Source organism: Prionailurus viverrinus, chromosome A1 (assembly GCF_022837055.1).
Source record: "Prionailurus viverrinus isolate Anna chromosome A1, UM_Priviv_1.0, whole genome shotgun sequence".
Classification (NCBI taxonomy): domain Eukaryota; kingdom Metazoa; phylum Chordata; class Mammalia; order Carnivora; family Felidae; genus Prionailurus; species Prionailurus viverrinus.
Genome location: NC_062561.1, coordinates 194,346,659 through 194,490,837, shown reverse-complemented (window position 1 = coordinate 194,490,837; position 144,179 = coordinate 194,346,659). Strand labels below are relative to the sequence as shown.

At 42.3% G+C, this 144,179-nt stretch overlaps 2 protein-coding genes across 6 annotated transcripts; one reads left to right on the top strand and one right to left on the bottom strand.

Moving 5' to 3' along the window:
* Positions 1-56,585: 56,585 nt before the first annotated feature.
* FAM114A2 (family with sequence similarity 114 member A2) lies at positions 56,586-92,666 on the bottom strand. 2 transcript variants are annotated; one of them, XM_047868871.1, is made up of 14 exons: positions 92,613-92,666; positions 88,182-88,426; positions 87,305-87,404; positions 86,778-86,870; positions 85,438-85,529; positions 84,246-84,380; positions 83,575-83,733; positions 82,838-82,961; positions 77,364-77,443; positions 69,342-69,464; positions 68,706-68,845; positions 66,854-66,926; positions 63,312-63,365; positions 56,586-61,440 (listed from the first exon to the last, which is right to left on the bottom strand). In XM_047868871.1, the coding sequence occupies exons 2-14, from the start codon at positions 88,410-88,412 to the stop codon at positions 61,339-61,341; spliced, it is 1,506 nt and encodes a 501-aa protein (XP_047724827.1). In that variant the 5' UTR covers positions 88,413-88,426; positions 92,613-92,666; the 3' UTR covers positions 56,586-61,338. The 2 variants fall into 2 exon arrangements, with proteins under 2 accessions (XP_047724827.1, XP_047724819.1); XM_047868863.1 differs by lacking the exon at positions 92,613-92,666 and adding an exon at positions 92,103-92,454.
* A 36-nt stretch (positions 92,667-92,702) lies between these two features.
* On the top strand, positions 92,703-112,250 carry MFAP3 (microfibril associated protein 3). Of its 4 annotated transcripts, XM_047872270.1 has the most exons (4): positions 92,709-92,746; positions 101,091-101,180; positions 104,716-105,179; positions 107,926-112,250. In XM_047872270.1, exons 3-4 carry the CDS (start codon positions 104,885-104,887, stop codon positions 108,717-108,719), a joined length of 1,089 nt encoding a protein of 362 aa, XP_047728226.1. In that variant the 5' UTR covers positions 92,709-92,746; positions 101,091-101,180; positions 104,716-104,884; the 3' UTR covers positions 108,720-112,250. The 4 variants fall into 4 exon arrangements, with proteins under 4 accessions (XP_047728232.1, XP_047728226.1, XP_047728241.1 ...); XM_047872276.1 differs by lacking the exon at positions 101,091-101,180 and having other exon boundaries at positions 92,703-92,746; XM_047872285.1 differs by lacking the exons at positions 92,709-92,746; positions 101,091-101,180 and adding an exon at positions 101,226-101,445.
* Positions 112,251-144,179: the final 31,929 nt, after the last annotated feature.

The following is a 144,179-nucleotide window of genomic DNA, read 5'->3' as shown; positions in this document are numbered from 1 at the left end:
ACACCGAAGGAGAACCAGGATGTCTGCTGTGGCTGCACACCTAGTTCAGTGCCCAACATGGAACAGGACCTGGTCAGCAGTGCACAAATGAATCACAAGAACACCCTTTTCACAGAAGAGCACACAGAAACTCAAGGAAGAGACACACCAGCCCAGGTGAAAATCAGGTGGATTAAGAACCAGGTGTTTTTTTTTTTTTTTAACACCTCGTTAATCCAGGATGTCTCCTCCTACAACCCATCGCATCCTCCCAGCACTCCACTGTTCTCTAGCCTGCTGGCTGCAGTTTTACAGAGTCAGAAGTTTGGCCACTCAGCCCCGTCTCCAGTCTTCTCTCTTTCTTCAACCCCAGCTGGAGAGGGGGTAGTATGCCACACAGAAGACACACATAGTACCCTCTGCCAAACATATGCCCAAGGAACACCACACCACAGACTGAAGTGAGAGGGGCTGACAATGGTGACTTCCTCATGCATCCATGCCCTGGGTTTCTTTTGATCCACTCAGATCTAATTTTCTGAATTCTATCAGCATCATGGTCATTATCATCACTGATGTTTTCTGAGTGCTTACTAAGGATCAGACACTGTCCTGAGCCATCTCACTTGCATTACCTCATTTCATTCACCCACAGCCTTATGAGGCTGTTATAATGATAAATAAGGATGAATTATTCTATCTTTGCCAATGAGAGAAGAAAGGCTCAGAGATAGCTACAAGGTCATGTAGCCACCTATTGGCAGAGGCTGGGTATGAATTCAAGTCTCTCTTATACTCCCTCCTCCCACCAAGGTCTGAGCTAATCAATAGGCAATACAACAAACAAACAAAAGACATCAGATTGTCCAGCATAGGCAGCCCTTGACTTCTCACCTGCTTCATTTATTTTCCTTTGTAACAAACTTGCTGTGTGACTTTGGGCAAGTCACTTAGTCTCTCTGGGCTTGGGTCTATATATCTGTAGAAGTGAGAAAATGGACTAGAACTGTCTGGCCTCAAAGTGTTTAAGTGTCCTTCCAGCTCTGACATCATGTTTTCAGATTCCTTCCTTCCTGTTCAAATGCCACCTCTACCTTTTGGGAATGAAGAATGTCTTGTTAAAAGTGAAAAATACCTAGCATTGCCCCTTTGCAGGAATCCTTAAATGAGATTGAAGCATGTTATTGTAGCAAATCACAGAATCCTAGAGAACCAAGAGAACATTCTAGTTACAAATTAATTATAAAAAATCTAATAGCTGTCATTTATGGGAACATTTTGCTGAGTATTCCATATATTGTTCCACAGAGCTTTTGAGCAACACTGTAAGACCTGGGCTTGTATTATTCAAGTGTATAGAAGAAGAAATGGAGGAACAGAGTGGTTAAGTAACCTGCCTGAGGTTACACAGCTGGCAAGTATTGAAATTCAGCTGGGCCTTACTCCAAAGCATCTCTCAGAAATCTCATCCACGTGTCCAACCCAGAGCAGAAATTGTCTCTGAAAATCCCAGTTACCAGGCTCTGCCTGAAGACCTGCAATATAGTGAAAAATTTCTAAAATATTCAGCTGTTTAGAAGTGGAGATCACAGGCAAACAAAACACATAGCCTTGGGTCCCAATTGAAAAGAGAAGAGAGGTATGTGTGCGTCTTTCTGAAGTGGTCCACCAAAACAGAAGGAACTCTACCTTCTTCTTGGTGGTTGTATCTGCTCGTAGCAAAAATGGTGCTTAAAAAAATGAAAAACATTTTTTTTTAATTTTTTTTCCCAACGTTTATTTATTTTTGGGACAGAGAGAGACAGAGCATGAACGGGGGAGGGGCAGAGAGAGAGGGAGACACAGAATCGGAAACAGGCTCCAGGCTCTGAGCCATCAGCCCAGAGCCTGACACGGGGCTCGAACCCACGGACCACGAGATCATGACCTGGCTGAAGTCGGACGCTTAACCGACTGCGCCACCCAGGTGCCCGGAAAAACATTTTTTTTAATGCACCAGTCTCCTGTGCAATGTCGACATCGTTAGTCTACTCGATGATAAGAAAGCAAGCTAGTTGCCAGCAGGACAATAGACCACTGCATTAGACTGTATTCCTTGCCTTTAAGCAGCGACAAGTATGATGGTAATGATTCCTATGGCAACAACCAAGACAGGAGGGCAGTGTATGGAAGAATTTTGCCTCAAAGACCGGGTCTCCCAGTCCTCTCCCAACTTTGAAAACCTGTACATTATTACAAATGCTTCTCTTTTACTTTGCACTGCAAATGCTCTCAGGTTCAGATAGTTCCAATCCCTACCAGAAAGCCTTCCCAGAGTTTTCCAGTGGCCACTGGCTTAGCTCTTCACTGCACTCTGATTCTCTTGTGGTTTGCCCCCAAACAAAGAACGTGTGGTTCTAATTCAAGCTCAACAATGTGACCTTGGGCTAGTCACTTCCCCCTCTAAACCTTCATTCTTCATCTACAACAAAGCGGTTGGATTAAGAATGGCAGATCAGTTTTCTTCCATGAACTTCCTCCATTCATTTGCTAGTGGCTGTGCTAAAAAGGATTATGAAGTCCACTCTGAACTCAGCATCAAAGACTGATTGATTGGTGATGTCTGCCATGGCCATTAGAGGAGTAAGAAGTAATTCCTGTGCTATGCCTGTGGCCATCCACAGACCAGATGATATCTCAAGTTCTGCTCTGACGGTTCATCCTTTTTCTCCTTTTGTCTCTACAACATTAGGAATACATTCAGTCAAACTTTCTCAAATTTTTCCAACAAAGTATTTCATATGGAGACAAATGGAATAAAGATATATAGAAAAGCACAATTAAAAGGTCACTGGTTTTAGATTTACTACATCAGCCCTACAAAACCAGCTGGATTATATTTCCCATCTTTGGTTGCCTTGAGATTACCTGCTCTATTCTTCAATAAACCTCCCTTTATCAAACTCAACTGAGTTGAATGTTGTTGCTTGCAACCAGATTAACTCTGCTTTTTACCAAGAACTTAATAGTTACCACATACTGAGCACTTACAGGTATCAAGCATTGTGCTAAGAGCTAGACTTAATTACATTTAGTCTCCATTACCATCCTAGGAAATAGGTGTTATTACCCCTCTTCCACACATAGTGAAATGGAGATTAACCACAAGGTCTGTTTTCCTAACTGTACATTTTGCTAAACAGCTTCCAAATTATATTCTGGTAATTTTAATCTTTAAGAGAAGAGGAGGTGTCAAGACCAACTGGTACTACAGAACATGCCATGTTTATTCTGCAACCTCACATGCCTCTTGGGCTCAGCACCATATACTCCTAAGGATGCACGTGTGCTATTTGGAAACACAAAATCCAGTAGATCCATCAAAACTTACTCATGAAGGGCTATTTTGACATGTTTTCAGGGAGTATTTTGGGTAGTCTTCTTGCCAACTCCCCCAGGTTGGTGACTGGGGCACCTACTCCATCTCAGTAACCACCCCCTCCCCCTGCTGTGGCAATGTGACTGCACTCACTGCAGGGCAACCTCCTGGCTTGGAGCCCTCTACTCCTGTCTTCTTTCTTGGAAAGCCTTCCATCTTCCAAAAAAGGCAACCAAAAGTATTTCCAATGCTTATTTATTTGGGGACAACTTAGAAGTGGTAAATTTAATTCCTTCTTCCATTTTTTAATCAAGAGTTTGATTGTAAGACACCAAGTTGGCAAGAGCAATAATAATGTGCCCACAAGTAGAGAAATAGTATGCTATTAACAAGTGCCTTCAAATTAATCTGAGGATATTTTGAACATGGAAATGCACCTCTTAACACCCTTATCTTTTTGGACCCATGCACCTGGCTGTGGAAGAGATTTACACTTGCAAATTTTAAGCTCTAACAGAGAAATATTTCTGCTTCGACCAAGCTTCAAGCTGTTCTTTAAAAGAAGAAAAGAAAGAAAAAGAAAAGACTTTGTTGTATTTGGCATTGAGATTTGTTCAGGGCAAAGAGGTGGCATTTGCAGGGATGAAGGAAGAAAGAATATTTAACGAGTACTGTAAAAAAACTAGAAAAGTTTATCATTCGTGGGGCCTCAGAACAGACCCAGTGGGAAGAAAGACTTTTCTATTTCTGCAAATTTAGTTTGTTGTTATTGTTTTGTTTGGTGGGCCGAGTTTGAGGTTTGATCAAAAAAGTTTGCAAGTTTCCTCCAGGTGAGAGGAGAGAAGCATAATAAGAAATACAGGAATAATTACAGCTGCTTACTATGGATGTAGTATATGCTGGGCACTGTGTTAACCTCTCTACTTTGTATTATTTAATTTAGCTTTAATCTCCCCAGCAACCCAGGAGGTAAGTCTTATTATCACCACTGTTTTACAAATGATGAAAATGAGAGGCAGATAGACTCAAAACCTTGCCCAAAGTCACACAGGTACTAAGTGGCAGAGCTGGGGCATTCTGAGCCCAGAGGCAGCCCTACTGGTGGCTTTGTCATGCTACCACTGTGGAAAAGTCCCCAGGCCCCAGAAGCTACAGTCCTGACAAAGGCCACCTTTGCCAGCACTGAAAAGGTGACCCTGGGCTTCAGGGTGAGGCACACCTGTTTTGTAGGAATTCTCTATTCCTCCAAGGACCTCACAGTCTTGGGGACATTTACAGCTCAAAGAGACCTGAAATATAACCAACTCCCCTTCCCCACTCCATTTTACCATGAAGAAACTGAGGTTCAGGAAGTCAAAAAGAACCTGTCCAAGGTAAGAACCAAAAGCAGTGTCTCCAGAATCATCTTTTCCTCACTTCCTTATCTCTGCTGCCTAGTCACATCCTTTACCACCTGGGACTACCTATCACAGCATATCTACATTCAGTGGTACTTCTCTTAAACCCACTCCTTCAATAAAACTCATCCACCAGCATCCTAACCCTACAGGTTTCTGCTAGTTGAACCCTATTATGTTGAGAAACTGAATCTTAGAATTTCAGAGTAAAAAAGTCTCAAACATATAATTTTATCCATTTCCCTCCCAACAACACCCCTCCCCCTGCCATTTTAAAGATGTGAAACAATATTCCAGAGAAAAGAAGGGACTGATAGTGACTAGGAACCTCAAGAGGCATGCAGGATTGGAGTACAGTAATTCTGGACTTCTCTTATATTAATTTTTATACTGAAATAGAGAAATTTAGCCTTACTACTACATAATAATCAGGCCAGCACTGGTCCCCTCCATTTGAGGTGAGGACTCCAATGGGTTCTGAAAGAATGGAGTTACAGAGGTCAGAAGAGTCAAAAGTGGGTCTTCTCTTGTTTGCTTGGGTTTTGAGTATTACAATATACTGAAATTTATAGGCTCCAGGATGTCACTAAAGTTGTTAACTGATAAAAGAAATAAGACTGCTGAATAGTGGAATATTTATACTACTCTGTAATGAGGTAGGACATAATCATGAAAATCATTAGTACCCCACTGAGATTAGTTGATTATTTTACAGGAAAATACTGAACAGTTGTTGAAATTAAAGTTAAGCAAAAAAAAAAAAAAGAAAAAAAAAGAAAAAAGAACAAAATTAAAGTTAAGCTACTCATTTTTTATAAAAAAAAATTAGAATCTTCCAAATTTGGTGTAAAAAGAAAATAACTCTTTCTATGGAGACAGCATTTTGAAAACTGATGTTGGAAATGTTGCCCCATTTAATATTGCCTCAATTGTGTCTTGAATAAAAACTTGGTTTCTTAACCTATTTAAAAGTCCTCCAAATGAATAATTTCAGTGGTTTTAATCCAGGTTTTATTAATTTTTTAAATGTTTGTTTATTTTTGAGAGAGAGAGAGAAAGACAAGAGCATGAGCAGAGGAGAGGCAGAGAGAGAGGGAGACACAGAATCAGAAGCAAGCTCCAGGCTGTGAACTGTCAGCACCAGAGTCCAATGTGGGGCTCAAACTCACAGACCGCGAGATCGTGACCTGAGCCAAAGTCAGACACTTAACCAACTGAGCCACCCAGGTGCCCCTTAACCCACTTTTTAAAAGATAGAAATTTACTAGCTAAATTTCAGTGAAAACCTTTACATGAAGTAGTGGATAGAATGTTAAAATGAACACCATGATTTACAAAGTACGTCCAATTACACCCTTTGGTGGATCAGTATATCTCTGTGCAGTGTATTTTCTATTTTGATAGCGAAAATTGAGTGTCAAAATAAATGTAATTTGGACAATAATTTATAAGTATCAAAATCTTAAATAAAGATTTTGAAAAAAAAAGAATAGTGAAGGGGTGCCTGGGTTGCTCAATCTGTTGAGTGTTAGACTTTTGATTTTGGTTCAGGTCATGATCCCAGGATCATGGGATTGAGCCCTCAGTCAGGCTCTGTGCTGAGTGTGAAGCCTGCTTGGGATTCTCTTTCTCCACCTCTGCCTCTCTTCCCCACTTGCACTCTCTCTGTCTCTAAAATTAAAAAAATAATAAAATAAAATATAGGAAAATCGGAAAAAAAAACATGTTCTCTAAAAAAAATAGCATAATGAAGCATAGTTCAACCACACTGATCTCCCTAAAATATTAATAATATGTAACTATTTTACATGCTTTATTAATATTTAACTGAGAGCAAAAAGATTTTGCTTTTATTTTAAAATGTTTTACTTCCATTCTCATGCTTTAAAGTTTTCTATTTGCTTTAGATTTTATAACATACCAAATATCTAGTACAGTAACAGTTAAGTATAACTTTGGAATAAATGTGCATATATTTGAGGTGTGTACACAACAGTATTTTACAGAGAGGAACTTGTCCAGAAAGTTTGGCAGCTTCTGCTCTAAAGGCTCACAGCTGGGGATGTGGAAACCCAAGGCCCAGAAGAACTCCTGGCCTCTGGTCATCTTTGCCAGAGTCACTGCAGCTCAGCTTAAGATGCCAAGTTCCTGCCATGGCAGCTGGCAGATAAGAATAACTAAGCCATTTGAGTTCCTGCATCCAGAGAAAACCCCAAGGGTCACCCTCCAGCCCTATCTCAAGCCTAACAGGCTACCGGCTCTTAGAAAAGCCTTACAGAGTTTAAAATTTTGTGCCGAGCTGCTACCCAATCACGTTAATCCTCTCCTTGAAAAATCTTCTAAATTTTCCTCCTGCCCAAAGTTTATAGTCCATGGACCTTTACCCATATTCCACTTGTTTTGTGGAATACATCTTATAAGGAGAAATTGATTAAAGACTTTAAGAGTACATCAGCCCATTGGAAGTGTAAAAAGCCATTAAAATAATGAGGTAGACCTATAATTATTGATATGATGAATTATGTCCATGATATATTATGAAGCAAAAAAGCATATGTACAGATTATGTATAAAACACATGTGCAGAATAACTCCCCCCCCCCCAAAAAAATACCTCCCCTAAACACACACACACACACACACACACACACACACACACACACACACTTCTAACTATAGTTATCTCTGAGTGATGGGTTTAGGGATGATTTATTGCTCATCTATATTTATTTCTATTACAAACTTGCATCATTTGTCTAAAAAAAATAAAGAAGTTTTTATTAAGTGAACTGATCAAAATCAATATTGCCACTAAATAGCTCCTAGGAATGGTTTTACTTACTACAATAAGAATGACAACAACTACCCCTTAGCATATGATGGTGGTTTTGCTTAAAAAGTCCTTTTTAGTCCATTATCCCCTCCAGTCTTTACAACATAATGATATTCTGAAAGCAGTATCTGAAATTATCTCTCTCCTACTCAAAACACCTTCTAAGCCTATCTGCTATTACAGGAAAAAACTACAAAATCATTTGTGTAATATTCAGATCTTTTATAATATGGCATTTTCCTACCACTTCATCTTTGTTTCCTTCTGCTTCTCACCACCATGCATATTCCAGCCACCCTCTTTCTGAATTCATCATATACTTTCCAGTCTCTTTTCATGCTTTTCTCTCTAGAACGTCCTTTCTGTATGTTCTGCCTTATAAAATCTTGTCAGTTCTTCAAAACTCAGTGTTTCTCTATAGAGAAATAATTACCCAGGCATTCTATTCTCTCTATCCCATAGCCCTTTCTTTCATCTTTCTTCTATAGTATGCTTTCCTGAGGTGACAGCAAACTCCTCAAGAGCAAGGGTCCTGTTTATTCAATTATGAATTCTTAACAACAAGCACAATACCCGGGACATAGGAGATACTCAACAACTAGTAGCTTCCCTGAAGAAAAGTTACCCTGAATAAAACATAGAGAAGAAAAAGTTAGATTAAAGTAGTATCTCCAAGAGACCTGGCCAGCCTTGATAAGGGAAATCTCATGTGATTCTACAATAAGTGACAAGACAGAACCAAGCAGGAAAAAAAAAAAAAATCTGTCAGCCAATCAGGACACCTAAAGGTCTCAACTTCCCAGAGAGTCTCTGACCTTTAATTACAAGTCAGAAATCAGATCCATTTCAGGGAAGTTTGGGAAGCCAATCCATTTAGTGAGAGCTCTCCATGGTGCTGAAGCTATTAAACTCATCCACCCATTTCCCTTAACTCATTCAATAAGAGATTATCGGTGTCCTTCTGTAAAAGGATTTTTCTAGGCTCTAGACTAGAAGTGCAGTGAATGATCAACAAGATAAATAATATTTATGCATTCTTGGAACTTACATTCAAGTTTTAGACAAAGGCACTAAACACAGAAAGAAAAAAATATTTATATATACACCAAATTCTGATGAAGGTGATACAGAGAATTAGAATAAGGTGACGTGACATATAAAAAGTGGCAACTGTGGATGGCCAAGAAAGCCTCTCTGAGGAAATAGTATTTATGAAGGGATCTGGAGACAAGAATCGGCCAGCCAAAATAAATCTTTCCAGGAAATCACCGTAGAGAAAGAAGAAAAAGCTTGGTATGTTCAAAGAACAGAAATAAAGCTGCAGCATGGTGACTGAGGGAAATAAGACTGAGGAGAATAGAAGAGGCATGATCAACTATCAACAATGGCCAAAGTATGGAAAGAGCCCAAATGTCCATTGATGGATGAATGGATAAAGAAGATGTGACAATGGAGTATCACTCAGCAATCAAAAATAATGAAATCTTGTCATTTGCAACTATGTGGATGCAACTAGAGGGTATTATGCTAAGTGAAATTAGTCACTCAGAGAAAGACAAATATCATATGGCTTCAGTCATAGGAGGAATTTAAGATACAAAACAGATGAACATAAGGGAAGGGAAGCAAAAATTATAGAAAAACAGGGAGGGGTACAAAACATAAGAGACTCTTAAATATGGAGAACAAATAGAGAGTTACAGGAGGGGATGTGGGAAGGGGGATGGGCTAAATGGGTAAGGAGCATTAAGGAATTTACTCCTGAAATCATTGTTGCACTATATGCTAACTAACTTGGATGTAAATTTTAAAAATAAATTTAAAAAAAAGAAGAGGCATGATCAAATATGTATTTTTATGCTAGGATAAGAAATTTCACTTCTTTCCAAATGTGATTAGATAATCTTGCTAATGAAAACTTTCCAGACAGAGCTTACAGATGGATGAGGGGCTTCAATCCTCCTCTGTACTAATCCTGAAACTTAACCTTTGGGACTAGACAATATTACAATTTCTCTAGTTTTGTTTTTGATCCTTAAGATCAGATGATCTGGGGGGCGCCTGGGGGGCGCAGTCGGTTAAGCGTCCGACTTCAGCCAGGTCATGATCTCGCGGTCCGTGGGTTCGAGCCCCGCGTCAGGCTCTGGGCTGATGGCTCAGAGCCTGGAGCCTGCTTCCGATTCTGTGTCTCCCTCTCTCTCTGCCCCTCCCCCGTTCATGCTCTGTCTCTCTCTGTCCCAAAAATAAATAAACGTTCAAAAAAAGAAAATTAAAAAAAAAAAAGATCAGATGATCTGAGTTTAACAATCAAGCCAGAAATAATATAGGTAAGGAGTACACAGAAATGAGAGAGTAGATAGTTTATAAGTCTAGGAAAGACACATAAAACCCAGGGGAGTCCAATAGAAAGTTGATAATCAGACTACTACAATGTAAGCTTAATTAAGGCAGAGACTTCTTCTGTCTTATTTATTACTAGATCTCCAATGCCTTAAGGGTGCCTGACCATATTAGATGCCCAATATATACCTAGTGATTAAACAAGTGGAAAAAAAAAGAATTAAAGACGTGGTGGCCATGCAAATGTACTTCACATATCTGCAACTACAGGGAGCATAATTCAGCAAAGGCCCCTGCTGATTAAATCCACAAGTTTCAAATGGACTGCTCCGAAACAATGACTGAGTGTGGCAGGGATATTATGGAAGCCCATTCCTGGAGATACAGGACTCCTTGATAGCCCTGCTGAGCTTTTCTTTGACTGCGCATCAGTCTATGATGCTTTTACGAAGACTTCTTTGCTTCTCCCCTTCATTAGGAGTCAGATTTCTGTTGCAGTCTGATCGCTCCCCCAGACTCTCCTGCCTCCCTCTACATTTTTTTCTAAGTTGTTTCCCCTAATGAAATCCTTGGACATTTAATCCCATATTGGCTTCTGTTTCTTGGAAGACCTAGACTAATGCAAAATATTTAGGGTACTGCCAACTGAGCTAGATACTAACAGAATCTCTTGCTCCTGTGGGGTTATCTACTCATGTACTTCTTTTCAAGGCACTAATTGAGCAACCTGGGAGCCAAAGGGGAAGACAGGCAAACAGCTGCTCCTAAATGGAAAGGGAAATTAAGAGTGAGAAGTTGAAAACAGATTCTGAAAAATCTTCTATCTATTTCCTCCTATTGCTTACTGTATAAAAGCTACTTTATATCTCTGGTTTAAAACCTTAGCAAATTCCATTTTTAATGTCTTTAAAAATTAGTTCCTCTATAGCTATAATTTCCATAACTCAAAGTGTTTGAACAGGAAGCATTTCCTCATCTAGTCTCTTGAATTACAATTGGTTGATAAAGGAACCAGTGATTGTGGATTAGAAAATATTTGTGCTATAGTTTAAGATGTGCACATCTTTTATACATTCTTGATCAAAATTTATTCTCCCAACAGCCATATAAATTAAGTGGAACAAGGAATATTATCCCCCCTCCACAAGTGACATTTAAGAATGTAAAATAGCTTCTTAGTAATTTATAGAATATAGAGTACACAGACCTAGTCTTTTGGCTTGGAGCACAGTGCTCTTTCTTCAAATCATGCTGCCTGTCATACCTGTCATAGCTAGTCCATGGTGTGAACATTTTCCCTTCTTTACTTTTCTTTCTTTCTTTCTTTCTTTCTTTCTTTCTTTCTGTCTTGTTTTGCTTGGTTTTTGTTTGTTTGTTTGCCTTCCCAGCAACCACTCTACTTTCTTCTGATACAAGCACCTCTCCTCAATTTTCAAATGATGTGTTAATTAAGGGACTAATTCCACCACATCTCTAAAAGTGAACATGTGACCTATGATAGGCCAGTCATAACACTGAATCCCCCATGGATAGGCACAGGCACTGAAAGCCACTAGAAACCCTTGCTGAATCCACTGGGGGAAAGGTATTTTCTTTTTTTCTTTTTTTAATATTTATTTATTTTTGAAAGAGAGAGAGAGAGAGTGCACAAGTGGGGGGAGGGAGACACAGAATTAGAAGCAGGTTCCAGCCTCTGAGCTGTCAGCACAGAGCCCAATGGGGGACTTGAACTCATGAACTACAAGATCATGACCTGGTCTGGAATCAGATGCTTAACTGACTGAGCCACCCAGGCACCCGCAGAAAAGGGCATCTTCACATGGGTTGCTAAGCTGGCAGGCTGTAAACCCTATTACCAACACATGGAAAAATCCCTTCCTGGGTGAAGCAATATAGTAAAAATTATGGCTGAGAGGTAGAGAAACAAATCCCTGGTGATTTCGTTTGAACACCTAGATATAGCTATACCTGAAGGCTTTACAGTTATGAAAGCCAATAAATGCCCTTTTAAGGATTTAATGGCTTGAATTGTGTTTCAATTGTCAAAATCTTGACAAATTGGAGCAATATGTAAGTAGTGATAGGAGCAAAGTCACCTCAGAAAGGAAAAACATAGTGATAGTAAATAATTTTCATGGTTTAGATCTAGAACGTCTCAAGGCTTCATGCAAACTAATGCTCTCATCATTGATTTTTATTTCCCATTGCTACCAGTGAACATAGAACTAAAATTGAAAAATTTCAAAAGCATTTTTCCTTGAACTTCAAAATATCAGTTGGATAATTCTCCCTAGACATGTTAACATCTGCACCAGAAAGAATAAAATACAGTGCCTTTAATTCCAGGAGCTCTAGATTTTGGGAGGAAGGAATAGATAGTCACTGAAGTAATGAGATGAAAAATGGGCATAAAAGTATGTCTCTGTTAGGTTCTCAGAGGAAAAAGAAGAAAGACTTTAAATCACTACTGGATAATGTTAGAATTTATGAGTAAAGTCTCCCTCAAAACCCTCTATCTCCCTTCCTTTATTTTTCTTCATACCACTTCTAACCTAACACACAGTAAGTTAGTTTGTTTAATTATAACCTACCTCCTCAACCAAGGATGTGGGCTCCATATGGGCAGTGACTATGCCTGTTTTGTTCATTATTCTTATCCCCAGCTCCCAGAACAATGCTGCTATAGAGTGAGTACTAACAGGAAATAGTTGAGTGTTTGTTGAATAGTCTTTGCATTTCTACAACTTTTAAGTGATGTTTTATAATAACATTAAAATATTATAGCAATACCAATTGATGGATATGTTTAACTATTTAAATAGAACATTCTACATTCATACAAAAAGCAGAAATGTATTTTATAAGCACATCTCCATTTGCTGTATAAATTGGAACTATAGTTCACTGAATCACAAATCATGCCAGCACCACCTTTGCAGCCAAAGCAACTCAGAAGAGGCAAACAAGCTGTAGAACTCCGCTAATATATTAACCACCATCCACATGTGGATATTGAGCCCTTGAAATATGATGAGTCTGAAATGAGATGTGCTGTAAATAAAAACAAACAAAAAACAACAACAATAAAAACAAATAGGATTTTATACATGCACTGAGTACGAAAAAAGAATGTAAAATATGTCATTAGTAATTTTTACTTTAATCACATGCCAACATGATAATATTTTTTATGTATCTGGGTTAAATAAAATATATCTTTAATGAATTTCTCCTGTTTCCTTTTCTTTTCTAGAATGCAGCTATCAGAAAATTGAAAGTCTGTGGCTTGAATTTGTAGCTTGCCTCCCACTTCTGTGGGACAGATTCTCTACAAGGTGAAAGCTCTGTAAACACAAGTCTGTAAGGTTGAATGATGGACCCTGAGGCCCCTCTCTGTCTCTGGCTTGACCATTCCAGGAAGCATTAACAGACACTGTTATAATAAGAACTTTCTCTTGGCTACATTCTTTTTTTTCTTGAGCCAACTGTTTAATATCTTCACAAAGTGATGCACTTTTTATGCCAAAGATTTCTGGGAGTGGAATTCCTGACAAAGCCAATGTCACAGAGGGTAACCACAAAGTACCCTGGGTACATGACAGTTTTGACTCCTTTATTTTGATGTCACCGACAGTTTGATATGTCTCTGTTAAAAATCTCCCACATCAAATTAGCAACGTTGAAAAAAATTGGCTTCTTTCAATCCTTAATCCTTTGCTACAATGTAGTTCAGAATGTTCTCTTTTATTGAAATTCTTGTCTCATTTTTTTGTCAATTTTAAATGTTTTCTCATCTAGTCATATTAACAAGGAGTCTTTAATGGTTGCTTAACTACTTTTGGTGTCTATTTGTTTTGTCTCTCATCACCCAGAGGCAGATTAAATTTGGGTTCACGTTGCCCTTCTCGCTAACTCAGCAACAATCTCAGAAACAATGCCTTCTAGTTTTTTGCTTCAATCCTGGTTCTCAGGGGAAAACAGTTGGAATGATTGAATGAATCCATCTCAACCCCCAGGAATACTATCTGTATTGTTCAGCTCATTTTTCAAAGCCAAAAGAAGCCAAGAGGAACTACTCTAATTTCCCACAATCCAAGGTTTAGATGCTGCCCACAACCCCTTCCCAGCTTTCTCAGGTCAAGTCCATAGAAGAACTGGGAAGCAGGGAGATCAGGTGGTATGGTCTTCAGATCAGGCACGTCAGAATCACTGGGGATCTTGTTAAAAATACAAGTCAGCCTACAGTTGGAGAACCAGAGGGAAGTATAACCAAATGTCTGGAAAGGAAAATATAGGGAGAAAACCAAGGAAAAAGAAGACAAAAGGGTTGGCCTGAGCCTTTGCAGTGGGTGGCATCACCATACATAGGAGTTGGACCCTCATTTCCATACCACTTTGTAAATTTTCCCACTTCAAATGTTTTTCTTTAGAACATATTGCTGAAGAGTGCCTGGGTGGCTCAATTGGTTGGGCATCAACTCTTGGTTTCTGCTTAGGTCATGGTCCCCCTGGTTTGTGGGACTGAGCCCCACAACAGGATCTGCACTGATGGCATGAAGCCTGCTTCAGATTCATTCATTCTCTCTCTCTCTCTCTCTCCTCCCTCTCTCTCTCTGCCTTTCCCCTGCCTGTGTGCATGCTCTCTCTCTCTCTCTCTTTCTCTCAAAATAAATAAATAAACATTTAGAATACCTTGCGTGATGCACAACACTCATGAGCATATTGTCTCCTAATGTGTCTTTACCAAAGATGGCTGAACTTTTGTGCCAAGGTTTGTGGAAAATACATAAGAGTAGGCCATGGCTACAGATAAGGAGCTATAGGTCCTTATTAAAAAGAAAGAAGGAAAATAATAAAGGGAGAATAATAAGGACCAAGAATCACAATCTTGAGTATAAAGACACTTGGGAACAGCAGCCAAGATGAAAATTATAAATATGCATATGTATCCAAAGTAAGGAAATAAAAGAAAATTAAAAGGGAACAAGCTTTAAGAAAGAGTTTAAAGACACATAGTAAAGGAAAAGAGATAAAATGTTCTGTACTTCAGGGTCTAGAGTGGGAATAACAGCTATGGCTGAGAATTTAGAGTCAAGAACAAATTTTATTTGAAGGCACTGGTGCTCCTGTGGACAAGTTCACTCTGAACCTAGGAAAGACAGCTACCCTACCTCCTGTGGGATTTCCCCTCTTGTTGCCTGATACAAGAAAATTTAGTTTGAGGACCATTTGTCAGGGTTATCCAAAGAAATTAACCAATAGAAAATATATATTCTTTTGGTAAAGAGACTTACTATAAGGAATTGGTTCACATAATTATGGAGGCTGAAATATCCCAACACCTGCAGGAACTAGACAAGCTGGAGACCCAGGAGAGCCAATGATGTAAGTTCCAATTTGAAGTCCAACACGCTCAAAGGACCAGGAGGAGTTGGTGTTTCAATTCAAGTCTGAAGGCAGATAAGACTGTTGTCCTGGCTCAAGGCAGTCAGGCAAAAGGATGATCAGACTTTTGTTTTATTCAGGTTTTCAACTGATTGGATGAGAGCCACTCCCATTAAGGGGGGCAATCTACTTGACTCAATCTACCAATTCAAATGTTAATCTCATCCAGAAATACTCTCAAACACCCTCAAAGATGCACCTAGAATGTTTGGCAAATACCTGGGCATTCCATGGCCCAGTCAAGTCAACACATAAAATAAACCATCAACGGGACTCTCCCAAGCTGTTGCAAACACACCTCTACTACAGTTCCAACTATAGGCCCCAGGATTTAACTTCAGAACCACAGCATCATCAAATCTTGCCCAGTAAAAGCTGATTTTTGTAGAAATACATCAGAAAAGTTAAATAAGAGGATTTGAACATCTCACTTAAGTAAGTCACACCTCAATAAGAAAAAGGAAGTGGAATGAGGGTAATGTTACTGCCACACTATCTACAGTGAAACCCTTCCTACAGCTGTTAGAGCAATTGCAGGCTATGGACAAATGCACAACTGGAGAGTCTAGAGTCCCAAGCTGAAGAGTCAGTATGTTAGAAAAGGAGGATTCCCCAAGACCACCCCCAGTTTTGATCCTTCACTAGAATGACAGGACTCAGCATGTATCTAATATTTATTACAGTAAAATTTATCATAGGATACAAAGCAAAATGAGAAAAGGGAAAAGGCACATGGGGCAAAATCTAGAGGAAACCAGGAGCAAGCTTCCAATAGTCCTCTCCCACCAGAGTCACATAGGATTGTGCTCAATTCCTGCAGCATCAAATTATGACATATGTGAAGTACCAGGAAGTTCATTAGAAACTCAGCACCCAACTTTTCTACTGGAGGCTGCTCATGTAGACACCCTCTGCCTAGCACATTCTAAAGCTCCAGACTCCCAGAAGGAAAGCAAGTGTGCAGAATAAATCACATCATTTGTACAAACAGTTTAGGCACAGTGAGAGAATCATTTAGGGAATTATGGGAACCTCTCAAAATCCAACTTTTCAGACACCAGCCACAGGTCAATCTTGTAAGCAGACCTAGGGACAGTATTGTTTATTAGCCTTTTCTTGCACAAGCAGAAAAAAACTTCCTGCAACCACCAGGTCCATGATGAGAATGAGAATGGAGAAAAGGTGCTCACTTTGGAAAGGGATGTAGGAAAAACAAAACAGTCACAAAAGGTTGGACAAAAAGCTGGACTTACTTCTGCCACGATATGAGGAGCTTGGAGATATGATGCCCTCAGCCCAGAAGTCTGTGGAGGGCTGGAAAGGTACCAATTATTTCAATGGTCACACAAGGGAGATGACAGAACTTCCAGAGAATGTGGCTGCTCTGCTGGGACACGTGGACAGAGAGCACAAGGTCCTCACTGAGCGACTCAGTATTTCCAGAGGTCCTATCCACACCAGTGACCTGGTGTAGCAAAAATGTCAAATCTGAATGTTCACTTGGGCTATCTGCAGTGGGTCAGGCAGAACTGAGCCTTCCAGCAGGGGTAAGGGAGATAGACAATGTCTGCAGGGTTGTAGCAGTGAGAAGGAACACAATTACCAAATGCTAGCAATTGAATGAACTGATCTTCAGGATGTTCCTATTTCATTATTTATTGCACACAAGTTCTATTGATGTTAAATAGGGTAGAATTTGCTATTACTAGAGTTTCTTTCCTTGTAATAAAATACTCTCTTTTTGTCATTCAGAACATAAAATGTACAACTCACCTCTACTTCAAGGAACATTTGCAAATATATTTTTTCTTTGGCCATGAGGTTAGAACTGCGAATATGTATCATATGTTAAAAGAAAATTTCCCTTAAATCAAAAAGACACAAGGGTACTATGGCCCAGGGATTGGGGGGGGGGGGGGGGCGGAGGGGAAATCTCTGGTAGTCTACCACAGCTCTTGCTTTAGGATTGGGGTTTAGGGTATTTAAAAGATGATTGTTTTTATTTTTTAAGGTGACTGCCTAAAAATTCTTGGCATCATCTGAGAATAACTGCAAGGACAAAGGGAAAATCCAAATGCAAAAACTTCTTGAATGGTGCTGATAGCTCTCTATCTCAGAAAGAAGAGATTTTCTATGCTTATACCCAAGTGGTTTTTGCATTTTAGCTAGAGGTACAGTCCCTTTAAACATGTAAATATCTTTAATAACCCAAAAAATACTTCAGATACCAACCCCAGGGGAAGATTGAAAAACAAGATGGGCCCATCTGTTAGCTTGATAGCAAAGGCTTGGAGCTGGGAAGGCATAAACAGTGTCTTCCAAAGAGTATCTTACTTCTGATTCTATTATACTGATAATCATCTATTAAAAATGTCTTTTTTAAAAAACTAAAAAGTTCAATTCTGAAGTGAAGGAAAGCCACCATCTTTGTTAGGTTAGACAGGATCTAGGGAATTGTGAATAAAAAAAGAAGTTTCTGCCTCCATCTATGAATGATAAAAGAGTCTGTCCAGAGATGTAATCATCCAACAAATAGTGCTGTGTCCCACACTCACGGGAAAAATCCTCTAAAAGCTTTCATCATTGCAGGCGTCTTGTGTCTTCCTCCATCTTCCTTATCACTAACAAGAGGTAGAAATAGCTGTATTGGGTATTTACCTTTGGGGGGAAATCTTGTTATGTTAAAATGCACTTGATGATTCTATCTATCATAAATCTGAGTGTAGAAACACAAAACACAGAGGAAGGAAACTGGATTGTGTTCCTACTGAAAAGCAGTGGGTGGGTGCAGAGATGCTGATCATGTTATCTCCATCCTTCAGTTTGGCTGGGGGATGACAGTTTTTCCCATCAGTTTCTTGGTTCCCAAACTGTATTAGGCATCTTCCTGGCTGTCTGTAATTTCACCCCCGCACCAGATTTCTGTGCTGCATTAGAGACAAAATGGAGCAAATCTAGCATCTTCTCACACTTCAGAATGATTATGATCAGAAATCTATTTGATTTCTTATGAAAAAAAAACTTCAGGGTCAAAGTCAGGATACAATGTGGGAGAGTGTAGTGGCTATCCTTCCTCACACCTCATGGTCCATTGGAGGCTTCAAAGAGGGTGAAAGGAAAACCAGGATGGTAGAGCTGGTCATCACCCCTACTTTAATCAGAGCAACTCCACCCTTAACTATGTGTGTGTGTATGAATGTGTATGTGTCTATGTATATGGGTGTGTACATATTTATCCCTTATCAAATTGATTTTGTGAAAAGACTGTTGTAAAAAATAATCTAAAAGTTTGTAAACCATTTATGGAGACTATGAAGTACTAGACTAGGAATCAAAAGATGAATTTCCTATGTGGCCTCACACAAGTAACTTCACCTCTCCAAACCCGTTTACCCTGGTCAGCTAAATAAAAGGGGTAGCCTTTCTGATGTCCAAGGTTCCCTGTAGCTTGGGAAGTTTATACTGCTTTGATGAAGGAGGGAGCACTCGGAGGGAAGGAGTCAAACTGTCATGAGTGTAGAGAACTCTCCTTGGAAATAAGAGCAGTCATCAACACCTTCAGAAAAAGTGAATTGCCTTTTCCTATATTATATCAAATGTAATACTTGCTGAAATGCTACTCCAAGTCATGTCTGAGTCCCCAGACACTTTCTGAGACAGCTGCAGGTCTAGCGGAAACAGTGGTCCATACCTTGAATTAAATGTAATGGGTTTTTTTTCCCCCTTGGATACTCTATGCTTCACTTCTGTGCCCCTCTCCCAACACTGCTGTGCCCAGCACTAGTCCACCTATGTGCAAAAAAGCCCCACATCATCTTGGAACGTTTCAGACATGTGTGATTGATTGGGAGCCAACCCTCTGGAAATAGCCAGCCTATCAGGAGATCATGAATGAAGCCAAGGTATCTTCAGCCTATCAGCCACACTTTCTGGAACTTTTCCCTCTAGAACCCTTCAAGCATCAGGTATCCATTTGACAATTGTGTGAGATCCTATGCTAGCAGCCAAGGGTATAGACTTGAGGAGCCCCTAGCCTATGGGTAGGCAGGGAGAACACACCCATAATATAGTGCTGAGAATTCCGATAGGTGAGAACAGAGATGTCCTGGACATCGCTTGCTTCTTAGTAGCTAGCAAAAATGCCGGGTAAATAAATGATAGGTACTCCGCAAAGACTTATAGAATGAATAAACAAACAAACCTGTGGGAATGTAGAAGGGGGAGCAACTAGTTTTGACTAGGGCAAAGTAATTGAGAGGGCAAAGTAATTGGAACTATACCACTTATTCATCATAAGACTCTGATAAGGTATAAAATGCCTGGTGAGCCTTGTTGCTGTTCTTTCTAAGTAATTGAGAGGGCAAAGTAATTGGAACTATACCACTTATTCATCATAAGACTCTGATAAGGTATAAAATGCCTGGTGAGCCTTGTTGCTGTTCTTTCTAAGTAGATATTCATCTTATCAAGATGTAGGAAATTTTTGCCAAAGGAATAAATCTCTAATATTAAAAATCTAAACACAACTGAATGGGGTTTCTGAGGGTTGTTTTGTTTAGTTTGTATGATAGAAAAAGGAACATTGAAATGATTAGCCCCAGTTCTAATGTTTACCCCATGGGTGTATCTCTTTTTTGCATTGCCCTCGGCTCTGCCTTCCAGGAATATGCATCAAACGATTTATAATTTAATGCCCCAAACACATTAGTTTAATCACAAGGTGCCAAAATACTTGAATTAAAAAAATATGATTAATATATTTCAATGTACTCAAACCTTCCTCTCCAATTATAACTAATAGTGTTGAGGTTAGGATCTCCAGATAAAATACAGGACATCTAGTTAAATTATAATTTCAAACCAAACAATGAAGACTTTTTTAGTATAAGTATGTCCTAAATATTGCATGGTACATACATAACCTCACATACCAGTTAAATCTGGCAACCCTAGCTGGAGAGAGAATAATTAAGGTAAACAGTAGAGAACTGTGTTCTTAATAAATCTACTACTAATCCCAAAGTTTGTGTGTTAAAATCGTTCCACACTTTCCCATATAGTCCCATTTCCTTGGTGTTCCATTAGTACTACAATTTGTTTCCCCTCTTCTGGATATTCTTGTGAAATCCTGACCAAAATGGATTGAATCCAGATAGGCTATTCCAAGGGAGAAAGCTCAATAGAGTTTGGCTGACAAAGCTAGCCTGTTCTAACCAGCCTACAGCCTGGCTTATGATAGCAACTATGCATCTCTTCACACTGTCTGCAAAGTTCCCCAGCATCCCCTTAACTACTCCTCAGGCCATGGGTCCCTACAAGCCATGCTTATACACCATGACTCTGTCCCCAAGTCACAGATGCATGGCCCTTTTCTGTTGGAAATGGAATTGAGAGATTCTAGTTTAGGCAAGTCTCTTGAATAGAGGAGATACAAATTCAGGAGCTTTGACATGGCTATAAACTGGCATCCCTGTAGTCCAAGAAAAAGAGGAAAATGTCTTTCACTGTTAATAAAAAATTATATATAGGTAAGAGCAGACATTCAGAAAGGGAAAAAAGTCCAAAGACCAAAAGTCTCATTGTCTTCATTCTAAACCCCTTCCTAGGGTCCAGCTGTATATCTGCTTATGATTTCCATAAACATCACCCACAGTGAGTTCCACCCTCTACTTGATTTAATTCAAGTTCTACTCACAGAGGCCAAGATAATACTGCAATTCATTCCTTTACTTGTGGGGCACAAGGTTTAAATAGCAGATCTTCTTTTATTATTTAAATTTAAGTTAGTTAACATACAGTATAGTATTTGTTCAGGAACAGAACCAAGTGATTCATCACTTACATATAACATCCAGCTCCCATCCCAACAAGTATCCTCCTTAATACCCAACACCCATTTAGCCCATTCCCCTACCCACCTCACGCCAGCAACACTCAGTTTCTTTTCTGTATTTAAGAGTCTCTTAGGGTTTGCCTCCCTCTCTGTTTTTCTCTTATCTTTCCTTCCCTTCCCCTATGTTCATCTCTTTTGTTTCTTAAATTCCACATAAGAGTGAAATCATATGATATTTGTCTTTCTCTGACTGACTTGTTTCGCTTAGCATAATACACTCTAGTTCCATCCACATTGCTGCAAATGGCAAGATTTCATTATTTTTGATCACTGAGTAATATTCTATTCTATGTATATACCACATCTTCTTTATCCATTCATCAGTCGATGGACATTTGGGCTCTTTCCATAATTTGGTTATTGTCGATAGTGCTGCTATAAACACTGGGGTGCATGTGTCCCTTCCAGTACTTCTGTATCCTTTGGATAAATACCTAGTAGTTCAATTGCTGGACTGTAGCATAGTTCTATTTTTAATTTTTTGAGGGACCTCCATACTGTTTTCCAAAGTGACTGCACCAGTTTGCACTCCCACCAACAGTGCAAAAGTGTTCCCCTTTCTCCACATCCTCGCCAACATATGTTGTTTCCTGAGTTGTTCATTTTAGTCATTCTGACAGGTGTAAAGTGGTATCTCCTTGTGGTTTTGATTCGTATTTCCCTGATAATGAGTGATGTTGAGCATCGTGTATTTGTCAGCCACCTGGACGTCCTCTTTGGAAAAGTGTCTATTCATGTCTTCTGCTGATTTCTTCCCTGGTTTATTTGTTTTTTGAGTGTTGAGTTTGATAAGTTCTTAAAAGATTTTGGATACTAACCCTTTATTCAATATGTCATTTGCAAACATCTTCTCCCATTCCATCAGTTGCCTTTTAGTTTTGCTGATTGTTTCCTTCATTGTGCAGAAACTTTTTATCTTGATGAGGTCCCAATAGTTAATTTTTACTTTGGTTTGCATTGCCTCCAGAGACATGTCTAGTAAGAAGTTGCTGTGGCCAAGGTCAAAGAGGTTGCTGACTGTTTTCCCCTCTAGGATTTTGACTGTTTCTTGTCTTACATTTAGGTCTTTCATTCATTTTGAATTTATTTTTGTATATGGTATAAGAAAGTGGTCCAGTTTCATTCTCCTACATGTCACTGTCCGGTTTTCCCATTACCGTTTTCTGAAGAGACTGCCTTTTTTCCATTGGATATTCTTTCCTGCTTTGTTGAAGGTTAATTGGTCATACATTTGTAATCCATTTCTGGGTTCTCTATTCTGTTCCATTGATCTGAGTGTCTGTTTTTGTGCCAGTACCATACTATCTTGATGGCTTCAACTTTATATACAGACTAAAGTCCAGGATTGTGGTGCCTCCAGCTTTGGTGTTTTTTTTTTCAACATTACTTTGGCTATTTGGGGTCTCTTGTGGTTTCATAAAAATTTTAGGACTGTTGTTCTAGCTCTGAGAAGAATGCCAGTGCAATATTGGTTGGAATTTCATTAACTATGTAGATTGCTTTGGGTAGTATAGACATTTTAACAATATTTTTCTTCCGATCCATGAGCATGGAATGTTTTTCCATTTCTTTGCATCTTCTTCAGTTTCTTTCATAAGCTTTCTATAGCTTTCAGCAAATGGATCTTTTACCTTGTTGGTTAGGTTTGTTCCTAGGTATGTTATAGGTTTTGGTGCAATTGTAAATGGGATAGATTCCTTGATTTCTCTTTCTGATGCTTCATTATTGGTATATAGAAATGCAACTGATCTCTGTAGATTGATTTTATATCCTGTGATTTTGCTGAATTCATGTATCAGTTCTAGAAGTTTTCTGGTAAAGTCTTTCAGATTTTGCACATAGATTGTCATGTCATCTATGAAGAGTGAAAGTTTGACTTCTTCCTTGCCAACTGGTATGCCTTTTATTTCTTACTGTTGTCTGATTTCTGAGGCTAGGACTTCTAGTACTATGTTGAAGAATAGTGGTGAGAGTGGGCATCCCTGTCATGCTCCTGACCTCAAGGGGAAAGCTCTCAGGTTTTCCCCATTAAGGATGATATTAGCTGTGGGTCTACTAAACCAACCCTGCAAGAAATTTTAAGGGGGACTTTCTGGGTGGAGAAAAAAACAAGAAGACCAAAGCAGCAAAGACTACTAAGGACCAGAGAAAATCACCAGAAACACCAATTCTACAGGTAACAAAATGGCACTAAATTCATGCCTTTCAATAATCACTCTGAATGTAAATGGACGTAATGCTCCAATAAAAAGAAATAGTGTATCAGAACTGATTAAAAAACAAGATTCAGGGTGCCTGGGTGGCTCAGTCATTTAAGTGTCTTACTTCAGCTCAAGTCATGATCTCACGGTCTGTGAGTTCAAGCCCTGCATTGGGCTCTGTGCTGACAGCTCAGAGCCTAGATCCAACTTCAGGTTCTATATCTCCCTCCCTCTCTGCCCCTCTTCTGTTCACACTCTGTCTCTCTCTCTCTCAAAAATAAATAAACATTAAAATTAAAAAAAAAACAAGATTCATCTATATTCTGCCTATAAGAGACTCATGTTAGACCTAAAGACACCTGCAGATCGAAAGTGAGGGGATGGAGAATCATCTATCATGTGGTCAAAAGAAAGCCAGAGTAGCCATACTTCTATCAGACAAACTATATTTCAAAACAAAGACTATAACACAAGATGAAGAAGGGCATTATATCATAATTAAGGAGTCTATCCATCAAGAATCTAACAATTGTAAATATTTATGCCCCAACCTGAAACATCCAAATATATAAATCAACTAATCACAAACATGAAGAAATTCATTGATAGTAAAACAATAATAGTGGGGACTATAATACACCATTTACAACAACGGACAGATCATCTAAGCAGAAAATTGACAAGGAAACAATGGCTTTGAATGACACACTGGACCAGATGGACTTAACAGATATATTCAGAAATTTCACCCTAAAACAGCAGAATGCACATTCCTCTCAAATGTACATAGAACATTCTCCAGAATAGATCACATACTTGGTCACAAATCAGACCTCAACAGGTGCAAAAAGGTCAAGATCATACCGTGCATATTTTCAGATCACAATGCTATGAAACTTGAAGTCAACCACAAGAAAAACTTTGGAAAGCCCTCAAATTATTTATTTTTTTAAACTATCCCTTTTCACAAGAGATTTCAGGTACTTATGAATAAAGAATGGATAGTAATTGTGTTGTTGATTTTAGCCATTCTGATAGGTGCGGGGAGATACCTTATTATAGTTTTGATTTGTATTTCCCCAATGATCAGTGATGTTGAGCATTTTTTCATGTGACTGTTGGCCATCTGTATGCCTTCATGGGAAAATGTCTATTCATATTTTTTGCCCATTTTAACTCAAGTATTCATTTTTTGGATGTGGAGTTTTATACATTCTTTTTTTTTTTTTTTTTTTAAATTTTTTTTTTCAACGTTTATTTATTTTTGGGACAGAGAGAGACAGAGCATGAACAGGGGAGGGGCAGAGAGAGAGGGAGACAAGATTGGAAACAGGCTCCAGGCTCTGAGCCATCAGCCCAGAGCCCGACGCGGGGCTCGAACTCCCGGACCGTGAGATCGTGACCTGGCTGAAGTCGGACGCTCAACCGACTGCGCCACCCAGGCGCCCCATATACATTCTTTATACAATTTGGATACTAACCCTTTATCAGATATGTCATTTGCAAAAATCAGCAACATAAGAAACAACAGGTGCTGGCAAGGATGTGGAGAAAGGGGAACCCCCTTGTACTGTTGTTGGGAATGCAAACTGGTCCAACCATTCTGGAAAACAGTAAGGAGTTTCTCAAAAAAAAGAGAGAGGAGTTTCTCAAAAAGTTAAAAAATAGAACTACCCTATGATTCAGAAATTGTACTAGTAGGTATTTACCCAAAGAATATAAAAATACTAATTCAGGGACACCTGGGTGGCTCAGTCAGTTGAGTGCCTAACTCTTGACTTAACTCAGGTCATGATCCCAGAGTTGTGGTATGGAGCCCCATGTCAGTCTCCACACTGAGCATGGAGCCTGCTTAAGATTCCCTCTCTCTCCCACCGCCCCTCTCCCCTACTTGCACACACTCTCTCTAATATAATTTTAAAAACACTAATTCAAAGAGATACATGCACCTGGATGTTTATAGCAGCATTATTTACAATAGTAAATTATAGAAATAGCCCAAGTATCCATCGGCTGTTGAATAAAGAAGATGTGGTACACACACACACACACACACACACACACACACACACACACACTGGAATATTACTCAACCATAAAAAGAAATTAAATCTTGCCATTTGTAACAACATGGATGGGGCTAGAGAGAATTATGTTAAATAAAATAAGTCAGAGAAAGACAAACACCAGAAGACTTCACTCATATGTTGAATTTAATAAACAAAACAGATGAGCAAAGGGGAAAAAGAGAGAGAGAGGGGTGAAGAAACAGACCCTTAACTATAGAGAACTGATGGTTGCCAAAGGGAGAGTGGGTAGGGAAGATGTATTAAAAAATAGGTGGTGGGGATTAAGGAGTGCACTTGTTGTGATGAGCACGAAGTGATGTATAAAACTGTTGAATTCCTATATGGTACACCTGAAACTAATATTATACTGTATGTTAACTAACTGGAATTTAAGTAAAAACTTTAAAAAATAAAGAATGGATGGTCACATTGATAGATGGTAGACATACTTATTTCTTTCTGTGAGGCAGTCTCTGATGGGCAAAGCAGCTAACAACCCACTCTTCTCTACTAATCCATCTGTTCATTTAAAATTGTATCAGTTGAGCACCTACTTAGTTTCAAGGTCTGTTCTGGGTGCTGGGATACAGTAGTCAATAAGATGGCTAAAAATCTGCCCTCCTAGAGCGGTATAAGGGCACACACACACACACAGACACACACACACAGACACACACACACACACACACACACACACACACAATGTGACAGTAATCCAGACTCAGATGATATGGGGGTGGGGGGTGGGGAGAAAGGAAAGTTCAAACCCAAGATATGTTTCAAAGGAAGAAGTGGAGGAAGCTGACCCACTGAATATATGAAATGAAGAAACACAGATGAAAAGGTTATTTCCACATCCATGAGAATTGAGGTACCACTTTAAATAACAACAACTAGAAATCAAGAAAGATTCATAATCTTCATTATGCTCCATGTACAGCACAACTGTTTCTATCGCTATCTCCAAATTATCAGCCTTCCTCCATCTTTCAACAGAGCCATGTTCTTCCCAGATATCAAAAAAGTAATTCAAAAACTACCTCCTGAGATCTAATTAGAAAATCAGAAAAAATAAGGGATTTATAGGGAAAAACTGATATAACTGACTATATAAAAAAGAAAAGTATATGGAGTTCATAGAAAAAGATAAACATCTCAGTATAAACATCCCAGAAGAAAACTGGACCACATATGGACAAGGAAATATAAAATGGCCTGTTGGTAAATTAAAAGTCTCTTGATCCCTCTAAGAACAACAACAACAACAATAAAAGGTAAATACACTTATTTTTCACCTACCAAATTGGCAAAGTTGTAAAAGAACAGTAATATTCAGCATTAGTGCTATGGTGAGAAGTACCCCACAGTGGACAGGGAGTATTATTAACATGTCACAGAGAACGGTTTGGCAATATATATCAAAACAAATATTTTCACTCTGTGACCCAAAAATTCCACTTAGAATTATTCCAGAAGATAGGGCAGTGGCACTTACTTACAACTATAATATATTCATTGTAAATGTTTTTACTATAGAAAAAAATCAATATATCAATATTTCAATATATCAATTGGGTATTGATCAAATAAACAAGTTATATATCTATGCAATGCAATACTACCCAAATTTTAATGATGATAAGTCTATATTACATTTACTAGCATGGGAAAGATGTCTGTAACCTGCTGTATGAAACAAAGCAGTTACAAAATAATATGGAAATTGTGGCCCTGTTTTTCTCATTTTTGACATATATCCCTACTTATATGCATATATATATATATATATACACACATATACACACACACATATATACACATATATGATCAGGAGAGAAAAACCTGTGTGGATATTCACCACAATATCAATATTAATCTCTGATTGGTTAGATTATAATTGATATTTACTTTCTTTTTTAAATATGTATCTTCATTTTCTGATATTTTTCAGAGAAACCTTTTTAATAGAAAAAATAGCTATTAAAAATCATCATAAAGAGCTCATTCAATAATAAGAAAATACTATAGGGTAGCCTGTGTGGCTCAGTCAGTCAAGTGTCCAACTCTTGGTTTCAGCTCAGGTAGCGATCTCACACTTCATCGGTTTGAACCCCATGTCAGGCTCTGGGCTGGCAGCGTGGAGCCTGCTTGGGATCCTCTCTCTTCTTCTCTCTTTGCCCCCTCCCCTGCTCTCTCTTCCAAAATAAATAAATAAACTCTAAAACATTATTTTTTTTAAAAAAGAAGAGAAAATACTATAACTTCAATAGAAATAGTTGGCCAAAGGATGTTAGTGAGAAATTTATAGAAGTTTAAAGAGCAGAGCATACAAACATATTGAAAAATATTCAGCTTTACAAGGAATCAAAGAGATGAAAATTAAAGTATTTACACCTTTCATGTTAGCAATTTTTTTTTTAATTTAGAATACACAGTGTAGGCTAGAGTTACTTAAACAAATACAATCAGACACTGTTAACAGACATGTAAAGTAGTATCACCCTTTCAGAAAGCAATTTTGCAATATTTTCCAAAAATCGTTCATTTAATTCTCTAATTTATTCATATACTCTGATGCAATATTTCTACCTTGGGTAGTATTTAAAACAAACAAATCTAAACATATACATATATCTCCCCCACACAAAATGTTTACCAAATCACATTTATTATAAATAGAAATTTTAAAACAAAATAAAAATCTACCAACCAGGGAATACTTTGGTCTATCTTAGAATACCGTAAGACATTAGATATTACATTTATAAAGAGTTTTATGTAAATATATATATGCAAAAACTAAGTAAAAGAAAATAAAAAGAAAAATTACAACAAATTATCTGTGAGTAGAACTCAGACTAATTTTTATCTTATACTTTTCTGTATTTTCTACATGTTGAACCATGAACACAGATTCTTTTTATAGTTGAATCCCCCTTCCCCCCCAGTTTTCTTCTCTAGGTTTGGTAGATTTTCTACTCAGCACTTAAATATTATTCATCATATATAGTCATGCCCAATTTGTCATGTCGTTCTCTGGTCAAAAACTCTCCCTGGTTCCTCATTGGAAGGATATCAAGCTCAAATGGCTCCCAAAGACTCAACAAGTGGCCCTCAACCCTCTGACCTGCCTCATTTCTTACTCCTCTCCCCAATGGTACCCACACACTCATTCCTGGCCAGTGGTTCATCCCCAGCCTCAAACCTTGGTCCAGCCTGTCTCCCTACCTGAATGGCCTCTCACCCACCACCCTGCCTCTCTAAGAACTATCAGTGTTTGTATGGCTTAGATATGAGTCCCACTCCTTCAGAAGCTTGCTTTCATTGCTCTGGCCATGCTGATTTTATCCTTCTCTATTTCAGTCTATACGGCCTGTGCCTCACCTTGGCCTTTACCTTGCAAAGCTCTCTAGCTAATTGGGACAACATTTTTCACGTGGGCTGTTTATTGGCTGGAAGACCCCACACAGTGACACCTACTGAACACTTCTGAATACTTGCTAACATCAATCAGAAACTTAAGCCAAAGGAAAGTGGCCACACAGTGCAGCATCTTCCAAATGACCCCCAAATGACCCCTAAAGGAGGACCCTCAGGTACCCATGTCTTTCTCCACCAATGCCAGAATCTTCCCTGATCTGAAAAACCTGTTTTAGCTATATTAAAGTCTTATTGCACTACAGTCTCCATCACCATTCAGGAAGAATTTACTCAAATATGCTGTGCACACGAGGGAATATTTCTAGATGTTAGGCCCTCTGGGTCTTTGAAACAATCTCAGCACCAGTGGGGCCATATCTTCACCGGTGAAGGCGAAAAGTAGAATCGGTGCCCAAGAGTTCCCGAGGAGCATAGTAGTTCTTTCCGAGCACCCCAGGTAGCCATGCCCCTTCCTTGGTTTATGAGTAATTCACAAGCATAGGGCTTTACCCCCACTGAGAGCATAAAGGTAAGAGAAGGAGAACCAGTGATTACTGATCACTTGTCATAATCATCAGGATCATCATCATATTAAACACCACCAGCTTTGAGGCTTTCCTGTGAGCCAAGAACATGGCATACATTATCTAGTTCTCCTGACAATGCTGTCAGGTGGGCATATCACCTCCACCTCTTCAGGTAGAGACACAGGATCTCAAGATCAGTACCTGACCCAAGGTTCCATACCTCAAAAGTAGCAGAACCAGACATAGAACCTCTGCCTTCAAAGCCTATGATCTTTCCACCACCTTATGGGCCTCTCTGTAAATTCTCTATCTCCACTCTGGTGTGTTCAAGACCATCTCAATCAAGAAATCCTTCCATATGTCTAACTTAATTCCTTCATGCTGCAGCTTCAGGTCCTTTCCTCCTTTTCTGTTCTTAGAAGAACTGGTCCTGGACTTCGAAATCATTACTTTTCTGCAAAGATTGGTAAATCGCCCCTTGACTTCCTTTTCAGGTTGAATCATTCTAGACCTTCCTGGGCCTGGATTTTTCAGGGCCATTAATCACTTCCACTCTGTTATCCCACTCTGATTCTCTGCAGTCCTCTGGCATGCTGTCTCCATTTTGAAAGGTACTTATGAACTTCTAGGCTGTTTTTTGGGTGGGTGGGGTGGTGAGGCATGATAAATGGGGGTAGGGAACCTTTCCAACTGTGCAAATAGAATGTCTTGTTTCTGAAGTAAGAGAGCTCAGAGGAAAGCTCAGAGAGGCAGGGCCAGGGAAATGAAGTAGAGAAGGAAAATAGATGAGTTCAAATGAAGTTGAATCAGAAACATAGGATTAAATTTCCCTGAGGCCCTCAATCTTACAGAAAATGTGCTGGATAAAATATATTCGTATTTGATTTATCAAATGCAAAATGTTTTTCTTCCTTTTAAGAAAATAGGTAAGATGCTGAGTACCTGCCCAGGCCACTCATTGTCGGAATTAGGCCCCACTAAAGCCAGCACTGCCCCTGAGTAGGAGTCAGATCAAGGCTGAGTGACTAGCTGAGTTTCCCAGGAGCCAGCATTTTCCAACAAGGGGCCTCCCATAACACCAAGCTGGGAATCAGGAGACCTGAGATCTAACCCTGGCTCTTCCACCGACAGCCCGGGCAAGTCACTTCATCACGCTGGGCCTCAGTTTCCCCAAATTTAAATCCCAGAGCTTCAGACCATATAACCTCAAGAGTCCTTTCCAGATCTCACATTTCATAATTCTCCACTGAGTATGAGCAGTTTGCAAAAGGGGATCCGACAAACACTAATCCTACCAGATGCTGGGTGAAAGGACAGTTCAGGGGTCCCAGAGGTTTGGGAAATGCTTCATATGTGAACTCCCCCTTAAAGTTTAACATAGCTTAACCCAACATTCCCCTCATCTGACACCACAGAACTCGTTCTATGTACTACCGATGTACATAGAGTTGTATTTTGGGAAACACTGACATGAAAAATTCTGTATCTCCTCCTTCTCACTGCTGGGGCTTTAACAGAACATGGGCCTCTCCTGCCCAGTCATGTCAGGGCTTGAAGAGCACCACCTGGGAGCTGGAGGCTCTGGGCATGCCATGTCTTTAAGGGAGCACGTCGGACAGCACGCAGTCAGACCCAGGATATCTGTTTGCAAACAGAACTAGGGCTAATGGCAGGAGGATGAATTAGCTATGTCTGGGTGCTCTTGTGCCATAGGCTACAAGATGCCTATCCCTGAACATCGCCAATTGAGGGTCTCAATGCATACTCCCTTTCCTGGGAGCCTTGGGTGTTTGGGGATAAAAAGATCAGGGAAGTCACCAGAAGAATGACTCTGGGCTGCCATAACAAAATACCACAGGGGCGCCTGGGTGGCTCAGTGGGTTAAGCGTCTGACTTCAGTTCAGGTCATGATCTCGCGGCTCGTGGGTTCGAGCCCCACGTCGGGCTCTGTGCTGACAGCTCGGAGTCTGGACCCTGCTTCGGATTCTGTGTCTCCCTCTCTCTCTGCCCCTCCCCTGTTCACACCCTGTCTCTCCCTCTCTCAAAAATAAACATTAAAAGAAAACAAAACAAAATACCACAGACTGGGGTGCTTAAACAAAAAAAAAAAAACTCACTTTCTTGCGTTCAGAAGGTTCTGAGTTCAAGGGCTGGTTTCTGGTAAGTCCTCACCTCGGGGTTTGCTGATAGCTACCTTCATGGCCTCTTCTCCGTGCACACACATTCTTGGTGTTTCGAAGGACGCCAGTCCTATCAACTTAAAATCTCACCCTTCTGACCTCATTTAGCCTTGATTACCTCCTTGAAGGCCCCACCTCCAAATACAGTCACACGTATTTCAAATACAGTTTCAACCTGCATGTTTGTGGGGAGGGTTCGGGGGTGGGGGGACACAATTCAGGGCATTCCTCTGGATTGTTACAGAGACGAAGGGAGAGGGGGGGAGTCTGAGAGTTGAAAACAGAGAGGAGGAATCAATAGTAAATTCCCCCAGGGCTGAGGGAATGAAGGACAGAAGTCTATAGGTGCCTCCAGCCTCTTGCTGGGAAATCAAAGGGGTTGCCTTGGAGGAAATCAAAAGGGCACATCTTAAGAGGCTGTGTGCAGTCGCTGTGTGTGACTTCCAAGGACCAGTTTGGCACAGAAGGTACAGAGCCCTCTGCCTGCAAGGACGCATAGACTTGAACAAGGAAGGTATCTGCTACAACCGTGTGGAAACAAGTTTTGAGCCAGCCAGCAAATGCACAACACCTCAGACATTTCCCCATGCTCAGAGACAAGGAAGAACCCCAGGGATGACTGAAATTGAATTTCATGCCTCCCAGAAAACTGAAACCTTGCAGCACATTCGACTTATTTTAGAGAAATAAAATAATTATGGCATGCACCTGTGTTGGGAGTCAATCTCACCTGACGCTCTGATGCTACTTGCTATAGGCAGGTACCATAGTCACGTGGAGCAGAGTGGGCAGCAAGGCCATGAGGGGGCAGCCTAAGCCAGGATGAAAAAGATCTGCGGGTTCCCGGCAAGGACACTCCTCACACAGGATTTGTATTGATAAGCAATGTAGTTGGTCCCGACCCCCTCTCAACAGCCGAATCCTAGTAATTTACCCTGGGTAGCCTCTCTCCTTGATTTGCTTGGAGGCATATTTATTTCCAGCAATAACAAATTACCACAAACTTGGTGGCTGAAAAGAAGAGAATTTTTTGCTTCCACAGCCCTGGAGGCCAGAAATCCAAAGTCAAGGTGCTGATAATCTGAAAAGGATACATGTGATTGCTTTTAGGATCCACTGGATAATCCAGGATAAATGCCTCCTCTCAAAATCCAAACTTAGTCACAGTGATTATAAACGAAGTTCCCTTCACAGGTTCCAGAGATTTGACATTGGGGAGGCATTGCAGTCTACCACGGGTAGGTCAAGGCCTTGGGAAGCTTGGCCAAGTGGGACCCACCCCACCACCAGCCAGGCTCACCACTATAGCTCCCAGTACCACGCCTGGCACAGAGTGGGCTCTTGATATTTGTCAAAAAAAAAAAAAAAAGAGTTTGTTGGATAGAAACAAACATTATGACAAATAAAACCATGGGCTACTTTCACTCTTGAGAGGACTTATCCAGTGGACCCTACATTTTTGGATTTTTATTGACTAAATTCACACACCAATGCAAAGCGGGGTGGGGAGGGCACGCATGGAAAGGTATCCACATAGAACTTGCAGCTTTTTATTTTTTATTTTTTTGAACTTCCAGCTTTTTAAATTGCTAAGTGAGGAGAGTGAAAGAAAATGCCATTTACTTCCATTATCATTTCATAAAAGAAAGAACACTTTAACACTAAAAGGAAGGTCATCGCCTCAGAATAAAGGAGCGTCCTTAAATTAAGTAAATCTAGCCTTGTTAAAAATTCGCATCAGTCTTGTTTTTTTTTTTTCTTTCTCAGTTTGCCACAGACAAATGAAAATTCCACACACACTTTGAAAATAGACATTTGGAAGCAACCACGGGGGAAGAAAAAAACTGTTGGAAGAGAAAAAGCCACCTAATTCTAAGAATGAAGGAATGAGAATCTGTTTTTCAGAGAGCCTCCCCTCTTCCCAGAAAGCCCCAAACTGACCATCGGAACCCCATGGCGTCAGCCTGTGACGGACCCACTGAAAGTGAAAGTGAGGAGCCCCCTGGGGACTGCCACCCATGACATTAGACTCGCTGATATCAGAGAGCGTGGACCCCTCCCTCCAGCCTCCGTCTTTCAGGCTTCTCGTCTCTCGGGACCAACTCAACCTCTGTTCACTTCTGCCTCTAGCAAATACTGTCTCTTCCACAAGACCCACAGCACTGCTAGGATGTCCAGAGATCTTTGCCATGTCAATCCCTGTCACCCATCCTCTGCCAGCCTCACCAGGAAAGTCTGTGGTGCGTGCATGGACACGGGCTCCTATGCATCCGTGCGCAGCCTTCAAGAGCCTCTCCCCTGGCTAGGGAACCAGCCCAGAGCTGTGCCAGCAGCATCCATTCCTAGGGACCTACTGTGTGTCTCTTCCCCATCGCTAGACCCAAGTGAGATGAGCTCCTGCTACTACGTCAGAGAAAGCCATCCAGGAAAGGAGGCATGTTCCGCGGGGGCTACATGCCCAGGAGGATTTTACTGCTGGGCTCCACGAAGCATTCAGGGAACCCACAGAAAGAAACTGCTGTGCCCAAAAGAGCCCTGGTGCAGACCCTGGAGCCAATCAAAAATCCCCTCCCGTCCACGAGAAGAACTTAGGATTCTGATGTATTGCTGATTGACCTGGAATTTCCACAACAGTCTGGAGGACAAAAAAGACCAAATACTTTGGTCAGAGGAGGGACTTAAGGGATGGGGACATGGGAGGTATTGCTCCGTAGGTCAGAAAGTTTCAGTTCTGCAAGATGAACAGTTCCAGAGATCAGCTGTACAACATTGGACCAATAGTTAACCGCCATACGTACCCTTAAACATTTGTTAGGAGAGTAGAGCTCACGTTACCTGTTCTTAGCACAATGAAAAAAATTAAACAAATAAAACACATATATATTTTTCTAACGTTTATTTTTGAGAGAGAAAGAGAGAAAGCGTGAGCAGGGGAGGGGCAGAGAGAGAAGGAGACACAGAATCTGAAGCAGGCCCCAGGCTCTGAGCTGTCAGCACAGAGCCCGACGCGGGGCTCGAACCCGTGAGCCTCAAACTCACGAGCTGTGAGATCATGACCTGAGCCAAAGTCAGGCGCTTAACCGACTGAGCCACCCAGGTGCCCCTACATATATTTTTAAACCTAGACCCTCTCACCCAGTCATCCCACTTCCAGTAACTCTGAGAAAACATCAGAGATCCATCTGCAATGTAGGCATAAGAAAGTTTATTCTAGTTACATGCAATAGGAAAGCCTGAGAAAACCGCAAATATCTATGCATTGGGACCTCCTGCAGCTAATGAAGGTTATCCTGGAAAAGAATTCATAATGGCACTTAGAAAACAGTCACAGTGTAATAGTAAGTTGAGATATTCATCGGTGTTTGTTGTCACTGCGTAGAAGAATCAGGGAGAACGGAGGCTGTTGCATTTTCCTTCCGTACAACCCGGGACCCGTGCTCATTGGCCTCAGGGGAGATTTGTGTTACACGGCGAACTCCCTTCTGGGTTTTGGTTCTAAATTCTAAATTCACTGGGGCAATTTTCATGGGAAAGGGAGACGCTACAGATGGGGAGAGAAAGACTTGAAGAAAGAGACAGGCCTGAGAAAGTCTGAGGGAACGGTTTGCCCCTCCGCCCTCTCTGGGTTCATCCCCAGACCGCACACCAGGCAGATGGTGGTCCTCAGGGGAAGGGCAGTGGCCTGTCCCAGGGGACTCTGCCCAAGAGGCAGCCCCTGCCCCTCCCCAACCTGACAAAGAACCTGCAGCAGGCACCCCGCACAAGTGGCACTGAGCCCACATCATGGTGCGTGCATAGGCCCTGAGACCAGGCTGTCACTAACTCCAGGCCCGTTCTAGTGAGATCCCACCAGGAAGGCAGAGGGGATGCACAGAGTGAAGAAATATTTGATCTCTAGAGCAAGTCTGCCCCTTCTTCCATGACAGGTTTGTGGAACGGAACCCACACTGACTGGAGGAACAACGTGAAAAGAAACAGGTCACAAAATGGTGTGGTCTGTACCAACTCATAAGGAAGGCAATGCCCCCAGTCTCATTTTCCAGGGCAGGAAACTGAGGCACAAAGAAGCCAAGCAGCTCCCTGAAGGCCATGCCGCTCACAAGCAACACAATGAGGGTGTGAATCCAGGTCATCCAGGTCCGGGTGTCCCTCGTCTTCCCCAGCCCCCACTGCCCATGTCACACTGTGTGAGCGCAGAGAACACATCCAGAGGAACATGTCCTAAAATCTCCATAGCATACCCTTGGTGTGATCATTTTGCTCTGCATTCTTGCGCATCTTTTCTGCAATTAACACTCATTTCTTTCATAATTAGAAAAAACAAAATTGTGTTTGAAATGGAACAGAAAGGCCTCTGTGTTCCCTGAGATTCTGAGAAGCTCCCAAAGCTCAGAGGGGCCCCCGAAGGACAGTAAGTCCTCCTGCAGCATAGCCCCTGGCCGGCTCCGGACCCTGCTTCTCACCCAGCAGGACTGAGCCTCTTCGGGGCTCAGGGGATGGAGCCACACAGACATAGGGGTTAGCTGAGGAGCCTTCTCCCCACTGTCAGAGAGTCCAAAAGGGACTCCAAAAGGTAGCTCCTCAGTGTTCCTTTCCCTCCACGAGACCCTCGGACCCAATGCCCTGAATCTGTTGGCTCACCGGGTGGGCAGCCTCCTGAGATCTGTCAGGCTGTGGAAGAGTGAGCTCTATAGGATCTGCCCTCCCAGCCCTAAGGCTGGAAGGCATCCCAGCCCCTGCCCTGATGTGAGGTCCCAGCCCAGGAGAACCCCCACCCACCCCCCCTGAGTCCAGATGAGAACGGATGAAGGAGGCTCAGACTCCACTGAATGAGGACAATTTACTGAGAGCTCCCTTGAGAGGGGAGTGTAGAAATTTCCTTTATGGTTAGAAACAGGTGTGGGCAGCACCCAGCAATTTCCATCATCCCCGAGGACCAGGTCAGCCTCAGAGCAGAAATGCCCTGGGAGCTCTTGGCTGCCCCGATCATTCACCCTCTCAGAACTCTATCCTCTGTTGGCCATCCACAGTGGGCTATTCTTGGTTGCCCAAGCAGGGATATCTTTCCTGCTGGTTGCAACATATTCTCTTTCCTCTTCCCAATGTGTAGTCTGTCTTGAGCACTCCATTCCACGAGTACCAAGAGAACAGGAAGCCCTTCCCTGCCTCAGGGCCTTTGCACTTACTGTACCCTCTGCCTGGAGCTCTCATCATAAAGCAGGCTGGGCCTTCAGGTCTCAGCATGGTGTCACCACCTCTGGGGCCTTCTGACCACCCTAAGTAGGGAACCAGACCTTGAGCACAGCACTGCCAAGCCAAAGGTCACAAACTCAGAAAAAAAGAATAAAACTCACACTGCATAGGTAGGCAAATAGCTATGGGACTGGCTTCCGGGCTGGATGACTATATCCGACTGGAAAGTGGATGTCCCACCCAAAGGAGGCAGCTGCTGTGTAGCCCCATGTGGGGCGCTGCCTTGCAGGAAGATAGCTGTGCTGCTGAGACTCTAGTCGACCAAGAAAAGCCAGAGTTGAATTCCCACCGAAACTCATCAGACTGTTTGCATCAGCTTCCACGCACTGCCAGAGGCACCCACAGGTTGCCCAGACCTCTCCTCGGAGTCCCTGTGGTTGAGCTCCATTCACTGCAGCCTGAGCTCCCCTCTGGGGTTCGCGCCCCTCGCCCGGCTCCCGGTCCCCACCCCACACCCAAGGTCAGGCCTGACCTTCCTCGCGCCTCTCCTCAGCTGCACGCTGTACCCCCCCCCCCCCCCCGCGAGATGCGCCCAGTGTTCCGGCTCCAGCCTTGCTGACCCTGCTGCCCAGAGGGCACGCTGGTGGCCCTACCTCTGACCCGACAGAGCGAAAGGTTCGGGCCCTGGCAGGGTTTCTCAAAGGCCGCCAGCCCCCTGTGAATACCCAGCAGCCTCTGTTGCCAGAGCACCAGGGAGCAGAGACAAATGCCACCCCCGCCCCTGGAGTCGGTGAGCTACTTCCCACCACATCCCGTCCTCCCACCCACAATCTGTAAACCAGCTTGTGTGCCTCCATCTCACTAATCGCAGGCTGACTGACGGCGCCGGAACTGCGTTCTGGCTCCAGAATGCCTGCAAGCAGAACCCACACCGGAGCCTCAGCGCCCAGCCGGCTGGGGTGGGGAGCCGAGCCCATTTCCGGTCCCACGAACCTGGGGTCCTTTGCGCCCTTGTAGCCTGGGGCTGATTCCAGCATTCTGCCCCGCCCTGGAGCTCAGTTCCCAAACTCCCCAGGAAGGGACTTCCAGCCAGAAAAAGGCTGTCAACCTGCGGACCCCATCAGGCCCTTCTTCCACTAATCCACAGAGAGCTGGGCGAGATTCCAGCTGTCGGGGAGACGACACAGACAGCGTGACCCTCTCCAGCTGGTCAGCCAAGTGCAGAGACACCCCCATCCTGGATGCCGGCTTCCAAGATGAGATCGACGTGCAAAAGCAGGGGGTTTGTCGGTTCATCCACAGCTGCCAGCAAACACACTGGCGCTGGCTGAGCCGTGCCTGGGGGCCAGCTGCTTTGCCTATATCAGCTCATAGCCTCGCAGCAGCCCGGTGAGGTCAGCACTACCATTTCCCTTTTCCAGACAAAGAAACTGAGGCACACAGCGATTAAGTAAATTTTCCAAAGTCACATGTTTGGTAAGTGGCAGAATTGGTATTGACGTCGGGACAGTGAGACCCCCAAAGCCTTAAATGCTGCGCTGTACTTGTCAAGAATCTGCTGTGGCTGTTGTAGATGTATACTTAACCCCGTGGAGACAGGCCCACAGTCCCTTATTAAGTGAAAAGAAAGCGGCAGAAGAATACATAAAATGCAGTCCTGTTGGGAGAAACACACACACACACACACACACACACACACACACACACACATAAACAAGTAGTTGCAGAGGCCGGGACATGAAAAGCTGTGTCACAATGACAAGGTGGTGAAGGATGATGGAAACCTCCGTTGAATCCAGGCTACTCCCTCCACTTACTCCCCAGGTGGCCACTTTCAGTAAATCACCTACTCCCCGCAAAGACTCAGTTTCCTCACCGGGAAATGAGAAGCTGTGCCTACCATCACCAGTGTATGAATCAAACACAAAAGATCACCTAGAGTATTCTCCCATTTATATGAAATGTCCAGAAAAGGCAAAACTGTGCAGATGGCAGATAGATTAGGGTTGCCTGGGGCTGGAGATTAACCGTCAATGGGCCCGAGGGATTTTACAGGGGCAATGGAAATCTAAAACTGAACTATACCGATCGTTGCACAACCCTGTAGATTTAGTAAAAATCTTTGCATTAAAATGATTCGTTAATCATTAAAACAAGGGGATTTTATGGTATATAAATTATACCTCAATGAAGTTCTTAAAAAATTACATAGAGCTGCAAGCACACAGAGGTGGCTATTGCCATTATCATTGCTAGTGGAATTGTCGACAGCCTTATGAAGTGGTATTTCCAGTGAATTAAAATGTTTTTGCTTCTCTGTATTCTTTACGTTTGTACAATAAATACGTATTTCTTGCATAATAAAAGGAGAAAGGGAAAAACTCAATTCCATTCAATATCATTGAAGAAAAGGATGCTATTATCATGGGGATGATTTTAATTTTCTTCTTTGGGCTTATTTTCTATTTCACAACTGCTTGGATAAAACGGTAGACTGTTGTGTTCATATAGAGCTTATTTTATATTCAACCCTGGGATAAACACCACGAAGCATGCACAGGAACATAAGACGCTGTCCCCTAGGGTCTTTCCATCTGGAGTGGAGGCAGGAGAGATAAAGGACCAATCTGGAATGCTGAAGAACAAGCAGACAGTCTGTGCTAAGCAGCTCAAAGTTTGTCCCCAGCAAGGTTAGAGGACCCCAAGGATGCGGAATGCCTGCTGGCTGAACAACCAAGGAAGAGAGCTTAAGAAGATGAAGAAGAAGAATGTCCATTTCCTCCATAAATATTAATTGGGTGCCAGCTCTCTACCGGACCATGCAAGGATCTGGGTCCGCATGGTAACAGGACAGAGTTCCTGCCCTACACACACTGTCACACTCCCAGCCACGCTAGCCTGGCTCTGAGCACAGCACACACCAATGGCCCTGTGCCTGGAGCCAGGAAAGGAGGGACGCTTCCTGAAGATTCCCTCTACCTCCATGAGGTAGCTGCCCCAAATTCTGAGAAGCCCGGGAGCCTCCTCCCAACACTTCCTCGCATTCCCAAGAGGGAATTCCTTCCTTCTCCAGACATCAGTTTCCCTGCCTGTAGAGATGAGATAACAATGGTTAAAGGGTTATATGAATGAGATGATAATGTTATGTGCACAGGTCTATGGCCAGAAACTTCTAGATTCAAGCACCTTAGCCTCTCAGAGCTCCAATCTTCTCTTCTGAATAAGTGGGTGGAACGATCGCACCTAACCTGGAGAGGGTTTGGGGAGTAGGGAGGTCCCAACCAGGTCATGCGTGGGAAGCACCTAAGGGCATCAAGAACCTACTTGGCAAATGTAAACAGGCTGTTGTCGCCGGCTTCCAGCCAGCCACCAGACTGCAGTTCTGGGAGACTTGACATTCCTGGGGCGTCCCAGCCCCAGAGCTCAGAACTGAACACACAGAACCGGTTCAGCAACTGCAAATCTAACCGCCTAGGATGGCTAGCAGGCGGGAGGGGAAGAGCCTATAAAACTGGTTGAGGAAAATGAAAGATCAGTCGTCCAACTAGCTTCTCCCGCCTTTTAACACGTACTCAGTCCAGCACTGCCACCTGTTGGCAGGAAAGGAGATTTGCATGAAAAGATCCCTTTCCCCCTGCGTAGGGGGATGATCTTTAACCCCCAGGCTCACAAAATCCTCAGGACAACTACAACATAGTGTAGGGGAGGAAAACTTTTCCTTCTTCCCTTCTAGGTGCTTTGGCTGGTCTAATAATTAAATCGACATAAGACAGACTGACAGGAGAGAAACAAATTTAATTTCATAGGAACCAGACAGAGCCTGACTGAAAATAGGAGACTCAGGGGGCGCCTGGGTGGCTCAGTCGGTTAAGTGTCCTTCCTCTCAGGTCATGATCTCACAGTTCGTGGCTTCGGCCCCGCATCGGGCTCTGTGCTGACAGCTCAGTGCCTGGAGCCTGTTTCAGATTCTGTGTCTCCCTCTCTCACTCTGCCTCTCCCCTGCTCACACTCTCTCTGTGTCTCAAAAATAAATAAACATTTTAAAAAAATTTTTTTTCAAAAAAGAGAAAATAGGAGACTCAGAGAAGTGCCCAAAGCAGGCAGCGTTTATACCTTTTACACAAAGAAACAATAAATATTTGAAGAATTGGCAAGGCAGAGAAGGTTGGGCTTGAGGTATTAAATTAGTGAGGAAATAACAAGGTTTGTTATACAGCCTCTGGAGCCCTGAATTCCCTATCTCTGGCAGTGAGGAGGTCTCTCCTCCTCCTGGTACTGGGAGATTAGCTTTAACTTGGGAAATTTAGTTCCTGCCTTCAGAGGGACAGAGGAGGGTTAGAGAATCCTTATTGTACTGGCTGTTTCTCAAATAATTTTAATTCAAGGTAATCCAGAGGCCAAAGGTGTATAATTGGGAGTGGCATATTCAGCTCCCCTTCAGTAGGCAGGGCAAGAATTAGTATTTTCACGACACAGAAGAGAAATCCAGCTCAGAGATGATATATAATTTACTCAAGAACACACAGCAGAGTCTCAGACCACCAAGGCTCTCATTGCCACCAAGTCACATGTTTGTATTCCCACTACAGGTGAGAGAGTGGGCCGGGTGGCCCCCTGTGGCCCCTCCGGCTCTACCTTTTATGACTCCAGAGCCCCGCCTTATTCTTGCAGATCTGTCTCCCTCTGGCTTCCGCAAGGAACCAGATGGCCTTCCTCAAAAAACTAAAAATAGAGCTACCCTACGACCCAGCAATTGCACTACTAGGCATTTATCAAAGGGATACAGGTGTGCTGTTTCAAAGGGACACATGCACCCCCATGTTTATAGCAGCACGACCAACAATAGCTAAAGTATGGAAAGAGCCCAAATGTCCATCGATGGATGAATGGATAAAGACATCGTGGGATATATATATACAATGGAGCATTACTCGGCAGTCAAAAAGAATGAAATCTTGCCATTTGCAACTACATGGATGGAACTGGAGGGTATGATGCTAATGGAAATTAGTCAGAGAAAGACAAAAATCATATGACTTCACTCATCTGAGGACTTTAAGAGACAAAACAGATGAACATAAGGGAAGGGAAACAAAAATAATATAAAAACAGGGAGGGGGACGAAACAGAAGAGACTCATAAATATGAAGACCAAACTGAGTCACAGGAGGGGTTGTGGGAGGGGGGATGGGCCAAATGGGTAAGGGGCACTAAGGAATCTGCTCCGGAAATCATTGTTGCACTATAGGCTAATTTGGATGTAAATTTAAAAAAATAAACAATTAAATTAAAAAAAAAAAAAAAAGGAAAGAAACCAGATGGCCTCCTCTCTGACTCCTGAGCAAATCTCGAGCCTCACCACATGTTCTCCTCTGGCCCCAACCCCCCTCCACCCCATCCAATCTCGGGCCCACTCTTGCATATTTGTGAAAATGCTCCTGTCCTTCAAAGCCCAGCTCAACTCCCACCTGGTCCGTGAAGCCTTGCCTAATCCCCGCCCTGAGAAATAGAGCCGGCTTGGTGTGGACCAGGGCAGCGGGGTCAGAAACGCCAGCCACGGAATGAGCATGTGTGCCAAGCACTGCACACTGTGCTCATGTACACACATTCCCCCGCGTGTCCTGAAGCCTCCCTGTGGGGCACAAACCGGTGGTATGGCCGTCTCACAGGTGCGGAAACCAGTCTCAGATTGACCCACGGGGAGGTCATTTCCCTTGTGTGACAGCAGTCGTTAACGAACGCAGGACTTCGTCGAGCCTTGTCTCATTTAATGCAATAATCCCTTTTGACAGACAATAGCACCATTCTATGGGGAAGGAACCAAAGTCTCTAAATCCTGACGAAGGCACACAGTCTGAGGTGGGACTGCGACCTGCAGAAAGCTGGATTCCAGAATCTGTGTGTTTTCTAACACAAAAGTGACAGATTATTTACCACATTACTTAGAAATACTGACATCAAAGGCTCCCTCGGCTCCTGCCCTGGCCCTTTGTCATAGTGCCGGACCTGCCACCATTCAGCCCCTCTCAATTCTCACTTGACTCTGACATTCCACAACTGGAGTCCGTGAAGAATCACTCGTGAACTTTCAAAAGTTCCTTTGCTTTCCAGGAGCTCCATCTGAAAATAAACCTGCTTCGAGAGTGGCTCATTCTTTGGTAGATTCATGGACAGGTGCCAAAACAAGGTCCCGGGCACACAGAACGCAGAGTGGGAAGACAAGGGCTCAGAAGAGGGAGCGAAGGTCTGGGGGTCCCCCTGCAGGTGTTGGGGGTACAGTGAGAACAGGACAAACACAGCCCCTGCCCCCTGGAGTCCCGGGCACAAATGCTTCCTCTCTTCCAAGTTCGCTGAGGGTCAGCCACGGAGGGAGGGCACCTGCCAGCCTGGGATCCTGATGGTCAGAGCAGCCCCTGTGCAGGCAGTGAGAGAGTGGTGAAGGGGGTCCGGGCACCTGTCAGGGCCTGATCTTCTGCCACTGCCCCAATAGTTCTGCCCACTCTCAACCACAAGCGCCACCTGTCACTTCTTGTCACCGTTCAGGGCCCATCTCTATGACCACAGCACTCTGCCCCCAGCTGAACATGAACTGTCCCTCCTCTGCAGTCCCTCTGCCCATTGTCCCCTTCCCTGTGTGCCCATGTGATCCACCCAAACAGACCCTACACCAGGGCACATTCTGATTCTCCCAGGGAACCCTCCAGAGCCTGGCACCGGGGAGGTGCTAGAAACATCTTCCAAAATGTTGAGCGAGTGAGCAGATAAGTGAGTGAGGCCAAGCAAGGACCTGGGACTAAGAGAGCCGGCTGTTCCATGCTCCTGACCCTGTAAATGCAGCTCCTTAGTGATGGGGCACCCTAAAATCCTGGAGGAAGGAAAAGGTGGGCCATATGGGCCAGTCTATCTTGTCTACCTGAGAAAGTACTGGCAGGCAAGGCCACCAAACGCAAATGAAAAGCAGCCAGTTATATGTCCACAGGAAGCAGTAAAAACACGAGTAACTGGGGTCAGTGGTGATATGGTTATGCAGTGGATACGGGCAGTGTTACTCAAAGAAGTGTCCTTGGAAGCCTGATTTGAGAACCGATTGGTCAAATTTGTTTAGTGAGTACAGCACATTCCTCTTCTTCTAGATGCTCCGTGCTCCCCAGCATGTTAAGGCTCTGAGAAGTCATGCTGCACAGACAACTGTTTAACCTGAGGCTTTCCATACTTAACCCTTTTTTTTTTAAGTAAATCCTATTTAATATCCCAAGGAACTAGCACTTAGAAGGATGCACTTAGAAAACGTAAGGGTGCTGGTCATGCAAATGTTCTGGCTCAAGGAGGTCATTTAGGATGGTCTGGGAGGCCTTCCTTCATTCTTCCTCAGCTTTCCTTCTGCCAAAAAAAAATATCCTTATTTTATAGGTTCACAGCCTTAAGATAACAGGACAAGCTTCCAATGGTGGACAGTTAGGCATTGGCCAGCCGAGTGGGAGGGGAAGGAATCTGCCACAAAATCTTCTTTGTCCTTTGTCTGACCATAGACATGACCTCTAGCATGAGACAACTTTCCTGCACCCACGTTCCTGCTCTGCATGAGGCCTTGAAGACCAAATGAGCTGCTAGATAATGAGCGCTTAGAATAGCACCTGGAAGATTCCCAGAACCCAAATAGCATTCTACATCACGAAGAGCTCTTGTTACCTGAAGCAATATGGATTTAGTGATTTCCTTTTCCTCTCTCACGGCAAGCTTCATGGACTTATAACTTAGCGTAATAGCCTCTTAGGTGACATAAGCACATGACATATGCATGAAAGGACAAAAGAGAAACAATAGGTACTAAGAAAGTTTAGAAAGGAAAGGATCTGTGTGCGCTGCAGGGTCGGTCATTAGGACGGCATCCTGAAGGAGGGGAACCGTGGGGCTTGGCCTGAGCAGAGGTCGGCAGGGACAGTCCCAGCAAGGGAAGAACATCATGTGAACGCAGGCCTGGAGGTACCAGCGATCACAGCCAGGGCCTCATTAACTCGGCTCCGGGTGAGCAGGGAGTCCGCTCCACCAGCCAGAGACCGGCCAACCACAGGGAGCTGGCAGCTCTGTTGATGTTTGCCGAGGAATAGAGTCATCTCCAGGTCCTGGAGGTAACTAGAAGTGACAGATGGTCTGTTGAGCAGAAAGGAGCGCTTGCTTCCCCAGCTTGCAACGTGTTTCTCAGACCCGTCTGCGGGCCCCCTACCCCCTCCCCAAATCCTCCTCCAGGCTTCGCTGGGAATCAGTTCTTGCAAGAAGCAGGGACCCATTGAAGTTCGCTCAAGTGTAGAGGTGGCTGGGGGAAAAATTCAGTGGTATCTCTGGGAAGACAAGGGCAAGGAGGTCAAGTTGGACCTTGGGAAAAAGTGAGGGAATACCCAGTGCCAGGGCAGGGGCGCTATCTCTGTCTCCCTTTTTCTCTTTCATTATCTCTGTATCTCTGTATCTTTAAACATATCTCTCTCTCTCTCTCTCTCTCTCTCTCCAATTTCTATCCCACTCTCCCTCTGTGTCTATGCGTCTCCTGCATTTCTATCCCTCTGTCTCTCACATCTCTGTGTATGTATGTGTATATGTTACCTCCGGGTGTATCTGTCTCTCTATGCCCTTTATTCCAATCTCCCTCTTTGAGCGTCTCTCTCATTGCACAATCTCCCACATCTCTCTCTGTCGGTCATCCCTCTCTGCTGGCTTCTCAGCATGCATGGTACACAAATTGCCCTCCCAACTCCGGAATCTATTTGACCTCTTAGCCCCAGTGCTTAATAGCATCAGTGGACCTCAGCAACAACGTTCTTTTGAGAGAAAGAATGAGGTCAGATGACTACTCCTGGTCCCATCAGTTTGGCCAGGGAGAGCCATGTGATGACAGTATGGTGATTTCATCTAAGAAGGGGCCTGGGATGGGCATTCACCCTACAGTGCAGCTTTTAGAGCAGAACAGAACTGCACCATGGGAAGAGTACTCAGTAGGAGTCATGGCACTTTATCTTCTCCTAGCCCTCATGGAACAGCAGTGTGGCCTGCAGCCAGACACTCCCCTCTCTGGGTCTCAAACACCCCATTCTATAAAATGAGGAATTGGAGAAGGTATTCTGTTACGAACACTTATAGCCCAAAAATTCTATGATGTTCTGTTTACAAAACAGGCATGGAGACCAGAGAGAACCTAAGAAGTGGCGAAGGAGCAGAATACTGAGAAAAGAGAAAAACACATCCTTTCAGAAACAGTTGGTGGAACTGTCCCCAGGGCAGGGGGTGAGAGTGGGGGGGAGGGGTGTCGATCCCAGTGCAACAGAAGTGGACCAATGGTTTCTGAGTATCAGCCTCACTTGCAGACGCTGTTGTAGATTCAGATTCCCAGGCCCATCCCACATGGTCTGATTCAACAACTCACCCCGGGTGACTCTGATGCAAGCAGTCTCAACACCACCTTCTGAAGACACTGAGGGCAATTCTTCAAAGAGCTGCCTCAGGAGGAACAGGGCTTCCCAGGAAAGGCGGTGACCCCGCAGCTTTGGGACCATACAAGAAAGGCCAAGCTGTTATGGATGATCCCAACCACCCCTCTCACCTCCTGTTTCTCCAACACTCAGAAGTTCAAACAGAATCAAGACTGCCCTGGGATCCCAAGACCCAAGCAGGGAAGGGTTACAGCCTCTTCAAGCTGCTTCTCTGGGCCTTATTCATGTACACTAGAGGCCATGGATCTGATGTCCAAACAAGGGAAGAGAAGACACAGGGCAAACTGATGCTCCTCTGCCTCCCCCATTCCACCTCCTGGGCTTTTAAAGGCTGGATTCTGGATCAGTAGGAGTGCCTCCAAGATAGTCTCTTGGACTTGAGCTCACTCATCTTCCAGAAATGAGTGGGATCTGGGCAGGAGGAGGGAGTTCACCTCTAGACTCTGCCAAGAGACCCCAGATTCCAAAGCCAGAGGATGAGAAGAACGGCCACCTCGGGTCCTCCCTAGTCAGCGCTGGAAGATCAAGTCCTGCTTTTACATCAACAACTTTCAAATTTCTCTAGCTCTCCATGCATCTCCCTCAGCCTGTAGACTCACTGGGTGCCAGGCAACATGTGGGAACCTATGCGGCTTGAGGGGGACCCAGACACATCTGGAAATTTACTACGTTAATAAAGGGTTCAAGAATTCACAATGCACCTTCACACAACCTGTCCATTTAATCTTCTCAGCCACCTTGTAGGGCTGATTGGTTGTGTATCAGATGGAGAAACTGAGGTTCAGAAGGCTGGCCTGGGAGAGAGGCAGGGCTGGAGGACAGTGCATGTCTCTACCTTCTTCCTTCCAAGTCCCGTTCCTTCAGGAAAGTCCTGGCTTTGAGAGGTGTAGGGACCACCCCACTGCATCAGGGCTGGAGCTAGGACCAGGAAAGGGTGGGCTGTTATGGCAGCAGGTGGACAGAGCAGTGCACTTATTAAGCAGATGGTTCTGTCTCAGAGGCAAGGGGAGAAGTGACCCACTAGGATGGACACCTTGGAGAAAGGGGAGGCAACTGGGCAGAGGGGCAGAGGAGAGGCCAGGGAATTTGGAAGATCTGGAGCCTATGCGTGTGGCCTGGAGTGGGTCCCTGCTTCTCCCCGGACCTTAGTCTCCCCTTCTGTACTTTGGTGGGGTTAGACTCTATGGTCTCTAATGTCCCATCCTAGTCTGGCATTTGGGGCTTCCCCCTCACGGGCTCTTCCTTGAGTCTCCACTGATCTACTAGCAGCAGAGAGCCAATGCAGCTCAGAGACCACATGGATTTTTAGTCAGCTCTGGCTCTGCCCGCCCCCCCCCCCCCCAACTCCCACAGCGACCAGAAGTTTCCCAGAAGCCTCAAAATTACCTGCGGTCCACGGTAGAGAGTAACACTGCAAAAAGCTGCAGTGATAAGAACTGACCAGAAGATGGAGCCAAATACCCTGGAAACTGAAACTTACTTTGTGAGTTTTTATTTCCGGGGCTAGAGGGGCAGAAACTAAACCCCAGAGGTGGTAAGAGATGTGCTCCGTGTTCAGGCTGGAAACCAAACCCCATCTCCTGCCCCTGGGGCCAGCAAGCCCCCTTCTTTTCCACTCTCCTCCCTGCTTATGCCTCAGGACTCTGCTCAAGCCGAGTTCGCTCCAGGAAGCCCTGATCCAGTTACAGCTCACCTGGTTAGGTTGATGGGGCTGAGGAGCACCCTGAGGGAGATTCAGTGAGCCTTTAAGTGGGTGAGGGCGGGGCTTTCATGTGTTCCGCGTGTGCACGGGCCACACGGTCCAAGATCCCCACCCTACTTACCCCACCGGTATGTTTACTCTCTGCAAGATTCATAAACTCTCTAGACCTGGGTCCTCGTCGGTAATTTGCAGTGATGATGCTACAGACCTATTGGGTTGTTTGCAGGGTTGCATTAAATAAATGAGCACCGTGACTTGGTATGGCAGATGCTCAGGAAATACGAGGGTCTTATTGCTGTGAGGACGCTTATGTCAAAAATGACTTAAATGAGATGACAAAGACGAACATGAAAGGCTCTACTAGTGTAAGTGGGCAGTTCCATTTTGTGACATTCCGCCTTCACCGAGGCTCCTCCCACCACCCTCCCTCCCATCTCTCCTGGGCTCCAGCTCCTGGCTCCCTTGTCAGCCAGTTTCTGCAGTTGATTGAAGCATTTCTTCATTTTCATGGTGATCACCTCCTGGTTCTGTGTGACAGAAGTCAGATCTCGCCAAGGAGACAAGACAGAAGGGAGGTGGCAGGGGCTGTGTGGCCAGAGCATGGGGGAGCTCCCAGGCTGGTCATAGGGGTCTCAAGCCCTGACCTCAGACCCTGCTTCTTCACACCTTGAATTTCTCTAGAATTCAATTGCTAGTCCCTCTTTCCATATCCCTCTCCACTCCCGGGGAGGCACTCTCATCCCTCCATGCCTCTGACCCTCTCTTGCACATTTTTCAGGACCCAGCCAGAGAACTTCCTGTCTCCTCACAGCCCGCGTTAATCCCCGCCTTCCCATGGAGGATTCTCTGGCTTCTGCTTCACAGAAAGACCTGAAAATTCCTTCTGGAGACAGAGGAGTCACTTTCTTTCCTTGTCTCCATATTGCCTGGGGCTCAAGGCCAGGAACTCAGGCTGCTTAGGTCAGTAGGGGGGAGTACTGTACTAGGAATCAAAAGATCCTGTCTGAGGTCTGGCCCTGCTCTGACACCTGCCTGATGTTGGGCACTGCCTCTGCCACCCTGAGATGACATCAGCCCTCAGTCAGAGCCTCCCCAGAGTTCATTTCTGCCCTGGGATTCAGCAGCCCTGAAGACCAACCCTGTTCTGCTTTGATTCTCAGTGTGACCTCTGACAAGCCCCTTCCCCTTCAGGACTCAGTTCCCCTGGTGCTTTCGGTGCTTGAGTCCAAGACCATAGTCTGGTTGGTGCCTCTGACAGGCATTTGTATGGTCCTCATCACTGTTGCTGTCACACTCACTGCCTTCGTCCTCCTGCCAGAGAGACACGGTGTCACTGTGGGGCTCCACATTGTCTAGAGCTCTCACTGCCCTCAGAGGACCTCCTCCTCCTCCAGCCCCTCAGCTAGGTGTGGAATATGCATAGGGCACCAAACAAGATGAGCCATGGGGTGTGCTGGGGAACAAATACAACCTGGTATAGCAAAGGCCAGCAAAGAGGACATGGCAAAGCTTTTCCAGCTTTCTCAAGCTCCCCAGGCATTATGGAAATCACGTTCACATCCATTCTTCCACTTGGACCCTACTGCCATTTTCAGAACTGGTAGGGAAGAGATTATGGACCCATTTTACAGAGCAGGCTGAGGTCCAGAGAAGGAAAGGGCACCTCTAAAAATATATCAGAAAGTCAGTGCCACGAGGGCAGTAGAATCTGGGATTGCATCATTCTGGTTCAGAGTCCTTCCCCAAGCAAGTAGGGCATGACTATCAATGAAGGAAATATCCTAGCTTCCCCCATCAACATTGGATGGTGGCCCTCCAGGAAAGACCTGGAGCCTCTACTAACCACGACATAGGCTGGGGTCAGCCTTTGGGGCTCGTGTGGGCTGTGGGAAGTGATGCGTGACACCTGGTGTGGGTAATGATGAGTGGCCACGTGGGAGGTATGTGCATATGGCATGAAAGAGCACCTGTTTTCCAGCTTCTACAACCCCCATGTGTAAGCTCCCCAGTGGCCATCTCTGCCCACAGCTGGCATGGCCTCTCACCCCAGTATCGTTGGTCGGTTCCTGCAGGTTTCCTGTGAGATATTTTCTTTCTCTGTCAATACTGATCAGACCTCTCTGGCAACTCTGGGGGTAGTTTCCTGCTGAGCTGGCCCCTTTTCCCATCACACCCCCGGTCATGGCCTCCTCAACGAGGTGCCCGGGTACAAAGGGAAAAGCCCATGTCCGCAGAAGCCCAGGAACTCACACTTTAGGACAGAAACCATCTTGATGAGATTTCTGGCTTCTGTCACACCAACCTGAGAACAAACAAGTAACAGCAGCTCGCCTCTCCCTGGCATGTTACAGTTTACAGAGTGTGTTTAGGTAGGGCCGCTGTCCTCTATGAGGCACACATCAGCCCTGGGAGGTCAGCGCTTCTGAGGAAACAGAAGCCCAGGGAAGTGAGAGGAATGTCCCAAGAACCCACAGAGAGTCAGTGCTCGCATGCATAGCCTTCTCTTTGCCTCAAACCTCAGGTGTCTCCTGACTAAAGAAGGAGTAGACCCAGGATGGGTGCAGAGGAGGGACCCTTTGACAATCCACAGACCTTCCTTGTTTCCCTCAGCAAGGCCCACAGCACAGGCCCCAGGGACCCATGGCCCCAGACACCTATAGCAGAGCAGGGACAACAGCCGCTATGGCCCACGCCTCCAAGCTTCCCGACTCCATTCCTGCCCTGCGCCAATGACAGCCATGCTGCTGGATGAGCCAGATGTGCCCCTTCTCAGCCTTGGTCTCGTGATTCTCTCCTCAGAACACTGACCACCCCCCTCCTGCTGCCCCCGCCAGAAAACTTGCCAGAGTAGCAAAGAGGAGTCCAGATCAGAGCAAGCCAGGCTTTGAAAATGGGACCCCAGGATGTGACTCCTGGAAAGGGTGGCTGTGCAGATGCAAAAACTGTGCCCCCCGCCAGGAATGGGGGAGACAAGAACTTGTGCAGATTCTGCCGGGGGGCTAGAGGCAGAGCTGATGGGAGCCAGGTCTCCAAGCACGATGTCTGGCCAGGCTTCTGCTCAGCCCTCCCACCCCCCACTCCATGACCACAAGAACTCATTATCACAACCCCTTGACTGGTCCAACGATGCCCTTCCTGCTCCCCAGGAAGTTTGCCTTCTGGTTTGAAAACCATTTCAACGTAAGGGGGCATCCACCCCACCAAAAAGGAGACAGGAGTTTCCCAAAGCCCAGCCAACTCAGAGACATAGGTGTTCCCTGCCAACGCAACCTTGACTCACAGACTCCGATGGTCACAGAATTATCAAGTCCAACTGCCCATCGAAGGCTGGAGGAATCGGACTTTCTCTTCATAGCCCTGGTGGGTAATCCAGTGGCTGGAATTTATACAGAGGCAGATTCCAGATCCACAGAGCAGAACTTTCTTATAGTTAGAGCTGTTCTAAAATGGAACCGGCTATCTCCTCAGGTGGTGAGCTCCTCAACACTAGAGGCAACCAACTTGCTAGGGATATTAGAGAACAGAGTTCCTCCAAGTGTAGCTCCCCTGAATAAGCATGAATGATCTGGGGTGGGAAGGGAGGGGATTCTTAAAGAGGCAGATTCCACTCAAGACACACACAGAATTAAACTCTGAGTGTGGGTTTAGGAATCTACCTTTTTATTTTTTTTAATGTATTAATTTATTTTGAGAGAGAGAGAGAGAGAGCATGCGCACACACCAGTGCAGGAGGGACAGAGAGAGAGGAAGAGAGAGAATCCCAAGCAGGGTCTGTGCTGTCAGCACAAAGACCGATGCAGGGCTTGACCCCACGAACCATGAGATCATGACCTAAGCTGAAATCATGAGTCAGATGCTTAACCGACTGAGCTACCCTGGGACCCTGACAATTACTCTTAAGTTACAAAGTCAGAAACCCATGATGGAAGACAGTTGACAGGAGATATCTGGGGGCGGGCAGACCACAAAGACAGCTGTTAATCCTCCCTTGCTCCTCTGCCCAGTGCTGACCTGAAGTGACAGCCTGTTATCACAGATCCCTGGTGATTTAAGACCCAGTTATCCCATCCAATTTCATCTCAACTCCCTTGCACCCAAGGCCCAAATTCCTTAGTCATCGCAGGAACCAAGGAAGAGAACACAGGAAAATATTCACTTAATGTTCTGGAGCTGGAGGGCAGATTTCTCTTTCTCTGCCAGGCTGGCAGAGCTTTTCTGGGTCCCTCCCTACGGGTTTGTGGACCTTTCTGTTTTCAGCTCTGAAGTGGACTGTTTGTCTACATGTCCTCAGGCACCACAGTCAGTTCATGACAAATGTTTCCAGCCAAAGCTGGGGGCTCAATGCCACCGTCCCTCCATCCCCTTGTTCTCCCTGCCAGCTGCAGGGGACACCCTCCATAAATTGTGGACACCTTCCATGCCAGCCCTGAAATGCTCTCCCTTCAGACTCAGTGATGCAACTTCTAGGAAATTATCACAAGTTCAAAGATGTGCATAAAATGGTAACAACTGTAGCATTATCCAAATAATAGAACATTAGTGACACATATATAGTACTGATTTGTTTCATTTCTTAAATGCTATTCCCGTATTTATTTAATCGTCACAATGACCCATGATCCAGGTACGATGATTGTCCTGTTTAGAACTAGACACATCACCTTTCAGAAACTGACAAATAATTAGACATAACCTGAGTGTCCAATAATAGTGGATTGGTCCCATAAATTATGGCACTTCCCTAAAATGAAATATTATGGAGCTATTATAAATAAGGTTGAAAAATATTTCATAAGCCAGAAATATGCTCATCATGTTTGGTAACATTAAAAGCACAGAAAATAAAACTATAATCCATGTGATTGAATTTTGGACGAGTGTGCACATGAAAGAAAAAGTCCTATGGGGAGGTCTTTGGCAGGGAAGGCTTTGTGGAGGAGATTGGTATTGAGCAGGTTCAGGAAGCTGTGCTGGGGCCTGGGGCAGGGGTTGCACGGGCAGGAGCTGTGTACACCAGGTAACGTAAGGAAGCCCATCATGGACACTGAACTTGAGATGCTCAGCACTGGTTGAGAGTCTAGAAATTATCACTCGCGTCTGACTCTGAAACCAATTAGAGGGTGAACATAGCCAAGTCCTATCTCTTTTCTGGGCCTCGGTTTCCCCCTTGCTACAAAGGGGATCCTAACACCTTCCCTGGCTCTCCCGTTAGCCAGGTTGCAGATGCAAAGCTCAAGTGAAGGCTTGAGCTGTGGGGTTCCTGAGGTGACCGGTGAGCAAAGCTAGGGCTTTTTCTACTGACCGTGTGCTGAGTCCTTCCTACGGGCTAGAGACTGTGCAAAATGCTCACAAGCAGGTTCAGGGCCAGATTCAGGACCTGCCACCAATACAGTCACATAAGGCCCACACTCAGAAGGGCCTACATTTGGGGGTTTAAAGCTCTGTGGTCACCATCTTGAAATGCCCAATGATTTTCCCTTGAATTTAGCTTTAGTAAGTAAAGTCTGATAGGACAGTGAAATATGTGTTGGGGGCTTGGAGCCTTGGCTTACACTCACTCTCGGGGTGGGACCCTGGGCACCTGTAAGGATCTGCACTTACCCGGAAAGTACCCCTGTGCCTGAGGAAGCACAACATTCAATAGCAAATAAAGAACACTGCAACAGGCCAAGAGAGGGACTGTGGGGGAAGCAGATAAGCTTTATTCTTGCTTTTTGAAGAAGGAACCCTGCGTTTTCATTTTGCAAATCAAATAGCCCATCCTGAGTAAACTCAAAACATCCCAACAAGGAATGTGCTTATTTTAACCCTTTTTACCGGCAGGGAAGTTGGGCTTAAAAGGTACGATACCAAGGTGACACAGCTGGAAGTGGCTTCGGCAGAAACTGAACTCGGATCAATTTGACCCCAAGTCTGTGGTCTCAACACTGTGCTACAGGAAGTCAGGTGAGTGCACAGTCAGGTATTCCCTCCAGAGTAGTAGCTCCAGACGCCCTCCAATCACGGTCAGGGCCATTATGACTCACACCAGGGTCAGCCTCTCCCCTGCATGGAGAAGGCCTTAGAGAGGATTAGGAAATATCTTCTCTGTCAGCTGAGAGGTGACTACCTGATCCACTGGGAAGAGGGGTGCCACTCTCTCGAGAACCTGAGCGGCCCCAGAAAAGACCCACAGGGAGAACATTTGATTAGAGCCACCTACCAGCTGATTGGACACTCCTCTTGACTCCTCCTGACCTCAAATACCCCATCTTACAGTTATCCGCAGATAGCATCGGACTTTACCTGTATTGATTGGAGAGGACAGGCCAGCGGTTGTCTCCTTTTACTGTACTGTTGACTTGTCTATGCAAGAGCTGACGTATTATGGGCACTGGGCACTGGAAATGTGAGCAATCATGCCTTCTGTGGGGGAGTAGCTAGAAAGAGCCCCAAGAGAAACCAGCTACGCAGAGGAATATCACCAGGCCTCCAAGCTGTTCAGGATCCCAGACCCCTTCCTGCCATTCTCGAAAGTAACTCTCTAAGCAGAGCTCATTAGTCACAAAGGGGATGCACGTGCGGTGGGGAAATTAAACCCAGCCCATAGCTTTGACTCCAGGATGAAGGAAACAAGCAGAATCTGACAGGTTCAAACTGGCTGGGGGGAGGGGCTAGAATGAAGCTGGTCATGGGGTTTATCTCCCCCCTCGACTACATTCCTTTCCTGCTGTTGGGTCTCACACTCCCAGACCAGAAACTTAGGATTCTGTAGCTAGGACACGTGACCATGGTGAGGACAGCCCTGGGGGGGAAGGGGAGGCGGTAGAGAGGGAGGAGATGCCAGACTGTGTTCCACATCAATCCTCACTCTGCGAGATAGACACTATTTACATTACACAGTCTCAGAGTAGTAAGTTTTTACTCCAGAATATCTTTCAACATTCTAGGCCTTATGGTGCCTATTCTCCTTAAAGTGCAATCATATACATTATCCTAACACATGTAGAAGATGCCATGAGGCAAACAGAGGCGGATGTAATTACTTACTCCCATTTTGTGGGTGAGGAAACAGAGACTCAAAAAGAGACGCCAAAGGACTAAGGCAAAAAGCCCAGTTTTTCTGCTCTCAGCCTGAGAGGCCCCAGAGTCTCGCCATGAAGACAGAAACAAATCTGGCTTGCAGAGTGTCAGAAAGCTTTTGGAGCCTCATAATATCCTCTGACATCTTAGAGCCATAATCCTCAGAACTGACGTGTATGGAGTGATTGCTGTGGCCAGGCTCTGTGCCAACCACATGAGGACATTACCTGACCCAACTCCGTGAGGCAGGTGCCAGCCCCGTTTTACAGATCGTGAAAGCGAGGTGCAGAGAGGTTGGCCAGCTCTGCAGGCCACTTCCACCATCCAGGAAGAGGCGGTGAGGGGATTTGAACAGAGGTTGGCTGACTCCAGAGCCTCGCCCTGGCTCTTAAAATGCTTTGCTGTTCTGCCTTTTCAGGGGAAATGAGCAGAGGAAGGATCACAAATGAAGTGGATTTTAAATGGCCACTGACGATTGAGGGGCCCACCAACACTAGGTGGCAATGTTCCCCCATCCCAATTCCATTTGAGCAGCCCCCGTTTTAAGCCATGCAAACCCTGATCGTATGAAAACCAAGAACCACCCCAAAGGTCTCCTCTGATCCCGAAGAATTACAAAACGCAGAAGAAAAACTCAGCAGCATTTATTTGTGATTGTTGCTATTGTACATTTTCTCTCATGTTGGATCTTAGTTCTCTCTCCCACTTTGGACTTCAATACATCCTGACACCTGCTACCAAAGTACCTGCCTATTGAGAGGAGCCTGACACCATCCCTGCTTTGAGTGGAGTGCCTGTGATAGGGATGTTCACGTGAGAGAGAGGTGCCCTAGAGCTTTGATAAATCCAGACTTTTTTCACTCTTTAGCTCCCTGGACCCAAAGCCCTCTCCTTCCTTTTTTTTTTTTTTTAATTGAAATAGCTACTGAGATCATTGTAGATGTATATGCAATTATGACAGATCCTGTGGATCATCCACCCAATTTCCCCCAATAGTAACATCTTGCAAAGCTAAATTTTACAACCAAAATATTGACAATGATACAATCCACCTATCTCACTCAGACTCCTGTTTTCCTTGTACTCGTGTGTGTTTAATTCTGTATACTTCATCACAAGTAGGTCTGTGTCCACCACAGTCAAGGTACTCCATCACCACAAGGATCCCTTCTGTTACCCTTTTATTTTTATTTTTTTTAATTTTATATCCAAATTAGCATATAGTGCAACAATGATTTCCGGAGTAGATTCCTTAGTGCCCCTTACCCATTTAGCCCAACCCCCCTCCCACCACCCCTCCAGTAACCCTCAGTTTGTTCTCCATATTTTGTCCCCCTCCCTGTTTTTATATTATTTTTGTTTCCCTTACCTTATGTTCATCTGTTTTGTCTCTTAAAGTCCTCATATGAGTGAAGTCATATGATTCTGTTGCCCTTTTAAAGCCACACCTACCTACTCCTCCCTCATCTCCATTCCTAACTTCACAGCAATTATTAATTGGGTCTCCATTTCTACAAGTTTATTTCAATGTTATATACATGGGACATACAGAATGTAACCTTTGGGGATTATTTTTACTCAGCATAATTCCCTCAAGATTCACCCAAGTTCTTGCATGCATCAATAGTTTATTCCTTTTAATTATTGAGTAGTTATCTGTGGTATGGACATACCACCATTTAAGCATCCACCCACTGAAGGAGATCTGCACAGTTCCCAGTTTGGGGCTGTGACAAAATCAGGCTGCCATGACCATCCGTATACTCCTCTCTCCTTTTTTGATCACTAATTGATACAGATGCTCTGACTTCATGGCGATCTCTGTTCTTGCTGTGGCAAACATGACTTGTCAGCACACTATCCTTTCCGTGCCAACTCCTGGTGGGCATTAGATAATGTGCCCAGATGCCCACCCCAGGTGTTTCTCACTAGACAGGCACCTCCAAGCCTTTCCCCGTAAAAAAATAAAATAGAACAAACCTGAGTTTGGGAGCCAAACAACCTGGGCTCACCCTGCAGGCACTGTCATTCGTAGTTGCCACATCCTGAGCAGGTCATTTTACCCTCTGAATCTGTTTCCTAACCATTATAGTGAAGCAGCTAAATCGCTGTTAAAGGTTTTCTGTGCTGGCAGGTCACGGTGGCTCTGTGGCGCCCCAGTTGAAAACGGAACTCTGGGGCCAAGCTGCCCGGGGTTTGACACCCGACTCTACCACTTGTTGACTATGTGATCGCAGGTAAGTTAGTTAACCTCTGTGCCTCGGCCTTTCATCCATAAATGGGCATGCCAGCAGTGCCTAGCTCGTGGAGCTGTTGTGCAGATTCGATTAGTACAAGTAAAACGTTCAGAACAGGGTCCTGCTAATGTGCATTCGGCTGGTATTGCCATGTGGCAGGCACTTTCCGAAGCACTGTATCCAGATCATTTATTTAATCCTGTCAGCGACTTTAGAATACAAGTGCTGTTTGAGATCGACTACAGATGACAGAACTGCAATTTAAGGGATTAAAGTCACCTGTTCATGACCACAGGCGGGAACATGAGGGAGCTGAGGTCCATGTTCGATGGAGTCTGTCTTGCTCCTAACTTCTACACCATCCTGCAGGCCCATAAACTAGGGTGCCAGTGGCCTACCCCGGGCATAGCAGTTGTGAGAATTACAAGCAAAAGTATATTCCATCGTGTCTGGTACTCAAGCTGCTCCACACATTGGTTTCCTCTTTCTAAGCACTCGTAGTTGAGGAACAATAGGTCATTCTGTAGTTATGTAAATGGCAGAAACTGGCCCCTTAAAACACGAGCCACCAAAAGGAGCAATTTGAGAGTTTCGATGGATGCATCTGGCAAACATCTGCAAAGCTGAAGACCCAACAATTACAACTAGATTTGAGGTAAGTCCACCCAACTCAGCCAGAATTCATTACAACAGAGCAATGGCCCCACTTCCTTTCCTGAAGAGCTCCGCAGCTAAAAGGCAGAGATTTTGCTCAGACAGTGGTACCAGTGTAAGCTTCTAAGACCGATGAGTTCGGAGAATACTTCAATTGTTAAAAAAATACTTCCTAAAGAGCCGATCGGGGAAGCGACAGACATGAAGGGACTTTGGGGTTTGGCCAGATGACACAGTAACAATCAAGGATGGGCTGCAAGTAAAACGGGGAAACGAGTGCACGGTACTCACGGAGTGTTAGGCGCAAAATGATATTACTGGGCAGGTTTTCAAAATTCTCACATTAGCCACACACCCTGATGACACATTAAGGTTTGTTGTTTTCAGAACTTTGTTTCTCAAACACTTCATTTTAAGTCTTTTATGAAAATGAACATCGTGTTATATCGGTAAGACATAGTAAGAGATTTCAATCTTTGACATTTGTGAAATACCATGCTGAGTGCCCCCTGTGGGTATAATTTTACCCACGATTTTGATCTGGGTTTTTCCAACCTGAGGAATAGTCCCACCTTTAAAATTCAGACTACATCTAAAAATACAAAAGATGTCTATCTCTCTCAAATGAGGACATCAATAGCAACTACTTATAAAACATCTCTCTTTCAAATAGAAATTTAGATTAAAAACAAGTACAAAGGAGAGGGTCCTCATTCGGGGTAGGACAGACAAGACTTGTTCCCTGACTGTAGGACTAGAAAATCCACATTTGTGCATCAACACTGACTTCAGACTCCTGTGAATGCCAGCCATATGATTACAGTTTCAGACTTCAGAAGCCCGTCAATCTAGGTTATCTCTGCCTTAAAAAAAAACCAAAAACTATCAACAGCAAGTAAGGTAAATATAACTTATCGTTAACACATCTGCAAGGTATTATATAAAGAAAAAACAAGAATTGGTTGGTAGATGTTTCATTTCTTTTGGACCAAATTAATGAAGTCTCTTTTAATCCTAGACTTTAAAGATCCCAATACTAGGAAAAGAAGCACTTTACCCCAGTAATAACTACACATCGGTGTTCAGTGAATTGGGAAGGAGGGAGCATAGTACATATAAAGACACGGCAGTGAACCTTAGACACAAAAAAACTTAAAAGAAATAGCACCAAGAGACTACGTATCATCACAGAATAATGAAGCACACACCATCCAATAATCATCCCCATAATCCAATAGGTTCCAGAGTATCCCCCGAATTTACCTTTTCACCTGCCAATGAATTTTTATGCTCTTATTTTTCTGTCTGTACTCAATCAATGAACTTTCATTCTTTCTCATTATATTTCAGGTGAAAGGCAATTGTTACTCAGAATTAATTGGTCCTTTCATCACTGTTTCACCAATGGTCCCCTAAATCCATTAAAAAACATTTGGGTGGGTGGGGGAAGCTGATGAAAGGGATAAGTAAGAAAAAAGAGGCAAATAGTCACATCTGCCTTTTGGAAGGTCTAATCTAAAACTGGTCAAAATCAGGATATGCACATAAAAAGAGTCACTGCTCTGTCCCCCGTATCTATATCCCTCTTCTTGAAAGAAAATCCTTAGCTAGGTTTCTAGACTGGGAAGTAAAAACTGTAAACTGCCATTGTACAAGAGTACGGATGGGTGGTTGGCAGTGTGGCCATTTCCTAAACCTCGCTCAAGGAATACCCTACTCAGAGGATCCAGGTTCAGACACAGCAACTGGGCTTGAGGCCACAAACCAGGACTGGGAACACCAGCTTTATTAGCTGCAGGCAACTGTTTTTTGTTTTGTTTTTCTGAAATTTCAGCATTACATTTGGGAAGTGTGAAGTTTATCTAAAAAAGGAATGTTCAAAAACTTTTCTGATCATATTACAACAGAATATAAGCACAGTAAAATCTTAGTGCTGATGGTGTAACTTTTTAGCTCAAGTCTATTTCCTCCTCACTTACAACCTGCCCCCTACCCCCAAATATGGCGATTATATAGAAACAGTGTTGAGATCAGTCAACTCTAATTAGATCAAGCGCTAATAAGAGCTTTGCTTTGCTATTTATTTGGTTTGAAAAAGATACTGGGGCTCATGTATGGAAAAGTGAAATGACTGACCAACACAATTATTTTATTTAAAGGTTTTAGAAGATGAGCAGTAGCACTCAGAAAAGTTACCTCCAACCACAAAGCTGGAGACTTCTTTTTTAAAAAGAGTGGACACCAAATAACTTTTAGGAAGATAACACTGTATTAGCCTCTTACATTGTTGAAGAGAGCAAAAGAAGGCTTAAGATCTGAAGGATAAAAGCTGTATTTATAAACATGCTAAGGAATACATTAAAACAAAACAAAAAAGATTAAAGAAAACCAAATTGTGTCGTACAGGTTAAATCCTGTTATAAATGAACATCATCTCTATGGGACTGTATAGTCCCCTTCAGCAATGTTCAAATAATGAAAACCCCATTACTGAAAGAACTTCCATACTCCTTTGGAGCTGGCATTACAGAATTTCTCCTGCACATAATGTGTGCGTGAGAAACATCCTGGAGGGACTCGGAATACCGATCCCTGCAAACACGAAACTGTTTCTCTAAGGTGCACTTATTGGTCTGGAACCCAGGCGAGTGGGGCTCAATTATAACTGAAGCCTGTCACCTCAGGGTAGGAGAACAATTTGAAGCCAAAGGGCACTTTGCTGTAGTTAATTCATGTGGCTTCAAGTACATTTCCTCAGTACCAAATACCTACTGAGAATTCAAGAGCACGTGAAACTTCCTAACGAATTCCAAGAATTTAGGCAATTAAAGGTGATCATTACAGTTTCTATATACCGTTTTCTCAAAGCCACAGATTTTATTATAGAAAGGAGAAAGGACATGGCATTAATAGATCGAGCACATGAATTCTAGAATACTAAATTGTTCTTTCTCTTGCTTCAAACCAATTATATCCGTGGGCTGCAAGATCATATATAACCATGACAAAACTATTAGTGTTTCGCATCATGTCCAAGAAAGACCAATATTTTTGCCTGAATATTCCATTAACCTTTATCTAGAGCTATCATTCTTGAACTTTCTATAAAAGTTTCTTTTCAAATAATTTAATAATTGTAACAGCTCGGAAGAGCAGTGTGAAGACCTGAATACTTCAGCCAAGCAGGGAAGGCAGCAAACCTTTGAATACCTGCTCTCCTGCCTAAATCCTATACACTAAAAATAATCCTTTCTCCTTCGCTTTTTCAGGGGTACCCAAGAGAGAGTGGCATTCTTGGCCATTACAAGTTTTGGGTTGAGTCTTCTCTGTTCTTCAACGTTCTGACAAAGGTCCTGAGCCTGCAGCTCATGCCTCTGGTAATTCGGTCTTGTTCTCAATGAGAGAGATCTCCAGCACAGGTAAGAGCAGCTGAAAGGCGTCCTGAATATAGGAAGCACTGTTTGATGCCTGTCAAGATTGAAAAATAAATAAATAAATAAATAGCACAGTCGCTTAAAAGGGAAAATATACCAAAAGACAACAAGAAAACAGATTCACTTTTACAATTTAAGTGAATGTGTAGCCTGGCAAATAAAAGCACAAACTAACCACGCTAATAAAAGCCACAGAAGAAAGAACGATCTAGGTCTTAGGATATGACAGTACCAAAAAACAATGTTAGCATTTCTGTCCAACTTGTCCATCAGAAATGGTAGCTGTTTTTTGACATCCTGCTCAATTCAGCATTTGAAGCTTATTTATTCCTTTACTAAATGAGCAGATTCTGTCACAGCATTTTAGTCAATCCCTCAGTGGATTTTACAAGGCTTCGAATATTACACCAATCAGATTTCCAGTCCATTATGACAGCTCTTCTTTCGTGGACTCAACACAATTAATGAATACAAGATAAGTACTACAAATAGGAACAAAATGTTCCTATTTGTTCAGTTTGAAACTGCTTTTAAAGATGATACAGTGTAGATATATTTCCGTCTGGTACAGGAGACATATTTATGAGAAGCATTACAGAATCACCATGCTCAGAGTTTGCCAGACTTCATTTGTATCTGACAAGTTCTGATCTTCCAGAATAATAGAGACTTCATCACATTAAGACAAAGACGCATAATTTCAAGGACAAGAGTGTTTCAAATGTGTAAACAAGAACAATCAAGTCCAAATAGCAATAAGGAACACCCATCAAATGAGTTTACCTTTTTTGGATTTATCAATAGCATGTACTCCTATTTAAACTTTAATGTGACATTTGCTGCCAAATTTTCCAACCAAAATAGACCCCAGAGATCATCTAGTTAAATCTCTTACAATGCACATAAAGATAAGAAGACTGTCAAGAAGGTAAATGCCTGGTCCAAGGTCATACAGCAAATCAGGAAAGATCCTGGACCGGACTCCTGGTTTGCAAACTTCTCACCTATACCACTCTCCCATCTACTAAATTACAAACTTTAAAAAAAAAAGAAAAAAAAAAAACTAAGTGAGCAGAATAATTACTCTGATATTCAAGAAAAACTGTGTAGTTAAGGAATTAAAAAGCATTTCCTGAGTGATAATTTTAAAAGAATTTAAAACTAAAGAAGTAACAGTCTAGTAGTTAAAAATTATTTTCAATACATGATTAAAACCTAACCACTTATCTCCCCCAACTTACATAAATACATTTTAAACAGATCATCAAATGTCTAAATTGTTGGTACCATTTACAAAATAGAGTTTTTAACACATGGAATACAGAAAGTGTCACACAAGCAGGCAATAATCGATCATGTGATCTTCTGACAAACCCCTTCCCAGAGGTTTAAAACCACCCACCTCCTTAAATCGAATAGACCGATGAGGATTATGTGAACACAGGTACCTTTGACAAAACAAGGCAAATTTCTTGGCAAGGAAACGACACAACAAAATGTTTTGTTTTGTAACAAATCTCCCCTGTATAAATGTTAGTCCTTTGAGAAGCAGTGTTTGCCTATTTGTAATTTTCAGCCCTTCAAGTTTACCCCACTGGTCCAGAGAAGGTGTTTTGTTACTAAGGATTGTCCATCAACTGCCAATGGATAAACTAAATAATGACAGGCTACTGCTTCCTTGAACTTTACACAGCAGCTTCATCTTTATGCTTTGTAAATAATGAACAGGGATAGGCATTTGGTCCTATCTGTATCAACACCATTTTGGTCATATCTGTATCAACATGGCTAAACTACCAATCTGGTGAAAAAAACAAAAATGCCAAAAAATAAAGACTTAAGAAGAGTGGATTAATAATACATAATGCCCTAAAAGTTAGAGACTTACACATAATTACTACTAACCTCTAGAAATACAGCAGTGATTAGGGGATTAAGGATGTCTGCCTTTTCTTGGACCTAGAATAAAGGATACAGTATTAAGTGAGCACAGCAAATTAAAAGATATATATATACAGTAGGCAGACTGTGATCCCACTTTGGAAATTACACACACACATATACATACACACCCATAACATAAGTATAGAAAATGTCTGGACTGAGAAAGAGCAAAATATCATCTCTAAAAGTGCTTTAAATTTCCTTCTTTAGGGACACCTGGGTGGCTCGGTTAAGTGTCCAAATTCGACTCAGGTCACGATCTCACAGTCTGTGGGTTCAAACCCCGCATGGTGCTCTGCAATGACAGCTCAGAGCCTGGAGCCTGCTTCAGATCGTGTGTCTCCCTCTCTCTGTGCCCCTCCTGCACTCATGCACTGTCTCTCTTTCAAAAATAAGATAGCATTAAAAAAAATTAAAGGAGCTCCTGGGTGGCTCAGTCAGTTAAGCACCCGACTTCAGCTCATGTCATGATCTCTTACGGTTCACGAATTCGAGCCCCACATCCGACTCTGGGCTGATAGCTCAGAGCCTGGAGCCCGCTTCGGATTCTGTGTCTCCCTCTCTCTCTGCCCCTCTCCCGGTCGTGCTCTGTCTCTTTCTCTCTCTCAAAAATAAATAAACATTAGAAAAAAAATTTTTTTTAATTTCCTTTATATCTTCCCGTGCCATCCAATTGAGAGTTTACTCCTTTGTAGTTTTTTATTGATTTTAAAAAGTATCTTCATTTTGGAAGAAAGAGCAGAAATGATGAAACATGTGACCAGAAAACTTTAGAACAAATTTAAAACAAAATATGCAGATATGCATATGTAACATGCGCTCAAAATACTCAATGGTTTTTAAGATGGGTGTCTGTAAAACATGGAAATAACTAATGCAAATTTAATATTCGCACGTGCTAGCACCTTATATTTGACTTGCTGGGTTAAAGTATCTTTATGAAACACATGGAAAGATTTGGCCAGCTCCCGCGATTAACTTCAAGAATCCCAGAAGCTCTATTAAAGACAATATTAAGGGGAAAAGAGATAATCCCAGGATTATCCCTTACAGGAATAATCTAGACTCATAAACTAAGAAAAATTAATTTGGACTATGCTCTTAACTAAAATAAGTTTAAGGGCCCAGAAATTGCTGCCACATTGACCCTTAAATACTTACTACTAAGGGATTTTTTTTAAATGAGGTATAAGTGGCATACAATACCATATGAGTTTCAGGTGTACAAGATGATTTGATATCTACATATATTACAAAACGATCACCACAATAAGCCTAATTAGCATTTGTCACCATACAGTTACAAAAATTTTTTGTGAAGACAAGTTTTAAGATCTATTCTCTTAGCAACTTTCAAATATGCAATACAAAATTATTAACCAGTCACTATGCTGTACATTACATCCCCATGACTTATTTGTAACTGGAAATTTATACCTTTAAATCCCCTACACCCATTTCACTCATCCTCAACTCCCCCACCTCTGGCAACCACCAACCTATTCTCTGTATCTATGAACTTGGTTTTACTACAAAGTGATTTTTATCTGCTCATTTAAAATGCCCTTGATTCTATCCTAATTCATGATTACTGATTTCTGAATCACGTTCCATAGTTTACACACCTTAAGTACATTTTTACAATTCCTCTAAGAAAGAAAAAAAAAAAAGAACTTTAGCTGTTTTAATTACAACTCTGCTCCTGGCTGGCAACCGCAGAATATTAGGACTACCATAGTCTAAGTAAGGCGCTGCTCCTTAAAACTAGTAGTCACTGTGCAGTTTTTATTTTATCAAGGTCTAAATTTCCAGCACAGGTCTCAGAGGGCAGCATAAAATATACTGCAGACTCCATAAAAAGAACACAAAAATAAGGTGTAAAAATCAGTTAGACATAGACAAGCTGATCCTAAAATTCACAGAAGAAATGCATAGGATTCCAAAAAGACAGAAGATCTGGAAAAAGAAGAACCACATTGGAAGATTTACACTTCTTGATTTCAAAACTTACTACAAAGCTATAGTAATCCAGACAATATGCCAATGGCGTAAGGATACACACAAATAAAACCAATAATAGAAATGAGAGTTCAGAAATAAACCCGTATATCAATGGCTAATTGATTTTGGACAAAAGGGCAAAGACAATTCAATGAGGAAAAACTTTTCAACAAATGATGCTGGGCAAACTGGATATGCACATGCAAAAGAATAAAGTTGTACCCCTACCTCATACCCTACATAAAAAATCAACTCAAAATGGATCATAGACTTAAGGGGAAGAGCTACAACAAAACTCTTAGAAGAAAACGTAGGAGTAAATCATGATCTTGGGTTAGGCAATAATCATTAGAGACAATACCAAAAGTACAAGTCATAAAAGAGAACAATGACAAGTCAATATTAAAAACTTTTGTGCAGAGACACTATCAAGATTAAGTGAAAAAACAACCTATGGACTGGGAGAAAATATATGCATATCAGGTATCTGATAATGAAATTGTACCCAGAATATATAAAGCATTCCTACAACTCAATAATAAATGGTAAACAGTAAAAAGGCAAATAATAAATAAATGACAAAAAGATAACTAATAATGAAATAAAGAACCCAATTTAAAAGGAGGCAAAACTAGAAAAGCTATTTCTCTAAAGAGGACATACAAATGGCCAACAGTAAGTAAAAAGATGTTCAACATCATTAGCCACCAGGAAAATGCAAATAAAAGCCATAACGAGATACCACTTCATACCTACTACTAGGATGGCTAATTAAAAAAAAACAAAAAAACAAAAACAAAAAAAACCAGACAATAGCAAGTGCTGATGAGGATTTAGGAAATTGGAACTTTCATACATGGCCGGCAAGAATGTTACATGGTATAGTCACTTTGTAAAACAGTTTGGCAGTTCTTCCAAGGCCCACGTCACCTACATGATCCACCAATTCCACTCCTACTATGAAAACACACATGCCTGTTTGTAGCAACATTATTCATTATAGCTGAAAACTAGACACAGTCCAAATGTCTAAGAATTGATAAACAGAAAAATAAAATGTGGTACAGATCCCTAAAATACATTATTTGGTAATAAAAATAAGTACTGATACATACTACAATGTGAATGAACCTCAAAAACATTATGCTAACTGAAAGACAACAGACACAAAATATCACATATTGTACATCCCATTTAGATTAAATGTCCAGAATAGGCAAATCTACAGACAGAAAATAGGTGAGTGTTGCTCAGGGCTAGGAGAGTGTGGAGGGAAAGGGAATCGGCATGACTGCCACTGGCGGGAGGTTTTCTGGGGGATGATGAAAATGGTCTAAAATTAGATATGGTTATGGTTGGACAACTCTGTGAATATACTAAAAAACCATTGGATGGTATACTTGAAATGGGAAAATGTTATGGTATGAAATCACCTCAGTGAAACTCTCTAAAAAACACCCCACAGAACAGACATCAGCGCAAGAACAGGCATGAATTCTTACCCCGGCAGTTGTTAGGCAGGTGGTGAACTCTTTAGACAGAGAAGACAACTCCTTACACAGTACAACTGTCATCCTAGGAAACAAGTGAGGCAAGTCAGGAGGGCTCCTCTTTTTGTTTTTCTTTCTCTCTTTTTTAAAAATAAGCTATGTTTAACAACTGTCGGAAGAAAACAAATCACTCTTGGTAGTAAACGTGAAAGGAGAAAGCTTTTTTTTTTTAAGGGAGTAAATATGTCTTCATCAACTACCTAATGCATCTGCGGACCCATTTGAGCAGACATTCATGTTACAGGAAGAGGAGGTTCAGTCCCTGGAAAAACATTTTACTGCAAAATCCTCTAGAAAGTACTAGACTTCCAAGTTAAAGGAAATAACTAAAATACATTTTCAGGAGATAAGACAGTACTTAAAAATCCTACATTCCATTTACAAACATAGGTAAAGTAAGTATGTATTCATACATTCAACAGATATTTACTGGAAGTCTTCTATGTACCAGGTACTATTCTAAGCACTGGGGATATATCAGTACACAAGCAAAAGCCCAGTTTCCATGGATTCTAACTCACTTGATAATTAACAGGGAAACTATATATATGTGTATGCTTATACACATACACACACACACCCCTCCTGTACAGGTACATATATATGCGTATGTATATGTATAAACACAGATGTATAAATGGAAAGTGGAAAGAGCCACTTTTCCAAAGAATAGGCTACTTTGGGGTTGAGTCCCTCATCCTAAGGATGGTGAAGACAAAACCAGCCCCCTCTGTGGGATGTTGTGGAGGGGTGGTGAAGTTGCAGGTAAAGAGGAGGTCTGGAAAACATCAAGGGCCCCTCCCAACCCTAACACATTAGACACTCCCACACAATTTTTCCCAATTACATTCTCATTAATTAGATTTATTTAGAAAGCAGAAAGCAGTAGGTCTTTTTTTTTGTCCCTTATGACTATCTACTTTATAATATTTTTGAAATTTTATTCAAAATCAGCAAGACGGAGGGAAAGGGGGGTTTGGGGACTTAGCCTGACGTGGGATTAAATCCCAGTCTGCACAACCTGGGCAGATTATCACATTTGTCTTGAGTCTGTGTTTCCTCATTTTTTTAAAGCTGGACTAATCATTTACCTTTAGAGTTGTAAAAATTAGAAGTGATACATGTAAGTCCCTTAGCATGGTACCTGGCACAAAATTAGCACTCATTAACAAATATCACCATTATTAAGAACTAAGGTTCTTAGAACTACTCTCTATTTTTACTTATGTAAAATTCTACTTTTATTAAAACCAATAACCTGAGAACTAGTTTTCAGATTACCAATTAATAAAAAAGAATTAACAAAACAACCAGGCGGTTAATAAAAAAATTTATAATGTAGACTTATGGCTCCACGAAAAGAAACAACACTTCTGACTACTTAATAACTAAAACCCAAATGAACAAACCTCTAACATGTGAATGGTACAATGTGAATGGCATCTTCTTGAGAGGAAAGTTTCTTAAAACTCTGAGGCTGAGGGGCGCCTGGGTGGCGCAGTCGGTTAAGCGTCCGACTTCAGCCAGGTCACGATCTCGCGGTCCGTGAGTTCGAGCCCCGCGTCAGGCTCTGGGCTGATGGCTCAGAGCCTGGAGCCTGTTTCTGATTCTGTGTCTCCCTCTCTCTCTGCCCCTCCCCTGTTCATGCTCTGTCTCTCTCTGTCCCCAAAAAAATAAAATAAAACGTTGAAAAAAAAATTAAAAGAAAAAAAACAACAAAAAACTCTGAGGCTGAGAGTAAAAAGAGGCTGAGAAAACTCTTGAACCAATGTGCATCATTTACAGGGATACTCTTTACACTTACTGGGAAAGGGCTCTGCTCCTTTCTAAGGCTGTCACTTCCTGCTTCTGGCCATGCAGAACCAGAGCCGCTGTTTTGTGAAACAGTTCAATTGAGCAGGCAGTCAATTCTGCTAGGCTCCGGATAGCAAATGCATGGATATCCTGAAAAGAAAAGCAAAACAAAGCATTGTTATTATTGTTTTTATCCCGGAGGAAATGAAGAATTCCTTGTTTCTCACATACTGGAGGATTCCAGATCGTGAAAGCAACAGAGACAATGGCTGCCCTTCAATACACCTCCTCTTCTACCACAGTAGTGATGTCATTTTCCAGTTGGGCTCATAACTGCAGAAACAGAAGCTCCCCTAAAGTCGGGTGTGTCCACGTAACTAAGTGAGAGCCAAAAGATTTAGATAAAAAGTGTCTTGTAGCAGTTTCTGGGAACTTTCTTCATGATATAACACACAAACACCCTTAGTCTCTTTTTCTTCACTCCTTTCACCCTACAGTCTGGAACAAGGTTGCTATAACCTTGGGTTACAAGGTTGACATTACAGACAGTGGTACAAAAAAACAGAAGGTGCCTACACCCCTGATTGTAATACTCACATCTCAAAACCATTTCAAAAAAAAAAAAAAGGCTTAGTTGCTTTAGTACCTCTATTGAATTTTTACTGATTTGCTCAGTTTTTTCTGTTTCCAACTGTTTTTCTCCTTCTTCCTTCTCTTCTAATGGCTTGGCCAGAGATGCACTCATCCATTCATAGGCATTATTTCTTGCCTAAATAAGAAGAAGATTACTGCCCATCAACAATTCAATTCAGCTCACCAAAAGGTTATCATACATATTGTGCACCTACCAGGAACACGTTAGCATCATGTAAGTCAGTCTCACCCGAACACACACTTACCATACATCCATCTACTTACCTTACCACTTCTCTTTACAACACTTAACACTGCCATCCACTCACTCCCCTTCTTGAGCTTCTCTAACCCTTCTGCCTTTTTTAAAACTAAGGCATAACTTACATAAAGTGCACAAATCTTCGGAGCACAACTCAAGAAATGTTTACACATCTATATGCCTTTGTAACTGTGACCCAGATCAAGATACAGAACATTCCCATCAGTATAAAGGGTACCCCCCTGCCCCTTCCTAGCCAATACTGCTCAAACCTGGGAACTCAAGCTGGTACACCCACTCTGGAAAACAGTATGAAGGTTCCTCAAAAAACTAAAAGTAGAACTACACTTCCACCCAGCAATTGCACTACTAGGCATTTATCCACGGGATACAGGATACTTCGAAACATCGAAGGGACACGTGCACCCCCATGTTTATAGCAGCACTATCAACAATAGCCCAAGTATGGAAAGAGCCCAAATGTCCACTGATGGATGAATGGATAAAGATGTGGGATATATATGTACAATGGAGCATTACTCAGCAGTCAAAAAGAATGAAATCTTGCCATTTGTAACTACGTGGATGGAACTGGAGGGTATGATGCTACGTGAAATTAGTCAGAGAAAGACAAAAATCATATGACTTCACTCATATGAGGACTTTAAGAGACAAAACAGATGAACATAAGGGAAGTGAAACAAAAAGAATATAAAAACAGTGAGGGAGACAAAGCATAAGAGACTCATAAATATGGAGAACAAACAGAGGGTTGCTGGAGGGGTGGTGGGAGGGGGGATGGGCTAAATGGGTAAGGGGCACTAAGAAATCTCCTGAAATCATTGTTGCACTATATGCTAAGTAATTTGGATGTAAATTTAAAAAATAAAAAAAAATAAAAAAAAAATACTGCTCAAACCAAGTCACCCTTCCCTTGCCCAAAGGTAACCCAGTCTTCTGTCTCACTGTCTCAATTAATTTTACCTGCCTTTAAAATGCACACAAATGAAACTTTAAGTCCATTTTAATTTGTGTCTGGCTTCTTATGCCCAATATAGTGTCTGTTAGGTTTCTGGCTTCTTATGCCCAATATAGTGTCTGTTAGGTTTATCCATGTTGTTGCAAATATCAGTAGCTCATTCTTATTTCTTGCTATGTAGTAGCTCATTTTATACATATACCATAACTTACCATTCTCTGATGATGGGCCTTTGAGTTGTTTTTAGTTTTCTTTGACTTCCAAAATACCGCCTTTTTCCAGTTCTCCCCCCACCCTTATGGGCATTCCTCCTCAGGCTTCTGTATGTATTGATACTCCTTTTTCAGCCTTTTAAACACCAGCATTACCTGGGGTTCTAGCCTGGCCTCACCACCTACTAGCCTCACCACACTCCCTCTTCCCTCAACCCATCCTGTCTCTGTAATTTTAAGTATTCCCTACCTGCTGCTGGCTCCTAAATCCTTATTTCCAGCACTCACCTCTCCTGAAAACAATGTATTCCAACTGCCTGCTGGACATACATATCAAGATATTTTGTAGGCTGATCATTCCTCTTCCCTTCAATGGCTCCCCTTCAACCAGATGATGGTCTTTTACATGACTGAAGAAGTACCCATGACCTAGTCCCTACCTCCTTCTCCAGCCTCATCTCTTACCATTTTCCACTTTAAGATCTGATAATAATGGCCTATAAATAATGGCTATTCCCTTAGGCTACAATGCCCTTCCCCGCCCTTTTCTTTTTTCCAAATAAAGGCAGCTCTTAGTTTTCTTTCAATCATCCACCCAGACATTGTCTCTTCCAAGTAACTTTCAAAGACCTTCCAGGAGACAAGGCATGTAAACAACCCTTCCCTGTATGTCCATGGTCCCCTGAGCACCCCTTCAACTTAGTATTTACCAAAGACACTGAAATTAAATGTGTCTATCTCCTATACATGAACATTACCATAGGATAGCTACAGACTGTCTTGTTTGGATTTGCACACCCAGTGCCTGGCATGCTATGGAGGGCAGCTACTGTTTTCACCTAGCCAGCATCCCTATCTCTTTTCTTTTGGTAGTAGGTTCCAGATTTTTCTTAGTTCATGTGGTTTGGGTAGGGTTGCTTCCATCCTCTGGCTCCAAGGGTTGGCAAACAATTCAGATTTAGTTACTAGAATGTTAATCCCCCTTCCATACAGGGATTACTTCATGATGTTTCAAAAAGTGACCCAACCCAGGTCAATGGGCATCAGCATCAGGACATCTGATGAAACTACTAGGGAAGGGAGGCCCTCCTCCTGCTAGAGTTACTCAACTGGAAAAAAGTCACCCTGATGTTGCCAGTAGTCATCCTACCACCATGTGGAAAAGATTCTCTATGAATAAAGCTGTAACAGAAGAAAGCAGAGTCAAGAGATTGGTGTGGGGATTGGGTTGGGGGTAGTAGGTGGGGTTCCTGGATAGAGAGCCATGCCTGAAGCTCTTGATTTTCTAGTTCTTGAGCTAATGAGTGCCCCTTTGTTCTTAAGCCAGTCTGACTTGAGTTTCTGTCATTTGCCACTGAGACTGTCCCGACTTCTAAGAAAAGGTTTATTGTCATTAAATGAAGACATCCACTTGAGAAACTTTATATAGACAGAATGTGTTCAGAGCTGTAACCAGGCAATACGAATTCAGAGAAGACTATGAGAGCCATTCCAGCTAAGAAGTGAGAATCACAGGTTTTATTACAAATATAGCACTGGGATTGAGGGTTTAAGGATCAATAGATGGGGTTACACCCGAGGCTACAACGTGAATAAGCTACAGCAGAACCTATGTACCCAGACATTCATCTCAAGGTTCTTCCTCCTACCACAGGAACTCTCACAAAAACCCTCAGGAATAATTTGGCTCTGATCTTTAACTACATTAGCCTCTCAAATTTAATAAAATAAAAAAAAAAGAATTAACTATATAAAAGACTGGAAACAGAAAACTCAAAGTATGCTGAGAAAACTGTGAAGCAACTAGTAGGACCAGAGCAGAGGGTACATTTATTAATTAGTTCATTCATTACAAATATTTACTACACATTGTCCAGGTGCTGGAAGTACCTATATAAACCATGGCCCTGCTCTTCTTTAGTGCAAAAAGACAATTAATAAGGAAACAAATAAGTGAAGAAAATAAAATGTAGAGACGGAGAGTGTGGACTGGATGAGCAGAAGGCAGACTTGGTTTGGGTGGTCAGGAGGGGTCTCTGAGGAGTGATATTTGAGTTGAAATCTAAACTTTAAAAGGAGTCAGCCATGCAAATATTTAGACAAGAGTTGTAAGCAGAGGGAAATCAGGTGGGTGTACTCAAGGAACAGAATGAATACCAATATGGGAGAAGCATGGGAGAAGAGGCTGGAGTGGTGAGATTTTTATAGAAGAGAATAGTGAGAGATGAAGCTGGAAAGAATCCTAACAGTTGACTAACAGTCTACATAGTATGTGAAATTCTCTGCGAAGCCTTTGAAGAGAGAAAATGAGAGAAAAACCAGGGATTGGTTTATCTCAAATTAAAAAAAGAAAAATGGGGAGACATAAGGCCATGCAAAAGAAAACTGATACCATAAATGTAATATACTTGAAGGAGATATTTTAGTAGGCATAAAACATACTCAAAATGATCTTTCTTATAATAAATACACTAAGTGAAGTCATTATGAACTACTGTGCCAACTCAAGGTAATTTATCATACCTTTTGAAAACTGGGCAACACTACCCAGGCCTCACACCCAGAATTCAGTCTGGAACTTCCCATTGGTGAGACCTGGAGACTTAGGAATTAAAAGACACCTTTGAGGGGTGCCTGGTGGCTCAGTCAGTTAAGCATCCAACTTCAGCTCAGGTCATGATCTCACAGTTCATGGGTTCAAGCCCTGCATCAGGCTCTGTGCTGATAGCTCAGAGCCTGGAGTCTGCTTCAGATTCTGTGTCTCCCTCTCTCTCTGACCCTCCCCCACTCACACTCTCTCTCTCAAAAATAAATAAACATTAAAAAAAAATTTTAAAGATACCTTTGAGCTTAGCTTCTCCAACCACTTAGTTTTCATCAGCTGGGGGGGGGGGGGGGGGGGGGCGGGGAGAAAAGGCCTAGAAAAGAAATGGGATTTGCCCACATCACATGCATCAGAGTAAGAATCAGACCTGTTTTCTCAGACTCCTGCTTCATTGCTTTTCCCCTACATCACACAGCCTCCCATTAAATCCTTGGGAATAATCAGGTCCTGCTCCTTAACTATTCTATACCTTATGACTCAACACAGGAAATGTAAACAATGTGAACACAACTTGCAGAGAATGACTACAACTACCAAATACATAAGGATTACTTGCCTTTTTAAAATAGTTTATTTATTATTACGATCTCCTTGAGCACAGAAACTAGGTCTTTTTCATTAGTATTTCTCCAACACTTAGCAATATAAAGTTTACTTAACATATGTATATTTATCAAACACCTAAATATATTGGGCTAGCTTCTATAGATAGGACCATCAATGGTGAGCATTTACTATGAGCCAGGGACTTCGCAAGACATATTAAATCCTCAAAAGAACCCCACATCACCCTATCTCACAGCTAAAGGAACCAAGGCATAGAGAGGTTAAACAACTTGCTCAACACCACAAAGAGACAGTAGATCTGGGATTTTAAGGACCAATAAAGCACAGATCCAGCTTTGAAGAAATTTAAGGTTTAGGATGGGAAGTAAGATACACGCATTAAAAAAAAAATCAAAAATAACCTGTGATAAATTTATAAAAATACATATGTATAAGGTTAAGTGAATAAAGCAAAGTGCTCAAGAACATAGACAGTGTGTTAACTTTTATATAAGAAAATAGATCTGCTTATCTTCAAAATCTATCTACTTATCTAAAAATAGAAACATAAGAAGGATATGCCAGAAAACAAGAAAGTTAGTATTAGAAAGGAAAAGGGAGTGGATAGGAATTGTTTAGCTTTGACTTTTAGAAGCATAAGCCTCTATATATTCAAAAATTTAATGTAGGGGGAAAGCAAATAAATCATAAATTCTTTTCATAGGTTGGCTTTATAGTAGGTAGGCATGGGCAAAGCAATGAAACTATTTCAGATGCATTATAGAATTGAGGAAATAAGGGAATGTGCTAATGTCAGGAGACAGGGTTATTATTGTGGAAGATGAGAGATACAAATCTGTAATGAGGAAAGGCAAGGAAGACTCCTGTAGGGACAGACTGAAACTGGAGTTACCAGCATAAATTCACGATCTCTAACATATGTATGTGTGCACATGTGCAAATATGGGGGTGTGTGTACTTAAGTATATTTCCTAGCTCTGCCCACAGGACCTGGAGGCAAAGATACCCCAATATCAATGAGCACACCCAGCACCCACGTCTTAGCCTGTAATACTAAAAAGGAGCTATGGCTCCCTGAAGAAATGGTTGATTCCAGGGCTAGAGTACAGATGGTACAAGAGGAGTCCAGAATATCGTTATGCCAGAAAATAAGGAAATACTCCAAAAAATGGTAAGTGCATGTCACACAAGAGTCAGTTTGAAGGTCAATTTGAATCCCAAAATAATTAAGGACAGTAATGAACCATAAACCAAAGGGAAAAAACAGAATTCCATGAGATATTAAATAACAAATAATAAATACATAGAAGAAGGAAGAGCTCTTAACTATAGTAGAATGCCAAAAGCCAACTGATAAATAAGGAGCAAGTGTTGGGGTTAAGAGAAATCATCATTTTGCAACCATCACAGTAAACACTGGTGCAACAAGAATCATGGATAGATGCTAAATCTGGAGGGACATTATGATGAACAGCAGGATATTTGTTGGTCTTAAAATGTCTACCCACAGAAAGTTTATTAGCAGTAAAAAATTCGTAACCATACAGTGAGAAATCAGACAACACATCATTTTAAGGGGAAGATGGACATTGTGTAGTCTAGGAAGGATATAAAACTGCTTATTAAGTCTCTTGCCTGGGAATGCATAACATGACTTTAATCATAAGAAAACATCAGACAAACCCCAAATCAGGAATACTCCGTTTTTATACGGGGGAAAGCGGTTTGTATTTCTCATCACAAAAGACAAAGAAAAGTGAGGAACTACCACAGATTAAGAGACTCAAAGTATATGACAACTAAATACAATTCGTGATTATGTTCTGGCTTCAACGTTAGAGGGAAAAATAGGATATGAAGGACATTGTTGGGCCAATTGCCAAACCAGAATGTGGACAAGAGATTATATAAAAATATCTTATCGATGTTAAATTTACTGCAGATGATAATTACTACGGTTACCTACAGGAATATCCATATTCTTAGCAGATACATATTGAAATATTTATGAGTAAAGGGCTATCATGTTTGCAATTTATTCCCCAAAATAGTACCAATAATAACAACGTGTGTATGTGCATGTGGTGCATGTGTATGTAAAGAAAGGGAAAGGGGGCGCCTGGGTGGCTCAGTCGGTTGAGCGTCTGACTTCAGCTCAGGTCACGATCTCACGGTTTGTGAGTTCGAGCCCCACGTCAGGCTCTGGGCTGATGGCTCAGAGCCTGGAGCCTGCTTCCGATTCTGTGTCTCCCTCTCTCTCTGCCCCTCCCCCATTCATGCTCTGTCTCTCTCTGTCTCAAAAATAAATAAACATTAAAAAAAAAATTAAAAAAAAAAAAAGAAAGGGAAAGGACGGGGGGGGAGAGCGAGAGGTAACAAGAGAACAAATGCTCAAATACGAATGATTAAATGTATAAATTATATATATATATATGTTAATAATAGACGTATTTGCATAAAAGACATATGAATTTCTTTGCATTATTTATGCAACTTTTCTCTAAGTTTGATATTTCCAACTCAAAAAAAACCACTATGATACAAGCTAAAAAGTGCTATAGTCAAGCGCTGTAGTGGAGATGAGGAAGATGAGCTGCCTGGGGGGTGACTGCATAGCTTGTGGAGTGCAGCCTTTTCACTGGGCAAGGAGAGTGAGATAACAAAATCAAGCATCACAGTCCTTACCCTACGTTATGCAGGTGACTGTGGTGGCTATCCTGGCCAGGAAGCAATGTGCATCTGCTGCTACCTGGTCCAGAGATGTTTCTGGAGATTGGGAGAGGTGGGTGAAGAGATGGCAAGCAGCCCGAGATCAAGTGGATAGTGTCCCATGAGCTGGACTGGCAAGTATGCTCTATGAGTACTGCTCTGGAAACAGGCGCTCCCTACCCACTTTGACTAAAGGCCCTCCATGTTTCATACGTGTAAAAACAGCTCAGGCATCACCATCAAAGACCCAGGCATAGGCCACGGGAGGCTCATTTTCACATGCTAACTGGTCACTGGGCTCTGGGAAATCATTACCTTCCATCCAGCCCTATAAGGGCAGAGGCCACATTCCATCATCCTTGGATCACTCAGAGCCCTGACAACAGTGAGGCCTCCATAAAGGCGAACCCACTGGTATCACGAAGGCCGGTGAGTACTGCCAACACTGTGACCTGATTTGAGCTTTCAAATAAGCAAGCGTTCCAAATGAAAACAGGTGAGGATGGCAGATGTGGGGGGCAGGCAGGGCAGATGTGAAATTTGCATGTTAACCTGTGAGAGCAGGAGGCAGGCAGAAGGCACAGAACTCAGAATACAGCTCCCAATTTGGTGACATCCTTGCCAGAAAGTCATAACCTTACATTCTTTATCCATTAAATTGACACAAGTAAAAAAAGTGAAAATCACCAAGCATAACTTACCCTGGTAAGCTTCTCAGGTTTGGAGGAGACATGAAGCTGGGAAAATAGCTCTGTTATCTCTTTGGTAAAGTCTTCATCCCCTAAACAAATAAACAAACAAAGAAAAACACAGAGCCATGTAAAACCCTGCAGAAAGACTGACAGAGATGGGCGGAAAGGGGGAGGCAGAGGAGAGGCAAGGGAGGAGCCGCAGCAGCACCAGGAATAGCAACAGCAATTTACATGAGCCAGGTGCTCTGGTGCTTACAGAATCCTTCTACAAGCACCAACAAATTCTCCCAATGGGCTTGTAAAGAGGGTCATCATCCCATTTTAGAGATAAAGAAACTAAGACTTGGAGGGGTTATTTCTCCTAATAGCAAATACTAAGAGTCAAACCTTGGCCTTCCCACCCCAGTTCAAATCCAGTGCTCTCTGTTCTATTCCAGAAGTATGAATGAGAACAGGTGAAAGCAGAGTACTAAGCAGGTACCATGCATGTGCTTCAAAGAAAGTGGACTTCAAGTCGGGACATAAAAAATGGGTACAACTTAGCCAGGAGAAAAAGAAGAGTTTCAGGTAGCAAAAACAAATACAAAGATCATGACCGCACGTTTAATGTATCTGGGAGAGTCTTAATTTCAGAGAGAGAAGAGATAAAAGTGAAGCTAGAAAGTTAAGTAGGATCTAGGCAAAAGAGGGCCTTAAAACCTATGGAGAGGAAATCAAACTTTTTACTGAGGGAGTGAGGAGACATTGAATGATTTTAAACAGACACAGATTATGTCCGATTTAAATTTTAGAAAGATCCACTTTGGCTCCCAGGTGGAGGTGGGAATAAGAAGGAAGGCAGAAAGGCTGAGGTAATAATCCAGGGTCCAGGTAAGAAATAATGATGGATAAGAAGAAAGGGAAGAGGAAAGGGATTCCAGAATGTTGGAAGGATGGTAAGAAAGCTATTGGTTAAATAAGCCTGGTAAGATATGATGGGGAACACGTAATACTTATATTTGAGAAACATACAAGCAAATACGTAAGATATATAAAAAAAAAAAAAAAACAGAAAAACAACACATCCAAATGGCAGGAAATGCTATTTTCTGCTCTACTCATCTAAATCCTACTTCATTTTCTCAGACCAAAGCTTCTTGTAACCACACAATGTGGGGAGAACTCTTATTTATAGAAATCTTTTAGCACTTACAATCTACGGAAGTGTTTCTTAGTCACCAGTTCATGGTTTACTAGGGCAAATCATTATTTCTTCATACCTGTTTTCTCCCCAAAACCCTTAGAAAAAAAATTCCATCTTGGTTCTTTTATCTCCATCTGCTATCCTTTTGTCTTCTTGGTGTTCAAGGCAGAAAATGCAAATGGTCTGGTGATCCCAGATACACTATAGTTTGGGGAAAGTTGATCTCACTAAATATTACAGCTGTAACCTATGTAAGTCCTCTACACAACTCCTAATCAAATCCTACTATCTAAAAACCTAAAGTCTGACAGGCATTTTGTTTTCCTAGCAATGCTCCTAAATTATTTGGGCGCAAGAGAGGACTCTGAATCCATGCTAGGATGCATGTACCTCAAGGGGTTCAAGAAATAATCCAATTGGAGTACAGGGGGAAAACAGAACTTTTATTTATAGATATTTGTCTCATTTTTTTTTTAATTCTATTTGAGGGTATACTTTAAAATGTAAGTAAGTTATTACAGTATTACATGTGTGTAATTTATAATCATCAAATATACATACATTAGTTCTAAGTGCTCAAAAAAACTTACTGCTTACTAAGTGTTGATCAAAAAACATCTGGACGTGGCACCTGGCTGCCTCAGTGGGTAGAGCATGTGACTTGATCTCAGGGTCATGAGCTCGAGCCCCACAATGGGTGTAGAGATTACTGATAAAAAATAAATACATAAAAAATGTTTGAACGGGCGCCTGGGTGGCTCAGTTTAAGTGTCAGATCAGGTCATGATCTCTGTTTGTGGGTTCGAGTCCCACAACGGGCTCCTTGCTGTCAGTTCAGGCCCCAGAGCCTGTTTCAGATTCTGTGTCTCCCTCTTTCTCTGTCCCTCCCCCGTTCACATTCATTCTCTCTCTCTCTCTCAAAAATAAACAAACATTTGGAGATCCTGTCATGTACTCCCTACAGACCTGAGTATAAAAAGTAGTTGCTGCATTAGAATAAAAGTGGGAGGATGGGAAGGAGGCAGGGCTAGTGCTCTGGAGGGACCCTGGAGAGGCTGGGGTCTTCTCCTGCTGAGGCAAAGGGATCAGATGCATAAGACAGAGGGGCAAGAGCTAAGGATGCTGACAGAAAATGAAGATGACCAATGTCACCAGAACCAGATTCTGTGTTTTTCTCTCCCCTCCGCTACCACCATTTTGGTTTTGTTGTTGCTGTTGTTGTTGTTGTTGTTGTTGTTTTTAACATCTTCATTGAGCTGTAATTAAATACCAAGGACAGTGTTGCATTTTCATCCAAAATCACTGGAGAAAGCTGTTGGGAATAGCACTACACTGCTTTCTTTTCAGAGTCCTGATCTCTGGCAAACAGGTAGGGGAGAAAAAAGTCATAGATACAAATCCATCTGTTCAGAAACTCCATTAGAGTCCTCAGAATGGTATTTAAAGATCAGGTTTTCTGATTACTATGCAAAGCCAGATGTTGAGTAAATTGAACAAATACTGTTAATGGTACTATGTAAAAATAAATTAAGTTTATAAATAACTGGGGATTGTCACTCTAGAGCTTAGTTGAGAACAACAGAGCAACTTAAGTAAATCAAGTTTAATTTAGGGGTTTCCTGCTAAGTATAGACCTTCATCTATTTACTTATGCCATTCTAATCATGAAAATAGCAGCCACCATATATTGAGTGCTTACTATGTGTCATATATTAAATATTTCATTAGCCCTTATAACAAGCTGAGAGGAATTAGCATCCTCTTATAGCTGATAAAACAGAAGTTCAGTGTTAAGTAATTCTCCAAGGTCACACAGCTTAGGAAACAGCAGATCTTGAATTTGAACCCAGATCTAACTCCAAAACCCATCCTTTATAAACCCACCATTCTATACTGAATTCTCAATGCTGCAGGTAAGATTTAAAAACTTATATTCAAGAGCCATTTCATATCAGGACCAGTATCTTTACATAGAGTGTACAGTAAGAGGTTATATAACCAGCCAATTTGACTTCTTAGAATGCAGTGCAGAACACAAATGGGAACAAAAAAGAAAAAGGCTCTCTTAGTATAAAATCCATGCATTCCACTTTACTTCCTTCTCTCAAAAGAAAGACCCTAAGACTCTCACTCAAAGTGCCCTGCTTTCAGTACACAGCTTGAATATGGCTAGTTAACTGGTTTTCCACCAGATTAGACACAGAAAATGAGATTCAGGGGTGCCTGGGTGGTTCAGTCAGTTAAGTAGCCAACTCTTGATTTCAGCTCAGGTCACGATCTCACGGTTTGTGAGTTCGAGCCCTGCATTGGGCCCTGTGCTCACAGCGTGGAGCCTGCTTCGGATCCTCTGTCTCCCTCTCTCTGCCCCTCCCCAGCTTGCGTGTGCATGCATGTGCACGTGTGCTCTCTCTCTCTCTCAAAACCAAATGTTAAAAAAAAAAAACTGAAAATGAGATTCAAAGGATATTAGAAATACAAGCTGATAATGAGGAGAATTAAAAGATGGACATTCAGAAGAAAATAAAGATGCACACAATTCTAAAAAGTAACAGAGACATTTCCAAAAGCAAAGCAGTTTAGATAATTTAATATACCAGTTCTCAAAAACATTTTGGTCTCAGGATCCCTTTACACTCAGAACTTTTTGACAACTCCAAAGAGTCTTTTATAATGTAAGCTATAGATCTCAACATTTATCATATTAAAAATTAAAATTAAAATGTTTGAAATACTTATCAATTGTTTAAAAATAACAACAATAAACCCACTACTTGTTGACATAATTTTTAAGAAAAACTGTATTTTCCAAAAAAGAAAACTTTTAGTGAGATGAATGCCATTGTTTTATATCTCTACAAATCTCTTTGATGCCTAGCTTAAAGACAACTGGATTCTATTGTCTGCTTTTACATTTAATCTGTGGTGATGTGTTGTTTTAAGTACATCCTACTCTGAACAGTCTGTGACTGCAATCTTTTTTTTTTTTTACTGCAATATTTAAAAAAAAAAAAAAAAAAGGTGTTCCATGAAAAAAACAGCTACTTAGGCTTACAACTTAAACAATACCAGTGCTTTTCCTTGAGACTTCAGTATGTATCACACAAAATACAAAAAGTAATATATTCAAGGGTCAAGACTTAATAAGATTAACAATTGCTACATGAGAACAAGATTAAAGGAAAATGGCAGGGAATGCATGGTGGTGAAAATACAGTATTAGTACAGTTCGGTGCCACTGTCTTGATTTATGTTAAGAAGCCAGTAATTTTACCCACCCCTGCTTTTGCACCGTCAGTGCAAATGTCAAAATGATACATTTTTTAAACAGAAAAGAAAATAACGTCTTGGTATTAGTATGCAGAGTTTTTTTAATCATTTTATTTTTTTTAATATGAAATTGTCAAATTTATCATGCAGAGTTTTGACTCATGGATTCCCTGAAGAGATCTTAGAGACCCAAGATTCTGCAGACCACACTCTGCAAAGCACTGATTTAATCTACCACATGGGTGATTGGCCCATGTGTCTTGATGGACCCTGAGGGAATTTTTCTATTCACTTTTAATATTTGTTAACTGATTGCTTCATTAAAAGGAAAAAGGGGGGCGGGGAGGCAAAAAACTACACTCATTAGATTCTACTAAAAAAGTAGCATGTAAGACATATTAGAAACATTTCCATCTAATCTTTAAAATAAAACTCTCAAAGGTTAAGATTCTGTTGACTAGAGATTAGGCTTTACGTAAACAAACTTGTTTCCTGATAATTTTGCAAAAATGAGTAGCTACTACACTTAAACTTTGGAGAATATGCAGATATTAAAAATATGGCACACACACAAAAAAACTTTTGAAAATAAAAAGACAAATTATCACCTGCATTTTGGATAACTCCCAACCTACATGCCTGAATTCAAGATGAGGACAGGGATCACAGGAGTCAGAGAGGCACAAAAGCAGTATCTAGGGATATAAAACTCAGAGGGATGACCAGCCAGACTGAGGCACAAATCTAACAAGGGAAACTCTCTAAACAAAAAAGCAGGCAGAGATGTGAGCTACAAGATTAGACCTGGAGAAGCCACAATGATCTTGGGGGTCAAGGGCAGAGCAGAGGGGGAGTGGGACAAAAATATGCACATAAGGCCGACTGCTCATATCAATGCCTGGTCAGGGGCAAGGCAGCAAAAAAGTAAAGTCAGGCTAGTATAACTGGAGAGAAAATAATATATTTCAAGAGCAATACACTGCATATAAACATGCTACATGCTTTCCACTCAAATGCTGGATTTTCATATTACCTTTTTTCTCTTCTTCCTCTTCCTCACAGAACTCTGCTAGGGAAAATGCTTCCTTGAGTTGCTCCAAATCATGTTTTAGAGTCTCTAATTCTTCTCCTCTTAGAGAATTAAGAATAGATTTCACCTGAATGGATATAAAATAAAAAGTTGTGAGACTACAAAAGAAAAATAAAAACATTTTCAAGTGGAGAAAAGGCCAAATTAAAATAAAAATTATGATATACCAGCTGATACAAACTTTATTCCTTAAGAATAATACAAGAGGCTAGTCATTACATAAAGGTAGGGAGAATTTATACTTCCAAAATAACATAAGCCAGAAACATCTGGAAATTATTAGTGTTTAACAATGGCTGATAAATTAGGGGGAAATGAAACAGTCTTGAATCAATTAAAAACTAACAGGTAACCATATCCAATTGGCAGCTTAAGCCAGAGAGACTACCAAAAAAAAGAAAAAGACCAAGGCAAAGGAAAAGTAACAGATGTGCTATTAAAACTTCTTTGTTAATCTGTCTTCCTTTTGTTTAAATTTTGAAAAGTAACACTTGACTCATTCCATTTGTAGCTGTTAGTTCAAACATTGTTTGTTTGTCTGTGTTGGTATAGTATTTTCAAAGAGTCTCAAGCCTCCATGTGAAATACATTTCATCTTCCAACTGTGCAAAAAGAGACACAACTATGCAGCACTCCTTTGCTTGGAGACCAACCATTTGAAATTTGGGATTTGGAATTACCTTCATCTCACTTTCTCGGGAAAGCATCTCCAGAGCTTCCAGATGCGAAAGGCCTTGAAATTCATCAAAGAGTAGCCCATAATGAGTTTTCTTGTCTGTTTCCAAGGCAACCTCATTGGAGGTCCATAGCTCTTCTTTCTCCTTTGCCTCTCGTAAAACCTGGCAAATAGATGGAGGATTACACTGCAGCAAGTAATGAGAGCTCAAGGGTGAGCTCCAAGAGCTGGGGGAAGCAGAGCTGAGACGGGAACCATACAGAACACTGCCCTTTCCTTCCTGGCACTGCAATTCAAATCTGATCGGCTAAGGAGCTGCTGGGCAAAAAAAAAATGATCACACACAATTCGAATCTGGACAGGGTAAATAACACCCAAGGAACCAGGTGTTTCTTTGAAAGTGCTTTAAATATTAATCTACTCAACAGCTCTGAAAGGGCTTGTCATCTTCTACTGCAGTGACAAGAGGCTCCTGCAGAAAATAAAGAGTAGGGAAAAAAGAACTGGGCATTTTTATAACCATTAGAGCTCTCATCCCCTCACCCAAAAAAAAGCCTTAATGAACATATCATTGAAAAGTTTTCAAAAGGAAAGAAATACTAACAAGGTCTACTACAGGCAAAAAATACAGATCAAAACAGACACATTAAATACACAGGTAAAGACAAATGGTACCTGAGACAGTGTAGAATTCCGGTTCATCAGACCCTTCGTTCTTTTAAATCCAGGATCCCCTTCTGCTATTACATCCATTGTCTTTTTCCCAATGAATTCTAAGGCATCCAAACCCCCACTGATTACGCTCTTTCCCTAGGAAATACATGCAACTTCATTGCAAGAATACTGAAAAAAGACATCTGCATGGTTTGATTATATAAAATAGTGGCTAACAATACCAAGCACTGTCAAGAATATGGAGCAACGAAAACAATCATCTACTGCATGTGGGAATGTAAACAGATACAACCACTGTGGCCAGCTGTTTGTCAGTACTCAACAGAAATGTGTACAGAGGTTCATCAAAAGACGTACAAAAGGTCCATGGCAGTACTATTTTGTAAAAGCTAAAAACTGGAAACAACCACAATACTCACCAACCATGGAATAAATAAATGCTGTACAGTCACATAATGGAATACAGCAAAGAAAACAGAATACACCATACAAACTACACGATGAAGAAATCACACAAACATAATGTTGAGTGAAAGAAACCAAGTACAACAGAGTCTATACCGTATGATTCCATTTATGTAAAGTTTAAAAGCAGGCAAAATTAATCTGTGATGATAGAAGTCAGGATTGTGGTCACCATGGGCAAAAGGAAAAATCAGAGATGGCGAGGAGAGGGCACAAGGGGAACATACAATGTACCATCATGTTGTTCCTTAGTCTGCGTTCATGCTGTGAAAATTCAACTGAGCACTTAGGATTCCACTTTTCTACATGTTTTACTTCACTAAGAAGTTAAAATTAAGTACTAGTTATCTATTCTCATGTAAGAAAGACATTAAGTTTCCAATAAAATCCTTTAAAAAATGTTTCTAATCGTCTATAGTTACTCAATTACGGGAAGAATATTTTTGTAAAGCAGAGTTTCTAGGCCACCAATCTCAGAATTCATAGTCCATAAAATATTATGTACATTGTCTCTCTATTATTCTTCATCCTCTGCTCTGTCCTTTACTTCTTTAAAGAAAGTTTCCAAGTAGCTCCACTCTACCTCTAAGATCAAAGTAATTGATCTTCAGCAATTTGGACTCATTTAAGAGTAATCAGTCCTCATGGCTTTTCAAGAAAAAGAGGGAGAAAGAGACAGAAACCCCCTGTGTTCAGAGAGGTGGAGTCCACCAGGCATTTTACTCACTGTGGTCTGAACAGCAGTAGAGATGGTTGAGAATACACCAAATGGCCCAGTCAACGGGGAGGAGTTTGCATTATCTTTGGCATTTGTCTGTCCTACAAGAGGAAGGGGATGTGTAAACAAGAAGGGATGGTCTATAAATAGTTTTTCTTTATCAGCATGTATGAGACTTTAAAAATTAGATCCTGCTTCCTACACACAGGATAGCCTTAGCCCTTTTTGTTTTATTATTTTAAACTACTCATTTTTAAATGAAAGCTAACATGGCTTTTATTCATCTTCATTTCATTTAAAAAATAAAATCTAGTCTTTTGAACAAACTACTGATATATGTCATAACACACTATATACTGTATGATTCCATGTGTATGATCTTCTGGACAAGGTCAAACTTTAGGCAGAAAACAGATTAGTAGTTGCCAAAAACAAGAGTAAGTGATGGGAGTACCACAAAGGGCCATGAGGAGTCTTTTGGGGGGTGATGAAAATATTCTTGTATTTTGATTATCTATACAGATTAAGGAAATATTCTATACTGTATATCACAGTGGACTACAAGTATATTGTGTAAACAGGACTGTATGTTCATCAAAACACAAACTGTATACTTAAAAAGAGTAAACTTTATTCTTATAAAGATGTAAATTATATATCCACATCTAATTTACATTTAATTAGTCATACAAATAAATCATAAAATCCATAAATCTAACTTTCTAAAATATGGCATATTTTAAATTTTGTCCTAGAAAAGTATGCATATTTGGGAGAAAAAAATGAGATGATCAAAGAGAAGAGTGGGAGACAATAAAGCCCCTGAGAGATGGAGAAAGCAGTATTAGGGCCTGAAAAGTTTTCTATTTTCTTGTCCTAGGCCATCTTGATCCCTGGTTCAAAACTCTTCCCTTTGTGGCTTAAGTGAGAGTACAATGATCAAAACAGGTGTCCAAAATTAAATTTCACCCTCATAAATATTCAAACACAAAAAAATAAATCCCCAAACGAAACACATTAAAATATTTTTTGTGCCACAACAGGGTCCAACTCAGCTAACTCTTCTTGGGGTCATACTCAATTGTGCCAAAAACAGCACTAAGCAACTTTTATATTCTACACTCATGGCCTTATTTAATGTTTGTAACCATCCTTTGACATATAAAATATCATCCCATGTCAGCAAAGTGGTTAAAGAACACAGACCTGTTAGTCAAAGTCCAATCCCCTTTCTCACCAGTCCCATGATGCCCTGAATATCAGACACTCAATAAATATATACCGAAGAACAAGCTCAACTGTTCTATTTTGACCCATGGTTCTAGGTCTTAATGTTTCCACATACTGACCTGTTGCACACTGGACTTCCGTTGAAATTTCACTGGGACTAGGAATTCCAAGAGAAGTCTCTGCCTTCTCAATGACATTTGAAATACCTTGGCCTAATGAGAAAAATGGTAACATTTTTATGCCTGAATACTACTTACTATTAGTCACCAAAACTGAAGAAACAAACCTGCAGATGGTTAAAATCACCATAGCCATAGACACGCTATCTTGACCATACGTAATGTTTGGGAGTGTAATCTTACCAAACAAACAAACAAAACAAAATGACAAACTTGATTCAGTACCACCACAGATAGTTTCATATTAACAATTCTTGGTCAATGAGAAACTCTAAGTAAAGAATGCTAATGAGAAAAGGCTGCTGCAAACTCTGGGTGTACTATAAACCAGCCTATCCTTCCTGACCAATTTTTAAACTATAAAGCCCTTAAGTAAAGATGGAAGAGGAATTATCAATAAAATCATTTTTAACACAGATCTATAGCAAAACACACGCAAAAATTAATAAAATGATGGATGACCTTACCTACTGTAGCTACTGTAGCTGAGGCTGAAGAGAGTAAGGATTTGCCCCAGCTGCCCCAATATCCCCATCCAGTCTGAGGTACATCTTTGGAAACAGTCTCCTGTTCTTCCCAGTAGGCAGAAAAACAAAAGGCAAAGAAAATGGAAAAGTAGAGAATAAGAGAGTATATAGGCAAGGTATCTAATTATTAGCCCAACATACAGATGAACAAATACATAACATTTAACTAAACAATCATACTACTTGGTGGCAAACTGAGGAAGGCTTAGTCAGTTGAGTGTCCAACTTCTTGATTTCGGCTCAGGTCATGATCTCATGGTCCTGAAATGGAGCCCCACGTTGGGCTCCACACTGGGCATGCAGCCTGTTCAAGATTCTCTCTCCCTGTCCCTCTACCCGTCCCCACTGCGCACATGTGTGCTCTCCCTCTCTCTCAAAAAAAAAAAAAAATGTATTGCTTGGCTGACAGATGTATGTTACCTGCATTTAAGCACCATGTAGCAAAGGCAACTACTCCTAAAGGTATTTATAAAACTGAGAAAATTGTGTTTTATGGCTTTCAAAGAAAAGAAATAGGTAATCTTAAATTGGTTTTGATTCCACATCCCTTTCAGCCCAAACTTTTATTTTTTTTTAATGTTTATTTTTGAGATAGAGAGAGGCAGAGCACGAGCAGGGGAGGGGCAGAGAGAGAGGTAGACACAGAATCGGAAGCAGGCTCCAGGCTCTGAGTTGTCAGCACAAGCCTGACGCGGGGCTCGAACCCACGAACTGTAAGATCATGACCTGAGCTGAAGTCAGACGCTTAACCAATTGAGCCACCTAGGTGCCCCATTAACCCAAACTTTTAATTCCAATGTTTTAATAAACACTTTACTTTGCCTGCAGCCTGTGATGCCTCAACAGGGAGAACTTCTGAAGTCTCAAGTTCGATGGAAGGTTTGGATTCCGGTCTTTTCCGAGTGAAAACTACAGGTTCCGATTTATCCTCTGGTTTGACACTTTGGTCAGCAGACTCAGAACTCTTGGCTGGCTCATACTTCTCATCTTCAAGGATGGAGGTTGCTTCAGTTACCACTGGAGTTTCAGTATCATTTTTATCCGACATGACTAAATCATTGCCTGGTAAAATAAAAGCCAAAGGAAAAATTAATTCTATAGGGTTTTTTGGTGTAAGTTATTTAAGCTTTTTATCTTGAGATTATCATAGTCACATGCAGGTATAAAAAATACAGACAGATCTGAATATCCTCCACCCAGGTTTTTCCAATGGCAACAACTTGTGTAACCACGGTGTAATATGACAACCAGGAAACTGATACAACCCACTGACCATATTCAAATTTCATCAGTTTTATAGACACTCGTGTATGTGTATTCAGTTCTATGAAATTTTATCATATGTACAGATTTGTGTGACCATCACCACACTCAGGATACAGAACAGTTCAATCACAAGGATCCCAAGTTATCCATTTTTTACTGTTTATATACTTAGAGAGAGCAAGCAAGTAGAGGAGGGGCAGAGAGCAAGGGGGAGAGACACAATCCCAAGCAGGTTCTACACTGTCAGCAAAGAGCCCAATGCAGAGCTCGAAACCTCGAACTGCAAGATCATGATCTGAGCCGAAATCAATCAGACGTTTAACCGACTGAGCCACGCAGGCGCCCCATAGGTTATCATTTTTTAGACACATCCCACCCCACCCTCACCAACCCATAGCAACCACTGATCTGTTCTCCCTCTCTACACAAGATGTTATATAAATGGATTCATTCCGTATGTAACCTTTGGAGATTGTTTTCACTCGCCTAAGTCCCCCAAAATCCATCAAGTTACTGTGTCAATAGTTTCTTCCCTTTTTTGCTGAGTAGTATTCCTCGGTATGGATGTATTTCAGTTTGCTTAACCATTTACCCATCAAAGGATACCTGGGCTATTCCCAGTTTGGGTCTATTACAAATAAAACGGCTACAAACATCAACGTTCAGCTTTTTGCGGGAACACAAACTTTCATTTCTCTGAAATAAATGACCAAGGGAACAACTGCTGGATCATACGTTAAGTACTTGTTCAGTTTTATAAGAACTGCCACTCTTTCCCAGAGTAGCTGTACCATTTTACATTACCACCAGTGATGTGTGAGTGATCCGAGTTTCTTAGCATTCTCACCAGCATTTGGCAGTTTATCTTTGTTTGAGCCATTCTGATAGGTGTGTAATAATAATCTCACTGTGGCTTTAAGCTGCATGCCTCTAAAGGCTACTGATTTAGAACGTCTCTTCATGTGCTTACTTGCCATCTGGATAGCCTCTTCAGTGAAATACCTATTTGTATCTTTTGCTCATTTTCTAATTCGATTTTTTTTTTTTTTACTGTTGAGTTTTGAGAGCTCTTTATGTATTATAGATTCAAGTCCCTTGTCAGACATGTGGTTTGCAAATATTTTGTCCCAGCCTGTAGCTTATTTTTTCATCTTCCTCGCAGGGTCTTTCACAGAGCAAATGTTTTTCATTTCAATGACATCCAATGTATCAATTTTTCCTTTTATTGACTGTCATTCAAAAATCTTAGTATTAACTATTTCTACTTAAACTTCTGAGAAATAAAATGATGAAGTTTAAGCCATCAGACAGCATCTAAATCAAATCAGCTTTTGAGTAACAATGTTAACCAATTCAGTCCCTTTCATAAGTACATCTCTTTGGCAATTAAAGCCAAGATGCTACTGGTATTTTTACAAAAAGCAGATGCTGGTTTCCAAGACAACCAAATATTCCCAGAGGAGAAATCAATGTATCTCACAAGTACATACTTATACACATACCAAAGCCTTAGGCATATATAGGTATTTATTTTATACCAGTATTTACTAATAGAGAATTAGACCCAATCCAAGCCATCAAAACATTTCTAATGTGCTAGAAAAGACACACATACTAAGAACTAAGGCAGCTTGGAAACAGCACTATAATGGAGATACACATAAAATACTAAAAGAACAGAGAAAAAAAAGTCTGCTGGAATCAGACAATATGATTCATGTACGAAGTATCTGAAATAAGCATAGAATAGTGGTCACAAACTGGAATGACTGCTAAACCCAGCCTATAAATGTTTTTATTTGGCCTGCACAGTGTTTAAACATTCGTACTACTAATTGCTAACACTTAAAAATCAGATATGATATATATATGAATATAGATTTTCAACTTCCCTTAAAGTTGAAATATCTGGTAGCACCGGGCCCACTTTTGACATGGTATTAGCTCAAGCCAAAGAGTTGCTGAGCCTTTTAGTCAAAATGTTATCTAGTTCCCTACAATCTCCACCTAAATCTACTTGACTCATTTGTTAACCTGATTAGACCCTGTAGGCGTCTGAGCTTGCAGCGTTTCCCTTAAAGAGCACCTGGGATTGTGACAGGTGAAGGTGTCAATGAGAAAATTCAAGGGTGTGGAAACAACACACAGGAAGAAGTGTGAACAGAATGGACATGGAACATGGACAAAAAAAGTAGTTAAGATAGCATGGAGAATGATGGAAAGGCATAAGGCTAGAAAGGTAGATTTATACAACACCATGGAGCCTAGATCATATGGGTATATGATATACATACATTACACATTCCCAAAACACACAGAAAAAAAATCCAGATGCAACTACCCACACACATACAAGCCCACTCTGAAATATCCATTCGTTCACTTGCAAACATTTTTTGAGTACCTACTATGTACCAAGCTTTGGAGACTGAGAATTAATTTAGAAAACAGTTTCTACCCCATTTATTCCAAGAGCCTAACAGGAAAGACGCCACACTTGCTGCATAAAATTCAATGCTTTGTGTACCTAAATATGTACCTTTTTTACACTATTCATTTCACTTTCCTTATGCTTTTTCCAAGGTACAACATATAACAATATATGTTTTTTAAATAGTATACCATATACAGTCGTCCCCCTTATCTGAGGTTTTAGTTACCTGCGGTCAACCACTGTATGGAAGCAAATGCTCCTCCTTCTGAGTTGTCAGGAGGTCAACGATAGCCTAATGCTAGCTACATCACTGTGCCTGCATCCTTCACCTCACCTCACCTCACCTCACCTCACCACACAGGCATTTTATTATCTCACATCCTGGAACAGGGCACCTGCAGATAAGGGGCAACTACTATACAGTATATATAACAAACATATTACATAAGTAATTTATATGATTTTATAGAAGACTGGAAAGACATAGTTCAAAACGTTAAATACTGGTTATCTCTATTTTTTCACTTGTGCCACAACGACTTAATGAGCACCTAGAATTTGCTAGACATTTGGCTAGGTGGAAAGGCGCTGGCTGTTCACATTATCATTACCATCGCTTTCATTATTAGAATAGCTGTGCTATCCCTGTTCTTAATGGATTCATACTCTAACAGGAAAGGGAGGGGGTAATAAATTTCAGCTATATGGCACTGCACTATTTAATGTTTCTGTAAGTTTTCCAAACATCCTATAATGTGTTATTTTCAAAAGTGGAGTGAAAAGACTCCAAGAGCTGAAACATTGCAAGTAAAATTAAATGGCTGACTCATATTTCTTAAAAATATAAATGTACACATTTACATGTACACATATATAGATATATACCTCTCCCCATTTTCCCTGGAAACTTCCAGCCGCACAGTTACCAAAATGGAAAGGGTTTAGCTTAGCAGCTACAAGTACGGGCTCCGGAATTAGACTTTCTTCCAACTTTGGGGGGGGGGGGGGGGCGCGGTAACTGCGACAAAGTCAGTTCACCTTGCTAGCTGCGTCTCCGTTTCCTCAACAGTAACACAGGCTACAACACCTGCCTGGCAGGGTTCCTACAAAGGTTCCTCCACACGGGGTACGCGAAGGGCTCTCGGAACAGAGACTGGCACATAGGTAACAGTTGCTATTAGGACGGAGGCGGTGATTGTATCATTACTGTCATTATTAACACAGCTTTCTCTAGACGGACAGACAGCAGACGTCCTCACTTGTTCGCACACACAAGACCAGATCCCAAACCGGAGCTCTGGGATCAACAAGCACTCCCAACTTCTCCGACGCTGAAAACGACGAAGAGTTCCGCACACAAGCGTAGCGCTTCAACAACCAAAGCGCTTTATAGGCTCCGCGTCCAGCCGTGGGAGGGTCGGCCGCCCAGCCCCAGGCCACCTCCTGCCCCTACCCAGCCACCTAGACCGCCCGGCCCCGAACCCCCAACCCCCGCACCCCGCCTGCCTCCTCCCTAGAAACCCACACCCACTCCCCAGCCACCCTCACCCGGACCACGGCTGCCGAATAGCTGCTCCTGCTGCCCCGGAAGTAGTCGCTCAGCGCGGAGTTGGTCCCGCCTGCTCGAGAGCACTTCCGGGTCAAGCCACCGCTCGGGCAGGAACAAGCTGAGTGCCAGTCTGGTAAGTGAAGGCTCGGTCGGGGTCGTGCGACGGAGGTACTGGAGGTGCTGAGGCATGGGTTTGAACCGGTGGGTCGGGGTCCGACGTGAAGGGGGCTAGGATGTCCGCCGTCCTTTTGAACGCCAGGCCTGAGCTGCGGGAGTTCAGCCATCGTATGTTTACTGAGCATAAGCTACCTGCCAGGTACCACCCTGGGGGCCTGGGACACACTGGATTTCAAGCCGTCTATGGCCCTGCCCCCTAGTAGTTGACATTCTGGAGCGAGGCCGACCTTAAACAAGTCAACAAGCAACACTCATATCTAAAATAGTAAATAAAAAGATGGTTGTGAGTACTTTAAAGAAAATTAAACAGCATAATGTGATGGAACAAAGGGAGTAATCCTTATGAAGATCTCGAGAGCATTTGAGGCAGAAGGAATAGCAAGTGCAAAGGCCTTATAGTGGTAACAAACTTAAAAAGGTCAAGGAAAAGAAAAAAGGCTACTGTTACGGGCCCAAAAAAAGAGGAAGGAAAATGAGGCCAGAGACTTGAATGAGCCAAATCTTGTAGTGTCTATGAGCCAGTACAAGGAGTTTGACTTTTATTTGGAGAACATTTGGAAACAATTGAAGGTTTCTATGCAGAAGAGTGAAATGCTCTGATTTATGACTTTAAGATTATAACTGACCATCAGAAAGATACATCTCTTCCGTTGTCTTTGAGCAGGGAGGATGCATGAAACTCGGACTAAAAGCCAGAAAAGCATTATAGAAACCTTCATTGTATAGATGTGAATAATTAAGTCCCAGAAAGGTGAAGGGATGTGGTCTTTTTAACAACCGGTCTTCCAGCTTCCATCTTGTTGCCTTCAGAATTAACATCTCAATGTCCATATATAATAATTGTCACTTCCTGAAACCATTCAGATTCCTTTGCTTTTGATGGTAGTTCTTTAAACTTAAGGGCATTGCAATCACCTGGTAGCTTGTTAAAAATGCCTATTCCAGGGGCGCCTGGGTGGCGCAGTCGGTTGAGCGTCCGACTTCAGCCAGGTCACGATCTCGCGGTCTGTGAGTTCGAGCCCCGCGTCAGGCTCTGGGCTGATGGCTCAGAGCCTGGAGCCTGTTTCCGATTCTGTGTCTCCCTCTCTCTCTGCCCCTCCCCCGTTCATGCCCTGTCTCTCTCTGTCCCCCCAAAAAATAAATAAACGTTGAAAAAAAAATTTTTTTTAAATGCCTATTCCAAAAAACAAACAAAAAACCCATAGAAGTATAAAATAGGTAGTTTCCTCTGATTTTCTGTGGCAATAGAAATTGCATGGAATTTGGGGTTTAAGTACGAAAGTGAATTGGTAAGTCACTTAACCATGTCTTTAATCTTACACTTAAAATGTTGCTGCCAAAAAAAAGTGGTGGGGGCCGCCTGGGTGGCTCAGTTTGTTAGGCAGCCAACTTCGGCTCAGGTCATGATCTCACAGTCTGTGGGTTCAAGCCCCACGTCAAACTCTGTGCTGACAGCTCAGAGCCTGGAGCTGATTGGGGTTCTCTGTCTCTCTCTCTCTCTCTCTCTCTCTCTCTGTCTCTCTCTCTCTGCCCTTTCCTCACGCATGCGCTCTCTCTCAAAAAATGAACAAACATTTTTAAAAAATTTTAAATGCTGCCACTGATAATTTTAGCAGCAGCTTTCAAACTTTCTGGTCCCAGGATCCCTTTACACTTTTAAAACTTACTAAGAACAAGGAGTTTGTGTGTGTGTTGTATCTATCAATATTCACCGTTTTAGATATCAAGACAACTTGCAGAAGTATATTTAAAAAAATGTGTTATGTGTTAAAATAAATAGTATTTCTATGAACAATATTTTCCAAAACAAAAAATCATTAAGAATGCCATTGCTTTACATTTTTACAGCTCTTTTTAACATCTTCATAGAAGATAGCTAGATTCTCATATCTCCTGCGTTCATTCTTTTGTCATAGCACTCATCATGTAGCCTCTGGACAGTTGCACCATATTGGATGAGAATGAGAATGTAAAGGGAAATAAGATCCTAGTATTATTATGAAAATCATTTTGGAGAAGTTTTAGGTACCCCAGAGGCCCTTGTACCACACTTTGAGAATCACTGGATTGCAATATTGTTAGGACAATCAAAGGAAATATGGGCTTGATTTGTAAGTCATTAAAACTACATGCACATTAAAAAGCAGATGCTCAGGCCTTGCCCTTAGAGATGCCAAATCAGTAAATCTGAGTGGGACCAACAAATCTTCATCTTTAACAAGCACCACAGATTAAGTTGATGTAAGTTCTCAACGCAGTTTAGGAAAACCAGTTAAAGACCAAATCCACTCTAGAGTGTTTCCCCCACTAAGATTTTAAAAGCTGTATTTCCATATCTTCAAAAATCTCCATTAATGCTTCCCAGAGTCTGAGACCAAAAAACAAACAAAAAAACAAAACCAAAGAAGTGAAAAATAGGTAGTTTCCTCTGATTTTCTGTGGCAATAGCAATTGCATGGAATTGGGGGTGTACATATGGAAAAGTGACTTAGTAAGTCACTTAACGTAAGTCTAGGACTCTGGAAAGTCAGTAAGGAATTTGTAGCAAGTACCTTCCTGACCGCCAAGTTGATCGGGCATCGGAATTCAAAATGTTGAATCCCATGCTATGTCAAAGGCTGAGAAAGTTTTTAGACCCTCATCTTTAAGCTTACAGTCTTTTGGATAGATACATATCTGATAGAAGAAGGAAACTGATAAGTCTTACAATTGAATACTCTCAGTGTGTAGGTGACTTACAGAGCAAAAGAATTCATCCAAAATTAAGAGGGTAATGTGACAATTTAAGTGAGAGGGCTTCTTGAATAAGGTGAAATTGGAGTCGGATACTGTAGAGGGTGGAATTTCCGCAGGAAGATATTGTTGGGGAGGGGCAGGAAGTTTTAAGCAAAGGGGACAATTAGAACCAGAACTTTTTTTTTTTTTACATTAAGAAAACAATTTTATTTACAACAGTATCAAAAAGAAAAAATACGTAGGAATCTTTAACAATATAGAACCAGACCTTTAAAATAAAAAGTTATTTGGAGACATTGGAGAGTAAAACAAGTATAGTTAAGGCTTTGAGCCATGACAAGAAGCTGGGAAGATTATAGGATTTAAGCAAAGAAGGGAATGATAGTGATAATCAGCCTCTAGATGAGGAAACAGACCACTATAGATCATAGCTGATTGGTGACAGAGGTGTAACTAAAAAACAGACTTCTAGATCCATTCATTCCTTCAGCAAACAATTATTCTGCACACAGGCACTATTGGGCTCCATCCAGCAACTTCTGTTCTGCCTCCTGAAACCTCCTGGAGAATTGTGGATGCCTGACCAACATTTGAAGTTTATCTTTTGGGCAGTGGAAAATCAATAGATTTTTAAATCATCTTGACTTTCTTGGATGTGTGTTCAGGACCAGTTCTGAGAGGATCAGTGTTTGGGGTAGGGTTGGAGTTAATGAGACCCATTTAGAAATTAAAAGAATAGTGTGGTACCCAGGTAAGGTAAAAGGACTGTGACCTTGGGTGGGACACCATATGATTTAATTGAAAAACGCCTAGGAAGTGGAAAAATAATACCAATGGCATGTATTTATAATATACCCACATTCGTTCACAACTACTGTATGAGGTCATTACTCTTAAAATAACCTTGTAGATGTGAAAACTAAGGCCTCTCAAGCCATGGCTTCATCCAGGGATAAGATCAGGCAGGTCAGTCCATGCTTCTTACCAAGGAGCCATGATGATCTTATAACTTTGATCTTGCAAAATTGAAAGGATTATATCGTGTGGCTATCATCTAAAATGGGTATACGCTGCACAAGTAGATTAAGGGCGAGAATAAGAAGTTCTATTTTAGTTATATGGACTTTGATTTTTTGGACTATAGAAAAAAAAAATTGGGTAAGGAGATCGTAAATCTAGGCCCCTGACATTGATCTTTGCCATTTGCATCCAGTGGCTCAGCAAATGCTTATGGCAGAAGGATGTAAGTCACAGTTACAGAAAATAATTGTGGGTTTAAAGCAAAGCTCCAATAAGTACAGAGGACGGTGTTTTTCAGTGGGCCAGAAAATACGCTGAAGTTTGAGCTGAGTGCCCAAATGCTAGCTATGAGGTGTGTGATGGCACTAAGATATCCTTGGGAGCATAAGGGCCATTTGAATTAGGAACTTTTCAGAAAATGACCCTCACAATGGTGATTTCTGTTTGAATATTACTAACCTTTCTATGTTTCAGATCTCTGTTTTTTATGTTTGTTTTTTGCAAAGGATGGAAGAGTGCTAAAAATCTATTCTTCATTTGCTTTTTCTCCCCCTTGCCAATTTGGAATGCCACTTTGACCATTGTGTGCCAGGCATGGGGAACTTCTCCATTTTTCAAGTGTAACAGTGCAGGCAGAGAAGAGTGGATGAGCTGTAAATACAAGCTAGAGCCCATTTAATTATGGAGAATAAAGCATTAATATCTCCGTATACTTAAAATCAATACCATCTGGGCATCAGTGTTTCCCTGCTTTGTGTTATCTCAGAACTATTTGTACAAATAGCACTTTCTTCAGCCAACTTAATATTGAGCCACGAGAACGGAAATCAGCCACATTACTTCCTTATTTACTCCTGTTCAGAATTGGAGCAGGATGGAAATATTTCTTCTCTCAGAAGCTGGCAGAAAAAGCAACAAGGCAATCTGTTAGTCATGACAGCGTAAACGCTTTCTTTTCTTTTCTTTCTTTCTTATGATATAGCCATATTGAGAATGGTTCTGTCAGGTAAAATCATCTAAATTTCTGATTATTCATGATCCTAGAAAAGCTGATATTTTACTGTATCTAAAAGATGAAAAAGGAGTTAGATTAAATTTGAGTATCACTTTTCTATTATTCTTACTAATGCTGAAGGAAGGTAATAAAACATTCTACCAAGTGACTTCACCCACAAGCATAGCATAGGCCTTTTTAACTGTAAGAAGGTGGCACTTTGATTTTCCTTTTTGAACTCTCCTCTTAGCCTCCAAATGTCAGCTGCAGCATTAAGAAATAGTAGACATGGGCACCTGGGTGGCTCAGTCAGTTAAGCCTCCGACTTAAGCTCAGGTCATGGTCTCACGGGTTCATGAGTTTGAGCCCCACGTCGGCCTTTGTGCTGACAGCTCAGGGCCTGGAACTTGCTTCAGATTCTGTGTCTCCCTCTCTCTCTGCCCCTCCCCCCACCAATAAACATTAAAAAAAAATTTTTAATTAAAAAAAAATGAGGGGCGCCTGGGTGGCGCAGTCAGTTAAGCGTCCGACTTCAGCCAGGTCACGATCTCGCGGTCCGTGAGTTCGAGCCCCTCGTCAGGCTCTGGGCTGATGGCTCAGAGCCTGGAGCCTGTTTCCGATTCTGTGTCTCCCTCTCTCTCTGCCCCTCCCCCGTTCATGCTCTGTCTCTCTCTGTCCCCAAAATAAATAAAAACGTTAAAAAAAAAAATGAAATAGCAAGTATGATATTATTATGGGAAGTCCCAAAACTAGTTCGTAAATTCCTGGACATCCCTTGCAGTACCCAGTATTTCATCTTGCACATGATGGGCCTGTGATTTAGCTGTTTGAAAATGCACCAGAATGAGTAGCATGGTCATAGTCAATGTAATTTTTGTTGAAAGTAGCAGACTGATTCTGACACAAGTAAAAGGAAATTTAATATGAAGAGTTATTCTGATCCTAAGGGTGATTTGTTCCTTTACTCTTTTTTCTGCTTCTGTCACCGTCTTGGACCCATCCATACCTTTGCCACTTTTTTCTCTCCCAGCTGCTCAACAGCATCTTATTTGCAAATGGGTTGTGTCTTTTAGTAGCTCAGACTAGAAGTACTTTGTGTTCGGGATGTCCATGGTAGGAGCACAAAGTGCCTGGGCTGAGTCTGCCTTTATTGACCAGACATATTGCTCTCCTGGCACAAAATCAGCGTACCAGGCTACTTCTGCCACCTTAGACTTTGACCTAAGGGCAGTTTAAGGGTGTTCATAGTGTTTTTCTAAACCCTGTCTTGTAGGTTTCTTGAAACTTCTAGTAAAGGCAAATGGTTGTGTCTGTACAGAACAGAACCGTAAATCTTGGCCACATGGGCAGCTGGAGCACTGCACTCAGGTGTACAAAGAGGAGAGGAGGTGGAAATCCACAATGAGGATTGCCAGGTAGCCACAGCCACACTTTAATCACTTTTGCTGAATTTAATCTTTTTTCTCCTACTTAACCATTTCTCCATTTCCTTTCTTGTTTTTACACTCAGTCTTAATTTTTGTGGATTTAATTTTGAAAGAAACTGAATAAAGATGTTTATTTCTTTAAAAAAAAAAAAAAAAGTCACATTGGAGGAAGGAAGCAGAATTTTGTCAGAAGCCAGAGCAGCACTTCGGTCAGTCTCTTTCTCTTCCCCTCTGCTCTCCTTCCCCTCCCCTTCCACTACCCCCCACCCCCCACTCCCCCATCTCTCTCTTTCTCCATCCCTGTTGTCCTGTCTCTCTGCTTTTCTTTGTATGTGGCCCAAACTGGACTGCCTCAACACCTTCTCTTCCTCACATTGGCCCTAACCCGGCCACTGTGTCTCAATTCTAAATTCCAAGATCAAAGCTTCTTGTTAGTTAGTCAGCCGAAGGGTTGACTTCCTCCAGGGCCCCAGAACATAGAGGCAGGTCTCACAAAAGGGAAGGGTAAGCTAGGCACATCACAACCAAGATTCTTGGCCACAAACTCAGAGTGCATAAAAACCATGTAATGTATCTTGGCTGGACTCCAAGTTCAGTTTACAGTGCCTGTTTGAGCCATATTATTGCAGAATAGTATTTGCCATGAGCAGAAGAAAAATATGAAATTTAAAGTTACAGATTGAAATTACATAATAATGTTTCCCCTCTCCAACATTTTTATTTTTTTTTAATTTTTTCTAATATTTATTTATTTTTGGGAGAGCGTAAGTGGGGGAGGGGCAGAGAGGAGGACAGAGGGTCCAAAGTGGGCTCTGCGCTGACAGGCTGACAGCAGCGAGCCCCATGTGGGGCTCAAACTCACGAACTGCAGAATCATGACATGAGCAGAAAACAGAGGGACACTCAACAGGCTGAGCCACCCAGGCGCCCCGCCTCTCCAAGATTTTTAAATGGTTGCATAGTATTCTGAGTAGAAGTGTTTCATTTATCTTAAATAATGATTTTACCATCAGCTGTAGATTTTAGCACAGTATCTGAAAGGACAATCGGTAATAATAACTAGAGGGGCGCCTGGGTAGCTCCAGATGGTTAAGCGTCTGACTCTTGATTTCGGCTCAGGTCCTGATCTCGCAGTTTCCTGAGTTCAAGCCCAGCATGGGGCTCTGTGCTGACAGCGTGGAGCCTGTTTAGGATTCTTCCTCTTTCTCTGCCCTGCCCACTTGCACCCTGTCTGACTCTCAAAATAAATAAATAAACTTAAAAAAAAATTAACTAGAGGTTATTTAGTAATTACTACTACCAGACTCTGCTTTATATATACTATTTTCTTCAAGCCTCACAATAGTCCAATAAGAACAGGTACTATTATTTTCCCTATTTTATTTTTTTAAAAAAAATTTTTTTTCAACGTTTATTTATTTTTGGGACAGAGAGAGACAGAGCATGAACGGGGGAGGGGCAGAGAGAGAGGGAGACACAGAATCGGAAACAGGCTCCAGGCTCTGAGCCATCAGCCCAGAGCCCGACGCGGGGCTCGAACTCACGGACCGCGAGATCGTGACCTGGCTGAGGTCGGACGCTTAACCGACTGCGCCACCCAGGCTCCCCTATTTTCCCTATTTTAAAGATGAGAGCACTGGGGCACAGAGAGATTAGGTCATTTACAAAAGTTGCAGGGCTGGTTAGAGTCCATCAGGATTCAAATCTAGGAAATCTGGCTCTAGAGACTGTTCTCTGAACTTCTCTCTGTTATTCTGCCTTTCTCAGAAGCCTGCAATTATGTTGATCCAGGGTAACCTAAGTCCAGAATAGAAAGTGAGTAATAGTTCTCTCTTATTGGAAGTGTTCAAACAGCCTGCAGCACCATTAGGCAATGCTGTCGTAGAGGAAATAAGGAAGTGTAGTCCTAGTCTCTGGATGCCAGTCCATGGATCCTCTGCCTCAAGATCATCCAGGGAGCTAATTAGACACCATAAATTCCAAGTTCCAAGTCCAGAGGTTCTTACTAGGTCTGGGGCGGGACCCAGGAATCTATATTTTTAACAAGCTCTGTGGATATTAGTAGTCAACCTGGCTTAGATACTGTGGGCTTATAATCTTTTATCCCTACTATTATCTCCTAGGACAAGATGGCGATGAAGACTTTGGGAGTTGGGGTTGACTTAAGGACTGACTGCCTTTAGGCACTATGCCTCTCAAGTTCTCTGGACATTGTTAGTATCGGCCGTCTCAGAATATAATAAGTGCTAGTAAATGCACGTCAGTTTGCATAATTATCCCTGTTGCATAACATTCTTCAATTTACAAAGATACATCGCGCACTATCAAATTTAAACTAATCTCCATGAGTAAATATTTATTGAACATGTGCTAGTTTTGAGGTATAGCAATAAAAATATAGTCCTTTGCTTAAGGAACTGACTCATAGGTGAGATGGGGTAGACTCCCTAGCAATACAAGCAGCGCATACCAAAGCCGGTGAGTAGTGTAATGGTGAGAGCTACAGGGGCTTGGGGGAAAGCCACCCTGTGTCCAGGCATACTCTGGATTCATGTGGAATGGAGAGCCAGCACTGGAGAGGAGACCCAGGGAAGCTGCATGAAGGGATTCCACACAGCAATAACACTGCCAGGACACCGCTTGCCCCACAGCCCTCCATATAGAGGCTATTTATTCTTCCAAAGCTGCTGCATCTCCGTAGGGAGAGGGAATCCATTTTCTTCTGGTTCCAGTGTCTTCTACTCTAGCTGCCTGGATCCTGGGCGGACATGACCTTTCCTACAGGTGATCTACCCCACTCTTGAGCTTCCAGGCTATTTGATCCCTTCATCTTGGACACTGGTCTTCTTCACTCACTTCAGGCTCCTATTCCAGTTCCCAAAGTCCACCTCCAGTTTTGCTGTTGGCCCAGACTGCTTCCTGAATCAGGAAGCTGACCCAGCACACTGTCCACCCTTTCTCATTACACCACCTGTAGCTCTTTCTCCTGAACACCTCCTAACCAGTGATCCCTCTGCTTTTTCCCTGTCCCTTTACTAGGACACTTCTCTTCCATTCACAATCCCTATTTATCCCTCACGTACTGTTGCACACCTCACTTTCTCAAGAAGGCTTTCCGTGACAAGGTTAGCTCCCCACATTGGGTACTTCTGTAGCATCCTGTACTTTCTCTTGGGCAGCATTTACCATATTTTGTATGTAATTAGTGTCTATGTCCCCTGCCAGACTGAGCTCCATGAAGTCAGAGGTGGTGTCTGTAATACATAGAAAGTGCTCCATGGATGCAAGAGAATAGATGAAAATGTATACCTCTAGTCTAAAATTGTGGTTCTGAACTCAGTGGTGGAACCAGTGGGAAAGAGGAGGAGGATGGCTGGATAAGAAATGAGGTAGTATTAGAATGAAGTGGAGTTGTGGGTGTTTTATTTGTTTTGTTTTGTTTTTCCTGACAAAGAGAGGAGGCCTCTGGCTCAGAGCCTTTAGCAGACAGCAGTTAATAACACTGCTTTGTTTTCATCACGTTTATGTGTACAGTTACTTTTATTTACAGATGTGATATAGACTCTCCTTTTAAAATAAATGATTTAATCATATGCAGGATTTAAGAAACAAAGCAGATGAGCATAGGAGAAGGGAAGGAAAAATAAGATAAAAACAGAGGGAAGCAAACCATAAGAGACTCTTAAATGCAAAGAACAAACAGGGTTGCTGGAGGGGTGTTGGGTGGGGGGATGGGCTAAATGTGTGATGGGCATTAAGGAGGGCACTTGTTGGGATGAGCACTGAGTGTTATATGTTAGTGCTGAATCACTGGGTTCTACTCCTGAAGCCATTATTACACCATATAGTAACTAGAATCTAAATAAAAAATTTAAAAAATAATTTAAAAAAGGTATGAAAGCAAAATAATGAGTTGACTTAAAGAAAAAGCATAAATAATAATAATAATTTTGTATACTGATGTTGAAAAAAAAAAACCATTTTGGAAATGGCCAGTAGAAGAAAGGAATGAAATTGGGAAAATGCTGACTTGGATGCAGCCACAGGAACTCTTGATGACAGTCCTAGGGAAGACTGGAGCACTTTTTCAGCACAGTCGTTTCCTATCACCATTGAGAACCCATCATCTAGAATAAAGGACAAAAATCATGTCCACTGGTTGTTGTATGTATTGTACTGAAAAAGAGCTTGGGAGCTCACACGTCAGGGCCCAGCACAGTGCCTGGCTTATGACAGTCACTCAATAAATGTGATTTCCATTGTTTCTACTCACCACTCTGTCCCACTAGAGACCAGGATTCTCCTGCTAACATATAGGATAGCCTAAAGGAGCATGTCACTGACATGAATGGATTAAATCACATAATTTCCAAAATCCCCTCCAATGCCCAAGGTGTTTCCTTTAGTGTCATTTTACTTGGGTTTGGGAAGGAAATAGAGGTAAACACATGTGTTCAATCTATGTATAGCAAAGTCTGAAGTCCTTCGTTTTACTCTAAATAGTCTGTTCTTAAATGTTAAAGATATAGCAAGATTTAGAAAATTATTATTATTATTCAGCCAACCTTTCAAGGGCTAATGAAAATTAAATGACATTTACAACTTACTATGATTCAGACTTTGAGGAGTTTAATGGCTAAATACAATGATCCATTGCTTTTTATGTTCTGTGATCAAGCAGCCTTTGTGTAAGTATAAAGGGGAGTCATTTCCAAAACTAATTATTTTGGGCCTTTGTAAGAAATAAAGTTAGGCATTTCATCCTGTCTTTTAAAGAAATAGAAGTTGAAATTTTTCTTTGAGAGTCATTGATTTAAAAGAGGAACCAGATTAACAGGAAGATGATCATAATCACATAAACTCTTAGACTGGGATATTTTGTTCTTTGTTCATGGTATTTTGTTTGTCTGGCAATCTTTCCCTGTACTTTATGTTTGCATTTCTACCAAGTAGATATTTAAGATGTCAATTCCTCCCTTAGCTTATTTGGCAGACTTTGAGCTAAAACTTGGTATTCTCACAAACTGTTAAATATGCTGTATTTTGTCTCTTGATATCAAAGAAACTATTAATGGAAAATTCTTTTGTCTAACATTCTTGCTCAAGAGGGAGATCCTAAAGCCTCAGAAGTCAGTAACTGTGTATGTAGTAGTACGGTTTTCTTTCTAATATTGAAACAAACAAAAAAACTACCTTAAGTATCCCTGCATTATTTAAAGCTAATATTTTATGTACTTGGATTGCTCAAATTTTGAGCTCCAGGCTCATGATTATAATGTACCAGTTGATTTACATTATTGATATAACAACAGATGGTAATGACGCAGGTTGAAATAAAAGATCATTAAGCTAAATATTTTAGCTTTCATTGGCTCCCTGTTGCCTAAGATTTGTCAGAGTGAAATAGAATCACAGCCTTTCAGAACTAGAAGAGTCTTTAGAGAGGTCTCATCTAGTCTTTGATTTGACGGATGAGAAAACGGCTGAGGGAGAATACTACTTGCCAAGGTCTTATTGCTTGTTAGTAGCAAAGCTAGGACCAGAATCTAGGTCTGCCTGCCATTTCCTAATTCAGTGCTTTTTTCTACTGTCTCTCTGAGATTTTTAGGTGGGTGTTCTTTCTGTTTTGCTCCCTGATGTCAGTGCCAATTATTCTAATCAATTTCACATCTCTTCTTTTCTAGAACATAGAATTTCACCCTGTTGTGAGTCTTTGTTGGCTAAACTTTATATCTGGCTTTCTTTTAGGTTGGTCTCCACTCACATCTTTTAATCTTGAAGATTTCAAAATACAGCGGAATCTCCCACTTTTTTGGAAAACTCCAATACCAAGCCATAAATTACCCACCGTGCTCTTGTTATAGTATAGAAGCTTTTGAGTTCTCCAAATCTAAACAAGATTTTCTCCCATTTTTCCATGAAGCCACATTGTTGTTTATTCACTTTAGTGGTGAGTGTTATTGTGCCAGCAGCTTTTGTTTTGGAAGATGTAGGCTTCAACCAAATGGCCCCACTGGGAGCAAATCATAGCTCTTTCAATTCATCATTTCCTCCAAGCTTTGAACTCTCAGCAGGTTCCCACTCAGGAGACGATGTTATCATAGCCAAAGAGGGAACTAGTGTTTCAATTGAGTGTCTTCTCACAGTCGACCACTATGAAGATGTCCGTTGGTACAACTCAAAAGGACAGCAACTGGATGGCAGAGGCAGAGGTAACTAATCAAGGTTACTCATTTCCTGTTACTTCTGTCTTCTTGGTTGTATGACATGTTCCACAAAGAAAGCTCAATGATGAGGTGCCAAGGGAATAGTTAAAACTTTTGGAAGGCCTGGAGTATTTCTGATAGGTATCAGAGAAAGCAAAATAATTATAATTGCTTAACCAGAAGAAGAAAGAATAGTTGTAAATTTAAAAGGTGTTCACATGTGGAGCACGTGGGTGGCTCAGTTGGTTGAGCGTCCGACTTGGCTCAGGTCATGATCTCATAGTTCATGAGTTCGAGCCCCACGTCCGGCTCTGTGCTGATAGCTCAGACCTTGGAACCTGCCTCAGATTCTGCGTCTCCCTCTCTCTCTGCCCCTCCCCCGCTCATGCTCACATGCGCACACTCTGATAAATAAATAAACATTAAAAAAAATTTTTTTCTGGGGCGCCTGGGTGGCGCAGTCTGTTAAGCCTCCGACTTCAGCCAGGTCACGATCTCGCGGTCCGTGAGTTCGAGCCCTGCGTCAGGCTCCGGGCTGATGGCTCGGAGCCTGGAGCCTGTTTCCGATTCTGTGTCTCCCTCTCTCTCTGCCCCTCCCCGTTCATGCTCTGTCTCTCTCTGTCCCAAAAATAAATAAACATTGAAAAAAAAAAATTTTTTTTTTTTTAAATTTTTTTCTAAGGTGTTCACTTGATGACAAGGAGCTATTGTCTCTCCTCTTGCTGAGCTGGTTTCCTTATTCATTGAAGGTAGACTACATCAGGTCTGCTGTAGACAGCTGTACAGGCTACGCACCGCACAACCCCGTTGACCTAGACTGTATTGTGCACAATACAGTGTGGTAGCCCTATGTGCATACAACAGGAAGGGGGTTGGCTAAGCTTAAGTAAGTTTGTCATAAATTTTAAAATTTTGTTTGGAAATGAGTTACTAAATATTTTAGAGAAAATCCAGGATTTTTTTTTTTAAAGATTATAGCTCTGTGCATAAAACTTAAAGTCCCTCTGAGAATTAGAAGGGCACTGAGGAGGAGCTCTGTAAGCCCTTCCAGCTCAATTTTTTTCATGCTATACCTTAATTTATTTGAAAACAGGAGAACTTCTCTTGTATTTTTTGCCTCTCAGTCTTAAAAATCGCCCAAACAGCATAATCGACCAAGGTGTAATTTTTGACAGATTTTTATTTGATTGTGCTGTTAGTAAACCTGTGAACACATCTTAGAGCACTACTTCCTTAACTGGTATTCTACTGGAAAGATCTTTTTAAAGACTACTTGCATTAAAGTACCTCAAAAAGAAATCACCATGAAAATCAATGGGATAAAGATTAAATTCTGGGATACTCACAAGCTACACTTTCAGAAAAGGCCCTTCTTGTCTTTTTTGCTAGAAAGCTACTCTCACCTCTTGGAATATAAAGGATATTTGCTTATTCATATTAGAATGGAAAATGGAAGAAGAGACAGATGGTGTTTTCTTTTAAAGTCTATGCTAAACATTTTAACTTTCTATAAACTGAATAACTGGCCACCAAGGGATTGAAGAGTCTGAACTGTTAGAACAGAACATTTTTAATCAGCTTCTGAAGAATGTAGATCTATTGAATCGGGATCTCTAGAGTGGTGCCCAGAATGTGTATTTTGAACATGATTTAGGGTTTCACATATGGACCCATTCGTCTAGACTGTTATTTCCTTTGGCTCTAGGATCCAGACCAAACGCGTGTGAGATTTGAATTATTCAGTCAGTGTGATCATTACAGCCTGAATGCATAAACAAAGCCTAGGTTAGCAGGGGACCAGCCAAGTGGAATGGCAGTTTCATTTTCCTGTTTTGCCTTTACTTTGAAAACCACCAGCATCTATCATTGATGCTTTCAGTAACAGCCCTGGAAAATTTTATTAAGTTTTATGAATCTCTAGTGAGAGGAGTTTAAAGAGCATGTCAGTCTAGTATAAGGTTCATAAATCTTGAGCTATTATCAGCAAGTAAGCTGGAGAGTTTACATTGTGGTCGTAGTACAGTGGCTGATGAATGGAGTGTATGTACTTCATCATACTTTGGATTCATAGGATATCCTTCTCATAGCTCCCAAGTTCGTAGAACAGCAGCTTGTGGAATAATGAATATATTCATAGCTACATATTTCTCTTTTTTTTTATGTTAGTGTAGTGATAGCTTCTAAATGTAACTGTAGAATTTAGATAAATTTTGATGACAATAAAAATGGGCATAATCCAGAGTGCTTACTAATTGATGTGCCATTCATGTCAGGAAGGAAGACTTTGATTCCCTTTTTTAAGTTCCTGGCTGTTTATTTTATTTTATTTTTTTTTTTTTTTAAATTTTTTTTTTCAACGTTTATTTATTTTTGGGACAGAGAGAGACAGAGCATGAACGGGGGAGGGGCAGAGAGAGAGGGAGACACAGAATCGGAAACAGGCTCCAGGCTCTGAGCCATCAGCCCAGAGCCCGACGCGGGGCTCGAACTCACGGACCGCGAGATCGTGACCTGGCTGAAGTCGGACGCTTAACCGACTGCGCCACCCAGGCGCCCCAAGTTCCTGGCTGTTTAAATTCCTACTGTGGACATAAAAGTCTGCCCTTTCTTACGTGATGTATACAAGTAGCAGAACCTAATAGAAGACTTGAGTTAAGGCACTCTCATGAAGAGACGGAGTATTGGTAAGGTGGTCGGCATATTCAGTAATATTCTTTATGCTGTAATTTTTTTGTGTCTGTTGGGTTATCAGGTGGAAAATGGTTGGTTTCTGATAACTTCCTGAATATCACCAGCGTAGCCTTCGATGACCGAGGGCTCTACACGTGTTTCACCGCCTCTCCAATTCATGCCTCCTACTCCGTCACCCTGCGCGTTATCTTCACCTCAGGAGACATGAGTGTCTACTACATGGTTGTTTGCCTCATTGCCTTTACCATCACCCTCATCTTGAATGTCACGCGGCTGTGCATGATGAGCAGCCATCTTCGTAAGACAGAGAAGGCCATCAACGAATTCTTCAGAACTGAAGGGGCCGAGAAGCTGCAGAAGGCCTTTGAGATTGCAAAGCGCATCCCCATCATCACGTCAGCCAAAACTCTGGAGCTCGCCAAAGTCACACAGTTTAAGACCATGGAGTTTGCTCGTTATATCGAAGAGCTGGCAAGAAGCGTCCCTCTTCCGCCCCTTATTCTAAACTGTCGGGCCTTCGTTGAGGAGATGTTCGAGGCCGTGCGAGTGGACGACCCTGATGACATGGGAGAAAGAATTAAAGAGAGACCTGCCTTGAACGCTCAAGGTGGCATCTATGTCATTAACCCAGAGATGGGCCGGAGTAATTCACCGGGAGGAGACTCAGATGACGGTTCTCTGAATGAACAAGGCCAGGAAATAGCAGTTCAGGTTTCTGTCCACCTTCAGTCAGAAACCAAAAGTATTGATACAGATTCCCAAGATAGCAGTCATTTCAGCCCACCTGATGATACAGGATCTGCCGAATTGAACTCTTACTCCAAAGATGGGACATATGAAAGCCATCAGCTGTGAGCGATCCCAGTACCTACGAAAACTGCTCTCACAAGAGGAACTTGTTTCATGCAGGAAGTAACATTTTTACCAAAAGATGACTGGGGTTTTCCCTCTTGTTAATATTAAGCACATCAGAATGTGAACTATTGCCAAAATCTTTGTAAAATTTTCTGTGTTTTTCATATCTATTTCTTAGTCATGTTTCTGGAGCTTGATTAAGTGACACGTGTTAAGATTTAAAGGAGCCTGAGAAAGAAACAAAATGGAGAAAGTACCACACTAAAAGTTCCATGGCTTCTCTTCTGGTCATGCTTCATCCAGCGGTTAGGGCTGACACTTATCTTGAGGCCTCAGTTTTCCCACCAATAAGACGAGGGATTTGCATTAGGTATCTAAAGTCATTTGTAACTTCTTACCTGTCCCCTTTAAACCAACAGAATTATCAGCACATCTCTAAATAAACCCTTCCCTAGACTTTAAGTCCTTTTTATGGAAAGGACCAAGCTTAGACCTTATTTTGTGATTTAGATTCCCACACCGATGCCATGGCGCATAGAGGTCTGGGTGTTTTTCAGATATTTCACCATGTGGAGTGTGCAATTGTATGTGCTAGGTTGAATCTCTTTAGTGTCACCCATGTCTGTATTACACAGATATTAAGGAGCTAACTGCTCATTAATAAACTACTTTCCATGAGTACATTGGTCCTTTTGGGGAGTGTAGCATGTCTTTTTAACTTATCGAAGCAGCATTTAGTTTATTGAGCTGGCAGTGATTTCCCAACTGATCTCCAAAAGTGAGCAATTTGTTCTTAAGGAATAATGTCTTCAGTGCTTTTAGAATAAGGAACAACATCAGATCACCTATCCTCTATTTCTGGTAAATCATGGATTTTGACATTTCTGTTCATAGAATTTCTCAGGCTTTCCATTTTTGAAAGTTCTGGACTCTGTAATAGGGTTCTGTATTTGGGATCCCATTCCAGGGGGAAACTCAGAGCTGGGTTCCTCTTGAGACTTCTGTCAACACTCTTGCCCTCCTTGATCGTAAATATGGTGCTAAAGGCTGCATGCCTCCTTGTTTGGTTTGTTTTTTAATATTGTTGATGTTTTTATTTTTGTGTATTTCAGATACAGAGTTCTGAGCTAGGACTGCTTTTGTGGTCTTTCTGAGAAGCACTAACCTGAAATAAGATTAGATAATGGTGTGTGGTATCTGTGAGTATATTAAATATGTAGACATAGATATAGGTACCAGTGTATAGATATATACAAACACACAAATGATCTAGATATAAAGAGGGAGAAAAATTATGGATGGGGCCACCTGATTCAGCTGTGTATAATGAACACTTAAGACCGTATTTCTTGCCTGGCTGAGGACTGATACAATAGAATTGTAAATACTCTTCAGAATAATTTCCTCAGCTACAGGAAGCTTGGTGTCATACGATTTTTAAGAACTTGGCTGTGGAGCTCCGTTTGGTGCTTCATGTGTCTTCATTTGGCTTCTGATTATCGAAGCATTCCTTGAACTAGAGGTTCCTGAGGGAAATGTTCAGAGGAGGTTTTATCAGGATTTTAATTTAAGGTTTCGTATGGAGGAAAGCGAGGAGATAGAGAGCGTAACCAGATAGAACTCATACCTCCCTTTGTCCAGGCTTATCGGAAGTAATACATCTCTTCTGGATAGCGTGAATGAATCAATGTGTAGTTTTATCAGATGGCATTACGGATAAAGATGATAATGCTGCCTTTTCTGTCTCTCAGGCTGTTTCCATGGAAACCTCCAGAGCCAAACAAAAGCTACCAATCATTTAGCCAAAGCTTGCCTTGGCTCATAAACCTGCATGTCTTTAAGGAATGCTGTTTTCATACATTTGGCTGTGAGAGCAAGGGCTCCTCACCGTACTCTAGATTATAGAACACTTTTTGCCTTCCCAGGCTGTTTCTTTTGAGAAATTAAAAATGCTAAAAGTCCCTTGTCTGAGGTCTGTTCCCTGAACATCCCTCCGATCTTCAGATAGTACCTCCAGCCCCATCCCAGTATAGCGACTTTGCAGTCATCTAGACTCATGTTAAAAAGAGAATGGATTTATCCCACCACCTGTTCTCATGATGGACATGAGTGTCTGGAACCATAGATATATTTAATGGTCACAGCCCTGGGAAACAGGACTTTGGAAAAATATAACAAATAATGAAAAAAATCGAGATGTTTACAAAAATACTGTATAACAATTAGGTATAGGCTACTCCAGTTTGTTCTGGTTAGATTATTTTAGAAATACAGTGGTGATTTAATTTGATGGCCAAAGTAATTGGATCACTTTGGATATTCCAGATTATGGTGCCAGTGGTAAAGAATTACAGCAGTCAGAATTTAATTGGAGTTTTTCTAAAGCTAGTTTCCAAGAGGAAGAAAACGACACGTTAATATTTTCTGTATCTAATCAAATACTCTTCATATATAATTAATAGTCTCATGTTCTGTTTTTATAAAATCCTTAACCTTTTGAACTTAAACTACAGTCTAAGTCTTTTGACAACAACTGTGGTGTAATTAATCTTTTGTTTCACTGGATTTTATGGTTAGTGAAAATGTCTTTACTCCGCAAATGTATTTAAATAGTTCTCTCATCTCATTTATAAATTTTGTATTGTGACTTACCTTATTGTCCTTATGAAATGACAGGATGGCTTTGTGAAATAAATTTGCCAAAAATAGATATGTCAACATTTTTATAGATTATTTGCCAGCTGAAACCAGACAGGCATCTTTTGAGTTGATACCCGCGTTGAGTTTTAGCCTATCCTCAAAGTTGAATCTGTTTTGATAGTTAAACTCTTGATTCAGAACCAGTGAGCACTTATATTTACTACCAATTACCTTGATATAAATACCTTAGGAGTTGCTGATCTGGAATGGTGAAAAGGTTCCTGGCTTCTTTGCCTCGCTTAGCATGCATTTTGAAGTCAAAGCACGCTGCTTTCTGTGTGGTCCTCCAGCCTCAGTGAACCCCTGGTGCAGTCCCCTCCATGTCCTCCCTGCATGTAGTTTCACCCTAGATCAGACTCTGTCTCCCTTGTCCCAGAGTGTCACGGGAGCATGGCATGCTTGTTCTCCAGAGCACAGCCGGTCATGGGTGCTAGCCTTGTCTCCACACACCAGCACTTCTCACACAAGTATATCATAATTCCTGAGTCACCAGTAAGAGAACACAGCCTTTTCTCATGTAAGTCGGGAATTTTGAAAATGCTCATGTTTATACATAAACTCCTAGCTTCTCAATGTTCTCAACATTTCATAAAAGTGCGTATTATTTCGTATGGTTCAGATGATGTTCGGTCACCATTTTAATAAATACTTACATTATAATTTTGTCCTTTCTTTAAAAAAAGTCATGCTTGAATATAATTTATTAAATGTTCAATGGACTGTTATTTCATTTGTCTGAAATCTTCTATCATGATCTTCATTTTTATGTGTGATGGAACTTGATGTTAATGATTTTAAACAGGAGTCAAAATGAATTCAACTTGGATTCTACCATGGCTCTGCATTTTAATTTTACAAATACTTAATATGCATCTACATGTTTTTGATACTATGGGCCATATTGAGATGGGTGTCTTGCCCACAGTTACATGAAGATGCAGTTACCAGACCAACTGTAGCAATTGTTCACTTCTGAGATAAAGCATTCCTGACAAAGACAAGAGCTTGAGCAAAGACCTAAAGAGGGTTTAGCACGTTTTGGAAAACATGATTAGTATGTAAGGTCTGGTGAGATTTGGCACGCGGGAGGGGTACCTCTGGTACAGGCAAATGCCCGCAGTCCCATGGGAGTGAAAGGTGATGACAGAAAAGCACAGGATCTCAGGAGACAGGCAAAGGGAACAGGTAAAGGTCGACTCACTATCTAAATACCACAGATCTGTCACTCTTAGAATGAAAACCTAGTTCCTACCTCCCCATGGCAAAAGGTCACTGGACTTAGAGTCCTGATACCACCACTAGCCATGTAACAATGTGATTTGGCCTCTCTGGACTTAAGAATTGGAGTTGTCGATACCTAGCTCACAAAATTAACATGAGGATTAAATAAAGCAACATGTAAGCAAACACTGTGCTAACTGTAACCTGCCATAGAGTGTAAGGGGTCAATAATCATGCATCCAGAGTGTCAGCCTTGTTAGTAGCCATGACTGGTTACACTTAGACTCAACTAAAAATTCCTCCAGTTCTCTCTCAGTCACAGTTAACATGTGGCTGCATGCCATAGAAAACCAGTTGTGGTGGCTTACCCAAATAAGAGGTTTATTATTCTCAAATAACAAGTCCAGACGAAGTCATTCCAAGGCTCAAGTCCAGCACTAAGGACTCAGGCTAGTTTTAGATTCCTCTTCACCCTTAGCATGTGGCTTTCATCCACATGGTCATAAGATGTCTTGGATTGGGTTCCCAGGAGGGCCTCAGACCCAGGATTCATCTGCAAGTAGTTTATTTGGAAGGTGATCCCAAGAAGGTAGGAGAGTAGGGAAGTGAGACAGGGAAAAGAAAGCCAATCCAGGGTGCATTAATGAGTGGGTTACTGATTTGGGCAAGTGGTGTTAAGTCCCACTGGGGACTTCAGGGAGTTCTGTCTGCCCCCAGTGTATGGAGTTCATGCCTCAAAGCTCCCACCTGAAAGCCAAGAAGCTCAGATACGTATGCACCAGCTCCTACCTGTCATTGAGGGCTATTCCCAAGTTCACTAACTGGTACTTTCAACCTGCCACACACAGGCTGGCATGATCCTATAACCAGCAAAAGCCCTCAGTAGAGTCACAGGAGCTTTCAGGAGGCAAAGAACTTGAGCAAAGACCTAATATCCTATTGAATATAGGAATGGTGAGTGTCAAGGGGTTATGGATGGAACACTGACAACACCTGCTACACAGGACAGCTCCTTCACCTTCAGTAACATGTCTATATTGCAGGCAGGGGGAAGGTTAGAAGGGCAAAGGGCAAAGACACATAGCAGTGAGTCTACCTTTTTATCAAGATGACAGCTTTCCTGAAGCCTCCTCACCTGACTCCTGTTACTCAGCTGCCAGATCTGGACTACATGGCTACCTGTCATAACTGTCAGAAAACCTGGGGAGATGCATATGTGTATTTTTTTTTAACTGGATACATTGCCTTAAAGGGTTCCATTACTAAGAAAGGAGGGTAAGAATGGAAGCTGTAGGCAGCTGGTAATGTGCGGCAAGGTCACCTTCCCATGAATTACAGGAACAAGATGTGGTTCTGTAGTGGATAAAGTTGCAAGCCATGTTCCTTGAAGATATTCACATGCATCAACAAAGCAAGAATCAGAAGCAGTAAATCTTAGTCTAAACCTTCAAGCCATCACTTATATTGTCTCCAATACACATGGCTCAAATGGCAGGCAGACAAGTTATAAGATTCTACTGAGGCATAATTGTCTTAATCTAGTTATTCATTAACATGTTAACTGAAACTACCTATTTGCAAGCGCCTCCAGGGGCCAGAGACACCACAATGATAGTGACTGGCAAGTGGTATCTTTAATCAGAGTCAGAGAACCCTCTCCAAAGAAGGCATTGGGCTGGGACCCAACTGGTGAGGATCCAGACATTCAAAGGTTAGTGGAAGAGGCATTCCAGCTAAAGGAACAAGCAAGGACAAAGGTCCTAGGGAACAAGGTTGGCCTATTAGAGAAAGAGAAGAAATAGGCCGGCCTGTGTGGCTGGTGAGGTGAGAGAGAGAGAAGAAGGCAGGGGCCAGAAATATGATTAGATTTCAAAGCCTGTTTTGGCTGGTCCCAGAAATGCATTTTTTAATGAAGAAATGCTAGAAGTACCTAATTTGGAAGAGGAGATTTTACATATTCAGGGAGAAATGTTTGATCATTCAATAGCACTATTTTGTCCTGAAGTCATCTGCAGCTAAAAACAAAACAAAACAAAAACAAAAAAACAAAAAAAAACGACTGTGCTAATTTTCTTTAAGGAATCAAACTCCTTCAGAGTTCCTTAAATTCCAATCATGTTCTTGAGTTTTCATGTTTTCGCTGGAACCTATTGATTAGGAAATATATATGTAAATATACATATGTCGCTCCATCTGCCTGGAAGATATGTGGCCACTGCCAGCATGCTTATTCTTCCTGACAGTTGGGAACTCTGCTTTGCCTCCTGCTCAGCCGTGCAAGAGGCAGGACTCAAGTGCCCTAAGTGATGATACATCAGCCTTCGAAGGGCCTCCTTCCAATAGAAGAGCCACCCCCTGGGAAATAGTTTGTCCCTAAGCAGAAGGGAAGTTCATCAGTAGAAACTCCCTCTGTGCAGCAGTTTTGCTCTGTGAATCTCTGCTCTTTCAGAAACTGCAGGCAGACAGTTGGACCAAGCCTGAGGCTACTCTACTCAAACTCCGTGACTCCTTGGGCACAAAAGGCCATGCCTCTTCAATTTTTCAACAAATGTTTGTTGCACACAAAGTAGGGACACTACCAGAAACAAAATCAGAGACGATCCCTGCTCTTGGGAAGTTCAGCCCATGGGAAGACAGAAACTATTCAAATAGTTACACATAGGGTATATAATTAAAAACTGGGAAGTGTGCTAGCAAACGATTCCATGAGAGCCTAGAACTGAGAACCCTGATCTAATCAGAGGTCAGAGAAGAATTCCCTAAAGAAGTGACACTTAAAAAAATAGGCATTGATTGAGGACTTACTATGTTCCTATCCCTGAGCAAGAAACTATGGATCTAAGTCATAGATCCCATTGAGAAGGAATTTAAAGATCAGTAGAAAGGTCAGATGTTTCTAGCACCAGGTAAGAAATGCAAAAGACCTAAAGATGAAAAGTCAGTGGTAGTGGAGGACGGGCAGCACTTTGTGGTTGGGGTGAGATTTGGGCTAGAAGCAGAAGGGTGAAGGAGTCAAGGATGGGAAGGAAATGGAGTAATATGATCGTGGAACTCAGAAATCTTTACTGATGTCCTATCATCTAAGCAGAAAACAAATCCAATTTCTTGACCCTCCGTAATCTGCTCCCAATCTGTCTCCTTTATCATTTAAGGACCCTTCCACTCCCTTAGAGATACTCTAACATATCCTTCCCTTTATATTATAGTTACTCTTTCCTTGCCAGTTTGTGAGCAACTTGAGAGATGGCATCATGTATTAGTCACCAATCTTTGTAGCCCCTATTCCCTAGGGTAACACCTTTCATGTAGAAGAGACAGTAAATGTTTAATTTAATGCAACAGGAGGGGTGAAACTCTTGTGTTATGGTGTTTGACCATGACGATTGGTCAGCTTGGGACTCAGGGATGAGGGCTTGGGAGGTGTGCCTGCCCCTTCTCCAACACTTTTTGGTGGCATCACCCACTTTCAAAGTTTTAAATGCCATCTTCACACTGGTGACTCCCAAATGGTTATTTTCAGCTCTCAATGCTCTCTTCCAGACTCATGGATCTAACACCTCCCTACTTGGCATCTCCACTTGGCCAGGCATCTCTAAAAGGCATCTCAAAATTAATATGCTCAAAACAGATTTTTTGATTCCCTGCCCTGATAACAAAAGAATACCTCAGTTTCTACCCCCACCATCTTCTCTCAGCAAATGGCACCATCTACTCATTTGCTCAAGCCAAAAACCTGTGTCATCCTTGACTCAATTTGCCTTACTCTTCATATCCAGTAGATCAGCAAGTTCTGTTGTGTCACTTCAGAAAACATATATCCGATCCACCCACTACTTTCTACTTCCATTGACACCATCCTAGTGCAAGACACTATCAACTCTGGCCTGTGCTATTTGGGGCCCCTCTGAACTCCCTGCTTCTACTCTTTTCCCCAGGCCATTCATTTTCCACACTGCAACCAGAATAAGCTTTCAAAAGCATAAATTATACCATGTCATCCTCTTATATTTTACTGTGTTTCCCATCACTAGAATAAAATTCTAGAAAAGAATCCAAACTCCTTACCATGGCCTATAGACCTGGTATGAGGTAGGTCTTTCCTATGTGTCTGGGCTGAGCACTTACTACTCTCCAACTCACTCATTACACCCCATCCATCCTGACCTCCTTGCTCAAACACACGAAGCTTTCTCCCACCTCAAACCTCTGATCCTGTTGTTCCTTCCACCTACAATGATCTTCCCCCACATGGTCCCTTCACTGGCTTCTTCTTGGTATTCAGATCTCAGCTCATTTGTCCCCATTTCAGAGAGGCCTCCCTGACCCCGTAACAGTAGGTGCACCCAGGGCTAGGGTTAGAGTTGGGGTTACATAACTCTCATTTTCATCACAGTGTTTATCATTGTTTGTCTCAAAATACCATAATCTGGGTGGATTAGACAACAGGAATTCTCACAGTTCTGGGGGCTGGGAAGTCTGCGATCAAGGTGCCAGCAGATTGGGTGTCTGGTGAGAACACACTTTCTTGTTTACAGATGGTTGCCTTCTTGCGGTGTCCTTACGAGGTGGAAAGGGGTGACAGACTTCTCTGGGGCCTCTTTTATAAGGGTACTAATTCCATTCATGAGGGCTTCACTTTCACGACCTAATCATCTCCCCAAAGCTATACCTTCTAGTATGATCACGTTAGGGGGTAGGTTTTCAACACATGAATTTTGGAGGATACAAACATTCAGTCTACAGCACTATTTGATATTAATTTTTTCATTTCTTTGTTTACTTGTCTATCATCTATTTCCTCCATCTAGAGTTTCCATTACATGAAAACAGGGACCTTACATATATTCTTTCCTATCATATTTCCAGCAACTAAAACAGAGCTTGGCACCAAGTTGGCAATCACTAAATATTTGTTGCATCCTTGATAAAGATGAATGGGTGAATACTGAATGATTATGTGAAGTTAAATCATTTGGCATCTTTGACTCAACTTACCTCCTTCCCAGATATAGATTGAAGGTATTATACCACTTGTCTCTCCTAAAACACAAAGGAGGTGGCTAAGATAAATGAGAAAGCTGAAGACCTTACCACTTATTATGAGAAAAATGTTGGAGTGTATGGGCAAGGAGCCATTTGAACGTGGCAATGACAGCCTAATGGAGAAAGAAATTCATTTGTTTTATTACCCGTGAACCTCCTGGGGACTGCGTAAGATGGGGGAAAATGAAAGGTACCCATTTGTAACATAAAAATTCATAAATACAGCTTACATTAATTCAAAGTAGAGTAATACTTTGTTTATCTGGCATCAATAGGTATTTTGCTAAGTGTTTTGGTTTTTTTTAAGATAGTTAATGCTCCCATTGTAAGAAGACTTTTTTCAATTTGACTGTTTTAATGGAAATAGTCTTCAAATGAATTTCAGTGCCACTTTCTCCAGCAAGCACACTAAACAGAGCCTTTTTTGTCACTAACTTGGGGACATCATTATAAGCTTATATTATTATATTTGGATATAAAATAGTGATATACTTCAAAATCACAGAAATGTAGAACTATTATGCTTTCTGAGATCTCTTGTATTGCAAGGGTTTTGTCTCTTCTGTCACTGATTTAATCAACATCTAGCACCAGCAACTTGGTTACTGGGGACTATCCCCACAGGGTGATAAACAAGATAAATGTGGTCCCTGCCTTCCCAGAGCCCACAGTCTGATGGGGAAGATGACGGTGATCAAGTAAGTACAAGTAGGACAGGAGTCTCAAACTCTTCCCCTGGTGCTTAGAAAGCACCCCCCCCCCCACCCAAAGAAAGGGTCTTTAAGGGGATTCCTACAAAGAAGTTGCTCAGGGCAAGAGTGTTGCTGGAAGATGGGGAAACAGGTGTAGGGGCTGTGAATGGTGAGAGCCAAAGTGCATTTGAGCAGACAAAAGAACACCAGCATCGCTCCTGATAATACTGCAGAGAGAGTCCTATGGGCCCAGTTGTAGGTCCCTCCTCCCACAGGCCCAGGCTAGGAATTCGAGTCTTCCTTCTAAAAACAAATTAAGTGTTTTTAAACCTGGTCAACATTACCCTTCAAAATATGTGTTATAAGAAAATTAAGTAACCACTAAACCCATTTGTGCTTTCACACATATTTTTGGTTCAGACGAAGTTAAAATAGCATGGTGCCACATTAATCCACCTTCCACAAACTATGGAATTAGCAGTTGGTGTTCAGGGTCATAGGTATAGTGCAAAAATCGAGAGGTAGATATTCAGGTTTGGAAGGTGCAAGTTTCAGAAAGGAACCTCATTGTTGGAAGCCTATTAAAATATCGTTCATGTAAGAGACCAGTTGAATTCCGTTCAACGTTGTCTGAAATATCTGCTATCTACCTAAGGCCTAAGGAGAAGTTTGTGATGATGGATGAACATGCGCTGGGAATAAATGCCTGAGTCCAGGCCTGTCTCAGCCTCTACCTGTACCCTGGCCTTGGGGAATTCTGTTCCCTACTATGGACCTTAGTTTCCTCTCCTCCAGAATAAGATGATGCCCTCCATCCACGGGAATGCTGAGATGCACAAAACTTAGAGGGCAGGAAGTCCAAAGGGGTCCCCACCACCTACTCACCAAGTGACCTTAAGTTACTCAACTCCTTTGGGCATCACTTTACCTATTTGTGAAAACCCTGCCTCAAGGAATGGCTGTGATGGCTAAAACGCCTGGCACACAGAAAGCAGTCAGTAAATATTAAGATCACTCTTAATAGCTTAATACCGGATGGCTCACTCATTAGCCCAATAAAACAGGAGAAAGAATTTGGGTGTCTGGAAAAAAAAGAGAGACCTCTTATGAATTAAGAACTCATGCTACATGTTATACTTTTCTGGATCCTTTTGAGACTTAGTAACATTTTGGGAAGCATCTTGCACCATCCATCTGTCCAACATTTGTGCTCTGGGTATCTTTCCTCTAACAGCTTGGCTGACTCTGTTTCGCATGTATGCTGTGCTGCTATCCCTGGTCTATCTATTCTGAGCATGTTATTAACCTGAGCTTGTATGTAGCAGTATAAATTCTGCTAAGAGCCAACGTTGTCTTCATTTCTGAGCATCAGTGCAGAAATCTGCTTGCTTGGTTTCTTTATGCTCTCTTTGCAGACCCCGAGGGTGTTAATAACAAGTCACACACTGTCTATCTTTCTTATTATTTTCAAATAACTGTGGTTTAAATAAGTTTAATGCATGCATATTATTTTAAAATATGAACAGTATAGAAGCCTTTTAGTTAAAAAAAAAAAGGTATCTTTTCTTTGTTTCCCACACCCTGCTTCCTGGTAATACTCCCCATATATTAGCAGTATTTTATACACCCTTCCAGAAATGTTATCCCTTCCTTCCTTCCTTTCTATCCCTTCCTCCCTTTCTATTCTACATAATTGTCTTTAGTTTACGCAAGATTATAGAGTTCTTTCTCACCTTCCTTCCTATCTGTATTTTATATCATTGTGTTTATCTTACCAAAATAGAACCATGCACAAATGGAACTGTTCAGACCCTATATCTCAGACATTTTTCCATAGCAATACCTATCGATCTGCCTCATTCTTTTAAATGACTCTGGTATTATATTAATGTAATGTACCCTTTAACCACTTCTTGTTAATGGGAATCTTAGTTTTTCCAAGCTTTTGCTCTTATAACATATTTGTAACAAATATCTCTGGACATATATCTTTGCACACTTGAGGGACTTTATCTGTAAAATAAGTTCTCAGGAGTTTTAAAACACAGAATAGCATCCTCCTATATGTTCACGAAGCCATAAGCTTGTCACTGCTGATGCCAGACCTCCAAAAAGAGCTCCTTCCATGAAGTGGCTGTCTTATGGGACAACATAGGTACAATCAATACCTCGAAAGGTATCATTAATCTTTATTGTGAAGATAGGTAATAACATAGCAAAGTCCTTAACAAATATCTGACATAGCATGGTTACCTTAGATGGAGGCTATCAGTCATATTGCCTTTATCCTTGTGAACAACAAGTCAAGAATTTATCCCCAAGGCCTTAGGCTAAATATAACTAGACTCAATGGGTTGGTATAATATTAGTAAATTTTAGATGGCACTGTTTTTAGGATACTTGGGCCCTTATTTAAGAGGAATGTCTGGTAGAACAGGAAAGTCCTTTTTAGGTAGTAAAGGGAAACCTACAAAGCATTATGGTTCAATATTAGAAATTTTCTCTGACTAGTTCTCCAAGAAACCTTGATATTTTCAAAAACAAAAATCAATCCATAGCTGATAGGTGTTATTCTGAACACTGGGAGAAAAGGAATTGCCAATTTAGAAAAAGTAGTGTTGGTTTTAAGCTTAGCAAGTCACGAGAACATGATTTGAAGGAACCCTGATCCAGGGACTCATTCATTCATTCATTCATTCATTCAACAAATCAACATTTGTACCCTATTAGGTACCAGGCAGTGTTCCAGGTTACAGAGGATGCAGTGTGAACCAAACAGACACGGGGCCTGAAATTCAGTAGCCGTGTGATCTTGGACAAACCCCTTGCCCTTCTTGGGCTTTACCTTCCACATCTTTAAAATAAACTGACTGACCTACATTATCTCACAGCTGTGCTACCAAATTCTGACCAATGGGTACTTGATTAGTTTTCTCGGGCTGCCATAACCCATTACCAGAAAAATGGTGCTTTAGCACAATAGGAATTTATCCTCTCACAGCTCAGGAAGCTAGAAATCTGAAATCAGGGTGTCAGCAGAACCATGCTCTCTCTGAAGACTCTAGAGAGGGACCCTTCCTTGCCTCTTCTGGGCTTCTGTTGTTGCCATAAATCCTTGGTGTTCCTGGACTTGTGGCTGTGTCCGTCACTCCAATCTCTAACTCCATAGTCACATGGTATCCTCTCTGAGGGTCTGTCTTGTGTCTCTGTTCTCTCTTACAAGGACATCAGTCATTGGAGTAGCCCCACCACCACCCTGCCCCACCAATCCAATATGACTCTCATCTGTAACTTTGCCATTCTACCTGCAAAGACCCATTTCCAAATAAGGTCACATTCTAAGGTTCGGGGTGGACATGAAGTTTGGAGGGAAACTATTCAGCAATTTCCTTTTACTTCTACTAAGGATACAGACTGTTAGAGATGTCCACCAGCAGATACTGAGCTGGACCGGTCATGCATCCTAAAGCGGTTGTGCAGAGGGGGGACCTCTAAGAGAAAGAGGCAGGGAAGACATCTGAGTTTCAAGGCCAGTAGCAAAGGAAGGGAGCATGTTTAAAGGAATCAAAGAGACTGTGCCTTGCAGACAGTGCAACAGGATGCACACAGCCAGACTGAACACCCAGGATGTTCCAGGCAATAAGCAGTTCTGTGCAACAGCAATCTTGCGCTGGGAATGACAGAGCGAAGAGCAAGATATCCAGAAGCTTTTCTTTTGGTTGTAAGCAGGGAAACTTTACAATACTGCTATCGTCATGACGACTTTTAATTGATTGTGGGTTTCTTTGGGGCAGTTCTGAGTCATTTCATCTCTTCTAGTTGAGCACCAAAAAACCTGAAGCATTTGGAAAGGTGTCCCACATGCAGGGAGCCCGACAGCTAGGTTTGCCAGGCAGGAGTCAAAAGCTTGAGTTCTGGAGGTGACTTGAGGATGTCTCCCATCGCTTTGGCTGTTCATTAGTTCATTTTTCAGCACTCAAGCTCTGTTGTCTATAAATTGGAGGTAATAGCAGCACCTAGGATTGCACTAAGCGTGCCTAAGTAGGTGCCTTAGAGCTAAGAGGCATTTGATTGGAGTGCAGTTGTGACTCAAGCCAGTGATCTCTCTCCACACTGCCCCTTCTCCTCACTCTAGGATTGCAGCAAGGAGGAAATGTTGTATGGGGAATAATTCATGTGTGACATTAAACACAGTGCGAGGAGCATGAAACTGTGCTTAATAAACGTTCATTGTTATTAAAATATCTATTAATTTCTCCCCGTGCTAGAAGATCTTTCCTAACAAAGGTAGAAATATGTTGTTATTTCTCTCATATTAAAAAGGGGGGGGCGGGCTTTCTAGACCCTGTTCTCCTCTGACACCCTCCCTTTACAGCAAAATCTTGCAAAAGACTTGCTTATCCTCTGTCTCCAATTCCTCTCTTCCCATTTTACAAACAGGCCTTCACCCTCTCCCAGCCCCTCCACTGACATTGTTCCCAGTTGCTATGACCCCCATGACCTAGATGCTGTTAAGTCCAGCAGCCAATGCTCAGTCTTCATCCTGTAGGACGGTCAGCAGCTTGTGACCATTGACCTTGCTCTCCTTCTTGAAATATTTTCTCACTGGGGTTCCTGGGTTCTCTTCCTACTTCCTTCCTTCCTACATCAAAATCCCTCTAGGTCTTCCTCAACCTTCTCTGTTTTATCTATACTCTCCCTAAGTCTCACCTAGCTGTATGGCTTTAAACGTTATCTATCCCTGATGGATCATAAACTTGGATGTCCAGCCCAGCCATCTCCATTTGGCTCTCAAATAGACATCTCACACTTCACACGTTCAAAATCGGGGAACTTGGGTGGCTCAGTCGGTTAAGCATCGGACTTCCACTTAGGCCATGATATCACAGCTCATGACTTCAAACACCGCATCTGGCTCTGTGCTGACAGCTCAGAGCCTGGAGCCTGCTTCAGAGTCTCTCTCTGCCCACGCTGACAAAGCAATGGCCTCTAAGGTCCACAGTCAGTGTTTCAAAGAGGCAGCAGCATCAGACTCCACTAGAAGGCTTGTGAGAAAACATGGACCGCTGGAACCCCCTCACAGAGCTCTTGGCTATGCATGGCTGGGTCAGGGCCCGGGAATTTGCATCTCTAATAAGCCTCCACTTGACACTGAAGCTAGGCCGGGACCCAACCCTTACCCGATCTGGCCCCACAGCCTCTCAGACAGTATTGACTGCTGCTTTTCTCTTACCCAGTCTGTTCCAGCCCAACTGGCCTCCTTGTCCCTGAAATAGGCAGGGAGCCCCCTCATTCAAGGATTTTCATTCCTGCCGGTTCATCCACCGGGATGCCCCACCCCATCTCTCTCAAGTCCTTCTTAGATGCCACCTTATCAGTGAGGCTTTCCTGACCACCTTATTGAAAAGTGCTACCCTGCTCCCCCTCAGGATCCCTCTTCCCTGCTTAATTTTTCCATAGTTCTGAATATCCAGCATCTATATGCACATACGTGTATGTATATTTTCTGCCTCCCCAACGGATACGTTAAAGTGTAACGAGCGAAAGGATTTTGCTTGGTTCCCTGGTGTGTCCGCAGTGTCTAGAACCATGGCTGACACAGTAGGTCTCAATAAATATAATCAGAAAGACTGAAGAAAACCCAGGAAGGAAGCGAGACAAGAGTGCCTGCAGTTCTGTTGATGGACACGAGAGGCCGCTGTTGGGTTGCAGGAGGGACAGGAAGGCCAGCAGCTGCCCCTCCTCCCACAGCCCGCCCTTCTAATAACAGAGTCCTGAGTGGGAGACAGCAGACAGGCACCTGGGTGGCCAAGCAGGCCCAGCTGAGACATGGAAACATTATTATCTCCTAAACCCGCGCGTGCCCAACACCAAGGCAGGCCGCTCCTGGAGATCAGCTGCAACCAGTCCCCAGTAAGCTTTTGGAAGGGAAAACATCAGGGTGTGCGCATTTCCACAAGCCCCCAGTGGGGGTTGATAGTCACCAGCTCCTGGGGAAGGGCTGAGGGAGGGGCTTTAGTCTGGTCTGGGTAGACACAGCCCAGGGTGGGAATTAGATCCAGTGGGGTAGTCACTCCAAGTTCAAGCCCAGACACCAAATTTCCAAGAATTCCAGAGGGGTTAAGTGAGGAGCCTAGCTTGAATACATCCCTTTCTTTTCTAAATCTGGGATGTTCCAGGGCCCCCTCTTTCCTCATTCCTCATTAATGTAGCCATCTATCTTTCCACGTGCACTTACAGACACCTGAAGGCTCCAAGAGAATCCATTTTCATTCTCTACGACTCAGTAGATTAAAGCTCTGGGTTTGGGAATTAAAAACAAACCAATCCAAAAAAAAGGCCTCTTGTCCCACCTCTAGCTGTGTGACTCATCTTACCTGCCAAGAGTGGTCAGCATGTCTGTGTTCCCTACCTTGAGGGTGGATTGTGCTGATGAAATCCTGTGAAAGCTACTTGTAAACCATCCGAATGTCAGGTCGGGTTTTCTGACTCTGGTGGGACTGACTTCTTAGCTTTCACAAATGGCACTTGAGAACAGCCAGGATTTATCAGAAGACCCACCCATCTGTAGAATTCAAGGAAGCCACAGTTTGATTTGTGTACCGTTTAAGAATAACATGAATCAGGGGCACCTGGGTAGCTCAGTCAGTTAAGCATCCGACTCTTGGTTTCAGCTCAGGTCATGATCCCAGGTCTTTGTGGGTTTGAGCCCCACATCAAGCTCTGTGCTGGCAGCATGGAGCCTGCTTGGGATTGATTCTCTCTCTCTCTCTCTCTCTCTCTCTCTCTCTCTCTCTGTGCCCCTCCTCCACTCACACTGTCTCTGTCTCTCTCAAAATAAATAAAATAAATTTTTAAAAAAGAATAACATGAATTAAAATAATGGCTAAAATTATGGAGCCTTTGCTATGGGCCTATAAATTCATTTCATGTTTACTTTCATTTCATCCTTATAACACATCTCTGGGATGAGGGCTATTCTAATCCCTCCAGTCTGGGTAAAAAAGCTAAGGCTCAGAGAAGTTAAGTAACTTGCCCCAAGTAACAGGCTAATAAATGAAATTTGGACCCAGGCAGTCTGCCCTCTTCCCCCTCCTCCTGCACTAAAGCCTGTTGAGTAAGCTAGAGGGATAGTGAAATCTGGCTCCTTTCTAAAATGGTAGCATTAGGTAGGGGCCCAACCTTGGGCCTTAGGGTCAGACAGACCTGGTGTGTTCCCAGCTTTGCTGCCCCTGAGCTGTATAAACTTGGGCAAATGATTTATCTTTTGTTGTTGTTTCTTCCTGTGTAAAATGAAGATAATATTTCCCTTGCAGGGTTCTTGTAAGGACTAAATGAGATAATACATAACATACCAAGCCAGCTCCTGTCAGAGTAGATGTCCATTTAATATTAACAGTCCACCCTGATTACTCATTAAAGATGGGGGGGGGGGAACCAAAGCACTGAGAAGCTAAATCTTAGTTGACATTGTCCAACGTGTTCTCTTAGACTTTGTGGTCAGTCCTTGGGCCATGTCCATATACGATTTATCTTTGCTGTAGTTGGTAGTCTTGACTACTTTTCTTGACTACTTTTCTCAGCTCTCTCTTAGGCAATTTCTGATGCCCCCAGGGTGGGACCCTAGGAGTGGATTCCAGCAGAAACCTTTGCCCAGTCACCCTCTGTTCTTACTGGACCTCCCTCCCCGTCCCCTCTCCAGAAATCAAAGAGAAGAAATGGGACTAGGAGAGGTTTAAAGCACCCTTGGTCACCAAGAGAATTAAAGTGAGGAGAAGGGGCAGTGTGGAGAGAGATCACTGGCTTGAGTCACAACTGCACTCCAATCAAATGCCTCTTAGCTCTAAGGCACCTACTTAGGCACGCTTAGTGACAAAGTCTAGAACCCCATCCGGTATTAGAGCTGCACAGGCCCGGAGATTATTTCATTTTCAACCAAGCATCATGCTTGGTAGATGAGGCGTCACAGGATGATTAACTTGCCTGGAGTCTCACGTTAGTAGAGCCTCCCCAGCACCCCAGCCTCTTTGCCTTGTACCACTTTGACCCCCATGACCTCACCATTCTCTCCCGAATGGTCAAGGCAGCAGAGGTGGACTTAACCCTCCCGTTGCAGTCTCCTCCTCAGCACTTAGGCCCCAGAGCCTGTTTTGCTGCTTCCTGGCTGCGAGGAGCCTCACACTAAGGTAAACTCCTCAGGCAAAAACCCATGTCCTGAAGCTTCCCCTCTATCCATTTCTCTACTACAACTTACCTTTCCTACATCCCAGCCACCTGTAAAATTTTAAAGGAAAATCTGATGTGTAATAAATTCCACCATGTTTATGACTGATAATGAACTCAACTGGTTCTATGGATATTTTTAAACTGATCTACCAGAAGAATGAAACTTCTACCCAAAGGGATAAGGCCCTTATGGTTCAATTAGGGAAATTCTGATGCAGACAGTTCCCCCCCAGCATGCCTCCAGGTGTCCAGAGGAGACAGCCACCAGCCTTACCCCCATGTGATAATCACCTTGAGTTAGAGGTCCGTGTGGTTTCAAGCAATAGCCTGATAATGATCTGGTCTCTTTTCTGGATCTAAGAAATTCCGTGGTCTTTTTATCGTACCAAATTTAAAGTCATTAGTCTCCATTTCCTTGGAGCAGTCTTTTAACCCACCTATCCTTTTCACCAGGTGCCTGCAGTCAGAGTCGGAATGAAAGTGGGGAGTTGGTCCCAGCTGTTCAGTGACGTAGCAACTCCAGAAGCCATTAAAACCACCCCTTCCTGAAAATCTTAAGTACCCAATCCCAAATGCCTCACTTCCACAGGACTTTACCTCTTTCCTAAAATGCTTCCTGAGATCAATAGAAGTATTAATTGTTAATAAGAATGGTGGTGCTGCCGGCTGTGGTAGATTCTTCTTTGTGTCATGATGATTCATTTACGGTGGTCCTGAGGCATGGGGAGAACCAAGAGGTCAAGAGCTGGGATGACCACACATCCCTGTTTCTGCCTCTGTCCTGGCATAATTATTAACGCTCACTTTCAAAAGTGTTCTGGCCTGGACAATAAACTCTTAAAGAACATGGGTTTGGGAGTGAGTTTGACCTGGATTCAAACCACAGCATGTTTCTTAGTAGCTGAGCGACTTTGGACAAGTTACTTAAAGTCTATGAGCCTCAGTTTCCAAATGTGCTGAAAGAGGATACTATTAGCCCCCCGGTTCATAGGGTCATTTGGAAGGACTAGTCTTGCATAGTGCCAAGAACATAGTGAGTGCAACATGCGTTAGCTCTGTTTCTAGAATTCTAAAACGTCCATGTGTGTCCTCCTCATTTGTGGACTCACCTCAGAGAGGATATAGACTCCTCTAAGGAATATTTTGCACTGAAAAAAACTTGTAACCAGAGACACCAGCAGTCAAATCCCAGCGGGGCTACTTCTAGCTCTGCGACCCTGGGCAATTCAAATGAGCTTTTGGAGCCTCGCCTAATTCATCAGTGCCACCGGGCTGAAATTCTCAGCGTTGTTGTGAGGAGAAAATGAGATAAAGTGTTGGAAAGGACGGTGCCCTGTGTATGAACTCAATAAATGCTGTTTCTTATTATTACACTGGGGGCAAGTGAGGCACAAGGAGGTGGGAAAACCTCCCCAGGTACACAGTTACAGGTCACCATTGAAAGACAGAGCAGATCAGCCCAGCGGACTTTCCACCTTCTCTTAAGGTCTCTGAGCACAACACCCTCCTTTCTCCTGGGGTGTCTGGTGACCCAAGCCATAGCATCATTTCCAACTCAATATCAATCCTTCTCAAGCCCTCCCCACCTTTATCATGGAGACTAGAAAAGTGTCCAGAAAACCCTGGCCCTGGGGTTTCTGGATTAGAGTCAAATTTCAGGCTTGTGGAATTGATGTCAACTGATTGGCTGCAGGAAAGTGGGCAGATGACTCCACCCAGCTGAGTGCAATGTCCTCGCATGCAGGAAGAAAATGACCACCTTGCAGGGTGAGTGACAAACCCAAGTCATCCTGACTCCCAAGGCCATGCTTTTAACGCCAACCACCTCAAGTTCAGGAGCTGCTCAGGCCCATAGCCATTTGGGGGATGGTTAAGATGGTGGCAGGTGGTAAGAATAGAAACTAAATTTGAGGTGTCTGAGAGTGACTTCCAAAGTTTGGGATTTGGGCAAAAGTATGAGATACGATGCTACCTCACATGGGTGCAGATTTTATTCAAAATAGCCCACAAAGCATTTGGCTTTTTGTCTTCCATACCCATCAGCCTCTATCCCACACTATAGCCTGCAGGCCAAATCCAGCCCACAGCCTATTTTGTAAACAGAGTTTTATTGGAACATAGCCTCACGCATTTGTTGAGGTACTGCTTGTGGCCGCTTGCTGGATATTAGGGCAGAGTTGAGTAGTCGCAGCTGAGACCACATAGACCACAAAGGCTAAAATATTTTCTATGTGACCCTTCAAAGAAAGTTTGCAATCCTGCCGTAGAGTAAATACCATTTCCATTTTAATAACGGTAATTACAGTAATACCTGAGACTATTGTGTGCTTGCTCTGTGCCAAGTACCGTTCTGAGGACCCTGTACATACTATCTAATTTAATACTTGCAACAATCCCATGGTCCACACACACTACTATTCCCATTTTATGAGTGAGGAAACTGAGGCAGAAGGCGGTTAAGTAACTTGCTCAAGGCTGTGTAGCTGGTAAATGGCACAGTGGGGATTTGAACCCTTAGAAACTTTCACACCTAATTTCTTTCCTGATCAATTTAGCCCCTCATGAGATGAGAGACAATGTGACTTGGTCCACAAACACACTTAAAAACATCCTCTTCCCTGGTAAGAAAGCTATTCCCTTTTAAGCTCTCATTTTAAAATTCTCATTAACATTATGAATCTCCCTTTCAACAGAGAGAGTGGGTGGTCTCTTCACATACCTTGCTAAAATTTAACAATATTGCTTCGTTTCTTGGCACTTATTTTTACAGTCGCCTTCTATTTGTGGCCAACGATCCTTGGTCTCCCTTCACAGCAGTTTCCTTTCAAAATAAATTTGTTTAGGGATAAAAAATAAAGTCCATTCAGCTATTAAAGAAACCATGTTAATAAAGGTGCAGATGGCATGCAAATATGACAAAATCATGACAACAGCACAGAAATGAATGACAGTTCAGAGCACTGGCCCAGGACTCAGGCAGCCTGGCCCCAGTTCCAGCCAGCAGCAGCTTGATATGTGGCTGTGGACACATCAGGGCCCCCTCCCCTCCACCCCGGGCCTGGGGTTCCTTATCTACTGAGTGAGGGAGTTGACTTAAATTACCTCTAACATTCTATGGCATTCCAGTTTATTCTTCCCGGCTTGGAATTTACCGTACTTTCACAGAGCCAAGATTAAATTAGACTTAAATTAGATCCATCCTTTCAAACCCTGTAAACACAAAGGACTCGATGGCACTCCTGCGTCTTTCGCTCTTAGAGTGAGCCTATTAATCCCCATCTAGGTTCCTGCAGGAAAAGGTGAGGAGACAAATGCATATGGTGCAGGATTCAATTTGTGCTTCTGGCCTCAAAATTAAACAGGTCCACGTTGGTCCAGGGCATTTACCAAGAGAAAGAGAAGCTCCTTGACATTTTCTCGTCTGTAGTTATTCCTCCCCCTGGGCCCAGCAGGCCAGGCCTGATGGGGTTTCTCTCCCTCTGGACAGGCCTGTGTCTGTTTACCCAGAGACACCTGTGGTCATAAGCTCACGAGGGCTGGAAGGAAAAGAGAAGGATTTTTATTAGAAAATACACAATGCAGCACTTCAAGTGGGCTCCAAGCCTAAATGAAAAATAACCTGACCAGGAGTGGCTAGACTGGAAAGATCATTCTTAACTCCAAGAAGACTTAAGAGTGCCAGGCAGTCAGGATGGGCCTGGTACTTTAACCTATCTGCAGTACACTGTGCTAAAAATCTGCTGTATTTAGTTCTTTAACCCCCACATCAATCCTGAGAGGCAGGGGTTCTTAGCACCAGCATCATTTATTGTGAATCGTATTATAATTTAGTGTATGGACGAAGAAATTAAGACTCTGAAAGTCCCCTCCAATTTCAATGCAATCCTAATCAGTAAAGGTATTTGCTTCCTATTTTATACGTAAGGAGCCTGGGTGGCTCAGTCGGTTAAGCATCCAACTTCGGCTCAGGTCATGACTTCACAGTTCGTGGGTTCGAGCCCCGCGTCAGGCTCTGTACTGACAGCCCAGAGCCTGGAGCCTACTTCAGATTCTGTGTCTCCCTCTCTCCCTGCCACCCCCACCCCCACCCTGCCTGTGCTCTGTTGCTCTCTCTCTCAAAAATAAATACATGTTAAAAAATATTGTATGTAAGGAACCTGAACTTCTGGGAGATTAATTCACTCAGTTAGTAAGTGACAGAGCCAGGATTTGAACTTAAAGTGTAACTCCACAAGTCTTATTCCCGTGCTTCTTCTCACGCAGGCCTCAGGAAAACTCTGCCTTTTTGCCTTCTAGCACTTAGAAGGGGAAAGGGAGAAAGAGAGAAGCAGGCAGGCAGATTCCAGGGAGATGACAGCAAGAGGAGTCAAGGGGAATTGCCCCCCTCCTGCCCCCATCCATCTTTATAAGGACACGGACCCCACTCAACAACACTGTTGTTTTCCATTCCTCATTGGGTATCCTACATGGTCAATACAATGCACATATCCCCCCAGCCGTTCATGTAGATTTGAGATCTTCCGCCAGCCCTTCCCAATGACAGCTGATGGAGCTATCTCCAAAAGCCACCTGGGTGCCTCCCACTGGTGCCAGCAGGGAGCAGGTTAAGAGCCACGTTGTCTGTATGCAGTCTGTGCAGCTCGAGGTGTCTGACGGGCCAGAGCCTCCATTTTCACGGAGCTGCCATCAGTAGCAGTCATCACTGCCCGCACTCCACCCAGAGCCCCTTGTATCCCTTTTACCATTTCTGTGATCCCTCAGCCAACTTCCAGTGACTCACCCCCATGGCTTACTCCAGAGGCCTTTCCTTGGGCTGCTGGATGTGCTCTGCCCTGGCTCTCAGAGCACCGGAAATGCCTGAGAGCCAACAACTGACTAGGGCAGGAGCATGAAAACCCGGCTCTCTTGCCTCAAATCAGGGCCAACTGTAAGGTGTAATCTACACTCCAGGGATCCCCACAGATGAGACTGGGATGGAGTCTGAAATCACACTTTTGTTTGGTCCCTTCTCATCCCATCCTGCTACCCTGCCTCTCACCAGATTCTTTTTCAGAGCACTCTCAGTTCTCTTTTCCTTCCAGATTCATGGTACAATTAGACCTCCCTTCCCCCTCAATATTAGGCAGGGTCATATGACTTGATTGGAAGCACGAGCAGTGTATTTAAGAGCTGACATTCTACTTTCCATGCCCTCTTGCCCTATAAGGTGAGCCCCGAAGCTTCACATTGAGATGGTGGTTACTCCATCAGCCCGGGGTACTTGAAAGGTTATGAGAGCAGAGCCCTCTGTCAATCCAAAATGGGCATGCAGCCTATACATGTAACCTGTTGTCCTAAGCCATCGGGATTCAGTGGATGTATTCATTTTCTAGGGCTACTGTACCTAACTATCTATGCAAACCAGTGGCTTTACACCAGAAACGTATTGTCTCACAGATCTGGAGATTAGAGTCCAAGATCAAGATGTCAGGATGTGAGCAAGGTTTGGTCCCTTCTGAGGGCTGTGAAGGAGAATTTGTTCCGTGTTTCTCTGCTACACTCTGGTGACTTACTACCAATCTTCGGCATTCCTCAGCTTGTAGAAGCGTCACCCTGGTCTCTGCCCTCATCTTCACCTGGCATCCTTCTGGTGTGCATGTCTGTGTCCAAATTTCCCCCTTTTATTTTATTTTTTTTAATTTGAGAGAGAGAGAGAAGGAAGGAAGGGCAGAGGAAGAGAGAGAGAGAATCCCGAGCAGGCTCCACGCTTAGCACAGAGCTTGACGTGGGGCTCAATCCCATGACCCTGGGAACATGACCTGAGCCGAAATCAAGAATCAGAGGATCAACTAACTGAGCCACCCAGGCACCCCTCCCCCTTTCAATATGGACACCAGTCATATTTGATTAGGGCCTACACTAATGACCTCATTTTAACTCAGTATATATGTGACGTTCCTACTTTTTAAAAAAAAATTTTAATGTTTATTTATCTTTGAGAGAGAGACACAGAGACAGAGCACAAGTGGGGGAGGGGCAGAGAGAGAGGGAGACACAGAATTCGAAGCAGGCTCACGCTCTGAGCTGTTAGCACAGAGCCCAACACGGGGCTCGAACTCACAAGCCATGAGATCATGACCTGAGCCTAAGTCAGACGTTTAATGGGCTGAGCCACCCAGGTGCCCCGTAATATTCCTACTTCTAAATAAGGTTACATTTTGAGGTACTGGGATTAGGGCTTCCACATATGAATTTGGAGGGACACAATTGAATCCATCACAATGGCTGTTTATTACAATACCTTCTGAGCCTAAACCGACCAGTACAGGGATTGTCCTTCTCATGCTGCTTTTTAACCCCCTATTTTCACTTTATAAGGTTAAATAATTTGCCCATGGTCACAAAACCAAGAAGAGAGAGAACTGGAATTCTAATCCAAGTGTTTCTGATTGAATAGATTATGCTTTCAACTACTTTCCAGAGGTAAGAGCCAGCTTGCTTTGCAGTTCACCATGGTCCCTGCCACTCCCTATTAATTCCAGACACTGAGGGTAAGTACTGTTTGTCTTAGGCTTGTCCTGTTGACTTTCCTAAACACAGCCCAATTTACTTATTTATATTACTCATTTTCCCCTGTGGGCATCGCATATGCAATCTTGCACTGTGCTGTGGTTCCTTGATAATGAAGATTAATAGGTAATTTGTGCCCTTTTAATTCACCTTCTAGGTCACGAAACCCCCTGCAGTCACTAAGACAATCTGTGCCCCTCTTATCTTGTCTACACTTGTTCCTCACTCTCAGCTCCCACTTTTGGAGCATGAGACTCATGGACTAGGTCCCCATCACCCATCTTGTACCTGTTTTCTGCCAAGCAATTTTCCCTCAAAGGAATAAGCAGAGAATAAAAAAATATTTGATCAATTAAAGCCAGGGGATTGTCAGGAAATGGCCGCTCCTCCTGTGTACGTCCTTTATAAAAGAATCTCCTCATTACAAGAGATTCAATCAAAGAGCAACTTTCTCCCGTTCCTGATGTTCGCAGCCACCAATGCAGAGAAAAGAAACCTCGCTTTGTAAAGCTTGTGCCAGGCAGTGAATCACAGAAGCTCTTCAATCACTTATTGCTTTTCCTCTCTTGCAATTCCTATTGAGCATGAAGGCTTTTTTATCCCACACCGAGGGGCTTTATTGTGTGTGCTACTCCTCATTAGTTTGATCACAGAGGGCAGATCTAAGACGTGATTCAAGTAAATGAAAGGTTCTCCAGAAGCTTTCCAGGTAGAGGCATTCTTTTCTAAACCCTCATTCGTGCCTTTGAATTCATTAGCTTCGAGCACACAGCATCTCCAGAGAGGCACATATACTGAGTATATACACCCCGGAGAGCCCGACTCTGCAGACTGGCACCCAGTCACCTTCTCCCAACCTCAGTCGATGAAACACACATTGTGTTTACTCCAATTTTCTCATTAATTTTGCTGGCTGCCTGACAGCCGCCACCTCTCCAGATTTGATTTCTGGAATTAGACTGATCTTAATGCTGCAAAAGAGCAGCAAACCCAACGACTTCCTTCCAGGCAAAATTTCCCATCCCCATTTTGCAGATTAAGGCAACTGAAGCTTTATGGGGAAAGACCTCTCTGAGCTGGTAAATGCTGGAAAGACTTGCCTTCATTGTAGGTCAAGTGCTTTGCCTAATCAGAAAGAACACCTCACCCAAATATCTCTCGGCCTGCCTGCCACTGTGCTGCAGTGTCCAGCATTGGGCCAGGAATTAGATGAGGTATTTGAAAATGCAGCATTTACCCAGAAAGATCACTGTAATAAGCCATTAATGCTTTAGTGCAAATGAGTTTGATCAAATTGACTTTAGCCACCTGACAGGGTCAGGAGGGACACAAAGAGATAAATTCTAGTGAGAGAAAGGTATTCAAGAAAGGCAGTAAGGCATTATTAACAGGCCTAGGACCCCACCACCATCAAAAGGACACTGGGCATCAGGTGGGAAAATGAAATGGAGAAAGGCCAAGAGAACATGGGAAGATGAAGCAGACAACCCTTTTTTTCTTTCTTTCCCTTTGTTTTTTTTTTGTTTTTTTTTTTGTTTGTTTGTTTGTTTGTTGAGATACTATGAGTCTGGGAGGGACAGAGAGGGAGAGAGAGAATCCCAAGCAGGTTCCACACTGTCAGCACAGAGACTGATGCAGGGTTCAAACTCATGAACTATGAGATCATGACCTGAACTGAAACCAAGAGTCAGATGCTTAACCGACTGAGCCACCCAGACGCCCCAAGAGCAGACAACTCTTAATTACCCAACCACCATAGGTGGACTTGAGATGATGGAAACACATTTCTGAACATCCAAGCTGTGTGACCTTGAAGGATCCCCTTAAAAGTCCCTGACCCCATTGCAATTATCAAAAGTAGACAATAATACTGGCACAAAAACAGACACTCAGATCAATGGAACAGAATAGAGAACCCAGAAATCAACCCACAAATGTATGGCCAACTAATCTTTGACAAAGCAGGAAAGAGTATCCAATGGAATAAAAACAGTCTCTTCAGAAAGTGGTGCTAGGAAAACTGGACAGCGACATGCAGAAAAATGAACCTGGACGACTTTTTTACACCATACACAAAATAAACTCAAAATGGATGAAAGACCTACACATAAGACAGGAAGCTATCAAAATCCTCGAGGAGAAAGCAGGCAAAAACCTCTCTGACCTTGGCCACAGCAACTTCTTACATAACACATCTCTGGAGGCAAGGGAAACAAAAGCAAAAATGAAGTATTGGGACTTCATCAAAATAAAAATCTTCTGCACAGCAAAGAAAACAATCAGCAAAACTAAAAGGCAACCAACAGAATGGGAGAAGATATTTGCAAATGACATATCAGATAAAGGGTTAGTATCCAAAATCTGTAAAGAACTTATCAAACTCAACACCCAAAAAACAAATAATCCAGTGAAGAAATGGGCAAAAGACATGAATAGACACTTCTCCAACGAAGACATCCAGATGGCCAACTGACACATGAAAAAATGCTCAACGTCACTCATCATCAGGGAAATACAAATCAAAACCACAATGAGGTACCACCTTACACCTGTCAGAATGGCTAACATTAACAACTCAGGCAACAACAGATGTTGGCAAGGATGCAGAGAAAGAGGGTCTCTTTTACATTGTTGGTGGGAATGCAAGCTTGTGCAGCCACTCTGGAAAACACTATGGAGGTTCCTCAAAAAACTAAAAATAGAACTACCCTGTGACCCAGCAATTGCATTATAGGTATTTATCCAAGGGATATAGGTATGCTGTTTTAAAGGGACACATGCACCCTAATGTTTATAGCAGCACTATCAACAATAGCCAAAGTATGGAAAGAGCCCAAATGTCCATCGATGGATGAATGCATAAAGAAGAAGATGTGGTATACACACACACACACACACACACACACACACACACAATGAAGTATTACTTGGCAATCGAATGAAATCTTTTTTTGTAACTACATGGATGGAACTACAGGGTATTATGCTAAGCAAAGTTAGTCAGTGAGAGTAAGACAAGTATAATATGACTTCACTCATATGAGGACTTTAAGATGCAAAAATAATAGAAAAACAGGGAGGGGGACAAAACATAAGAGACTCTTAAATATGGAGGACAAACAGAGGGTTATTGGAGGGATTATGCGAGGGGAGATGGGCTAAATGGGTAAGGGACACTAAGGAATCCACTCCTGAAATCATTGTTGTGCTATATGCTAACTAAATTGAATGTAAATTTAAAAAACTAAATTAAATTTTTAAAAAGACCCAAAAAAAGGAGACAATAAATGACTTAACTACCAAAAGGCAGAGGGATGAACTAAAAGAACACTAGAGATCCCTTCCTCCAGGAAAGTTTTGTGAATCAGAGTGAACTCCAGTCAGTGAAGAAATCCTCTGGTTTAACTCTTCAGAGTTGCAGCATCGTCTTTAGAGTCAGATAGACTTTGTCTCCATTTTGAGCTCTGCTACCACACAACTCAATAGGCAACCTTGGATAAGTCCCTTGGTTGAGTCTCTTTGGGCCTTAAGTTTATCATCTACAAATAAACCGCAAAGCCAGCCTCATCAGGTTGTTGGGAGGTTGTCAATAGAACTATTGAATCACTTAGTACAGTGCTGGGCACAAAATTGATTCTCAATAATAACCATTTAGCAACCATGTGTCATCACCATCATCATCATGCAAAACTCACTAGTGACTCTGTGCCCCCTAGTGGGTGGTAGTTCAGCAGCATCATGGTAAAAGGAATGTGTTTTAGAGTCAGACCATCTTGGTCTCAAATATGGGCTCTAATGGGAACCAGGTATCTGATGTTTGGCAAGCCATTTATTCTTGGCTTCAGTTGTCTCATCTGTGAATGGGATTAATGAAAATGCCTACTTCAAAGATGAGGATTAAGCAAGACAATGCATGTAATTTGCTGAGCACAGTGCCTGGCACATGGTAAAAGTCCAATAAATGGGAGATGCAGACCCAAAACTCCCTTTCTCATCCTCGGCCTTTCTGTATCTCTCTTTTTGCAACAGATGTGGTTGAGCAGAGAGAATGAAATCCAGTTCTATGGATGATCAGAGTAGATGCAGGGGTCTTGCTCTTCAACCAGAGAAACAAAGAAAACCCCCGTGAGCCACCTGAAGGAGCCAAATCTGGTTTCATCCAGCTCCTGTAGTAGTATTCTGGCTTTTGGGCATCAGTACAGAAAATTAGTTCCCCTGAAGTCCTCCCCTTCAGATTGGGGCTGTGGAAGATAAAGAGTGGCTAAAGAGCTCTGAACGATGGCTAATCTTCTAATTAGCACTTCAGAGAGAAGCGATAACAGGAATCCACTCGCAGCAACAAACTCCAGGGAACAGCAGGGTCTGATCAATGTTTTCCTGGAATCGTACTCAGAGCCACTGAGCTCCTTCTAAGTTTGTGTCTTCTTCCTGCAGTGTTACCTTCCACTCCTCTCTTTCCTTGTCTGCTTCTCTTTCTTGTTCTCTTTTCTGTGGCCCTCTTTCCTTCTGGCCCTCTGAACTCCCCCACCTGACCCCTGATACTTCCATCACTTTGTCTCATAGCTGCTCTAATATGGGGGTGCATGTGATAATCAGTGTTTGCTGCTTAACTCACGAGACAGTTACTAAATGCTTATGAGTCTATCTCTTTGAGAATGAAGAGAATAAGATAGTCTCTTTTTCTCAAAGAGTTGGACTAACAAGCAATAGACACGGTGTGCAACTACAATTGCTTCGGAAGTATGCATGGGGTGCTTTTCCAGAAGTATGCATGGGGTTGGTATATGCAGGAAGTGCCAAATTCTGGCTGATGGGACAGAGAAAGCTATTCCAGAGGAGTAGATACTGGGCCTGAGATATGAGGAATCAGTCTAGGTTTTTAAATCAACTGTAGTTCTTGGTCTCATTCAAACAGCTGTGACTTTGACATGGATTTGTCAAATAAGAACCAATATTCCTAAACTGACTGAATTGTTTTGACAGATGTGTGCCTTCAGTTCTCACCACTATATGTCAGTGACCCAGTAGGAAAAGGAGATGTTCCCCTCCTTTGGGACTTCTTAATCCCAGTGGGTGAATAAGGTGGAGATGTGTGGGGAACTGAGCCAATGACGTGATTAGGGCAGTCATTAATAAGGTTCCTTACCCATAATATGCGTAGAATGAGGGCCCTGGGCTTTGTAATCTCTAAGGTTTATTCCTTGTGATTAAATCAAGGTTTTCAAAATAAACCAGTGCCTTCTCTCTCCCATTCCTCTCCAGGGCCAGAGCTAGTGAGTAAGAGAAACATGAACTTGAAAGCCAGACCTCTCCTTACCTTGATCTGTCCTCACTCTTGCAGGATCAATAGTTGGAGAAATTTCTGAGTGACAGCTCACAGAGACAGCATGTTACACTTAAGCCATTTGGGTTTTCAAGCCTTTTAAGTTTGTCAAAACAATGCCACCCCCTGTTGTGTCTCTGGCATAACAACTGGCTTAAGCAGGGTAACTCTGACTCAACTTCCATGTGACCATGTGAACATATGGGGATTTTTTTTTTTAATTCTTAAGAAATATGGGGATGTTTTGGTACAGTTTTTCCTCTGATTCAATGCCACGCACCAGTAAATCTAGAGGACCCCGCTTATCTTGAAATATTAAGGATTTAGTGAAGCAAAGGAAATTCACTCCCAGGATTTAGAGGAAGTTAAAGAATATCCTATTACCTCTATCGGGTTGGGGGGGGCCTAAATGTCTAATTCACTGGTGACTTCCCTGGCTTGGCTTTGGGCCTGATATGTAGTGGACACTCAAGAATATTTGTTGGAGGAATCAATGTTTTTAACACCATCTCTATCACCTCCACCCCCATATCATAAAGGGTTTTCCCCATTGGTCCACTCCTGGTAGTATGGCCTTCCATGCAACCTCCTCGGGTTTCTAGGGATCCACTTCCATGTTCTGTCCTCGTTTCACCTCTAAGTAGATTTCTATCTTGTAGCTGAATCTGCAATTTATTCTCTTGTCAGCCTTGTGTTCTATGAAGGGCCTCTATGAGCCAAGCTTCCCATTAGTGACTGGAATGCAAAGATAAGAGACCTATAGGAGATGTCCTTGAAGAGATCCTGGTCTAGTGGAGGAGGCAGGAATATGGACCTCTCAAATCAAGGGTCTGAGCCTGGGCAGAGATGAGTAAAGATAGAAACATGAAAAAGAGGATGACTTCTCAAGGCAGCCCCATCAAAGAATTCAGAGAAATGAGAGAGATCTAGTTTGTGGGATTTGAGGGTTGAGAGTGTGGGTCAGCGAAAGGACTGTGAAAGGAGTAACACTGGAGTTGGGTATGTGGGCTGCCTGGTAACAAGCTGGCAGGGCCAGGATCACTCTCAGTTCACCCAAACTCAGCTTCCCACAGAACTGATGGCTTCCTTCATCTGGAGTGAGGGGTCTATCCTTCTATGGACCTCAATTTTTTTTTAATGTTTAGTTAATTTTGAGACAGAGAGAGAGCAAGTGGGGGAGGGCAGACAGAGGGAGACACACAATCTGAAATGGGCTCCAGACTCCGAACTGTCAGCACAGAGCCCCAGATGGGGCTCGAACTCACGAACCGTGAGATCATGACCTGAGCCAAAGTCGGACGCTTAACTGACTGAGCCACTCAGGTGCCCCTGGACCTCAATTTCAAGTCTGGGGCAGCTATAAGTGGTTGGCACCCTATGTCTGGACTAAAGGTACCAAGCAGCCTGTGTGTTCCTCTACCAGGGTTGTTTTTTGCTCATTTGCTCCATACATGGGAGAAGTGCAGGGACCAGTGGGTGCCTCCTGAAGTCAGACCTTCACTATGAGGCCATTAGACTTCTCTCTGTGGGGTATGGCAGCCCTAAGCTTTGTAAGTTTTCCCTTTCCCCAGGGAAGCCTATTCCTTAACCCATGTGTAATTCAACCCAAACCCTGATGCATGAAGGGGCATCAGGTGACATGGGCCTGGGAAACATGCAGGCATAGGCAGGAAGAGAATCCCAGAGAGAGCAGAACATGAAGTGGAAGAGATGGGGAATACAGTGAAGCAGAAGGGACAGTTGGTGTTGGGAGTCATGAGGAATGGGCCAGCAGGAGGGACTGGAACCTCTTCCCGCAGCGCCTCTGTGATAGACAACTGCCGTTTCTGCTTGCCTGCCTTCTTCCTTTCTTTTGGAGTCCAAGGGTAGCAGTACAGCAATATTTGGGGGGGGGGGGGGGAATCTGCTTCCCCATAGCATATAGTCTGGTGGACCACACACCAGCCAGGACATAGCTGATCCACACCATCAAAATCTTTCAGGGTTTTAAATCCTGAGCAAAGTAATGCAGAGACTGAAAACCATGGCACCAACTCACCAGAAGGAGTCCCCAAGGAGTGAGTCCGTCTCTGCCCTGGATCCTGGAGTTGCCTCTGCTGACCCTGTCCAAGGCCTCAGCCTTTCTTTCAGTTCTGTCAGCCTCATAGCCTTCCACTAGCTCCCCTTTGGGCCTGAGTTAGCCTGAGTGAGTCTGAGTCAGTCTGGTGGCTTACAAACAAAAAACTGTAACAGAGAACCTTGAGCACCAGGCCAAGGTAAAAGAATGCCAGCCCAGGGCAAGAAGAATGTCTGAATCCATACCTACTGCTGATACAGTGCTGGGAATTTCCCTCATACATTCCTGAAAAGTAGCACAGTTGGAGCATTTTACCTACCATAGAGATACTGAATGTTGCTATTCAGAGAACTGGGGACCTCCCAGACCACCCCTGTCACCTCAGTCTCCTGCTGTGGATGTTCAATTAGAGGGAGATGTGTTGGTGATCAGAGATGGCTTTTTATCTTCCCAGCTCCAAGCTGCTTCTGAAGCTTAAGAAAGAAATCAAAGTTCTATGTACACGTGAATGCATATGCTGAGTGTCCTTGGATGATATTCCGAGAAGGCGTGCAACTTATTTGTCATTTGCAGGCATTGCTCTTGTTGATAAAATTCAAACCCCTGGCATCCTCTAGATCCTGGTAACAACCACACCTCCCTGGAGCTTTGTCTGGGACGAGGCTTGCCCTGACTCTACTCTGTGCTTTTCTGTGTAGGGCCCTGAGGGTGGAAAAATACCTCCTGGGCCCTGGGAGGAGGCCGTTCAGAGCAAAAGCCTATAATCTTCAGGCTCACCTACCTAGTGGCAATGAAGTGTACATGCCCATCCCCTCCTCGGATTTTACTCCCCTGAGTAGAAAGAAGGAAGGAACCACAGTGAGAATTTTCAGGAGCTCCAGAGGTGTTAATCTCAAAATTCTAATGAGGTCTCTAACTCCTTAACATTGTGCATAGTCAGCAACAGGGAAGCTTGTTCCTTACCACAATGGTTTTGGCCATCGGCATAGTTGTCTTGGAGCCTGTTGTCATCTTACCAAACATGCATTCTGTGAGATGCATACTGGGTAAGGAAATTAAATCCGAGTGAGGAAAGACAACACAGGTCTCCTGCTATTAAATATATGGGCTGATTAATGAGGAATCTTTTATCGTCTTAGAATCTCAGAGCCAGAAGCAATTTTAAAGGTCATCTATTTCAAACCTTCCTCTAATCCCCTCAAATTAAAAAACATACACACATGGATATGTGTACACTGAATGCTTCTAGGCACCGTGCTAAGTATTTTATATGGATTTGCTCATTAACAGACTGGATCCTCACAACAACCCCCTGCAGGAGCCACCATCATTCTCTCCACTGTACAGACTAGGAACCCAAGGCCCAGAAGTTTCCATCATTCACTCCAGATCATGCAGCAAGCTAGGTGCTTCAGAGATGGTGGCCTGGCAGCTCTTGGCCAAACCTCATTTGCATGTGTGCTTTTAAAGTTTTCAATGGGTTGTCAGTAATTGAAAACACCCAGATTTCCATTTTCTCCCTGAGAAGTCAGAGGCCCTGGCCACACTGGGCTTTGTGCACGTTTCCACGTGGTGAGTATGAGCTGGAGCTGAGTGGCAGGTGCTCCTTCAGACACTAAACAGATCACATCACAAACTGGCTGCAGCTTTCCAATGGCTGCTAATGACACATGGGGTAGACTCCAAAGTCCTCATCACAGCCCACAGGTCCCACATTCCTGGCCCTCCGTCTGCTGCACCCCATCTTGTCTGTCCCCTGTGCCCCACCACACTGGGGCTCCCTCCAGGGTTTGGGCTTAAAGAGCTCTCTCCCTCTCAAGCTCAGTGCTGCTTCCCCCACTGAGAAAGCCGATTCTTCTATGCTTCTCATGTTTGATTTGTGCTGAGTCTTTAGCTTAAATATTACTTCCTCAATCAGATAGGCCTTCCTGACCCCTGTGGTAGGCAGAATAATATCTACTCCCCGCCCCCCACCCCGCCACCCAAAGATGTCCACATCCCAATCCCTGGAGCCCACATGGCCAAAGGGACTTTGCAGGTATGATTAAGGATCTGGAGAGAGGGAGATTATTCTGGATTATCCTGGTGGACTTGATGTAATCATAGCAGGCCTTATAAGAGGGAGGGCCAGAGTCAGAGAGGAGATGTGACAACAGACATAGAGGTTGTCATGATACAAAGACGGGGTCATGAGCCAAGGACTGTGGGTGACCTCTGGAAGCTGGCAAAAGCAAGGAAACAGATTCTCCCCTAGAACCTCCAGGAGGAAAGCTGCCCCAAGACACCTTGACTTTAGCTCAGTGAGACTGATTTTGAGCTTCTGACCTCCATAAGAGAAACATTTGTGTTCTTTTCAACCACTGAGTTTGTACTGATTGATTACAGCAGCAGTAGGAGAATAATACAACCACTTATTCTAAAATACTCCCTTCCCTCTCATCAGTCTCCAGCTTAACCCTTTGTGAGTATCCTTCCATGCACTTACCACAACTTAAAATTATTTTGATTGTTTGCTTAGTTTTCGTCCCCTTGGCTGCTAGACTGGGAGTCCCAAGAGAACCGTGTCTGGCACACTGTAGGAGCTCAGCAGATATTTATTGAAAGACAAAATTGGTTATTGAATAATTGGCCTCATTTTCCATCCCAGGTGCCTTTATCTGAGCACATTGCAGGTTGAAAATGCCCCTATTTAATGGTAGAATTTAGAATTGAACTCAGCCAGATGCAAGGATTTCTTTGAAGCATAAAAAACAATCAGAGCTTTTAAGGAAATTAGGCAGCAAGCCCAATGATAAAACAGGCAGTGCACCCAAGATAAATTCATTTCCTGTTGCTACTCTCAGCATCACCTGGGAACTTGTTAGAAATGCAGGAATGCTGGGGAATATCAGGCCTCTTCCCAGACCTACTGAATTAGAATCTGCACTTTAACAAGATGCCCAGGAAATCCACAGGCATATTAAAGTTTCAGAAATACGGCTCTACATATCTAGTTGTGGGGGACACTCTTCTGAAGAGCATGATACAGATTTGCTGGCCACAGACAGGTACAATAAGCATGGACTACCTTATTACAGCCCAAGTGAGTCCCTGACCCAACAGCCCTTTGCTGCTTCAACCCATCACCTGCTCCCTATGCTGAATCCTCTGACTGCCGACAGTCAGAATCTCTCCACACTCAGCCACCTGCCAAGTCTGTGGACCGAGACAAACAGATGAAGAGTTTTTAGACACTCACAAGTCTAATAAGAACCAGGCTGAATCAGTGGAAGAAGCTTTTTCCTGCCAATGGTGGTCCTAGTGGGGTCTGGCTTTGTTGAATCCTGCCCTGCATTATCCCTCCAGGGAGTCGAAGAAGCTAGAAACTACTGAGAGTCTGTAGACAGTTGGGTCTAGAGTTGGAGACAGTAAAAAGATCAATGGTTGCCAAGAGTTGGCAGGGAGAGAGGAATACAGAGGATTTTTAGGGCAGTGAAATTATCCTGTTTGATATTGTAATGGTGGAAGCATATCATTATACATTTGTGAAAACCCACAGAATGTACAAGAGCAAGAGTGGACCCTAATGTAAACAATGGACTATAGTTAATAACATTGCATCAATACTGACTCATCCAATGTACTACACTAATACAGATGTTAATAATAGG

Coding starts and splice junctions, on each gene's coding strand:
- FAM114A2 (XM_047868871.1), bottom strand. CDS start 88,412: ATGTCGGATAAAAATGATACTGAAACTCCAGTGGTAACTGAAGCAACC. Junction 86,871..87,304: donor AGCTACAGTAGCTACAGTAG/GTAAGGTCATCC, acceptor TTTTCTCATTAG/GCCAAGGTATTTCAAATGTC. Junction 84,381..85,437: donor CTACTGCTGTTCAGACCACA/GTGAGTAAAATG, acceptor TGTATTTCCTAG/GGAAAGAGCGTAATCAGTGG.
- MFAP3 (XM_047872276.1), top strand. CDS start 104,885: ATGAAGCCACATTGTTGTTTATTCACTTTAGTGGTGAGTGTTATTGTG. Junction 105,180..107,925: donor ACTGGATGGCAGAGGCAGAG/GTAACTAATCAA, acceptor TTGGGTTATCAG/GTGGAAAATGGTTGGTTTCT.